Here is a 144,179-nt window from a genome sequence, read left to right as displayed (position 1 = left end):
GGAAACGTGGTAGCCCAATATGGATTTTAAGGGGGGGGGGGGAAGAAATAAATGAAAGAGGAAGCCGGAAGCCACCTGGTGTAATTTTGCACAGAGCATAACTTAATCATAGCTAACACTTGGTTCAAGAATCATGAAAGAAGGTTGTATACACGGAAGAAGCCTGGAGATACTAGGAGGTATTAGATAGATTAAATAATGGTAAGACAGAGATTCAGGAACCAGGTTTTAAATTGTGAGACATTTCCAGGGGCAGATGTGGACTCTGACCACAATCTGGTGGTTATGAACTGTAGAATAAAACTGAAGAAACTGCAAAAAGGTGGGAATTTGGGGAGATGGGTCCTAGATAAACTGAAAGAACCAGAGGTTGTAGAGAGCTTCAGGGAGAGCATTAGGGAGCGATTGACAAGAATGGGGGAGAGAAATACAGTAGAAGAAGAATGGGTAACTTTGAGAGATGAAATAGTGAAGGTAGCAGATGATCAAGTAGGTAAAAAGATGAGGGCTAGTAGAAATCCTTGGGTAACAGAAGAAATATTGAATTTAATTAATGAAAGGAGAAAATACAAAAATGCAGTAATGGAAGCAGGCAAAAAGGAAAACAAACGTCTCAAAAATGAGATCGACAGAAAGTGCAAAATGGCTAAGGAGGGATGGATAGAGGACAAATGTAAGGATTTAGAGGCGCTTATCACTAGGGGTAAGATAGATACTGCCTACAGGAAAATTAAAGAGACCTTCGTAGAAAATAGAACCACTTGTATGAATATCAAGAGCTGAGAGGGAAAACCAGTTCTAAGCAAAGAAGGGAAAGCAGAAAGGTGGAAGGAGTATATAGAGGGTCTGTACAAGGGCGATGTTCTTGAGGACAATATTATAAAAATGGAAGAGAATGTAGATGAAATAGGAGATATGATGCTGCGTGAAGAGTTTGACAGAGCACTGAAAGACCTGAGTCGAAACTAGGCCCCAGTAGTAGACAAAATTCCATTAGAACTACTGACAACCTTGGGAGAGCGAGGCCTAACAAAACTCTACCATCTAGTGAGCAAGATGTATGAGACAGGCGAAATGCACTCAGACTTCAAGAAGAATATAAATATTCCATTGCAAAACAAAGCAGGTGTTAACAGATGTGAAAATTACCGGACTATGAGTTTAATAAGTCACGACTCCAAAACACTAACGCGAATTCTTTACAGACGAATGGAAAAACTGGTAGAAGCCGACCTCGGGGAAGATCAGTATGGATTCCGTAGAACTGTTGGAACACGTGAGGCAATACTGACCCTATGACTTATCTTAGAAAATAGATTAAGACAAGGCAAACCTACATTTCTAGCATTTGTAGACTTAGGGAAAGCCTTTGACAATTTTGACTGGAATATTCTCAAATCCTGAAGATGTCAGGGGTAAAATACAGGGAGCGAAAGGTTATTTACAATTTGTGTAGAAACCATACGGCAGTTATAAGAGTCGAGGGGTATGAAAGGGAAGCAGTGGTTTAGAAGGGAGTGAGACGGGGTTGTAGCCTCTCCCCGATGTTATTCAATCTGTATACTGAGCAAGCAGTAAAGGAAACAAAAGCAAAATTTTTAGTAGGAATTCAAATCCGCCGGCCGGGGTGGCCGAGCGGTTCTACGAGGCAGAGAAAATCCCTGACCCCGCCGGGAATCGAACCCAGGAACCCGGGCATGGGAAGTGAGAACGCTACCGCACGACCACGAGATGCGGGCTGAAACATATGAGCCAGTAAAATTCCATGGGGAAGAGATAAAAACTTTGAGGTTTGCCTATGACACTGTAATTGTGTCAGAGACAGCAAAGGACCTGGAAGAGCAGCTGAACGGAATGGACAGTGTCTTGAAAGGAGGTTATAAGATGAACATCAACAAAAACAAAAGGAGGATAATGGAATGTCGTCGAATTAATTCAGGTAATGCTGCGGGAATTGGATTAGGAAATGAGACGTTTGAAGTAGTAAAGGAGCTTTGCTATTTGGGGAGCAAAATAACTGATGGTGGTCGAAGTAGAGAGGATATAAGATGTAGACTGGCAATGGCAAGGAAAGCGTTTCTCAAGAACAGAAATTTGTTAACATCGAGTATAGATTTAAGTCTCAGGATGTCGTTTCTGAAAGTATGTGTATGGAGTGTAGCCATGTATGGAAGGGAAACGTGGACGATAAATAGTTTAGACAAGAAGAAAATAGAGGCTTTCGAAATGTAGTGCCACAGAAGAATGCTGAAGATTAGATGGGTGGATCACATAACTAATGAAGAGGTATTGAATAGAATTGGAGAGAAGAGAAATTTGTGGCAGAACTTGACCAGAAGAAGGGATCGGTTAGTAGGACATGTTCTGAGGCATCAAGGGATCACCAATTTAGTATTGATAGTCAGCGTGGAGGGAAAAAATCGTAGAGGGAGACCAAGAGATGAATACACTAAACAGATTCAGAAGGATATAGGTTGCAGTAGGTACTGGAAGATGAAGAAGCTTGCACAGGATAGAGTGGCATGGAGAGGTGCATCAAACCAGTCTCAGGACTGAAGACCACAACAACAACATCTGTGGAACGCCAGTTTTGTTTCTCCTGATGATGACATCTTGCTGAGTAGTCCCCGCCCGGAGATCTAAACGAGGGACTATTTTACCTCTGGAATATTTTTGCCTAAGAGGATGCCGTCATCACATAACCACGCAGTTGAGCTGCCCTCGGGAAAAATTATATCTGTAGGTCTCCTTGGTTTCAGTCGCTCTTATAATGCTACTATTTTGCTCTGTGACTTTGTTAGTAGTAATGCAACTTGTTTCCACAATTCGACAACAGTCTTGAAAAGTCTTATAAAATTTAACAGATGTACTTTCTGAAACATTTCTGGAGGGTACAAAAACTCATAGTTTCATTTTTATTTGACCTAAACGAGATCGACAATATGATCTAGTAGAAATTATACAAACCGTGGAATAAATGCAGTGACAATTTTCGCGCTCAATTTAGTAAATATGACGACACGCTTACACAAACACCAGTTTAAAAAATGTTCATGATCACATGCTAATATGATCGTGAAGACGTATTTATATGACTAACAATAATGGAATTTAAAAAATGCGACACAGACACACACACGCATATATGTGATAGTTGTGTAGAAGTGAATATAAGAGATGGATGCATTTTGTACAGAATCGTGAACATTGCTGCTGCATTTCATACATCGTAGTGGCAAAGACGGTTTGGCGGGGGACTTAGTCTCAGTACTTAGGGTCTCTGGAGACATTTGTATATCAGCCAGGATGATAGTGCAGAATCTGATGGACAATTATTATGAGGTAAAATTAAGTGCGTACTTGTTTCGTTTTTCAGCAGAGAACTATGAAAATAATGTTTACGGTTTTCTGCGGAGCTACAGAACCGAACTGTGAAGCAATCGCTTAATGCTTAGTTTGTTTGTGAGCTGTGTCGGTGGTATGTCGAGGGATGACACACAGTTTTTGTTTATTAAACAAATTTTTGCATGGCATAACAATATAAAATTTCACCAGAGGTCTTATTATTGTTCTAATTTTATCATCATCGACACAGAAACTCTTGTTACATCAAACATAGAAATATTTACGAACTGCTGACCTGATTTATTCAATTCAAAGGTGTAATGGAATTATGGAATGCTCAGAATGATTAGTTTAAAAATCATGTAAGCGAATCATTTCTGCAGATCAATCTCGTCAGGAATTTTACTCAACTTTTTGCAGTAATAAGTATCTAAAAACTGCTTTTTCCCTTCTTTTTGACTGTGAAACCTCTGTAGTTACTCAGCTGAGGTCCTCTCTTGAAATTCCGCCATGAATATTTAGCTACGAAAGACAGGAATATTGAGAATAAAATACTGAGTAACAAACGCTGTGTTCCAGGGAACATCAGCACTGTGTTTCCTGCTGTCGTCAGTCTCTTGGCTGGGAAAAGTGACACGTACGTTGAGACTATGAACTCGTGACCCGGAAGGGCTGCATTTATGACTCACGTTCCCTGTGATTTTCCTAAATAATTGGAGATACAAACTGTAATGTTTCTTTTAAAACTATGAAGAATGTCTCCTACGTCAAGTACTGGAAAAATTCGTTATCAAAGACATTGCTATCGAAAAAGAATCTCAGAATTTTCCTAAACTGGTACTGCTTCATGCGGTTATGTATAAATCTATGTCTTCTTCGACTTTTCGTGTGCAATGAACAAAACTCTGTGACACTTTAGTCTCAGATCGAACGATTATATCCTTATCATCATTTATTATTTCGTTTGGCCTCTTCAAGAGCACTTAGAGCATACAGTTAACTTTAAACTTATTTTTCAAAAACGTACGTCCTCTTACTATGGTTCTGCTCATACCTTCTTATGTTTCAGGCTTCTTTCTGGTAGTTGCTTGGAAGATTTCTTCCAAGAGCCACTTTTCCCCCTATATGTGATTCGTGTATTTGTCAATGGGTCAAGAGCGACTTCCGTTAGATCATTCTTGATGTCGACAGGCCATCGCACTTTCGGTTTTCAGATCGTGTTAATAATATGTGGAAGATTTTCTCCATTAATCGTGAGTCGCACGTTTATGGTATGTATCAATACCATTTCAGACATATTTTCTGTACATAAAACAAAATCGTTCCGTCAAAGGATGCAGTTCAAATGAACTTTTCCTCATCGAGAAACCGTCTTGTATCTTGGGCCCGAAAATTTACAGCAATATCTGTCGTTCCATTCTCTAGATGATGATGATGATGATGAATGATGGTCAATGAAGTTGTCTCAAGTGCTTATAGTGTTTCCAGGAGGACAACGTCTGGTAGAGGCAAATTTTGTCTTTGATGGAATCATATTCCAGCTGATTAAGTAGGCTTACCATATTCCAGGTGATTGTGTAAGCTTTCCGCAATATTTACATCCGGGTTTTATTGGTCACTCTGTCATTACCATTGTTACTGATGTTTTGACCTAAGGACGTGATGTGTGTGTAACTCAATAATGTAGCAATGTCTTGTGGAGAGGAATTCCTCTCTGCTTGCTTGGAATCAGCGTGCTGTGTTTCACTGTGAGATACTTGTAGGCCAGTTTTGTCTGGGAGTTCATGATCATTCTATAGTAGGTGTCTAGATTCAGTGGTAATCACGGTATTTATTGAAATGTCATTAGCTAAGACAGTCATCTGATGTTGATTCCCCTACTTTTGTTCCCATATTTGTTCCAGCAATTTTTTCCATCCATGTTTCAATAAGCCCTCAAGTATCAACTGAAGGGGAGTGGCGTGGTCAGCCGAGTCATAGGATTCTATTACATCTACAATCTTGATCACCGTGCGAATCCTTTACTATAGCGGTAATATGTTAATCAGTTCTTAACAAGATCTGCTTTGTCAAAAGCCTTCCTGATGTTCACCTGTCTTCTATTTCTTCTGTTGCTGTGACACAGTAAGGGCGGCACTTTGTAGGCGCCTGGCTGAAGACAATTGTCTCGGTGGTTGTATTTTTTTCTGAGCTGGTGAATAACACCAGTTTTCCAGTATGCGGGGTTAACTTTGCTCTCACATGTATTTACAACCATGGTAGACTTTCCGTCTGTAGCTCAGAGGACTTGGGTGGCGTGTGGTTTGGGCTGGGGCTCATGAAGACATGGGCTTGTTTTATAAAAGCATTTATTAGCAACGTAAGTATACTGCCGGAAAAAGAAATTTTACACCCTTTTAGAGGTTTTAAATTCACTCACAATTTATTGTTTCATCAGTGCTTACAGAGCACATGGAATGACTACATTTAAAGATTAGTAGCACAAGTTGTTTCGAGATACCAGATGTCGAACCATGCTGAAACGCCCATATGTACGTGGTGTAGCATTCACCGGTGGCAATGCAGGCCCTGACTCTGGCATTCAGTCGATCATATAGATGGTGAAGACCGTCCTGCGTTACATTATGCCACGCCTGATGGACCAGTTGGTTGACGAATCGCACGAGTCGCTTCTCATCCCATAGTATCCCGCACATGCTCGACTGGAGACAAGTCAGGAAATCGTGCAGACCCCGGAAGACACTGCATGTCTCTCACAGCACGATGAGTTTTATGGGAAATGCGTGGACGAGCGTTATCCTGTTGGAACAACACATCCACATCCTGTTGCACGAACAGCTAAAGAGCGGGTGTAACAAAATTCTTCACCTATTGAGCATTGATTATCGTCCCCTCCGGAAACACCAAAGGTGTACGAGAGTCACAGCTTATCGCACTCCAGACCATATCGTCTGGGGTGCGGCTGACGTGTCTTGGACGAATGGACTCCATGAGAAAGCGCTCAACCCGTCTATGCCGTACACGCAAACGACCATCACTTGCGTGCAGGCAGAATCTGTGTTCATCGCTGAAGACCACGGCACGCTATTTTACCTTCCAAGTAATCCTTTGACGGCACCAATCGAGCCGTGCACGTCGATCATGTGGTGTGAGTGGAAGACGGGCTAGAGGTGTGCTTGTCCATAGTCCTACTGTTAATAACCGGTTGGCAACAGTTCCTGTTGACACGCCTGGGCTCACAAGCTCTCTTATCTGCGCTGTGGTAGCTGTACGACCTGCCACTGGTGCCCTTTCAATACGACAATCCTGTTAGGCGTCTGTCCTGCGCGGGTGACAATGTTCACGTGACCACTGATACCAGCATCCAACTTGTGTGGCAGTTCTCCGAAAGCATCATCCCGCCTTTCAGAGGCCCACTATTCAGCCTCTTTCAGACTAGCTGTAGGATGTGCGAGTGCACCTCTGTGGTATCGTTGCCTGCTTGCTTCATACGTTTCCACCACACCGAACCTTCTGGCTAAGACCATTCCCTGTTAAAGGGTAGACACCTATGACACTGTGGTTTATTTTAGAACGACGTTGAAGTCATTTTCAGTACATGTAGTAGCTCCCAGGTGACATATTCCACCATCGGATCAAAATCGACATCGTCTTTCCAGGTGTATTATTTTTTCTTATCAGTGTATTTTCAGACAAACACAGATACATTAGTAAAATGTTAGAGAGCTAATGATAAAACAGCAATACTCTGCTCAGGGCTAATGCTTTTGTAAAAATGAAGTAAGACAATAATAAAATAATTTGAAAACTTCTCAACTAATACAACACATATATGCAATTCAGTTGTGTTTCAGCTGCAGTAACACACACTTTGGCACCAACCACAAAAATTTACATTCCTCGCCCATTGTATTCTATTGTATTGTATTGAACTGGGGACTTAGAAACGACAGAGAGGGTTCGTCCCCGCCGTAGCCCTCAGTGGTACTCAACCCCACAACAGGCTACAGCAGTCCACTCACCCACCGCCGCCCCACCCCAAACCCAGGGATATTGTGCGGTTCGGCCCCCAGTGGACCACCCCGGAAACGTCTTACACCAGACGAGTGTAACCCCAGTGTTTTCGTGTTAGAGAAATTACGTGGAGACAGTGTTTGAGCAGCAATCGCCGACATAGTGTAACTGAGGCAGAATAAGGGGAACCAGCTTGCATTCGCCGAGGCAGATAGAAAACCGCCTTAAAAACCATCCACAGACTGGCTGGCACACCGGACCTCGGCACTAATCCGTCGGGCGGATCCATGCCGGGGACAGGCACGTCTTCCCGCCCGGAAAGCTGTGCGTTAGACCGCATGGCTAACCAGCTGGTCTTTCCCTACCCATAGTACATCAAAATCGGGCAGTCATACAAATACAATAAAATAAATGAATGAAATCACAACAGGATCTATCTCTACTACCAAGGACCCCTATCAGCAACTTGCTACTGCTAAATAAAATAGAAATCCCAAGGCTACCTAGCCGACATACAACAGCAATATAAAAATCAGAAAACTTACAGCTATGTACAATTATTGAACATACATTCAGAGTCACTGCAACAGAATACGGGTCTCTCTTTTTTCTAGTAGTCGTACGCGCCATTACTGTGATCAGGCACAATATAAGAAGCACAATCTAGGTTCCCCACAGTCACGCCCATGTAATATCGAAACTTATAAGGAACATTTCCTGTTCAGAATACATGCATCAGCCACTGGCTTCCTTCACTGTACACAAGACCTGCTGTACAATAACAGCGAGTGAGGCGACGCAGTGGTTAGCACACTGGACTCACATTTGGGAGGACGATGGTTCAAACCCGTGTCCAGCCATCTAGATTTAGGTTTTCCGTAATTACCCTACACCGCTCCAGGAAAATACCATGATTGTTCCTTTGAAAGAGCATGGCTGATTTCCTTCCCTATCCTTGACACAATCTATCTTGTGCTCCATCTCTTATGACCTCGTTGTCGACAGTACGTTAAACCCAGTCTTCCTTCCTTTTGAAACTTCTTAATTTATTTCTGAAACTGCTGAATGAAATTGAGAGCACGTGAACCTGCTTAAATTGCTGAGTGAAATTAAGCGTAGTGTCTCTTTGCTTGTCTTATCATTTCATATCTGACCAACAGAATTATTCCTGATAAATACAGCACAAACGCAATCTGACTGCTCAAATAATTAACACAAAAGAATGGCCCTGAATTAGAAGAAATCCTAACAATAACCTATACATTTCATAAGACACTTACCTCACAAAAAATCTTCATTACACGAACTACCGCAATACAGCAAGCACCAATACAGCAACCTAAATAAAAGATTCTAACTACTGTAGGCTCTAACTACTAAAAGGCATATGGTTAGCAAAGGAAAGATTTTGTTGCAGAGTATCAATGTATTTAGCAAATTTTACCTTAATAATGTGATATCCGGTTCAAAAAATATATATAATCGTCCGTTACATCCAGTTACAAAAAATTATATAATCATCAACAATCTTACATTCCCATGACGTACACACATCCAGACCGTCCACTCGCGCTGACACTCAAAGCTCTAATCTCCATCACCGCTAACTATTAACTTCTAACCTCCATAACTGCTGGCTATTCACCTCTAACAGCCATCACTGATGGCTATTAACTTCAATCTCCATCACTACTGGCTATTCATCTCTAACTGCGAGTCTGACCAGCCACAGAGTCTATTACAGAGGCAGCACAGCGCTCTCAGAGTTATTAATGCAGTCTATCGCGCTGGCAACATATAAACATATAAACAGGCTACTTACACTACTTCCTTCTGTGCAATAACCTATCCGACAACTTGTTACCAAACATTGCAAGCCATTAAATCACACTCCTCAGATCCTGTATACTACAACAAAAACAAAAACACTGTTCTCCATTTCTGTCTGTGGTCTTCTTTGGTTATTGGGTTAAGACAAGTCTACCCTGTAGGTGGATTATGTCCGTGACAGTTTGGCCACGCCCCATTTTGTTCATTGACTGTACAGGCTGCCCGGATCCTTGGCACATCACGTTCCAGCTGAACTTCCACCTTGTTTGCTGGGCACCAACAAACTCTCTGCCATACCTGAAACAAATTTGCACAGCGTCCCATACCAAGGCCAGCGCCAAGCTATCACTTGTCCGCTGCTAATCACCGTAGCTTCCGGCAGAGGCTAAATTTGTAGTCACTGCATTTCCCCAAGCCGCTACAGACACCTCCCGGCCCAACATGGTTCCACTGACAACCTCGGTCATCATCCGAGGCCCGAACATGCCGAAACGCAGCAGCCCCAGCTCTAACCTCCAGGAGACGTTCACAGTTCTAAGTGGTGTAGCTCCCCGGTTTCCATCACGCAGTGCCACCCCAAGTGGAATGGCCCCACTACAGCACAAAATGCCGCCAATTGTGCTTTCTGGCCGAACTATGGGCGCTAGAGCTGTGGTGCCGCAGCCATCTGGGGAGGTAGGAAGAAAAACTTACCGCAAAAGTCAAATTCACGGCACACTCTTCCCTCACGAAACTGGCCACCGCTCTCTACCAGCAGATGAAGGAAGACAAGTACTGAAAATCTCACAGTGAACAAAATCACAAGAAACACAACAAGCCATGGCAGTGAAATGCCACAGAAACACACACTTAAAAGGCATAGTCAATATGATGACAAAAAACAAACTATGACTGATTTCCAAAGATAAAAGAAATTTTCACCCATTCAAGAATCAAACAGCGTTCCACAACAAGATACAAATGCATCATATTATCCTGCAGGGATGACCAGGCAATAAATCACTATTTACAACTTCCACCCACACTAACCTATTCTGTACTTTACTCAGATAAACATATTTCACATAGCAAACCATGTCCGCGTCCCTTAGCGTACGGCGTTAAGCGTCGTTGAATAGCTAGCGCGCCGCCAAGAAGGTAAACATAGAACATGGCATCCGAGCTATCATAGTAGCAAGTGTGAAGGGCAACGATTTCAATGTATTTGTAACGCAAAGGTAAAGGAGACGGTGAGTTGACGTTTTATTATCTTTGTTTATAAATGCTTTATTTGACATAATTACTGATATTCCATGCGGGACAACACTACGGGTTTCCCGCCTCTTACTGGGACCTGAACGCGTTGCTTTTGTCTGTGAAAGTGCCAGTTAGATAGGTGTTGCATCGAGGGCAGTACCTGTGAACACTGCGGAGACTGGTTCGCCCTGCTTCAGTTTGTCATCAAACGGGGACGTTCGTGTCTTTGTAACTGTGTAGACTGTACTGGAAATGGAGCGCTATTCTTGGGACGAAAGGACAGACATGTACTGTGCTTGTGGGGATACAGATGGAAATGGTCACGCTGCCTAACGTTTGCACGTTCGGCGGTTTCCGAAACCTCGAGTGCCAGATCCGCGCGTGTTTAATGCCATTTCAACAGAAAATGCCATATATGCTTTCACCAATCAAATTTTGAATGATCTGAATAACAGAACACCACCCATTGGGATTTTTTGTGATCCCTCAAAGGCTTTTGATTGTGTAAATCATGAAATTCTACTAGACAAGCTCAAGTATTGTGGCATGAGTGGGACGGTGCACAAATGGTTTAATTCGTACCTAACTGGAAGAGTGCAGAAAGTTGAAATAAGCAGTACTCATAATATGGAAAGATCAGCACATTCCTCAAACTGGGGAACTATCAAGAATGGGGTTCCACAAGGGTCGGTCTTGGGTTCTTTGTTGTTCTTAATATATATTAATGACTTGCCATTCTATATTCATGAAGAGGCAAAGTTAGTTCTCTTTGCTGATGATACAAGTATAGTAATCACACCTGACAAACAAGAATTAACTGATGAAATTGTCAATAATGTCTTTCAGAAAATTGCTAAGTGGTTCCTTGTAAACGGACTCTCACTGAATTTTGATAAGACACAGTACATACAGTTCCGCATATAGCTAAGGTAGAATATTCCAAATTTTTAGGTGTGTCCATTGATGAGAGATTAAATTGGAAGAAACACATTGATGATCTGCTGAAACGTTTGAGTTCAGCTACTTATGCAATAAGAGTCATTGCAAATTTTGGTGATAAATATCTTAGTAAATTAGCTTACTACGCCTATTTTCACTCATTGCTTGCATATGGCATCATATTTTGGGGTAATTCATCACTGAGGAATAAAGTATTTATTGCACAAAAACGTGTAATCAGAATAATAGCTGGAGTCCACCCAAGATCATCCTGCAGACATTTATTTAAGGATATAGGGATATTCATAGTAGCTTCTCAGTATATATACTCTCTTATGAAATTTGTTATTAACAACCAAACCCAATTCAAAAGTAATAGCAGTGTGCATAACTACAATACTAGGAGAAAGGATGGTCTTCACTACTCAAGATGAAATCTAACGGTGGCACAGAAAGGGGTGAATTATGCTGCCACTAAAGTCTTTGGTCACTTACCAAATAGTATCAAAAGTCTGACAGATAACCAACAAGTATTTAAGAAGAAATTAAAAGAATTTCTGAATGACAATTCCTTCTACTCCATAGAGGAAGTTTTAGATATATAAAAAAAGATTTAAAAAAATAAAAAAGTTGTTATATTAACTTAATTATGTTGTTAAATTAACTTAATTATGTCATGTATTGGAAAATTTGTCTAGTTCCATATCATTACGAAATATCGTATTCATGATCCATGGAACTAGTATTAATCTAGTCTAATCTAATCTAATCTAACCCTACCACAGGCAGAGTCACTTGAGGCACGTTTTCCACTCCTACGTTCTCGTAATGGCACATGTGCATTGAAGGACTGTTTCGAAACCCGCTGTATTAATTCTGTGTTACAGACGCGGAGGCCTGACGGACGCGGTCGTCAACGTCAACGTATCGAGCGTACGCCAGCGCTTGAAGAAGAGGTGTTAACACTGCCGGTAAACACACCCTGAACAAGCTGCTGCATGTCGTCCACAATTTGGCGTATATGACATGAAAATGATTTGCACCCTTTCGACCTTTCGAAGGTTCACGCCCTTAACCCAGACGATTTTCCACGTCGAATTGAATTCTGACAGTGGTTTTTTGCGAAGATGTGCCATTCAACCCGACTTCGCGAACCGCGTACTTTTTTACGGATGAGACATACTTTACAGAAGAGGGTATGTTCGACAGCCTTACTCAGCACATGTGGGCACGCTGCCCGCACACTGTCCTTGTTCGTGGTCACGCAGATCGCTTCCCTGTCAACACTTTTGCCGGCTTGGTAGACGATAGTCTGGTCGGTCCATACATGTTCCCCTGGCGACTGAACGCAAACAGGTAATTAATCTTTTTACGAGAAACTCTGTCAGAGTTGTTGAAAACATTCCAGTGAACGTGGAACAGCGAATATGATACTAAGATGATGGTCCACCTGGGCACTTCACACATGCTGTGTGAATATACACCCCTGGAAATGGAAAAAAGAACACATTGACACCGGTGTGTCAGACCCACCATACTTGCTCCGGACACTGCGAGAGGGCTGTACAAGCAATGATCACACGCACGGCACAGCGGACACACCAGGAACCGCGGTGTTGGCCGTCGAATGGCGCTAGCTGCGCAGCATTTGTGCACCGCCGCCGTCAGTGTCAGCCAGTTTGCCGTGGCATACGGAGCTCCATCGCAGTCTTTAACACTGGTAGCATGCCGCGACAGCGTGGACGTGAACCGTATGTGCAGTTGACGGACTTTGAGCGAGGGCGTATAGTGGGCATGCGGGAGGCCGAGTGGACGTACCGCCGAATTGCTCAACACGTGGGGCGTGAGGTCTCCACAGTACATCGATGTTGTCGCCAGTGGTCGGCGGAAGGTGCACGTGCCCGTCGACCTGGGACCGGACCGCAGCGACGCACGGATGCACGCCAAGACCGTAGGATCCTACGCAGTGCCGTAGGGGACCGCACCGCCACTTCCCAGCAAATTAGGGACACTGTTGCTCCTGGGGTATCGGCGAGGACCATTCGCAACCGTCTCCATGAAGCTGGGCTACAGTCCCGCACACCGTTAGGCCGTCTTCCGCTCACGCCCCAACATCGTGCAGCCCGCCTCCAGTGGTGGCGCGACAGGCGTGAATGGAGGGACGAATGGAGACGTGTCGTCTTCAGCGATGAGAGTCGCTTCTGCCTTGGTGCCAATGATGGTCGTATGCGTGTTTGGCGCCGTGCAGGTGAGCGCCACAATCAGGACTGCATACGACCGAGGCACACAGGGCCAACACCCGGCATCATGGTGTGGGGAGCGATCTCCTACACTGGCCGTACACCACTGGTGATCGTCGAGGGGACACTGAATAGTGCACGGTACATCCAAACCGTCATCGAACCCATCTTTCTACCATTCCTAGACCGGCAAGGGAACTTGCTGTTCCAACAGGACAATGCACGTCCGCATGTATCCCGTGCCACCCAACGTGCTCTAGAAGGTGTAAGTCAACTACCCTGGCCAGCAAGATCTCCGGATCTGTCCCCCATTGAGCATGTTTGGGACTGGATGAAGCGTCGTCTCACGCGGTCTGCACGTCCAGCACGAACGCTGGTCCAACTGAGGCGCCAGATGGAAATGGCATGGCAAGCCGTTCCACAGGACTACATCCAGCATCTCTACGATCGTCTCCATGGGAGAATAGCAGCCTGCATTGCTGCGAAAGGTGGATATACACTGTACTAGTGCCGACATTGTGCATGCTCTGTTGCCTGTGTCTATGTGCCTGTGGTTCTGTCAGTGTGATCATGTGATGTATCTGACCCCAGGAATGTGTCAATAAAGTTTCCCCTTCCTGGGACAATGAATTCACGGTGTTCTTATTTCAATTTCCAGGAGTGTATTTGGGTGAAACCTTTGGTGAGGACTGGATGGGGAGCAGTGGCATGGACTGCACTTTCATCCGACTTGGCACCCACTGCTTTTTCGTTCTAGGGACACCTGAAATATGTTCGTGGTGTCACCGCCAGACACCACACTTGCTAGGTGGTAGCCTTTAAATCGGCCGCGGTCCGTTAGTATACGTCAGACCCGCGTGTCGCCACTATCAGTGATTGCAGACCGAGCGCCGCCACACGGCAGGTCTAGTCTACAGAGACTCCCTAGCACTCGCCCCAGGTGTACAGCTGACTTTGCTAGCGATGGTTCACTGACTACATACGCTCTCATTTGCAGAGACGACCGTTTAGCATAGCCTTCAGCTATGTCATTTGCTACGACCTAGCAAGGCGCCATATTCAGTTACTATATTCTGAACAGATAATATTGTGAACCATGTACCGTCAAGAGTGACGTTCATCATTAATGGATTAAAGTTAAGTATCAAACTAATTACGTCCGCTTTCTGAATTCTAATTCCTTGTCATGTTCCAGACCTCACGTCAGTATAGTTCTTCCCTCCTTACGCCAACCTGCGTGAGCTAGAACGCGTGCATTTCGGACTCCTCTAGTAACACGGTGTTGGCTCTTCTGCCAAAACAACAATGTTGTCTATGGGACACTCAATAAGACTGATGAAAAGCTGATAGTGCGCATGATGGCATCCACCGATGTAATTTCCACTTTGCCAGGAGTGTTCGAAACTGTGCGACAGTCACTCCAGTGTCGTTGGACGAGGTGCAACCAAGCAGGAGAGCATAATTTCGAGGCCTTTTTGCAACTGTTTACAAATAAAGCTTATAAAACTTCAGCCCGGCTTCTCATTTACCTTGATGCCACAAAAAAGAAAACATTGCCCCTGAGGTCTGCTACCATAACGGCTCGGATGGGACATTGTGTGCCTGCCCTCTTGTCTTCTTGCCATACGCTATGGAATGCGAACATAGTTTACTATGTAAAACGCGCTTGTTATGACGAACTATTTTCTATATTCAGTTCAGATACACCATAGGTATGTTTATAAAGTCGTGTTTCAGTCCCTACGACACATAAGCGGGAACCAAACACAAACAACAGAAAAGAATGCAAAACACAATAATCACACTTCCCATTTGTACAATCGAGTAATCATATAAATGCAATACAATAATTAAATGAACTCATTACAGAGTCTATACTTACTACCAAGGACTTTTACTAGCAACTTACTACTACTACATACAATAGGGCAGCCAAGGTTGGTTGGTTGGTTGCTTTGGGGAAGGAGACCAGACTGCGTGGTCATCGGTCTCATCGGATTAGGGAAGGAGGGGGAAGGAAGTCGGCCGTGCCCTTTCAGAGGAACCATCCCGGCATTTGCCTGGAGTGATTTAGGGAAATCACGGAAAACCTAAATCAGGATGGCCGGGCGCGGGATTGAACCGTCGTCCTCCTGAATGCGAGTCCAGTGTCTAACCACTGCGCCACCTCGCTCGGTGGCAGCCAAGGCACCTAATCTATGGACAACAGCAGCAACATAAGATTCAGAAAACTAACAGCTATATACAGTGGATGAACATGCCTTCAGCGTGATTACAACAGAAAACAGAATCTCTTGTACAACAACGTGGAGATAAGACAAAATACAAAAAGTACACTCTTGGCCCCCCACAACCATGTCTTGTAACACTGGAACTTGTAACAAGTACTTTGTATTCGAAACATGTACAGCAGCCACTGGCCGTCTTCACTGTACATGATACCTGCTGTACAATAACCTCAGTCCGATAACTTGTGAGCCACACACTAAGCACTGAGAACATCTAAAGAACATTCTAGTGTTCTGTATATTACAACAATAACAAAATCACTCTTCTCTGTATTTGGCTGTTGCTGGTTACCGAGTAAAGATATGTCCACCCTCCATATAGACATTATTGAAGACAGCTTCGCACATTCCGGATTGACCACTGACTGCGTAATGTGTCCGGGCTCCTCATCGTACCACATTCCAGATGAGCTGTTGTCTCGGTTGCTGGCCACCAACAACCACCCTCTGTCTCCTCCAACTGCTGCCTGCAACGATAAATTGGGCTTGCAACACCACACCCAAAATAAGTGCACACAGTGGCCCATACCAGGGCTCGTGCCATCTAATCACTCACCCATCGCTAGCCACACCGCTACTGGCTGTAGTTGCCTCAGATCTACGCCCTGCTGATTGGCCTGCCATCGCTCAAGGCCTGACCAGAGGCGATGTGTTGCAGGATGGGAAGCCTCTCCACTGCTGCCTGTTGCTTGCTACTGCCCTCCAGAAGATGCTGACAACTCCAAGCAGTGCAGCTCCCTGGTTTACGGCGTGCCTTGCCACCCCAGGTAGACACGGAACGCCGGTGCTGCTGAACAAAACACCGCCAACTGTGCTCTCCGGTCACACTATCAGCGCCAGAGTAGCCCCATCGGGGGCGAGCAGGAAGAACAACATGCCGCGATTTTCAAATTCATGCCCCCCCCCCCCCCCCGTATCTTGAGAATCACAGCAATTCTACCATATTACCACAATATTTTGTTGTTTTTGCGGTGCAGTATGACACTACTTGTCACATTGTGTGTTGATGGAACTGAGTCTTTGTGTGGAATGGATCTGTCGACTCGTAATTTTTCTCATGGAAATTCAAAGTTGTGTATCTACTGGAAAAAATTCATCATGATTTAACGATTACGTTCTGAGTCTGTCTGAATGTTCAACCTGGCTAACGAAAACAAATAATCGATGGCAGAGATGGCCATAGCCTATACGTGTCCGGGGTGCGAGCACTACCTCGACACTCCTAGCTTCGTAGCTACATCAGCCCGATTTTCTTTTAGGAGTTACACACACAAATATTGTGCAGAATTCACAAGTGGCGTAATGGCCGCGGATTAATCAGTGGTACAGGAAGTGCAGAATGAATTTCTTTCATTTCCGCCAGTGATCACAAAACTTTTGGTCTCTAGGCTACCGGTTATCTAAAGACCAAAAGTTTTGTGATCAGTGGCGGAAATAAAGGAAATTCATTTGTTTTCATTCATACAATACTAATATATTATTAATCATTAAGACTAAAGGAAAAAAATAATTACAGGAAATCTATAACTTTAGGACTCTTAAAATCCTTGACAACTGTGATTAATTCCAGGTCAGCTACAAGAAGGGTCCAGTTAAACATGTGAGTCACTACTGTTTGGAAGTTTTTCACGGAAATAAAACGGATGAGTTTTCCGGTTTATGCGCAAAATAAAGTTAGCAACATACTAGCTCCGGAGACAAGGTACTAATAATCGTACTGATAGATCCTGCCATTAAACTTCGGAGCCCACCTGGCAGAAGTGCACCCGATGAAACCCATAGTGTGGTCGCCTCTGCTTGCTGATGGTAGTTTGTTAGTACTTGCCTAAAAGTTCTGTAGAAATTTGAATGTTATTCTCTCTGAAGACACTATTGATTTCCTTCAATCTGTTTAAGTTATTTTTGGTTACTTCTTCTGTTTCGGATTTTTTCTGCATTTCTAAAAAGTACTACCAATTATTTGGACTTATGTGGTTATTCCACATTTCCCCAGCTTGGTATATTTTGGTTTGTGAGAAATTGTGCTCTAACTCCCACATATTCGTACTCATTCACTCATAATTTACGGAGATAATTATGTATTGCTTGCTAGATGGTCGATCGGATGAACCTCAGGTGGACGTTTTCCGCGGCTTTTTTTTGAAAGTGTATGGACATTTACTGCAGACTGGCATTCGTACATGGATTTGCGAGGTGCTGACCATTGGCGTTTGTCTTCTTGTTTGCTGAAAAAATTCCAGAGGATGTGTCTGTGTTCTCTTTCTGTGATGATTTGCGGTTTAAAATCTCTAGGTAGAACCTTAGCGTGGCGATGAAGGATCATGCAGAGTGTTCGAATTGTGACTAGAACGTCTCAACTTTGGTGTAGTCATTGATTGCATTGTTATATACCTGAGCATGAAAACTGAAGACGCCAAAGGAACTGAGACACGTGGGCTGTTTTCGACACTATACACTGATATGCAGAAGTCACGGAATAGCAATATGCACACATACAGATGGCAATAGTATCGCGTACACAAGGTATAAAAAGGCAGTGCACTCACGGAGCTGTCGTTCAAATGAAAAGGCTTCCGACGTGATTATGGCCGCAAGGCGGGAATTAACACACTCCGAACGTGGACTGGTAGTTGGAGCTAGATGCATGGCCAATTCCATTTCGGAAATCGTTAAGGATTTCAGTATTTGGAGACCCATAGTGTCAAGAGCGCTCCGAGAATGTCAAATTTCAGGCATTATCTCTCTCATCATGGACGATGTAATGGCCGATGGCCTTCACTTAACGACCGAGAGCAGCAGCGTTTAAGTAGAGTAGTCAGTGCTAAAACACAAGCAACACTGCTTGAAATAATCACAGCAATCAATGTGGGAATATGGGACAAACGTATTCGTTGGGGCAAATTTGGCGTTAGTGGGCTATGGTACCAGACGACCAACACGAGTGCCTTTACTAAAAGCCGATGTCGTCTGCATTGTCTCCTGGGCTCGAGACCAAATCGGCTGGCCACTAGACTGGAAAACCGTTGCTTGGTCAGCTGAGTCCCGATTTCAGACGGTAAAGGACTGAGTGTGGCGCAGTCACCACGACGCCATGGACGCAGGTTGTCAACAAGGTATTGTGCAAGCTGGTGCTGCCTCATAATGGTGCTGGCGTTGTTTAAATGGAATGGGCTCAGTCCTCTAGTAAAACTGAACCGATCATTAATTGGAAACGCTTGTGTTCGGCTACTTTGAGCCCATTCGCAGCCATTCACGGACTTCATGTTCCCATGACAATGCGCCGTGTCACTGCATTACAGTTGCTCGCGACTGGTTTTAAGAACATTGTGAACAATTCTAGCGAATGATCTGGCCACTCAGATCACGCGACATGAATTCCTCGAAAAATTTATAGGATATAATCGAGGGATCAGTTCGTGTGAAAAATCCTGCACCACAACACTTTCGCAATCACGGACGTCTATATAGGCAGCATGGTTAAGTAATTCTGCAGGGGACTTCCAACGGCTGCTGAGTCCATGCCTCGTCGATTTGCATTACGCCGGGCAAAAGTAGGTCCGCCACTATATTGGGAGCCATCCCATGACATTTGTCATCTCAGTGTATGCCTTTAAGAATTAATGCTAGAGCTTACAGCCTTGATGATGAGGCAAAGAGATATGTCTCAAGGCACAATTAAAAGTGGCACAAATTACGCTATCTCTGATACAGTGAATGCAACGCTGAGGAGTAACTGTAACGTTGATTCACGCGTAAATATAAGTTTATCAAACGAAAATTAAATTCTGCAAAAATTACATTATTTCTTGTGCATTACTTTCTCCAACGTATAATTTTCTCATAACGGACAGCTACGGTTGTTTCCTCATTTCCTTTCATCTTTTTTTTTCTTCTCTCTTTCTTTCGCTTTTCTTTCTGCTTAACGTATGGAATAAAGCTGGAAGATTTTATCGCTGCAAATCAATAGGAAGTCACGAGCAGGGGAACAAGGTTGACATTCTAGAGCCGTTCTTCGGCATGAATTACTTAACGGCAATAGGGGATGACAGGACATCACTGTGAAGGAAAAGACGAACATTTTATTTCTCAGTGGTGGCAGTGCGCTTGTAATAAATTGTCACAGTACAGTTGAAGTCATCTTAGAGAAGTTCTCTGCGTAGTGTAGATGAAATAACAAAGAAAAGCTGTAGCAAAGAGAACCTGTATTTTGCTCTCACTCATACAGCCTCAATATTTTATGGTCCATTTTCTTATATAGTAGCAAGAAGCGATGATTAAAACGGACCCCATCCATTCAGATTTAGGCTTATCGTCATTTTTCCAAATTACATCAGGCGAAAGCCGGTATGATTCCTTTGAACGGGCCAGGGTCAGTTTATTTTTCCATCCTTGTCTAAGTGAGTTACTGCCCTATCTCTAATGCCACTAATGTTGACAGACTGTTAAACTCCGAACATCCGTCTTTACTTCCCTCACAAATAACCAACTCAAGTTAGATTTCTGTAGAGGGAATCAGCCCCCTCTTCTTCTCAGCGAATTAATGCAGGCAAAGAATTCTAAGTTTTGTGTTCTTCTGTTTTTAAGTAACGAATCGAGGAAACCGTTCCTCAAGAATTTTTTTGAATTACTCTCATCTGTAATGAGGGACGATGGGCTTCTAGACGACTGAAAACTTAAGAAAGTTTGATCTAGTTAGAAACTGTTGGAGCAGCGATCATATTGAACATTTTTGATCCTCATTTCAGTAAAACTCTTTCTTTCGACAGACTCTTAGGTCTGGAAATTAATTTCATTAGCGAATTGTGCTGGAAAGTCATGGAATGTATACGTTATCTCACCAAAAACTTCATTACGATTCGCTGTCCAACCAGAAGTATTATCTTTTGCCCATTTGATTATGTGAAAATGAGACCAGGGATGAGAAGGGGAAGGGTATACGATATTTGTACGTTCCCACTCTTCAGTCATACAATCAGCAACTCCGTTGTCAATATAAAAAGTGATTTAGTTTCAAATTGAAAAATATTTCGAAATAACGTCAGCAGGCACTCAAAAAGTGAATAAACATCACCTGTTATACAACAAAAAGATTGAATCTGAAAGTTATGGTCTTATCTGATTTGTTTGGACAGTGTCATGCTGCCAATAGAAAGCTTTAGATAGCAAATAATTGAACTGAGATATTAATGACATTACAGAGATATAAAAAAATCTTAAGTGATAATTCTTGATCAATGACAGTTACAAAATTAATCAAGAATTCTCTCACACGTACGCTGCGTTTCTACAGAATAAGTGTATGATCTAATGGACACAAACAGCAAGAAACTGAGAGATATTATTAAATTAGTAATGTATAATACTTTATTAATGTTGTGCACCATACACTAACACTGTGCATGGTTACAGAAAACATATTATGAAGCAAGTCTCATTCGAACGAGGTTTAGCATAGACATTAGAATATTTAATGATCGTGCACTAGCTTAGCTGAATAAACCGGGGCAGATGAGGAAATCTGTCGTGACCGACTGAAGAGTCCATGCAGAAATCCGCATCCAGTGATTTACGGAAAATATTGAGAACTTGTATGTCGATGGTTGCTCGAAGATACTTCGGAATGTGGTTCACCACCAGTTTGTACTAGACAGACTGAAGTATTGAGGGTTGAAGCTTGTACACAACAATGAGGATTCAGATAACGTTGTGGACGACACGCCAGTTCAAGGTTGCGTGTCATGTCACAAAATTTAAAACTTGGAAAGACAGAACAATTTACAATACAGTAGTTAGCTTTGTGACCACATTTAATAAACAAAAGCACATTTTATAGTTATCGTGGCTGATCAGTAACAGACATAATAATTTACTTCATACGAAATTGAGGCCACTTGTTGACGTATTGCCTGTTGGTTTTCGTTTTGGGTTATTTGGCTGACGTCTCTTCAACGATTTTTTTTAGCGTTTCGCCAGGGTATGTGGCTGGCATTGTCAAGGATTCATTTTTCCACTACTGGGGCGGGCTAGACTCGAGCCCGCGGCCGGAGTTTGTGTGTACCTGCCGCACCAACGTCCGAGGACTGTCTCTTGTCATTACCGCCGTGGTTCTCTCCTGTTATCTGCAACAGCCATTCTCTGCAGCACTGGAATCCAGAATCTGTTCACCCTAAGTATTTCTCATGTCTTTTAAAACTACTTTCATGCTTATGTGTTTCAATGGCTCCCCAGAATAAACTGGCGCGATAATTCTCCACAGAGAGAACCTGCATGGCGAATTTCATTGCGCGATCGGTCTCTCACCGCGCGTGTTCTATCACGGCCGTCTTCTTCGCCTGTCCCATCCTATGATATTGTTTAAAAACCAAAGCGGTAATGACCAAGGAAAGGTTTCAAAAATGACTGTCAGGAAAGGCCTTTAGTAATACCTGCTTTGCCATTTTGATCTTCCTGTCAATTCCAGTTTAGGTCCAAGACATTAACTGTTGCCAATCAGAGATCTTCTCACTGACAACTGGGTGGAAATATATGATGGTATAGGTAAGTGTAGCCTGATACAGCAAACGGAGTGTTTTAAGGTGATCCACTGAGCCCCTTACTCTTCATCTTAGCTACGGCAGACATCATTGAGACAATAAAACCCGACAATGTAAATCTACTCATGTATGCAGACAACATAGCATTAAGCTCAGTTTCTGACGATGATCTGCAGAAAACCTTCAACCAGTTAGTGTACTGGGCACGAAAAAACGACCTATCCTTAAACGGAGAGAAGGTAGTCTTCATGAAGTTCAGAAGAGGAGGAAGACCGGTACTTTCTACGTTGGAGAGACACCACTAAAGTCAGTCACCAGTACCCGGGAGTTACCCTTCAGTCACAGGGAACAATATTCACACGCCACATGAACTGCGGAGCCAGTGCAGCAAAGAGAGCTATAAATGATATCAAGTCGATAGGCAAACTCTCCCTGGAAACAGCCCTACTTCTGTATGAACTCAAAGTTGAAACTGTTGCAATTTACGGACTGGAAAACATATGGATTCATCTGAAGAAAACAGATCTCGAAAAAATAGAGAAGCTGAAGGCTACTCACTTAAAAAGGATGCTATGTCTCTTCAAATACACACTCTCGAGGCTTGCGTATTAATTTCCGAGAGAGCCCTTGTTCATAGAAAAACTGCGACTGAAGCACTTGCTACCAGTGACGACAGCCTAGTAGGACTTATTGATGCAACTACATGAAAAGAAACGCAAGATATGGAAGGATATGTTACAGATGCCATGAGAAACCGTGAATTGACGCAGAGAGGATACGAACTTCGCCACATAGTGACAAGTCTCTCCGTGCATGGATTTCACCACAAACTGTGCAACACCCAGAGATGCGGTGACCTGTGCGAGGGATATCATGTGTTAATCTGTAGGATCAGAACAGAATGGCTGGTGAAATTCTGTGTGTGTGTGTGTGTGTGTGTGTGTGTGTGTGTGTGTGTATGTGTGTGTGTGTGTGAAATCTTATGTGACTTAGCTGCTAAGGTCATGAGTCCCTAAGCTTACACACTACTTAACCTAAATTATCCTAAGGACAAACACACACACCCATGCCCGAGGAAGGACTCGAACCTCCGACGGGACCAGCCGTAAATTCTGTAGTGACTAAGAATAACAATAGCGATAGAGAATAATTCCTGTACTCCACGCACTAAATGGCCAGTTTGGCTGCAGTAATCTATTATTATAATTCCAGTTTTTACACGTCCTATTTCCCTTCGCCTATTTCACTTTTATGTTATCTCCTTTCATCAGATAAACTTTTCTGCGGTGTTCAAAGAATTCTACAGGGCCTTATGCCTTTGCGTAGTTAACCACTTGCTTCTTTATGATATCATTTCTCAAAATTATCGGTCATTCTCTTCTGTTATTCCTTCCCCCAGTTCAAGTCAGCAGTTGCATAACGCAGTCTTGCAAACTCTCGACAACCTCTTGTTCTTTCAACTTCTGAAGGTCTCATGTCCTTAATTTCTTACCTTCCTCCAATTTATTCGGTTTTAGTGTCCAGTTTATGACGAATAAATCATCATCAGGATCAACATCACAAGGTGAAAATGTTTTACAAGTTAAAATCAATTTATCTCTCTCTTATTATTATTTAATATATCTACAACCCTAAGATGACCCCGCGATTCTTGCACATATAGAACATTTTTTTCATCTTTCTTAAACCAAATGTTAGCAATGACACAGAGAGATTATTGACATTGACTCCGAGCGGGTGTTGATTTAAATCAATGGGGGAAAAGCGAAAATTTTTACTGAACTAGGATTCGAACCCAGGTCTCCTGCTTACTAGGCAAATACGCTGACCGCTCCGCCAACTTCATGTACTATCCTAACCCACCTCTCATCTCTCCCACATTCTCAACTTACCCACACACTACTAATGTAATGCCCCTGGCCCATTATCTTCAATACTCGCTGCCTTTCGCCGATTCCCGTTGAAATTTATGCCAGACCAGAATTAGAGTCGCTTTCTCCTCTTTACTAGGTAGCTGCGCTGAGCACTGCGGCATGCTCTGGCGACTTGTCCTTCTGCCAGCCCATATTCTCATACTATTTTCCTTCTATTTCTGTTCCTGCTATCGAATTTCAGTTCCCAATGCAATTAAGATTTCGTATCCCTTAACCATTTGAACAATTTATTTTACCTCATACGAGTGTGGTCTTTCAAACACTTTATTAGCTTCCCTGCTAATAGGCATATAAACTGTTCTTACTGCTGTGGGTGTGGCCTTCATCTTTGTCTTGTCTACGACAGTTCGTTCACTATACTCGTACTGATCATAACAACTTACTCTCACTCAGAAATTTTCTTATTCAGTTTCAGGCCTACTTCTGTGTTTCCTCTTTGATTTTGTATTTATAATCCTGTACTCAGCTAACCAGAAATTCCGTTCTTCCTCCTACGGCGCTTCATTAATATATATATAACATTAACCTCTCTATTTCCCTTTTTAAATTCTCTAATCTGGCTACACGATTAAGGAATGTAACATACCATGCTCTGACCCGTAGATCGCCAATTTCGTTTTTCTGATGACAACACCCTCCTGTGCATTCCCTGCTGGGACATGAGCTACTGCTTAACCTCCGGAACATTTCACTTCAGGCCATCATCATTAAACCATAAGGTAGAGCCAAATATCTCGAGGAAATATTACGGTTGTAATTTCCCCCTGCTTTTAGGTGTTAGCAGCGTCAACATTTCAAAGTCGTGTTGGCAAATGTTACGAGCATGTCAGTCAATAGTCCAGACTTTTGTAAATGCTGCGCTCTTCAGGTACCGCACGTTAATCTGTCCTCTCTACACTTTCTGACATGGTTTCACCTACGGTACTACACTACCTGTATCTTTGAGGCACACAAACCACTCCATCTCCATAACATACATTGTCATGGGGGAATTAAGTTCTATGTCCTGGAACCAATACAGAAGGGCACGTAAGTAGTCTTTAGATTCTCCAGTAAGCTTCAAATTTTGTGAGTGTGGTTTACGAAGCGGTGTGTGTTTCTACTATCATTTGTTACTAATTGTTGAATATGTAAGGCAAAACTGGTTAGGGACGCCTTTCCTCCACAAAACAATTTTGTTTAAACGCTGGGGTTGTTATGTTAAATATTGTCATCTGATGATGAGTTTCAACGTCTTAAACGCAAAGGCCAAAGACTTGGAAAACTACACCGAAAAATGTAAGAAAATATTGGCCGAAACTTTGCATGGAGTGATAGAAATAGCTGTGCAAAACCATGACAGTTCTGCGCAACACGTTTTGAAAGCTGATGATTCTCCCTACAAAGAATATATTTGTCAGCAAGTTTGCGAAAAGAGCATCGCGAACTGTTACCGGTACTTTTAAATTATGTTTACAAGGAAATTCATCTAGCTTTAGGCGTAGTTTGGTTATCTATATTCTTTCAGCTTATGCAACTATTTTAAGCATTAATATGTCCTCACGTTTACTGAAATGTACATATGTTACCTACCTGTTGGTAATCGATACGTTCAGTGTACCGAGGGCAACAGGCGTTGCCAACTCCATGGTAGGCACTGATTCTCTTCACATTTCTTTCTTGTAGTATTAGACCCTTTTACCGACGCTGCCACCAGAAGTCTTGTGTGGTTTTGTTGAGTAAGAATGTGCATTTTATTTAAGTACATTACAATGAAATCAAGTAACACGAAGCATGTAATTAAATATATTATTACGATGAATTTTTATGAAGATACTCTTCAATGGAGTAGGAGGGGTTGCCTAAAAATTACTTTCTTTTTTTTTGTAAATTGCACTACATTACTCACAAAACATTTAACATCGTCTGTCAAGTTGCTGAGTACATCTGTAGACATGTACCTGATTGTTTTATAATACAAATATTTGCCCTTCAGAAGTTGTTTTTGTTCATAATGTTGTGTTTATGTTTACCCTTCTTTTGAGAAAACATACAAAGAGCGTTATTCAATAATGCGTTGTGAGCAGTTGACAATATATATAGTTTTTGAAGGTTTCATCAAGATGTTTTAGAACTGGCAGCAAACATACGTCCTATGGTAAATGTCTGCTTTTTGAAATTATTATTCCTGTATGCTGATTTTTCCATAACATTATTCCTTAACTTATTAGTGAAATGAAATATTTAGAATTAAGTTGTTTCTTTACTTTTAATTCCTATTTGGCAGGCAGCAATGATGCACACAGGAAATACAGGGGAACGAAGGTGATTTATTAATTCTACGATGTGGGTTTTCTCATTAAGGTTATGGTCTAGCTGTAGTTCTAAAACTTTCTAACCTCTCCTTCGCGTTGTACAGTTTTGAATGTTGTAAGTAATGAGAAAATAAAAGAAACTGAGAAAGGGCAGGTTGAAGTTGACTGATGGGGAGGGCGGAAAATCGGCATAACTGGTGGTAATCAGTTCATCGCTAATAAGGTGATGCATGACCGTGAGAAGACAATTAAGAATTTCAGTGTGACAACTTGCTTTATAGAAAAAATGATCCTTCAAAGTAATATCGAACTTCATAATGACAACATAAAGTGAAGGCACATCTTGCAATACGCAATTAAATCTGCTATAATGGCGGCTGATCAGTGACATCACCCTATTAAGACGACATACTTGCGCTCTCCAACGATCATCGCTGTAAAAATATTTATAAAACAAGTCAGAACAAGTAAATGTTTAAGCAATAAGTAATGAGCAGATGTTCCTCATTAAATTTACCATTATCGTAAATTATACAACGAGGAATGAAATCACCTCCTGCCTAACGAGCTGTCCGGAGGAGACGCAAGAAAGAAAAAGGACAGAAGCAGATGCTGCACCACTAGAATTTTTTCTCTAATTAAAATAAAAACCAAAAGTTGAGACAGAATAGTTTTAAGCTACGTGTATATTCAATCTTATAGAATAATTTTAAGCTACATATATACTCAATCTTATCTTAAGCTGTCAGTATTACTCGGAAGTATAATAATAATATTATAATATAATAATAATTAATATGTCTTAATTAATTATATATATTACAACAACATTATTATATTATTATAACTTGAGATATCTGCTTCATGTGTTCCACTGACTGAACAACCTTTTTTGAAGTATGTTAGTACCTTAAATATGTTATTACACTGCATGTAATGAGTCTTGCCAATATATGATAATAAATCACTTGCCTTAGGACAATGTGTTAAGGTTTTCAAATATTTGTCTAGGTGGGGGTTTTCGATATGAGAACACAGTACAATTATTTTTCAAAGAGGTCACCTCATTTAGCTAGTGGCCTACATATGATGCGCCGAAAACACTCTCAGAAAACTACACTGAAGCGCCAAAGAAACTGGTATAAGCATGAGTATTCAAGCCGAGCGGTCTAGGGCGCTGCAGTCGGACTGTGCGGCTGATCCCGGCGGAGGTCCGAGTCCTCCCACGGGCATAAATGTGTGTGTTTCCTTAGGATAATTTTAGGTTAAGTAGCGTGTAAGCTTAGCAGTAACCTTAGCAGTTAAATCCCATAAGATTTCACACACACACACACACACATGAGTATTCAAATACAGAGACATGTAAACAAGCAGAATACGTCGTTGCGGTCGGCAACGCCTACATAAGACAAGTGTCGGTCGCAGTTGTTAGATAGGTTACTGCTGCTGCAATTGCGGGTTATCAAGATTTAAGTGAGTTTGATCTTGGTGTTATAGTCGGTGCACGAGCGACAGGACACAGCATCTTTGAGGTAGCGATGAAATGGGGATTTTCCCATATCACCATTTCACGAGTGTACCGTGAATATCGGGAATACCAGCAAATTTCTGACATCGCGCAGCCGTAAAAAGATTTTGCAAGAACGGGACTAATAACAACCGAAGAGAACCTGTCAACTTGACAGAAGTACAATCCTTCCGCAAATTGCTGCAGATTTCAATGCTGGGCCATCGACAAGTGTCACCGTGCGAACCATTCAACGAAATATCTTCGATGTGGGCTTTCGGAGCCGCAGGCCCACTCATGTACGCTTGATGACTGCACGACACAAAGTTTTACTTCTCGCCTGGGCCCGTCAACATCGAAATTGGATTGTTGATTACTGGAAACATGTTGCCTGATCAGGTGAGTCTGGTTTCAAATTGTATTGAGCGGATGGCCGTGTACAGGTATAGACACAACCTCATGAGTCCATGGACCCTGCATGTCAGCAGGGGACTGTTAAAACTGGTGGAGGCTCTGTAATGGTGTGGGTCGTGTGCAGCTGAAGTGATATGGGATCTCTGATACGTCTAGATACTACTCTGATAGGTGATACGCACGTAAGCATCCTGTCTGATCACCTGCATGCGTTCGTGTTCACTGTGCGTTCCGACGGACTTGGGAAATTTCAGCAGGACAACACGACGCCCCACAAGTCTGGAATTGGTACAGAGTGGCTGCAGGAACATTCTTCTGAGTTTAAACACTTCCGCTGGCCATCAAATTCCCCAGACATGAACATTATTGAGCATATCTGGGATGCTTTGCAACGTACTGTTTAGAAGAGATCTCCACCACCTCGTATTCTTACGGATTTATAGACAGCCCTGCTGGATTCATGGTGTCAATTCCTTACAGTATTACTTCAGACATTAAACGAGTCTATGCCATGTCGTGTTGCAGCAATTCTGTGCGCTCGCAGAGGATCTACACGGCATTAGGCTGGTGTACAAGTTTCTTTGTCTCTTCAGTGTATCAGACAACGTTAGATAGTTTAGAACGACGTCCAATAGAGTCAGCTTCCTATGGTTTTTCTTGACTGAGTTACATTGTTTATTTTCCTGGAGCAGTGAGCGGATTTATAGATTTTGCTGATGTAAGTGAGCACAGGTACAGGAAACACTGAGCAAAACCTCGCTGCAGCAACGTGTTCACTTCATAACAAAAATTAACGGAGTACTGCCTATGGCCGCTGCTCTGTTCACTAGCTTTGCCACTCCCATCGCCTTCGATTTCATCAGTGTCCAGTCGAGTTCATTGCAGTTGATGCGATGCGCAGCTTCTTATAACAGCACTTTGGTTTGCCGTTCGCCCTCAAGTGTAGTACAACCTTACTGGATATCATTGTAGAACAATGATTTGAGCAAATACTTCTTGACTGGCAGAACCCATTCAAAGCCCAGACCCCTCTCCGGTCATTTATACGTAGCGGGCAGTGTGAAGAACCCTTGTCGCTGCCCTGGAAAACGTCGTAGTGCCGGCGACGTCTTTTATCGACCTGTTAGACGTTTCAAGCTCGTCTGCATAACTGCAACGAGTCCTTTTGCTGCGTACGATAACGTTGCGTTTACAGTTTCGCATAGATGTGGAATGCTGAAAAGGGAGAAGCTCCTCTCGAGCAGAAGGAATGCAGCTCACATGCTTATCTGTCTTACCCGTCGTCCCGTTCTTCAAAAGCAGTCTCATGGAGAGTGGTTTGAAATTTAATTCAAAAGTTGGCACACAACTTCCTTTCTTATCCTCCTCCCCGGCAAGTACTGATACTGAATATTGCCGCAGTCGAAGCTGAGTAGCACTGTGCGGTAGTGGTTATGAGTTCGAAACTCGCGTGGAGTGTAGAATTTTAATTTCTATATTCGTTTCGAGTACATTCTAGTAGTATCCACAATTGTCAAGAATCATTGTAGTGGAATGTTCTGTAGCTGTACGGCATATATATTGTATGTGTTCTGGCTCGCTCCCTTGAATGACCAAATGCTAAATAAACTTTCGTTAAGTGAAGTTAGTCATTCATCAAATTACAGCTTCTTCTACGTGACGTTATTCTGGTAGAGACGCTGGGTATTGGAAATTGTAATAGCGCACATTATAGATGACACAGTGGCTCCCATCACGCCACGTCAGAGCCGCCGTTTACGTGTCGAGAAACCCGACTTCGAGCCATATTCAACAGATCGCAATCTATCGGAGACAGAAGAATAAGAGGACGTTACGATGACAGCAACTGTGTGCCACCACATGAGACATCCTTCCGGGTTCTCCGATGACGATGACCAAGATCCAAACAAGTGGCTGAAGTTATATGAGCGTAAGACCAAATTTAACAAATGGGATGACACCGCGTGTTTGGCTAGCGTATTTTTCTACTTGGAGGGCACTGCTAAGCAATGATATGAGAACAATGAGGAGAAGTTCACAAGCTGGGAAGTAATCCAGGCGGAACTGCGCAAGTGTTTTGGCGACATACAACGACAGAAGTGCAAGGCTGAAAATAAATTAAAGTGCAGGGCACAGCGTCCAGGAGAAACTACAGCATACATTCAAGACGTCTTGGAACTGTGTAAAATAGTGGATCCTAGAATGAAGGAGGAAGATAAGGTTGCACATCTCATGAAGAGTGTTGCTGAGGACATGTATCCTAAAGGAGGTTTCGACAGCAGGTGACTTCATAAAAATGGTGCCAGTATATCGAGACAATGCATCAAAAAAGAATTACACGCAAGATGTTTGAACGGCTTGCAAACGTCGTATCCATGTCTGTGATGGAGGGAGCAACTGATTTCACAAGTGTTCTTCGTCAGTTACTGAGAGAGAAAGTTCAGAAGGCACTTGGATTGCACGGCGAATAAAAAACCGAGACGCTTCAAGAGATCATAAGGGAGCAAGTGGAACAGACATTAAACCCAATCTCTCGTCCTTCATTTCCCTTTAAAACGGTTAAAAAGTCGAAACCCAAGTAGAGTTACGTTCCTACAATGCCGCATGAGGAACCTGTTTAGGCACCAAGGAAGACTGACGTCTGAAGGACCCAGGATAACCAACGAGTATGTTTCCACTGTGGACGACCGGGACATGTGGTGCAATATTGTCGAGAAAGGCGGCCGATATTTGATGACGCCCGCGCCAGAAGACAGCAGACCCACCTTAGCCGACGCAAACTCCGGGACGACGGAGATAAACAAGAAGATGTGGGTGCAGGACGACGTAGGTCACCATCGCCACAAGCTAGCCGCTGGAGAGGACGCTCCCCAACACGTCGATCAAGGTCTCCATCGCCGTTTAGAAGCTCCACCTAGCCACCCCAGCCTGGAAAACTAAAGGGTGCGACCTTCCTTGGAGGTGAGGCCGCCGAAGAGAAAAATCCTCCGCCGCCGATCACTACAAAAATGATAGGAAACTACGTCGATATCTTCATGGATGGCCGACCAGCCCAAGCTCTTGTGTAATCTGGGGCATCATATTCAGTCATTTCGGAGGAGTACCGTCACCAGTTGCAGAAAACTGTATCCATTGACAACAAAACATCTCCGCTGAAGGTGGCTAATGGGAAATATGTAAAACTTACAGGAGGATGTACCATTAGTGTGGGTATATTCGTCGTCTTACAAGAGTGTAGTCATTACATCATTCTAGGATGGGACTTTTTGAAAGCTTCTCAGGCAATTATAGATTAAGGTCGCTCAAAGACTATGCTAGACGAGATGAGATACTGTGGACAGGAAGATGCACATCCGAGTGTGTGGAGACTATGTGTGCTAGATGACGTGATCATTCCTGCAGTCAGCGCTACAAAGGTAACTGCCACGTGTCATGCCATGCATCAACCCATGGATTTTCTGGTGGATGTAAGAGAAGCATACCACTGAGGAATAAGTTGGTCATCCCAGCCTTTGTCGACGCGTTTAAGAACGGATCCGGTGAATTGTTGATAGTTAACTGTCGCCGAGAATCTCAGATCCTTCCAACACGCATGTGCGTAGCAAACGCTGAGCCGCTGATTGAAGAACAGCTGAGCGTCATAGAAACCTCCCATGCCGAGTCTGTGGGCGAAATTAGTGCCACCACTACGAGACAAGATCTTCTGGCTCGACTATCACCAGATCTCACTAAGGAACAACAGAAGAAGCTACTTGTCATTCTTACAGAGTTCTCTGAATGCTTCAATCAACAGGTGAAGAGAAAATTAGACAAATCGACGGTGAAGCACTGGATTAGCACTGGAGACCATCAACCAATAAGCCAGAGAGCATACCCTGTGTCAGCAACAGAACGTCGAATAATTCGCAGCGAGTTAGAGAAAAGAATGAAGAATGACATCATTTAGCCTTTGCAGAGCCCATGGTCGTCACCATTGATCCTCGTCAGGAAGAAGGATGGTAGTTGGCGCATTTGTGTTGATCACAGATGAGAGGCACCCACATGCCTTGCTCATACTGTGGCATCAAGCAGTCAGGCCTGCAAGATGAGTGGTCTGCCAAGCGAGTGGATTCATTCTTATTTATCGAGTAACATGAACTCTAGTACTCACAATTAAGTTACAAATTATTCTTCTGTATGAATATTACGCAACGGAAACGCTCTTCTGACTATTAGTAATTTACACTACTCTGACTGTTCACTACGCACTGGCAATACCACATTTTCTTTTTTTATTTAACGGCTTTTATCAACACGTGGCCATCGCACTGAATATAAATGGCGCACACATTATAAATTCTGGATATCATGACAACATACAATTCTAAGGAAAAGGCCACCAATCTTTTTCTTTTCACTATCTTATTTATTCCGATAAATTCTATAACCTAAACACACAAATTCTATGACCTACAACAATAACACATGAGAAATTCCGCCCAGTGGGCATGGCTTTACATTGGTGATTCTCTACCTTATGGTCTCGTAATTATTTAATGCTACAGTGCGCTTTCTGGATAGGATGTTGGATCTTTTGCTATATCTCACACTTCGACTCTCACAACCATCATCACTAAACTTTCCTCCAGACCGAGCGGTACAAAAGGAACATGCATAACCCACTACCTCTGAAACTACCTTGCTACTCTCCCATGCAAACCACACATACTTAAATTACATGACATACACCACACTGCAACATGGAATACAACATAGGAATAGTCACAACGTTATAATCCCATCACTTTCAGCTTTCCCACTTCAATTAGTATTCTTCCCAGTTCCACACGACACTGCCCCACTTCGTAACTTTTCTTTCCTACTACGAACTCTGGACGATATATGCACGTCTTCCTGTGCAATGCAAGCCAAGTGGCGTTGCTGGATAGACGGCTGACTCACCTTGCTTCTCTCTCAGAGTATTATAGTTTGAATCAAGCGTCACACGGAAACATAACACGCAACGTAATATTAAGAACATATTCATCACACACGCGAGTCCTCAACTGATACCATGGATGAGTACTTCTCTTTATCCTTTGTCTCATGCACAGATTGAGACTCACACAGTACTCACCACGTGGAAGTATTCGTCTCTAATTTCAAGTCCTGCACACGCCATTTCTTAAATATTTCAACTTACAGTACACACGCTAGTAATTTAGCTTAACTTAAGCACTCGGAAGTATTTAGTTCCTGAAATAGAGAAATTATTATTCTAAACTACTCTTAAGTATTTCACATGCATACCAAGTCTCCACTCTTTTGCCCTTACGGAGCACGCCTAAGACAGGTCTTACTAACACTACATCCAGCGGCAGTGTGCTGAAATATGGCCGTTCTTCAGGTCCTCTCACACCTCTGCCGAAGTGGGGAAGCACCTTGCTACCGTATTTGTCAGCCACATTTCAGGCGCTCAAAGCTCCGGTAAATTTTATTTCTTTGGTTCTACCAAAGGTGACCAAAGGGTCGTCTCAAAGATGATCATATATTCACATTCACTATCTGCGGTTAGCAGACGACCATACATTCATTCATTTCACAGATCTCACCAAACTGGATGTAGGGATTTATTTTGTGGGAGTGCACATGTGATCAGTTAAATAAATAAATTGTCATTCTTTCCCACACTGGTATCCGGCTTCGCTGTATTAATTGAAATTGAGTTATTTTTACAAACAATGTGTTGTTCTGACAAGAATAATGAAGTATGTTGTACCTATTTTCAATGTCGGGCGGTACTGTACCCTTTCACAGGAAGCTTAATAAGATACCTAAAAAGGACGTTTACCCTCTTCCACGAATTGACGATACACTAGATTGTCTAAGGGGGGCTAAGTTTTTCTCAGCTGTGGACATGTACTCGGGATACTGGCAAATCGAAGTAGATGAGGCTGATCGTGAGAAAACTGCATTCATCACCCCCGAGGGCCAGTATGAGTTTAAGGTAATGCCGTTTGGTTTGTGTAATGCACCAGCAACTTCTGAACGAATATTCTAAGGCGCCTGAAGTAACGATGTGTCTTTGTCATTTAGATGGCATTATAGTGTTGTCAGAGACATTTGATGAACATATAAAAAGACTGAGGGCCGTTCTTAAGTGTTTCCAATAAGGCGGACTGAAACTTAATCTAAGAAGGTGTCTCTGTGGAGCAAAAGAAATCAAAATATTTGGACACCTTATGTCGAACGAAGGTGTGCGGCCAGACCCAGACAGAGTGAGATCCATAAAGGAATTTCCTATTCCTAAAAATATTATAGATGTGAGAAGCTTACTCGGATTATGTTCTTATTACCGTCGTTTTATCAAAGACTTTTGTGTCAAAACCAGGCCACTCCAAGAGTTGTTATAAGCTGATGCTAAATTTATCTGGGGTGGTACTCAACAAGATTCTTTCGATGTACTGCGAAAAACTCTGGTGACTGACCCTGTATCTGGTATGTATGATGAGAGGGCACCTGCAGAACTACACACAGATGCCAGTGGGTATGGGGTTGGTGTTGTTCTGGTGCAAATTTCGGATGGAAAAGGGAAGGTTATAGCCTATGCTTGGAGGACTCTTACAAAAGCCGAGAGAAACTACTCAACTACAGAAAGAGAATGTCTTGATGTGATCTGGGCCATGTGCAAATTTCGACAGTATCTTTATGGAAGGCCATTCACAGTTGTTACAGACCATCATTCACCTCATTGGTTGACAGGTCTTAAGGATCCTACAGGACGACTCGTCAGGTGGGTACTACGTCTTCAAGAGTATGACATTACCATAGTGTACAAAAGTGGAAGAAAACACCAAGATGCCGACTGTTTCTCAAGAAACGCTGCGCAAGACCATCACGGTTTTGATGAAGATAGTGACTATCTCGCTGCACTCCAGTATCACTCTGCTGAGCAGAAGAAGGACGCCAAGATATCTCAAATTATGCTTGCCTTAAATCGGTCAGAGGATGTGAAAGCACAATTTAAGGTAGTTAATGGATTACTTTGCAAGAAAAACTTTGATCCGTTTGGAAAGAGGTGGCTACCAGTGATTCCTAAACACATGCGCTTAAATGTTCTACAGAAATTCCATGACACACCTGAGGAAAGGCATTTAGGTTTTATTAAGACACACGATAGAATCCGCAAGAGATTTTTCTGGCCAGATTTATTTACGAGTGTCCGTGTCTATGTGTCGCACTGTTTAGAGTGCCAGAGGAGAATGGCAGTTCCTCAGAAACCACCTGGCCGACTCATACCAATTCCACCGGCCCAACGCCTTTCCAGCGTGTTGGGATTGACCTCCTCGGACGATTGCCAACGTCTGCTAGTGGCAATGGATTGATTATTGTTTGCACTGATTATCTGATATTACAAAAGCCGTGAAAACAGCCGAAGCATCCGGGGTAGCCAAATCAATAGTGGAAGACAGTGTATTAAAACACGGTGCCCCAAGGTCGTTAATTAAGGATCGAGGGAAAGTTTTCCAATCGAATCTTGTGACAGAGATAAACCGTTGGTGCAACATTACTCATCACATGACGATTGCCTACCATCCGCAAACTATCGGGCTTACTGGACGCCTTAATGAGACCTTGGCCGACATGCTTTCAATGTTCGTAAATTTTGAGCAGAGCAACTGGGATGAGGCGCTACCTTTCGTGACGTTTGCCTAGAACACCGCCAAACAAGACACCACAGGACTTACACCGTTTCTCCTGGTGCATGGGCGTGAGGCGACTACGACGATGGACACCGTGTTTCCGTTACATCCTGATGACGTGGACGACAACTACATCGGCCAGGTGTTAACCAGAGCTAAGGAAGCTCGGCAGTTCGCTCGACTCCCCACGCTGCAGGCTCAAGAAAACGATCGCTGAAGGTATGACACGAGCCACCGCACTGTTGTCTACCAGCCTGGTGACCTCGTCTGGATCTTCACTCCTGGTCGGAAGGTTGATCTCTCTGAGAAGATCCTCAGGAGCTGTTTGGACCTTACAAGGTTGTAGGACAGTTGTCTGATGTTACTTATGAAGTTGAAGATTTCGACCCCGACACAAGACGAAGAAAGATCAGAGATACGGTCTACATCCTTCGAATGAAACCCTATAAGGATCTTGCAACCGAGGGTAAATTCGGAGATCCAGGGACAGGCAACAAGGCAACAAGCGGAAGGGTGACGAAGAGCGTAACGGCAAAAGAAGTTCTAAGAAGATTACCACCAGGGCGAGAATCAGTCATCAGGTGTCGGAGTATGCAGGACCGATGACTCGTTCCCGGACTAGGATGACGTAACACCGAGACGCTGTTCACTTAAGGAGGGAGCAATGTCGCAGCAGAAGCTGAGTAGCACCGTGGTGTAGTGGTTATGATACTAAACTGTAGCATGGAGGGTCTTGATTTCAAAACTCACCTAGACTGTACAATTTTAATTTCTATGTTCGTTTCGAGTACATTCTAGAAGTTTCCACAATTGCCAAGAATCGTTGTACTGGAATGTTCTGTAGCTGTATATGTACTGTATGTATTCTGGCCGGAGGCAATTCACTCTGCGCTCTTGTATGTTCAAGTGCTGAATAAACCTTCGTTAAGTGAAGTTAGTCATTCATCTAACTATACCTTCTTCTACGTGACAATATTCTGTCAATACCAGGATCCAAACTGCCTCATTTGTTATGAAAAACTACTACACTAACTTCAGTTAGCGACTTGATTTATAAAGACGGCAGACCTTTATAATTCATTAAAAAAAGAGAAAGATTAATTGTGTTTTGAGGAGTAGGAAGAACGCTTAAGGTAGGGTGACGAACCTTCCCGTATTCGATTGCAGAATGACGGTTCATTATTAAATACATAAAGATAGCGACATTTTCTCCCCGCTTTATTGAAACGTTACTGCACTCATCAAACCGGACAAAATGTCTGGTGAGAAACATGTGCAGTGATGGATAAAAACGATTCGCACATAAAGTCAGTCGAACAGAAAGCTTGTGACAGACTGGGACAGTTGTAAGAACTTTAAAACAGGTTAGTAGGAATCTGAAGCAGAATCTAAATGAAGCCAGTCGAATTTCTTGATTTACGCGTAAGCTCTCAAAATTAGAGAAATCCATAAAGTTAAGCAAACGTTCCTTGTTTTACTGTAGACATACTGAATAAGGTTTTCTTCTCAAAAATGATTTCAGGTGTTACATTTGCAGCTGATATTCAGTATAGTGTATAAAAATGGTTCAAATGGCTCTGAGCACTATGGGACTTAACATCGGAGGTCATCAGTCCCCTAGAACTTAGAACTACTAAAACCTAACTAACCTAAGGACATTACACACATCCATGCCCGAGGCAGGATTCGAACCTGCGACCGTAGCAGTCACGCGGGTCTGTACTGAGGCGCCTAGAACCGCTCGGCCATTATAGTGTACAGAATGAGTAACAGATAATCGATCGCACGTTGAATGATACAGACTCATAATTGCCGCTTGCGGGATTCATTACTGAAGAAATAGAAGGGGTATGGATAGAGTTTTCGGTTCCTTCGATTTGAAAGTAATCGTACGTGGAGTACTAATTCATATTCGAAGAGTTCGAGGAAGAAATACGTGGCGGATCTTTTTAAGAAACCGACTCAGCGTTCGCTTAAAGTCATTCGGAAAAATGAGGGAGTAGTAGTGAAGATTATGGACATGAAAACTAAGCAAGCCTGGAAGGATTGTTTTAACTGCTGCTCTACATCATCCGATGCATTCTTGAATGACACAGAAAATAGAGCAGGTAACAGCCATACTATTCTCCGCCATGAATGACTTGTGTGTCACGAATATGGATGTATGAGGACGTGCTGAAAAGTAATTCTTCGGAATTTTTTATGTGAAACTCCAAAGGCCCTTTAAATCAAACAAACTTTATTAACATTCTACGTCCTCATTCTTCATGTCTACATATTTATTTCTCAGCATAGTCAGCTTACGACAAACACATTTCTCCCAACGAGAGACCAATTTGCTGAGAACGTCACTGTAGAATGTTTGTTGACAGAGTGAAAAACTCCTCTCTGCTATCACCGCTTTTAATTTTTCTGCGGTTAGAAACTCGATTGAAGTACGCTGTTTCTCTCGCACCGACATACTTATTTACGTTACGCTCCACCCTGCTTTAATTCAGATTCCTCTAACCGCAGAGAAAAGTCGACCGAGTGAATTGCATGATACCACAACCGATATTGAGAACAGAATAAAAAATTCGGAGGCATCACTTTTCAGCACGAGGCACATGCGGAATTTTCTGTGATAGCTGAGATAGGTTTCTTCACTGCACTCTCGAGCTACTCGTCTCGTGATAAAAATGTATAGCGCGGGTGGTTTTCATAACTAAAGGCATGTTTACGTTGGAGCAACGACAAACGACAAGAACGATACTAGTCTAGTCTAGTCTAGTCTAGTAGCGTAGCAGCGAAAAGCGTACATGGCATTGCCATAGCAGTGTTTATGTTGGAGCAGCGCTCTGGGCTACGTTTAGAAGCTGATCAGTCGTAAGAGCATTGATAACCACTGCTTTAAGTTTTTTCGCTAGTGCCGAAAATCTATGCCGGAAGTTTTACTGCTGGTGTATCTGAGAGGCTTGCATCGCTGGAGCGGAAAGGGGATAACCATCATAATTATATTCGTTGTAGATAAGTATTGAACGGAAGTAACAGTTTAACTGAAAGCAACATGTATGCGAGAAAGTTTTCCTTTTCACAATAATAACTGTAATAAATAACATTAGACTGCGACAAACATAAGTTCCGAAGAGATCGCAAACATTTACAGCCTGTTAATTTGGCATAAGAAATGTATTCTTAGCTGCGAATACATTGAGACTATAGTTGTGCAATTTATTGCCGACATATGAAAATTTGTGAAATTCCTGCATTACGTGAGCGGTCGCCTTACCACTTCGGCTATCTGATCATGCTTCCACAACCGACCCAAACCTCTATATGTCACCCTGTGTCCACTTTCTGCACTTCCACAATCATTGGATACCCGCACAGGAGGGGAGTTACTTATTATTGTGGTAGCCTTTGCCGAGGCGCGTAAATACTATTTTCAGTGTCTAACCGTCTACTAAACAATGTCCTCCAACTGGTTTCCCAATTGAAAGTAGAATGAGTGATACGTTTACATGTTTGAAGTTGTTTTCACTGTAGGACAATGTTCCACATTTTCTCCATCACATATTAAATTCTGCAGTGAGCAAGGTTATTTCACAGTGTCGTCAGTCACATCTAAATAATTTTTTTCTCTTTTGGACAATATTCTTCATACAACACGTTATGGCAAGCACAAATTCATCAAATCTTCTTGATCATGACAACCTAATTTGATATATTTTTTTTATCGCACATAACTGATGCCTTCCGTTAATTAAATCATTATTTATCTAATTACGTTTGGCATCAACCATTTCTAGTAACACCATCGAACATTATGTTTGTAGGATCTGAACATAGAGCCATAACGGGAAGGCCAAATAATACGAACTTGTTTTCCGTCTACATTTCCCAAGCAATGTGGAAAATTTCAGCGCAGCAGTCATCTGTTATGTTTCTGAAACCGTTGACTCCTGAATTTTCACTTTTGACAATCTGACGACCTTCCCATTTATCTCTTTTGTAATACAGTGTGGAATAAATGGATAAGGTTACGTGAGAAGTTTAGGACTACCTTGGCTTCTAGTCCCAAGGCAAAACAAACGCACTGGTCAACACTTCACTCGATGATGTCACTGAAAATCCGTTATGAATGCCTTATACGAGGGCTGTCCAGAAAGTACGTTACGATTGATCGCGAAATGAAAATCACAGTGAAAATCAGAAATGTTTCATTTGCAACAGTTAGCTACACCTTTCAGCTACTTCTCTACGTAGTCGCCGTTCTGACTCAGACATTCGTCGTAGCGTTGTACCAACTTTCCAATACCCTCATTATAGAAGGCAACCGCCAGTGCTTTCCGCCAATTCTCTACGCTGGCCTAAAGCTCGTTGTCTGTGCCAAAATGTTGTCTTCATGGCCAGCGGTTCGTTTGAGCAGAGATGAAACTCAGTGGGAGACAATTACGGGCTGTATTGTGGGTAACCAAACATTTCCAATTGAAATGATGCAGGAACATCTTCATTGCCCCTGCAGAATGAGGTTGAGAATTGTCTTGAGGAAGAAACCGCATGACTGTTACGTAATGTTGGTTGCATAGCTTCAGGGGAAAAATCTCAACAGGCCCTCATACTTGGCGGGAGACACTATTTTCTATAACATCTTTACGCGCTCACTGAGAGCTCAGGAATGAAAAGAGCGACATAATTCTACCTAGAGTCATACTAGAGACACTGTCCAACACATCTTTGCAAAGCTTTATCGGATTTTCGTAGTCGTTTTCATTTCGCGACCGATTGTAACTTACTCTCTGGACAGCCCTCGTATAAAGCCGACAGCCACACTTTGAGTCGCTGCTCTCGTGGACGCTCTTACCTTTATTACAGCTCGAACATACCCGGACACTAGGAAAATCCTCTGGCTCGACAAAGGACGAGGTTAAATGAAATCGCAACTATGAACTTGTTTTTACAGCGTAGTTTATTGTCTTGGTGTACAAACTGGATCTACTTTCTCATCTGCAGCGATCTCAGCGCCCAGCGTGGACTGAGTTCTCGTTGATCCAGTCGATGTAGGTGGTGACGCGCGCGTAGGCTCCTGGGTACCCAAGTGAACAGCCGTAGTCAGACCCAAAAGACACCACGCCCACTTGCGTGATTTGGCCGTCTTCCTCTAGTACTACCAGAGGGCCGCCGCTGTCGCCCTAAGGCACACAGAAAACATTATGTCGCCTGCCTTACACAAACACAGATGTTACATAAACGCCACAAGTAGTGGAACTGTGAAAATATCACGTTCACAGATGAAGTATCCCAGCTCGAATGGGTAATACCAAATATAAAGTTATTTTAAAATTCGCGAATGTGACTGGTTCAAAAATGGTTCAAATGGCTCTGAGCACTATGGGACTTAACATCTGAGGTCATCGGTCCCCTAGAACTTAGAACTACTTAAACCTAACTAACCTAAGGACATCACACACATCCATGCCCGAGGCAGGATTCGAACCTGCGACCGTAGCGGTCTCGCGGTTCCAGACTGACGCGCCTAGAACCGTACGGCCACTCCGGCCGGCCGAATGTGACTGGTATGCAACTCATTAAGGTAACTTACATTTAAAGTTCTGAATTTGTGTTCGATCGATGTTTGAATTTTAACGAATCTAAATATTGCACTGTGATGGTGCGACCTCTGATTGGAGAGGATAAATCTAACATCGGGCAATTAATACAGAAGACGACTTCATGAGAACTCTGAGACGTGCAGAACATAGACAAATATCAGTGGATAGAACACCTCTCAAGTTTCTAATCACATTATAGGCTCTCGAATGGGCGCCACTTATGACGCAACAAACCTCAATACGTGAGTGCTACTCATTGAAGTCGCAGCTGTTGATGTAGCATTCTCAACACCAACGTTTTGGAGATTCCCGATTCTCGCGCAGTTTGTCTGCTACTGATGTGCGGATAGGCGCGACAGCAGCTAAAACACCTACTTGGGCATCATCATTTGTTGCAGGTCGTGGTTGACGTTTCACATGTGGCTGAACACTTCCTGTTTCCTTAAATAACGTAACTATCCGGCCTACAGTCCGGACACTTGAATTATGTCGTCCAGGATACCCAGCAGCATACATAGCACACGCCCGTTGGGAATTTTGATCATACATCAACACGATATTGACCTTTTCCGCAATTGGTAAACGGTCCATTTTAACCCGAGTAATGTATCACGAAGCAAATACCGTCCGCACTGGCGGAATGTTACGTGATACCACGTACTTATACGTTTGTGATTATTACAGCGTCATCTATCACAAAGCGAAAAAAGTGGTCCAACTAAAACATTCGTATTTCTTTACGTACTACACGAAAATGTAATAAAAATGGGGGTTCCTATTTAAAAAACCGCAGTTGATATCCGTTTGACCTATGGCAGCGCCATCTAGCGGGCCAACCATAGCGCCATCTGGTTTCCCTCTTCAAGCTAGACAAGTTTCATTCTTTGTAGTTTTTTCGTTTGACGCTTATTTCGTGAGATATGATTTTCTTATGGTATTTGATGTTGCTGTAAACTGTAGCCACACAGTCTAAGCAATAGGGCATAATTATCTCATGCCTCACTATAGCACCCACAGTTGTTAACAACGATCAACCAATACAAGTTTTAAATAATAAGATATCGCACAGTTGATATTTTATGTGGTGTTTACAAGGCGTTTGATTGTACTCTCTTAGAAAGGAATTTTAAGGAACTGATAGCTTTACAGCCGAATTAGAACTTTTTGCAAACGACCCTTGTGTTATAATTAAATTCTTCCCGAGACATTTAAGTCCCATCTTTATCTACCATAATGATAGAAGCTGAAGAAATGAATTAAAACTTCTGCCGCGGCCGGGGCTCGAATCCGAAGAAATGCTGACCCTTAGCACTACCGCAACTCTTTGGTTAATTGTCCTGCACAAACTACTCATGTCGAATGCCCTACACAGCACTCAGTTCAATTCATATCTTCAGCTAATTTTCCCCCTAAATTGTCACTATTGCCAAGGCTCTCCGGCATTGGAATAACACTCCAGCGTTGAACGTACCTGCACTACAGGTTATCTTATACAAGACTTCCCCATTACGTCCAACGCTGGATTGTTATTCCAATGCCGGGGAGCCCTGGCAAAAGTGACGAATTAGGGGGAAAATAAGCTGAAGATACGAAGTTCGTGTTGGGGAGGGCGTTCTACTCGGGTAATTCGTGCAGCACTCTTGACCATGTAATTACTATCGCGTAACGCTCAGCGGTGGTGTAATGGTCACCATTTCTCCCTACTAAGTAAGGAGACCCAGGTTCGAGTCCCGACCATGACACAAATTTTAATTCATTTCTCTTCAGATTCTATCATTATCGTAGATACTAGCGTTGCTTGAACAAATTTCGGCATTGCAGCCGGTTGTCGTACAATACATTCCACGATATTCCAGCTGGGTGCCTGCGTGTCATCCCCAAGTGAGCCATCGAAGACTGTCCGCAATAAACAGTATAGAGCACCATGAGTTTTCCGCGCGTGTGTCAAAATCATGATGACGGACTACATTACCCGGCGGCAGCGTCCTCGCTGGTGGAACTACGGAACTCAGCAGTCCTCTTCATTGCCACCCTGTCATCTACGATAGCACACTTTCTCGGATCAGTGAAGAACGATTTGTTATTGCGGAAGGGCGGAATCAACAAAATACCAACGTGGTATGGCTTACGTAAGTTAGACCATACGCACCGTGAAAGAACGCTCCGCTTAACATCGACGCTGCAGTCGTTGTTTATAACCAAGCAGGTCCACTATTCCTGAACATCGTATTTCCACTGGACATACAGTGGAGAAAGAACAGTGATGCTGACCACAGGAACACCTTTTTTGGACTCCATTATTAAAGTAATCGTGGAAATTCGCCCGGAGGAAAAGCGGATGAACCGTGATAGCGGCTGCCAGTTGGACAGCGGATGGAACCCTGTCATCTGCAAGATCTGCTCTAATCGAAGACGACAGAGAGCGGCGACGGTCACGGCACTACGTCTGTCTGTCAGTTTGATTTGACGCATGCGCGGAATACTCACAGTGCGCTATACTGAACGAGGGCCTGCTGAAAAGTAATGCTTCCGAATTTTTTATGTGGAAACCCTTAAAGCTTTTTAAATAAAACTTCCGTAATTAACATTCTACATCTTTATTTTTCTTGTCTGCGTATTTAATTCTCAATAGAACTACCCGACTAACGAACAAAATTTCTACAACGAGAGACCAGCTTGTTGACGCTTAGAAAGTTTGACTTTGTTGTCGGAGTCACAACCTCACCTCTGCTTCCATCAGTTGATCACTATCAAAGTGAAGTCTTCGAAGATGTTCATTAAGCTTTGGAACCAAATGGAAATCGGATGCGGTCAGGTCTGGGCTGTATGGAGGATGGTCGATGACAATGAACACAAGGCGCCGGATCGTTGCAGTGTTCGTGTGTGGTCTTCATTGTAATGCTGAAGCCGGCCGAAGTGGCCGTACGGTTAAAGGCGCTGCAGTCTGGAACCGTAAGACCGCTACGGTCGCAGGTTCGAATCCTGCCTCGGGCATTGATGTTTGTGATGTCCTTAGGTTAGTTAGGTTTAACTAGTTCTAAGTTCTAGGGGACTAATGACCTCAGCAGTTGAGTCCCATAGTGCTCAGAGCCATTTGAACCATTGTAATGCTGAAGGAGAGAGTGTTCCATGCCGGAACGAACTCTTCGAATTCGAAACTTGTTTACAGCATGCTGCTTCTCACGCGCCGACATAGTTACGTCACACACCGCCGCGTTACACGCTAAGATTCGGAACCCTCTCCCGGCAGAGGGTTGAAACTTGTGTCAGTGAAGAGGTAAGTCGAGCTACTAATGTGAGTGAAATGTAATACCTCAAACGATTTTGAGAACAGAATAAAAAATTCGGAGGCATTAGTTTTCAGCACGCCCTCGTACGTTGGTGGACGAAGGACGTCTTCGTTAGTCTTCGATGGCTCACCTGAAGATGACAGGCAGGTGCGCAGTGGAAATATCGTGGAATGTATTTTACGACGACTGGTTGAAATTCCCAATATTTGTTTGATCTTTTAATTCTCCGGCAAAATTTTAAAATTCACATCGGTATTAGCCTTATAAATAGTCCCATTAGCGAGAAAGCGACAGAAGAAATTTTAAATGATGTTTTGAAAAGAATGGTTAAATGCTTCTCAGAAAACGGACTCTCCTCATGTTTGGAAAAGACACGCTTTATTCAGTTCTGTTCAACAACTAGAGCCATACCAACGTAGCACATGAGCAGGAGTCAATAAGCGGGTAAAATGCTTCAAATATTGAATACACATATCGATGAAAACTTGAAGTAAAAGAAGCATGTTACTGAGCTTCGCAAAGTGCAACTACTTTTGCTCTTTGTATAATTGCTAATCTTGGAAACAAACGAGTTAACCTGTGAAATATTTTGCATATAGCCACTCAACAATGTCTTAAGGAATAATTATCTGGGGTAACTCACCACTTGGAAATGAAATACTGACAGCATAAAAGCGAGCAGTAAGGATAATATGTGGTCTTCAGCCCCGGCCATCATGTATGTGCCTCTTAAAGGAACTAGGCGTTTCAACTGTGCCGTCACAATAAATACATTCGCTAATGAAATTCGCCATAACTAATCAATCTCAATTTGAGGAGAACTGTAACCAACAGCATTAGAGGGAACACTATGTTTATTACACATTATTAAAGCTGTTAGTTCTTCAGAAATTAGTTCAATATGCAGCAACAAAAACCTTTGATCATTTGTCGAATAACATAAAAGGTCTGGCTGATAGGCACTACTTCTCTGCTGCCTCCCAAATAACACAGGCGCTCTCCTGCTTGCCTTGTCGGACTGCCCGTCCATGAAGAAAGCGTGCTGCAGAGAAAAGGCTTATCCCGAGCCTGTGGGATTATTTCCACAATCAATCTTTCAAGCAGAGCTCTTGCTCTTTCGCAAATTGTAACTTTGTGCGACGATTCCTTCCCGTGGTGGTGATAAGTTCCTGTGTAACCAAATTGCTGAGGTCATCGGTCCCTAGGCTTACACACTACTTAATCTAACCTAAACTAACTCACGCTAAGGACAACAGACACATCCGTGCCCGAGAGAGGACTCGAACCTTCGACAAGGGGGCAACCGCGCGAACCGTGGCAAGGCGCTTCCTTCCGGGACACCCTGTATTTGCAGCAAGCTCCCGATTATTCAGGTGGAGGGGGAGGGGGGGGGGGGGTATTAGTGCATAGTTAGACAATTTTTGAAAAGGTAAGAAAAACGAATGCTGTCGTTTTCTGTTATAATTGTAATGAACGTTTTCTTTCAGGCTGCAACATTAGGCATGAGATTCACGTTTTACCACTGCAAGCTATGCGGACCTATATACCGCCGCCGGTCGTCCTTGAAATATTTTTCCGTTGTTTCCCGTATGTTAGACAAAACACGAAGACACTACTGTTGTCACACTACAGTGACCGATTTTGCCTACCTTATTCCCTTGGAGCTAAGGTTCGATAACTTCGACTGATTCTGCTAATAATGCAAGCAGTGCAATGGGTTTTCATATATGATATGTAGCATGTTTTATAAACACTGATAAATATCAGATTTGGATTAGATGTGGGGCTCGAAAAATGCCTCTGAGCACTATGGGACTTAACAGCTATGGTCATCTGTCCCCTAGAACGTAGAAATACTTAAACCTAACTAACCTAAGGACATCACACAACACCCAGGCATCACGAGGCAGAGAAAATCCCTGACCCCGCCGGGAATCGAACCCGGGAACCCGGGCGCGGAAAGCGAGAACGCTACCGCACAACCACGAGCTGCGGCCGATCAGATGTGTATTTTGGGTGATCTGTGCTTCTCGGTTGCAGTGCTCATATCTTTGTATGTTTCTCCGAGCACTATTTACTCCCCTTTAAACGAAGCAATCGTTTGGATGCTTGTGTGCAGTCTGTGATTCAATTCTAGTACCTATGCACAGAGAGTATGGGCAGAGGTTTGGATCAAACTTTGAATGTCACATGAACAAGTGTTCAGTCGAAATGAGTTTGATCGAGGGTCATTTAAGTATAGGTTAGTTAGAATGTACTTCGATTCAGAACTTATATTAAAAAGATAACTACCACTCAAAATGGTTCAAATGGCACTGAGCACTATGGGACTTAACATTTGAGGTCATCAGTCCCCTAGAGCTTAGAACTACTTAAACCTAACTAACCTAAGGACATCACACACATCCATGCCCGAGGCAGGATTCGAACCTGCGACCGTAGCGGTCGCGCGGTTCCAGACTGAAGCGCCTAGAACCGCTCAGCCACAGCGGACGACTAACTACCACTTATTCCATTTCTTCTGGGGCAGATCTGTGAGGTGCGCTAGTGAGGGTCCGTCGTGTGAGCACTGCCTCAGGTCTCTCAGTTTGACTCCTAGCCCGACACAAATACGAACAACACGAGAGTAAAATTTTATCATCAAACATTTTCTGTCTTTATGTGTCTATTGTGCGAGACGAGTACGATGGTGCAACGTAGTAGCTACGTGTGATTATGTTGCAGGGGGATATAATCTGGAAAATGAGGTGTTACTATGCCTGCATTATGTCGCGTCCTCCATAGAGACGATACTTACATTACAAGGACTTTCATTGGTGGCACCTCTTGTGCAAATGTGGTCGATGCTGATGGCTCCAGGAAAGGCCTCCTCACAGTCTTCATTAGGGATGACGACCAGGTCTACGTACATCAGCGTAGGGCTCACGGTTTGTGACTCTGAAACATCGTTCGTAGAACGTTTTAACGTCTTTTGCAAGACGTGAATTACATCTAGTTTGTAATTCAGCAAACTTTCTTTGGTGCGTTTTCTTAACTGACCAATTTAACTTTGCAAAGAATGTATTCGTAATTGCGAATAAGACCAGACTCCAGCTGCGCAATCTACTGAGGGCAATGAAAATTTGTGCCGGACCGGGACTCGAACCCGGATTTGCCGCATACCGCGAGCGGTCGCCGTAGCCGCCTCTGCCATCCGAGCACACTTCCCGGACTGACCCAAAACTTCCATATGTTGCCGCGTGTCTATGTCCAATATTCGCACAATTGCTGTGATTCCCACACAGGGATGGACTTAACGATTATTGTCGCGGCCTTGTCTTGGCATGAAATACTATATCACAGTGTCTGTCTTTTTTACGATGTACTCCGCAATGTCCTTCAGAGATGCATGTCCACATTTCAAAAAAAGTTTTGCATCACCCCAGTTCCCAGAACTGCTGAAGATAGACGTCGAGTGTGGATATTGTATCACAGAGACAGTCCCTTTGACTGTTCAGAGATGTCACTAAAGCCGTCCAAAGATGTAAACAACCAAGCACGAGCAGAGCCTATTGGAGCGGATCCGACAGCCGATCAGTTCAAGTCCCTCCACCGGAAAGGACGTACACACCTCGTGTTGCCTGTGGTTCAACCATGCCTAGACGATCAATACAACGGTTCGATCGTGTTCACATTGTTACTTTGTGTCAGGAAGGAAGGGAACTGTCCAGGCGTCTCGGGGTGAACCAAAGCGATGTTGTTCGGACATGGAGGAGATATAGGGACACAGGATCTCTCGATGACATGCCTCGCTCAGGTCACCGAAGGGCTACTACTGCAGTGGATGACTTCTACCTACGGACTATGGGTCGGAGGAACCCTGACAGAAAGGCCACCTTGTTGAATAATGCATTTCGTGCAGCCACAAGACGTTGTGTTACGACTCAAACTGTGCGCAATAGGCTGCATGATGCGGAACTTCACTCCCGACGTCCATGACGATCTTTGCAACCACGACACCATGCAGCGCGGTACAGAACATCATGCAGCGCAGTACAGATGGGCCCAACAACAGCCGAATGGACCGCTCAGGATTGGCATCACGTTCTCTTCACCCATGAGTGTCGCATATGCCTTCAACCACACAATCGTCGGAGACATGTTTGGAGACAACCCGGTCAGGCTGAACGCCTTAAACACACTGTCCGGCGAGTGCAGCAAGGTGGAGGTTCCCTGCTGTTTTGGGGTGGCATTATGTACGCCCCTGGTGGTCATGGAAGATGCCGTAACGGCTGTACGATATGAATGCCACACTCCGACTGATAGTGCAACCATTTCGGCAGCATATTGGCGAGGTATTCGTCTTTATGGACGACAATCCGCGCACCCATCGTGTACATCTTGTGAGTGACTTCCTTCGGGATAGCGACATCACTCGACTAGAGTGGCCAGCATATTCTCCAGACATGAACCCTGTCGAACATGCCTGCGATAGATTGAAAGGGCCATTTATGGACGACGTGATCCACCAACCACTCTGAGGGATCTGTTCCGAATCGCCGTAGAGGAGTGGGACAATCTGGACCAACAGTGTCTTGATGAATTTTTGGATAGTATGCCACGACGAATACAGGCGTGCATCAATGCAGGAGGACGTGCTACTGGGTATTAGAGGTACCGGTGTGTACAGCAGTCTGGACCACCTCCTCTGAATGTATCGCTGTATGGTGGTACAACATGCAATGTGTTGTTATCATGAGCAATAAAAAGGGCGGAAATGATGTTTATGTTGATCTCTATTCCAACTTTCTGTACAGGTTCCGGGCGAAACCGAGGTGATGCAAAACTTTTTTTGATGTGTGCATTTCCTGTATTTCATACAATTGCCTACCGCAGCAGGGGCTCTTCCTTCGGACGTGTATGCATGTCTGAAGCACATTGCAAAATAAATCGTTAAAACTCAGGCACTGCAATCTAATATAGTAATTGTAGGTTTCACCTTTCAGTGAATCACAGCTTTAACCTAAGACTGTCCAAGCACAACCATGCGCTTTTACCCCAAGTCTTGCAAATATCTATATTTGTGATTTGAAAGCAATGTCCATTGAATTACTGTAAACCACTGTTCATTTATTCCAGCAATAATCATTTCGGCTTTATAGGCATTCTGAAGTGTATGTCGAAATGCTAAACTATATATGACCGACGTTTGATGTTATAGTCGAAAAAACATATTTATGATCTCATAAAACAGTTATCATGTTACAGGATATGAGTTTCTAACAGCTGGTTTATAATACGTCAACTTGTTTCTAAGACCAGAAATATGTTTTTTCCACGCTGACATATCACGTAGACTGGTCAGATTCATTGTAACATTTCAGCATCTCCATGAGAAAGGCTCTAAATGCGAAAACATAATTGTGTGAAATAAATTAGCAGTAATTTACAGTTAAATGACGGAACTTTTTTTTTAAGGAGATACGGAAAGAGAGAGAGAGAGAGAGAGAATTTCATGTTCGTTGTCCGTAGTACTTTAATTCAGCGATACATTTAGGGCAGTACTGTGGTTGACAAAAGACTTTTTGGAGGCGCCGCACACGACGTGACGCCCCCTCACTCCTTACCGTCAGACACCTTGCCCCAGCCGCTAAGGGTTGCTGTCCAGTCATTGTAAGTCTTGTCCACCTGCGACGCCAGCCTCACAGTCTTGATTGTGTCTGCGAACAAACAACGGAAGGTATCGAGTTCGTAACATAGAGTGACAACGTTCACATGCTCATGACTGATGCGACAGGCTCTACGCATGCTGTTACGTTCACCTGTAGCTAGAAATTAGAACTTCACTACGCGTCGTACTGTCAGCAGCAAATCTAAATAAGAAAAGACAGTAAAAAATATCCTCTAGTGTACAGGGGTTACTTGTAATTGAAGAACCTTTTTGAGAAACCATATCGATTAAATTAACCAAAATTTTATGAACAAAATAAGTTGAAACCACCAATAATTATTTGAATGACACCGTCTTCCCTGTTACTTCGTAGCTGCACAAATATTTTGAGCATTAATCAACACGTCCACACTCAGACCTGTCATAGAATGAGTATGCTCTAATGAAAACCACTTTTAGAACATTACAAATGAAGTCAGAAACACAATTCTAGTACTGAACACATAAGTCAAAATGTAGAGAATTAATCATTTTTACTCACAGATATAACGGTGGAAGCCTTTCTTAATTGTCGTTCAGTGAAAACTGAAGGGATGCTCAAGTTAACTTTACAATAAACATAAAAGTGCCTAAAATGAAATGTAAATAAGAATACTGTTAATATTTGCAACCAGTTTCTTCAGTTGCTACCTTCAGTTACGTTTCATCACTGTAGATAATAAAAATTCAGTATTTTGCAAGTGAATTTATTTGCCCGCATGGAACATATTTCGCCTGTACATGCAAGGCATCTTCAGTGGTCTATAACACACAGAAAAGTATATAATTAACCTGTTTTGATATGAAATGTGTAGTGATTCTTTGGCAGCTTATTTCCATTTAGCTTTTTCTGTTTACATCTGTATGAATACGTTTTATATTTACATTCATTTTTTGTTCTTTTTATGCAGCCGTTTGTTTCTCTATATGTGATAAATGAGTAATGATATAGTTGCAAATAGAATTAGCTCCATTTAAATAAGCTGCCAAAGAATCACTACGAATCTCCTATCAAAACAAGTATTCTTTGTATTGTTGTAGAGCACTGAAGATGTATAGCACTTATAGGCAAAACATGTATCGTACAAAAACATAAATTCTGTTGCAAAAGAGGGTATTTTTATTATCTATGTTGGTAAAACGTAATTAAATAAGAATAGCTATGTATGAGTCGCAGACCAGCGAAAAAATCGGTTCAATGAAGATTTCAGTAACAAGTTTGAATGCCATCTGTAACAGCCATCTTTCATGAGATTATTATTTGTAATGATTAACGGTGCTTAAACTGATTCAGCAGGTTGCTTTTCTGCCTTTTGCGTATCATATGGCCATGTCTTGGAGAAGGATTGCGCGGAGAACCAAGTATATTGTTTCTATTTCCTTTCTTTTGCGTATCAGCATCGTATATTGCTCATAACCTCAGTTAGCTATGTGATTTATGTATGTATGTTTAATTGGGGACGGATGTGCGACTGTAGGACCAGTCTACTTTTCTTGGTTTTCGTCGTAGAACATCTATTGAATTAAATGAAATTGCATGGTTTCAGAGATCTTTTTGAGTCTCAGACGTCTATGATACATATATACAGACTAAAGTGGCGAATGAAAATTTGTACCATGCCAGGATTCGCACCAAGGCCTCCTGCTCGTTGGGCAGAGGCGCTGACTCTAGCAAGGCTTTGCACAATTGCACGGACTACCTAGCACGCCACCCTACTCACTTCAAATTTCCATTCACGCCTCTTCTAACTTGGTATTCCTCCTAAAGTAGATCAGCACTGCAAAGACTCTCCAACTGAATTGGCGTAGCACCTCAGCATCGAAGGAAACGGGGTATCCTGCCTGAACCCCAGGCGTAGGTGCTTTAATCAAATGAAACAGTATGGTCCTAGAGACCTTTTCAAGTCTCAGACATCTATGATGCAGATTGAAGTGACGAATGGAAATTGTACCAAGGCTGGGACTCTAACCCGTGTCTCCTGCTCACTAGGCAGGGGCGCCAACCACTACGCCACCCTGGCACAGTGGCTTTGCACAACTGCACGGACTACCTTAGCATGACTCCCTCCTCAATGCAAACTCCCATTCACGCCTCGGCCCACTTGGTATTAAAGCACTTGGTGTTAACGTAATAAAACTCAATCCCTGAACAGTCATTCTGAAGTGGCTATAGTCAGACTGCGGTGCGCATTACAGGTTAATCAATGGTACAAATTCGTTTAAATTCTCTTAATAGCTTAAGATGAGATTGCACTGAGAGGGACCTGTGAATAGAGAGGCACTGCCTGCTCAAGATAAGAAGCACATCGACTTCACCAAGTCCATACGATATGGCAAAAAGAAGGACTGGTACTTCAAGGAAATTCAGTTACAGAATCAGTCAGTAATCAAGCAGTAGGTAACATCATTACATTAATTAAATAAAAAAGAAAAACAACTGGCATCTTTTGAGTTACATCTGTTCCACTTAAAAATTAGTAAAATGCTACAGTACTGGCCTTTAAAATTGCTACACCACGAAGATGACGTGCTACAGACTCGAAATTTAACCAACAGGAATAAGATGCTGTGATATGCAAATGATTAGCTTTTCAGAGCATTCAGACAAGGTTGGCGCCCGTGGCGACACCTACAACGTGCTGACATGAGAAGAGTTTCCAACCGATTTTTCATACACAAACAGCAGTTGACCGGCGTTGCCTGGTGAAACGTTGTTGTGATGCCTCGTGTAAGGAGGAGAAATGCGTACTATCACGTTTCCGACTTTGAGAAAGGTCGGATTGTAGCCTATGGCGATTGCGGTTTATCGTATCGCGACATTGCTGCTCGCGTTGGTCGAGATCCAATGACTGTTGGCAGAATATGGAATCGGTGGGTTCAGGAGGGTAATACGGAACGCCGTGCTGGATCCCAACGGCCTCGTGTCACTAGCAGCCGAGATGACAGGCATCTTATCCGCATGGCTGTAACGGATCGTTCAGCCACGTCTCGATCCCTGAGTCAACAGATGGGGACGTTTGCAAGACAATAACCATCTGCACGAACAGTTCGACGACGTTTGCAGCAGCATGGACTATCAGCTCGGTAATCATGGTTGCGGTTACCCTTGACGCTGCATCACAGACAGTAGCGCCTGCGATGGTGTACTCAACGACGAACCTGGGTGCACGAATAGCAAAACGTCATTTTTTCGGATGAATCCAGGTTCTGTTTACAGCATCATGATGGTCGAATCCGTGTTTTGGCGACATCTCGGTGAACGCACATTGGAAGCGTGTATTCGTCATCGCCATACTGGCGTATCACCTGGCTTGACGGTATGGGGTGTCATTGGTTACACGTCTCGGTCACCTCTTGTTCGCATTGACGGCACTTTGAACAGTGGACGGTACATTTCAGATGTGTTACAACCCGTGCCTCTATCCTTCATTCGATCCCTGCGAAACCCTACATTTCAGCAGGATAATGCACGACTGCATGTTTCAGGTCCTATAGGGGCCTTTCTGGATACAGAAAATGTTCGAATGCTGCCCTGGCCAGCACATTCTCCAGATCTCTTACCAATTGAAAACGTCTGGTCAATGGTGGCCGAGCAACTGGCTCGTCACAATACGCCAGTCACTGCCCTTGATGAACTGTGGTATCGTGTTGAAGCTGCATGGGCAGCTGTACCTGTACACGGCATCCAAGCTCTGTTTAACTCAATGACCAGGCGTATCAAGGCCGTTATTACGGCCAGAGGTGGTTGTTCTGGGTACTGATTTCTCAGGATCTCTGCACCCAAATTGCGTGAAAATGTAATCACACGTCAGTTCTAGCATAATATATTTGTCCAATGAATACACGTTTATCATCTGCATTTCTTCTTGGAGTAGCAATTTTAATGGCCAGTAGTGTATGCTGTCGTGGTGTTCGAGGTGATTATCGTTCTAATTTACGACGTATTGTCTTACCAGTAAGCGTAACCATTTCCGAGAGGTGAACGACAGCGACGTCGTTGTCCGTGGTGCTGCCGTCCGTCCAGTAGTCCGGGTGGACGACTGCGTCCGTCGAAGTCTGCGTCAGCGCCCCCTCTGGGTTTTCAGCGGACGACAATGTGCCCAGACTTATCGTGAACGACGTTGTCCTATAGGCAGGAAACAATTACCGAAGAGCATTTCATACAGCGGAATAAAAAGAGAAGTTTCTCTACTGTTTCTTGTTTTACGTCAGTTACACAGCAATAACGAATTTTGCTTTCGGGAATGAACAGGTCTAACAGAGAAGTTCTGAAAATGAGATGTAGATCAGTTGCTGTAGACAAACTGAATAATATGATGAAGGTAGTGGATAATACCAGTCTACAAAAGGTGTGAAGCTACTTGTAATGAAGACGAAGGCAAGTTTCTTTACGAGCACAAACAGGAAGATGAATTAAAGAAACTAAAAGGCATGAACACAAAACGGAAAACGACCAACGCATTGATGGATAACACTTCTTTGGCCATTGTACTGAAGGATATAAACTATTATGCAGGTTTCGTTTTCAATAGGCAAATAATAAAATTTAGTAATTTGGGTGATAAATCATATTATCCAAGTTGAAATGCTGTTTCGTAACATTTTACTTTTTGTACTGTAGAGGAGTTCCTCACAGTAGCTCGTTCCCTTCCACTACAGCGCAGTATTTATTATGTATACTATTGTATACTGCTGCTATTGTATATATATTTGTTATTTTAAGTTTTTTTAAAAAAATTAGTAGTGCTTTTCTTAATTTTAAGTTTTAACATTATGTATTGTGTGGTGTATTTGTTTTTAAAACAAATTATATTTTGATTAGATTATTATTCTCTTGCGAAGATTCAGAAATTTGTTGTGAGTTTTGCACCACTTCTTTGCGGGAAGAGCAAAGACTTTTCAAAAAACCTATGTCCTGTATGTCATATTTTATGTGTCACCTGAAATCGCTTGCAGAAGGCGTAGCGTTCTCAAGATCAAGAACAGAGTTCGCATTGACACTTAATTTATTTGTGTTGTGATCATGTTCGATCACGACCGGATATGAGACATAGCAGCTACGAACAGAGAAACCTAAGGGACCAGACAGAGTTGGAAATTTTCTTTACTACACTACACCACACATTAAAAGAAGTTGGGTTTAAATCACAAACAAGGTAAATAGCAATGCGCCATCTGCCTTAACTACGACGTTTGCAGACATGCAGTCGGTCCCTGGTAGCTGTATGAAAATTATAAAAACACCGTTATTTCTGTTGCTATTAATAGGAGATGGATAGCATAGAAATACTTTAAGTAATAAGCAGGCACTACTACATTTGAGAGCACAATAACTTATTTAATTACCTTAGTCAGTATTGCTAACAATAGGTTCAAAAATGGTTCAAATGGCTCTGAGCACTATGGGACTCAACTGCTGTGGTCATCAGTCCCCTAGAACTTAGAACTACTTAAACCTAACTAACCTAAGGACATCACACACACCCATGCCCGAGGCAGGATTCGAACCTGCGACCGTAGCAGCAGCGCGGCTCCGGACTGGAGCGCCTAGAACCGCACGGCCACCGCAGCCGGCAACAATAGGTTCCTTACAATTTCTATTTTCTATCTTTCTGGCTGTTTCCTTAAATAAAGTACTTTAACATCTTCGATATGTCATCAGCACTGAACAATAGTAATATTTTATAATAACTAATTAGTTATTACGGACCGAGCCATATGCGCGTCCGCCGTCTTTAAAAAATATCACTACTGAGTTAACAGAAGAGGATTACAATTCTTCAGCTATCAAAAAATAAGAAACACAAACTATCTATATCGATACAATTTATGAACAATTTGTATTCCGCACCGTGGCGCGTAATGTATTCTTTGAAATAACAGGTGGTCGCTGCTCAGCGACGATCTAAGAAATTTTTACACAGATGGGTTTTATGAACCTGCATGGTTAGACTATCGAATGTAAGTTTATTTAAGCTATCGAAACAGATACTAATATTACAATTGACTCATTGCATGACCACTTTGATTTGACTAGCTTAGTCTTTTGGGACCTGATGAATAAAAATTAAGGTAAACTATTTAAGATATAGAATAAGAAATGAATTGAGGAGCACAAAACTGTGCATGTTGTGCAGTCTTAATCAATTCTGTTAATATCTTTTCAGCTTACAAGGGCATCATATGCTAGCCTAGTGACTGCCTTGTAAGACGAATACTGGTTAAGGAAATAAATTGATACTGTATAACATCCACAATTTTATGTCTTTCGCTTACAGTTGAATCAGTGAGCTGGAATAGCGGTCATATCTCAGAAAACAAATCTTTCAGGACACAAAAAACTGTTTTAGTACACAATGGGCTTAAGTATGGTATCGTGGAGTTGCTATGTAGCAATAGGCCCCAGGATGACACAACATACCGTACTTAAGCCATCGAGTGTGGTCAATTATCCAGTTTGAACGTACTGGAATGACGCTTTTTCGAAAATGATAATTACTGACGCAACAAGTGTTCTGTCTGCAGCAGAAGGATTGTGTTATGCAATTTTATGTTATTCATATTTGTTATATCAATAAGAGAGTGTGTTATCAGCGCATAGGTCTATTCATAATGTATGAAAAATACAACCACAATCAAAACGTGGCAAAGTATGCAATGGGTGGTATCCTTCGATCATCTTTATCCTGTCCATCCTTCGGTGGCCTCTGGCAGATGCTGTTATAAATGGTATAAAATATTTCCGCTCGTCAAGCATGTAGGGCACGATTTTCTTTATATCATCTAGTTATCTCTCTTTTTTTATTGGGTCAGATCCAATCTATGCTTGTTCATATGGAAGACGTGCCTGGCATCCTACTTTGAGCTGTGGAAACTGGAAAGCAGTGAGTCCATAAATGAAGTGGCTGTACGTAAATATCTGAAACTTCAGTTTGTTTTGCAGTCATAAGAGCGCATGGAGATATCATCGCTTTTGTAGTGGTTTGGCCACCAGGCCTTAAGTCCAGACTATCGTCAGTTTCCACGTTTATGATGCGAAAGTTCTGGTTCTGACACGATGAACATATCAATGTTTCACACTCCTCACGATTCATCTCGAGACATAGCCCCTTCTCTGACTCAATACCAATCCAACGACCACTTATGTTGATGGGACATGACCCCTTCTTACACCCAACGACGCATACAGATATAAAGGTCAGTTATCTGTGGATAACACAGTTTGAAGAAAAGTGGACGTGCCCCTTTTGGGTTTGGACATGCCTCTTTTTTTCATGTCACCGATTCAGTTATGAAGTTGTTCACCAAGAAGAGACAGAACATTTACCTAACATAAAATTGTATAGGTGCGATGAAGGAATAAAAACACATGTAACAAGAAGAAAGTAAAGTTTTCATATGAGAGAGAAAATATTCTCTGCACTCATGGAGAAGTAGCTGAAGAAAACATTTGTGTGGTGGAGTGTAAAGTACATGGTGGTCTCCTCTCTTCAGAGAAGTGAAGGGCAGTTTTCAGGTGTTTCATCGTATAAAATACTTTCACGGCCGGTATTGGCGTATGAATTTTGTTTTGTAGGCGTCAAAGAGTGCTCCAAGACGTATTTCTATGACAACGTTTCCGTCTCTAGTGTTGGGGGACACCATCCGAGGCTACGAAGACTCAGATAGCAGTTTCAGACTTGAGAATATGGGCTTGTTGAGTTTATTTAACTTTGAAACTGTTGACCGGTCCTTATAGCTTCTGACTGTCCCCCCAGCACTAGGAGATGGGACGTTAGGCATAGAATTAAGCCTTGGACCACCACCCAATGTCTACGAAACAAAATTCATCAAACGTTTAGGAGTTTTTGAAGAGTGAATCTACAGTGAAATCGGAGGTGGAAATAACAGAGAAAAAAGCGGTTAAAAAAAAGACTAAATCAGGAAAGACAAGTACGAACTGAAGACTGAACATCTCAAGGAGATGGCTTTCCCTCACATTTAATCACAGCATAGGTAACCACCATTGGTGATGCAGAACGTCCTGTTGTACGGATAAATGTCACAAAGCTTTGTTTAGCGACGAGAGCATATTCAGCCCTGGAGTCAAATGTGCTTATCTGCGGGTGCGGTGCGCACAGGAGAGCGGAAACTATTGTAGTGTATCAGGCAACAGCATACTGGGCCAAATCGAGGCATCATGGTGTGGGAGCCGTAGCCTGAATGACAGTACCACCTCTGGTGCTGGCTAAGGGAGAGGATACCTGTAGAATACCATCTAGGCAATTCTGTTACCGCACCTGCGTTATGGAGATGTGTTCTCCAGTAGAACAGTGCCTGAGAACGTACTGCTCGCTTTATGTAATGCACTCTTCGTGGTATTTTAGTCCCATCGCAATCACCTAAAATTTCGCGCGCCTTGCTCGTGCGAAGCGATGTCAGGTTGACTCTACATTATAGGGGACATTCCTTGACCAAACGCAACACCATATGGAAGCAGCTTGGATGACTATCTTCTGAGATGACATCGGATACTTTCATGGTCCCGTCTACGCACAGTTACAGAGGTATTGTACCTTGCGATTAGTGTAACACACGATCCCTACAATGTGCGAATATTGTGGATCCATTGCTCCTGAATGCTCATTCTCCACGGTTTGCTAATCAACACAAGAAAATAAAGATGGTTGGGATACTGAAAAAAATGTTGCATGGTTGCAACATCAGGTAAATTTCAATGCTCTAGTCCGACAAGAAAGGAATTCCTTATTATCACGTTTTATATTTTCATTTATAAACTATCCGACAGCGTTATTTCCGAGAAAGTGGGTAAATGAAAAGTGCCAAATTCAAATGGCTCTAAGCACTATGGTACTTAACATCGGACGTCATCAGTCCCCTAGACTTAGAACTACGTAAACCTAACTAACATAAGGACATAACACACATCCATGCCCGAGGCAGGATTCGAACCTGTGACCGTAGCAGCAGCGCGTTTCCGGACTGAAGGACCTGAAACCACCCGGTCAAGCGGCCGGCGAAAAGTGCCAATTCGGACCAATACGTTTCAGGTCGCGCAGTGTGAACCACATCTGCAGCATCTCGTAAACATCCAAGGTCCTATCCAAACTTATGCTGCACGTTATAGAGCGTCAGTCTGGTTTTCAGACAAATAGTAGGTGAGCTGCTAGTGGAGCAGTGAGGTTCTCAAATGACGATACACAGCAGGAACTTACCAGTGGCAGAATATGTACGGGGTGATTATAATAAAAGTTAAACTTTCAAACCGCTGTAGAAATAACACCACTGGTCAGAATGACGTCAAATTGCAACTGAATATTATCGGAGAAGGGGAAAAACGTATGGCAGAAGAAAAATAAATAGTTACAAAATGTAGCAGTAGATGGCGCTGTAAGCATCATAATTTAATAGTGGTCGACTACAAATCAATCATACAACAATGCCTAAGGTGTACGTTTCACTTTAAACGAACTGTACTACTCAATGTGGATGGGTGTATTGGTGTGAGACTGTTAGTTACGTAAGCCCATCCACCACGGCAAAGGCATACCACATCGGATGGGAAACATCGGTTTTTAATTGGCCTGAGACCAAAAAACGCATTAAAAACATAAATCAATCTGTTTTTAATTGTCCTGAGGCCAAAAAACCACAGAAAAAACACCAGTCAAAGTCAAATCGGATTATTAACTTCCGTGTGACTGTCGCAAAACATGTTCAGTATGGTGACCACCGTTTTCTGCAAAAAGTTGAAATCGAGAAACAACATTTTCCACAACAAATCGATGTGTTTTCGCGGTCACGTTCAGAATGTGTTGCTCAATGCGTGCCTTCAATGTAGTTAAATTCGCAATTGGAACACTGAACACATCTTTCAGATAGCCCCACAGCCAGAAGTCACATGGATTAAGATCAGGGAAATGGCGGCTGATAATTCTAGCATTTCCGAAAGGCGCTCCAGCAGCTGCTTAACTGGATTTTCAATGTGCGGAGGTGCGCCATCTTGCATAAAAATGATCCCATCGACACATCCACGCTGTTGGAGAGTTGGAATGACGTGGTTATGCAAAAGACACTCATAGCGTCTACCAGTGACCGTACAGGTAACAGGACCGGAAGCAACCGTCTCATTGAAAAAATGTGGCCCTATGATAAATGATGCCATAAACCCGCACCACACAGTGACTTTTTCAGGATGAAGTGGTACTGGTTGATTTGCGTGTGGCCTTTTCGTTGCACATACTCGACAATTCTGTGTATTGACATATCCTGTCAGATCGGAGTGGACTTCGTCTGTCCACAAAATCTCCCACAGCCAATCATTTTTCACTTCCATGCGACGAAGAAAATCTAAAGCAAAGGTCTCTCTTGCTGGCAGTTCAACAGGAAGCAACTCGTGCACATGGGCAATTTTGAATGGATAGCAAATAAGGATGTTTTGTAGGATTTTATGCACCTTGTTCACGGGTATGTCCAATGTCGGGCATTTCTCTGTGCACTACACGTTTGCACCCCAACACTCGTCTCCTCCTGCTTTGCTGTGGCTCCTGCTCCCACTGACGAATCAGTTCGTTTCCTCCCTCCACCAGGTTGCACACCAAAAGATTTCGTCATTTCGAATTTCCGAATCATTTTCTCCAGACCCACGGCAGTCATCGGACCAACGCCTTTCTTCAAACCCTTCAGTGTGAGGCCGTAGTGCCTTCGCATCGCTCCTGTCACTTGTTAGGACGATATCGTTATAGGCATGAGTCACCAACAGATGTCACCAGCTGACATGGACCTGATTTACAGAGCTGCACGTAGTTGTACTAGTAGGCGGCAGAGGTCAGCAGTTGACGGACAGTGCTAGCAGTCGTAGTCACAACAATGTTGTAAAGTTACGTTTGATTAATATTTAATGTATTTGCATAATTCTAATTGTTTTATATGTGTAGTAATTATCAGTGTGAGTGTTGTATGAGTGAAGAAGAACAGAAGTAAATGAAAATTGTTTTGTTTATTCACGAAGTACCAGTTAAACTATACAGGGGATTTACTATAATTAAATGTGCAGTCAGTTTATGGTACTAATAAATCGTGAGTAGAACACAAATTAATCGGTAATTTCAGAAGGAGTAATTTTATATTTGATACTTTTCTAAATTCAGTTATTTAGCAATTGCCATAGAAAGAAATGTTTTACTATGATTGGTCATTGAAGTAAAGTGCGGGTTAGCGCGGGATAATACTGCAACCTGATTTGCTGTTTGTGATATCAGCCAATCCGAAAAATGCAGGCTCGCGCCAATCTATGCTGGGAACAAAGCCTTAGGAGGGTCGGGGCTGAAGGTTCGAAGTAGTAACATCTCATTGAATGCAGCTCCGACGAGAGTACTGTAAAATCGCGGAAAAATACTAATTACGAGTTCGCGAAGTAGTACAAAGTGTATTTAAGTGAACGGTATAGTGGGAGTCGTGTGGAATTTCGGACGGAATATCAAAATTATTGCTTTTGACTGTTAGTTAAAACCGCGTGGCGTGTTGTGCAATCTAAGACTGGAACAGGTATTACGTGTAGAGCAGAGTGCACAACATTTGAGCGAGCATTTTCGTAACTAAACGATCCGGTGAACTCTATTAACTTCGGTAACGGGTGTAAATACCATAAAGTGGCTATGTGTGTGATCGTGGTGTGCGTGTGAACTTTACATTTTGTTGCCACTTAGTACGGACTTGGCAGTATTAACTGTGATCTTTATCGTAAAAATACCTGAAAATATACATCGCCAAGTTAAAACTTTTATTTCAGTAGCTAGCCACATCCCGTTTACCGGACAATTCTATGTATGTTGCGACCTGCAATAGACAGTAGTGGTCTAGTATTTTCTACTACAGCTTTTAGCTAGACAAATGAACATTGCTGGACACTGGCAGGGCGGTAAAAAGTCACGTGCCGCGCCGCAAGTGTCCGGAACTTCTGCAGAGCGACGTGTGCACAGTCATCCTTGTTTTAATACGGCTTTACAAGAAGAGTGCGATCCTGCATTGAGACAGCCATGGCGAACATCGCAGACGCGAAAGGAGGAAAAGCTGTGTACTCGGTGTCTTTATACCAACTGCAGTGGGTCGTGCACATGACAGGTATTTTCATTTACTTATTCTGATGCATACAGCGCTATCAATTTTCACACTATTTTTTTTCTTTTGCCATACTTTTCCTCTTTTTCCGATAATATTCCGTTGCAATTTGACGTCATCCAAAGCAGTGGTGTTATTTCTACGGCGTTTTGAAAGTTTAACTTTAATTATAATCACCTCGCATGTGTGAGGGTGGATGAGAGTGAGTGAGTGACTGATGTATGTTTGAGCAAGTTAATGCAGTTTACTTTCTCCTTTTATAAGGCATGGGTAAAAATTCTCCGTTTGTGAAACTTGTACTCACAAGGGGGAGGCTTCAGATAAGCACAACCGACTTGGCTCATATTTGGCAGGTCGCTTGTGTGCAATCTAAAATGACAGGGAAGAAATCTTTAAGTCTTTTCGACTTCCGCTTATGTACCGACGGTATAAAGGCCATGGTAGGAAAACGCCACTTGCATACCGACCAATGGCTGGTGAGTATAGAATCTGTGTTGGATTCCCAAGCACATTCTTTTTTTCATTTTTATTAAGTCCTTTTCGAAAATGGTAGGAACAGTAGGGTAAATAAGCTAAGTAAATTATTAATGAACTATAACAAGGTGGGAAAAAATTTTTCAAATGACTTGGGTTAGTAAATTCTGGTCGGTTTGCAATGGTTCTTTCGATCACTTAGTTGCATGCCTTCCATTTCTTTCGAACAACTACATGGGTGGTACTTGTCACATAATATTAGGAGCAAATATTCTCGGAGCAGGAAGAACATTTAATGCATTCAATCTTCGCGCAACTAACGCTCCTTCCGAGGAATATGGGGAAAACATATTTCGTTTACATTTAAAAATATTTCTTTTTTGGGAATTAAATTTGATACTTGCCACACATGCGATAACAATGCCTGAAAAGTCGGCGCTGAAAGTTGAACGTGAATTATGCAGTTAACTGTTATTGCATCCATGCGGAATGCCTGTTGGATTTTCAGAACATAGAATAGTTTGTCTTTTATTTAAACAGTGAGCTCCAACATGGGAGTGGAAACATGAAAATGAGTGGGCAGTTACTTGAAGATGGGCACAGGCCCGAAACCGTTCGCGTCTTAAGTCACCTTCAGTTGTGAGTGGTAGCGGATCTTATTCTACACCATGTAAAGTAAAGGAACAGTCACAGAGTTCAACAGCACCTATTATGTATAAAATTAACAGAGAAATGGAATGACAGCTAGAACCACTCCTGAGAGAGAATGAGTTTTGGTTCCGGAGAAACCAAAGAACACACGAGGCGTTACTGAGCACTATTTAGTTTTGGAGCCAGATTGAAGAAAGGCAGATGCACGTTTGTAATATTTGTAGATTTAAAAAAAATCTTTAGAATATGTCAAGTGGAATACACCTTTGAACCCCTGAAATCATCACGAGTAGTATATAGAAGCAACATTTTATCTGCAGCATGTAATCGTACATAAATCAGACTGCAGTCGTAAGTAGAAGGTCATGATAGGCAGGCAATAATTGAGAAAAGATTGAGATAAGAGCTCACCCCACCTATTATATTAATTACTCTGTACATAGAGAAAGCAGGAATGGACTCAAGAAAATTTCTGGGAGAAGAAATAAAATTTTGAGCTTTCTATAAAAATATCTATAAATGAAAATACGGAATATCCTTTATCAATAACTTTCTCCTCGTGTAACGCTTACTTTAGATAACGTATTCAACTGCTGAACAATACTGTTAGTGGACCCTGTGTTGCGTATGTGAACTGTGTCGTGTAAGAAATCTTTAAACTTAGTGAAATAATAAATTTTAAGTAATCATAACTAATCTAAATAAATACCAAAAGTAGCTATTTGTGAACTAAGTGAAAAAAATTAACTGAAACGCAGTGCTGAAGTACATTATGAAAGTTGCGTGACATGAAGTGCAATTTCTGACTGGAAATGTCCACAGCAATAAAATAATGTTCTACTCGGAACGCTCCACTGTCAATTAGTCTGCTTGCTTAGCACAACACCTGATAATTCTGACTACGAACTGTTTCCTTACAAAAATGCAAAGTGAAATTTGCCCTGAAATAAAGGTAACTTATCGCATGCTCAACATGTTGTTAGGAAGAACTACGCTTACAGCTGGTAAAATTGTTGTTTATCGAAACATAACAGGCTTTGCGACTTAAAGCCGCGACATCAGGTGCAACCTACACGGTAAAAAGTAAAGTACAGTCTCACCACAGTTTACGGATATTAAAATTAGTAAAGGAACGTCTAAAATATCCTCTCAACGTTAAAAGATCATAGACATACCCATTACTCCTAGTCAAAATTTCTATTCAGAGAATATCGTCAATATTAAGTCGAGCGTAAGGTATCGACGAGCTCCATTCTTTAAAATTTGCCAGCACCTAAAAAGAAAATATTTTACAGCGAGCGGACGCTAAAAGTTTTTAAAAAGGTGCCGGACTGGCGACAAAAAAATTGTCACTGCTAACATGATTAGTCGCAGCACTATGCATAGTAATTTGCATAGAGCTGCGACAAATCATGTTAGCAGTGACAATTTTTTTATCAGTGTTTCTTTTCTCGTCGATTCTACGGAGAACCTCCTCATTCCTTACCTTATAAGTCCACCTAATTTTCAACATTCTTCTGTAGCACTACACTTCAAATTCTTCGGTTCTCTGCTGTTCCTGTTTCCCCACAGTCCATGTGTAACACCATACAAAGCTGCGCTCCAAACGTACACTCTCAGAAATTTCTTATTCAAATTAAGACATGTGTTTGATAATAGTAGACTTCTCTTGGCCAGAATTTCCATTTTTTCCAGTGGGAGTCTGCTTTTTAAGTCCTCTTGCACCGTCCGTCATGGAGTTTCTGCTGCCTAGATAGGAGAATTCATTAACTTCGTAATCGCCAATTACGATGATAAGTTTATCGCTGTTCTCATTTCTGCTACTTCTCGTTACTTTCGTGTTAGTTCCATTTACTCTCAATCTACATTCTGTACTCATTAGACTATTCATTCCATTCAACAGATCCTGTAATTCTACTTCACTTTCACTGAGGATAGCAATATCATCAGGGAGTCTTAACATTGATATCCCTTCACCTTGAACTTTAACCTCTCTATTGAACTTTTCTTTTACTTCCGTCATTGCTTCTTCGACGTGTAGACTGAATAGCATGGGCGAACGAGTACATCCTTTTCATCGTGTAGATTGAACAGCATGGGCGAAAGACTACACCGCTGTCTTACATCCTTTTAAATCCGAGTACTTCGTTCTTGGCCTTCCACTGTTATTGTTCCCTCTTGGTTCTCATACATATTTTATATTACCTACCTTTCCCTATTGTTTACCACAATTTTTCTCAGTATGTCGATCATTTTTCACCATTTTACGAAATCAAACGCTTTTCCAGGTGGACATATCCTGTGAACGTATCTTGATTTTTCTTCAGTTTCCCTTCGATTGTCAACCACAACGATGGAACTGCCTCTCCGGCGCCTTTACCTTTCCTAAGGCGAGATTGATCGTCGTCTGACAGATCCTCAATTTTCTTTTCCATTCTGTATATTTTTGTCAGCAACTTGGATGCAAGAGTTATTAAGGTGATTGTGCGACAATCCTCGCACTTGTCGGCTCTTGCTATCTTGGGAACTGAGAGGATGATATTTTTCCGAAAGTGTGATGGTATATAGCCAGTCTCATAAATTCTACACACCCAGCGTGAATAATCGTTTTGTTGCCACTTACTCCAATAATTTTATAAATTCCGATGGAATGTTATTTATCCCTTCCGGCTTATTTAAAGTCTTCCACAGCCTTCTAAATTATGATTCTAATACTGTATCCCCTGTCTCTTCCTCCTGTTTCTTCTTCTATTACCTCCTCAGACAAGTCCTCCCCCTCACTGAGTCCCTCAATGTACTCTTTCCACCTATTCGCTCTCTCCTCTTTAACAGTGAAATTCACATTGCATTCTTAATGTTACCTCCCCTGCTTTTAATTTCACCTGAAGTTGCTCTGACATTTTTGTATAATGAGTCATTTCTTTTTCGATTTCTTCACACTTTTCATGCAGCCATTTCGCCTTAGCTTCCCTGCGCTTCATATTTATTTCATACCCAAGTGATTTGAATGGTTTATATACACGAAAAAAGGCAGTTTTGTTTGGTATGTTTGCATTATGAGCATCCTTGGATGCCTAAACACGTGAATGATATGCTATTCTTTGAGTACCAGCGGTTGTATTAGGAGAGAGAGAGAGAGAGAGAGAGAGAGAGAGAGAGAGAGAGAGACGAATGGTCAATGACTGAGAAGCTTTGATGGCAAACGTGCTGAATAGGGAATGAATTTTATTTGAGATGCTCCCTGATGTGACTGAGGATAGGGGATGCTCTTGAGTTGATTTCATAGAGTGACGGAATGTTCGGAAAAAGGTAACGTAAAAACAGCTCCTATTTGTTGCAAGCACTGTTCAAAAAATGGCTCGGAGCACTATGGGACTCAACATCTGAGGTCAACAGTCCCCCACAACTTAGAACTACGTAAACCTAACTAACCTAAGGACATCACACACATCCATGCCCGAGGCAGGATTCGAACCTGCGACCAAAGCAGGCAAGCACTATTATTGTAGTTTAAAGATCCAATTTAGTTCAACAATATCTACGTTTTTAAATCCAGGACAAATTATCGCACATTTGTTTATATTCTAATTATTCTTTACCCTTCACTTTCAGTTAGAAGTATATATAGGAAAAACAAGGAGTAAATTTTGTAACTTTAATATGTTTGTCTGAGTCAGTTTTCATTGTTCATAATAATGGCAAAGGGAGCGAATAGTTTTCAAGTTAATGTGATCTGTGTTAATGTTATTAAAGAATGCAGCTGAAACTATCTTCAAAACAGCTAATACAGCAGAAATTGACAGAATACTAAAAATAGAAAGAAGAATAATTGGGACATGTATAAATAAACAGTATAAAACAAATGGACATTGGAGAATAGCATCAAATGAAACAGTATATAAGAAAATAGAACCAGTCATGAGCACAATCAGGAAGAAACGCATCTCATTCTTTGGACATCTGATGAGAACTCCAGAAAACAGAATTAGTAAAAAAATAATACAAAAATTGTGGAATAGCAAGAGCGACATTAAATGGATCACAGAATTTAAGGAAGATATAAAAGAACTTCAAATTACAGTAGATGACCTAAAAAGACAAGACAGAGAAAACCAGAATATTGCAAGACCGGCAAACCAGACTACAAATGAAAATCAGTAAAAGGAGTACAGGAAGAGTGGTCTCAGATGAAGAAACAAAGAAAATATCTGAAGGAATGAAGAAATATTGGGCAGACAGAAGAGCAAAACACCTTTCATATAAGAATAGAATCTAATAATTATATTACCTAAATATCATATTAAGTTATTGTTGAACCAAATTGTATCCCTGTCTAACAACTTGTTTAGAACTTTGTATTTTTGACTAGAGTGGTCCAATGAAGGCTGTAAAATGAATAATAATAATAAAAAAAAGAATCGTAATGTTATTTCAATTTCAGGCAAGCTTTTGATTCATTTGCATACATTTCCCTAAGTTTATCCTCGATTTAGTTCGGAACCGCGCTGCTGATACGGTCGCAGGTTCGAATCCTGCCTCGGGCATGGATGTGTGTGATGTCCATAGGTTAGTTAGGTTTAAGTAGTTCTAAGTCTAGGGGCCTGATGACGTCAGATGTAAAGTACCATATTGCTTAGAGCCATTTGTACCATTTGAATTAGACGCATTTTTCGAAAAATAACAAATTCTGAGAAGGTAAAGCTGCTTAAAGTAAATGATAAGGCAAGTAGCCACACAGCGATTTCTTTCAAGTAAATGCAGTTCAAGATTTACATAGATAAGTAGAGAGAGCAGAGCTGAGTTATCCGTTGCAGGTAACAATCAATGGCAGGGTCTAAACGAACTTTTTAGATGGAATTATGAAACTATATTCATTTATAAATTCTTCGTATAATTTAGTTGGTGCATGTTCTAAGAGGGTATAGTTTCAATACGTCACAATTAGCCAGTGTCTTGCGACTGTTTGATAAAGAAGCCATTCTTTGTATTCGGTTTCATTTACAGATAGTCAAATTTAGGGTAGTGTAACTGGCATCACACACGTGGAAAGTAATCTACATAGTTAATGTTCATGTTGAAATGCAGCATGGCGAAGGCTGCTCTAGATCAGAGTACATGAGCGACATTGTAATTTGAGTTTAAATGTCTCACAGTTTTGACTTAAAGGTTTCACCTGAGTAGCAGGCACAGTAAACTTTCACATTCATTTTCAATACGCTATGACAAGGATTAAAAAATCTTACTAGTAATCATCGCACTTTCGGTTCTGTATGGATGAATTTCCTCACAGCATATTCCTTTTATTCTGCCAGGGAGTTCCTGGAAAAAGTTTAAACAAATTCCAGTGTTATATTGTTCAAAATGGTTCAAATGGCTCTGAGCACTATGGGACTTAACTACTGAGGTCATCAGTCCCCTAGAACTTAGAACTACTTAAACCTAACTAACCTAAGGACATCACACACATCCATGCCCGAGGCAGGATTCGAACCTGCGACCGTAGCGGTCACGCGGTTCCAAACTGACGCGCTTAGAACCGCACGGCCACACCGGCTGGCTGTTATATTGTTGATAATGCGGATGTATAGGATGTTCAACTGCCCCTACCTATTGGTTTTATGCAATATGCAACGCCTTCAAAAACCAGGTGCGAAATTTTCGTCTTCTTTAGCTCGCTACGTGCGAACTATTTGTCCTACAGAAAGAAGACCTTCTTGTAGGAAATTTAATGTTGCTAAATTTTGTGCTGGGGTACGTTCTCGCTGGAGGCCACGGTTTACGAGTTATCCAAGAAAAATGAGTTTGGAGGTCACTTTTATACGATTTTCTTGAATAATTAAAAAACTACGGCCTCTAGCGAAAACGTAGCCAATACAAAATTTTATTAAATTAAATTTCCTGTAAAAAAGTACTTTTCATTTTTTCTGTGGGACTAATGCAGTGAAGCGCCAAAGAAACTAGTATAGGCGTGTGTATTTAGATACGGAGATACGTAAAGACGCAGAACACGGTGCCGCGGTCGCCAAGGCCTATTTAAGACAACTAGTGTCTGGCGGCGTTGTTCGATCTGTTACTGCTGCTACAGTGGCATGTTACCAAGATTTAAATGAATTTGAACGTTGTGTTATAGTCGGCGCACGACCAATGGGACACAGCATCTCAGAGGTAGCGATGAAGTAGGGATTTTCCGGTACGACCATTTCACGAGTGTACCGTGAATACCAGGAATCCGGAATAGCATCAACGCTGCGGCCGGAAAAAGATCCTGCAAGAACGGGACCAACGACGACTGACAGAAGTGCAATCATTCCGCAATTTGCTGCAGATTTCAATGCTGGGCCACCGACAAGGGTCAGCGTGCGAACCATTCAACGAAACATCATCGATATGGAATTTTGGAGCCGAAGAACCACTCGTGTATCCTTGATGACTGCACGATATAAAACTTTACGCCTCACCTGGGCCCGTCAACACCGACGTTGGACTGTTGATGACTGTTGCCTGGTCGAACGAGTCCCTTTCCAAATTGTTTCGAGGGGATGGACGTGTACGGTTATGGTGACAGCCTCATGAATCAATGGACCTTGCATGTCACCAGGGGACTGTTCAAGCTAGTGGAGCTTCTGTAATGGTGTGGGGCGTGTGCAGTTGGAGTGATATCGGACCCCTTATACGTCTAGATACGACTCTGACAGGTGACACTTATGTAAGCGTCCTCTCTGATCACCTGCATCCATTAATGTCCGTTGTGCATTCCGACTGACTTGGGCAATTCCAGCAGGACAATGCGACGCCCTACACATCCAGAACTGGTACGCATGGCTCCAGGAACAATCTTCCGTGTTTAAATACTTCCGCTGGTCACCAAACTCCCCAGGCATGAACAATATTGAGCATATTTGGGATGCTTTGCAACGTGCTGTTCAGAAGAGATCTCCACCCCCTCGCACTCTTACGGATTCATGGACAGCCCTGCAGGTTTCATGTTGTCAATTCCCTCCAGGGCTACTGTAGACATTAGTGAAGTCCATGCCACGTCGTGTTGCGGCACTTCTGTGTGCTCGCGTGGGCCCCACACGATATTAGGCACGTGTAACAGTTTCTTTGGCTCTGTGTGGTTTGCGGGTAGCGAGCGAGAGAACAAGAAAACTTGCACGTGGTGTTTGAAGATGTTGCGTGCTGCATTAAAGCCGTAGGTAGGCAGTGCTGAAGCAACCTGTATACTCAGGGGGTCGTAGTCTTTATAATATTGGTGTACATTTTTGTATTAAATTTTCTGATGTAATTTCATGTACCAACTCGTTCCACGACCAAGGAGATTCCTCAGTTGGTTCTCCTGGACAATACGTGCAAATAAAATAGAAGAGTATGAAACAGAGAAGAGACGAAGGAAAGGAAGGAGGTTGGTTTTAGTGAGGTCTCTGTACGACCAGATGCAGCAGCAGTCTTTTGTGTTGCGCCAGTGCAGACGTTGATCCTACTAACTGAGCTACGAGAGAGTGGTGCGGCGCAGTCGGGAGACCTACCCGTAGGCGCAGTGGGCCGCGGTGAGGACGCAGTTGTCCGTGATGAGCGAGCCGCCGCAGAAGGCGGAGCCGTCCAGCCGCACCGCCGCCTGCCACGGGAACTGGCCGAGGCTCGCCTCGACGCCGCCGATGATGCGTCCCCCTCCGGACGGCTTCGTGTCATCTGAAACGCGAAAATTTTCTGTTACGAATCTGCCGGCAAGAAGAGTTAACTGTGTCAATATGGTGAATGCTTACACAAAAACATCTGTGCGAATGTCCGCACCAGGTGGAATGAATGTGACTCAAATGAACTTAATAACACCGATTAGCAACGAGACACGAATGTTTAAGAGTAAAGAACTGTACAATATACCTAAGAGTCCCGCATGACGTTATGCTTCTAAGTGCTGCAGTCATCTAGCTTTAACCCTCGAAATATCTCAGGGGAGGGTGAGGGGATTACTTTATGCCCACCTTTTGAAAATATTTCAATCTAGTTAGTTACTTCGTATTTTAAAATACTGAATAAACTGTTTTTGTTTTTAATAAACTCTTCTACCTGATTACAATGAAACTTCCTGGCACATTAAAACTGTGTGTCGTACCGAGACTCGAACTCGGGACCTTTGCCTTTCGCAGGCAAGTGCTCTACCATGTCAGCTACCCAAGCACGACTCACGCACCGTTCTCACAGCCTTGCTTCTGCCAGTACCTCGTCTCCTACCTTCCAAACTTTACAGAAGCTCTCCTGCGAACTTTGCAGGACTAGCACTCCTTAAAGAAAGGATATTGCGTAGATATGGCGTAGCCACAGCCTGCGGGATGTTTCTAGAATGAGATTTTCACTCTGTAGCGGAGTGTGCGCTGATATGAAACTGATTACAATGTTTCAAATTTTTCAGTTAAAATTAATCGAAATATTTAAGTTTTAGTAGTAGGTATCACTTTCCACAGTATCTGTCATATTCAGTATTTTCAGGTTCCAGAGTCTACTTACGCATCAATATCTCCTTAAAAAGTATGCTGTGAGTATAAGTCAACAACAATTAACGAAAATTCCATTCCAATGTTTTTTTTTTTTTTTTTGGTGAGCATGAAATATCCCCCGCCCCCTTTGTAGTACTCGTTACTAAAAGTACGTTGATTATGGTAGGAGCGTGCTACAATATATTTTCACGTTCTAGACCATACTAACACATCAGTACCTCTTTAAAAATATTTTGTTAATTTGAATCAACAATATATAGCGAATTGTGATTTTTAAAATGTTTTAGGGTGGGCGTAAGACCCCCTGCCTTTTAATGGGCGTATGAGTGTTACGGAAAAAGTCTTGTTATTCCTAGGGTTAAATGTTGTGAGGAATCTGCACCAGCAAACGCCAAGGTATCTGGAGATGCGGAATACGCTGAGGCAGTTTGCCAAACGACACAGCAGGAGCCTTCTGGAAACTGATCGTAAGACGGCTGTTCGGAAAGTAAGAAACTATTGGTCGCGAACTTGAAACCACAGTGAAAATCAAAACTGTTTTATTTACAGCAATTAGCTACACCTTCCAGCTACTTTCGTACATAGTGGCCGCTCCGACTTAGACATCTGTCGTCTCGTTATACCAACTTTCCAATACCCTCGTCATAGAAAGCAGCCCCCTGTGCCTTCCACTAGTTTTCTACGCTGGACTGCGACTCGTTGTCTGTGCTAAAATGTCTGTGCCAATTCATTTGAGCAGAGATGAAGATCAAAGTAAGGCACGTATAGCGGATGATCAAACACTAGCCTTCGAAAAAGCTATAGGAGCGTTTTGATTCAGTGTGCGGCCGAGAACTGTCTTGAAGAAGAAAATGCATGACAGTTACGTTATGTGAGGTTGCATGAAATCACGCGAAATCTTTCGGCACGTAACCATACTTGGCGGAAGGCAGTATTTTCAAGGCTCTTTGCTCTGTGCTCATAACTGAAAAGAGCGACGTGACGCTATCTGCGGGCGTACTAGAGAAACTGCCCAACACATCTGTGCAAAGCTTCATCGGATTTTCACTGTAGTTTCCATTTCGCGACAGATCGTTCCTTGCTCTCCGAATAGTCCTCGTAGTTAAGAGTGTAAATGACGCGGCTCAAATCTTATTATAGCCCAGTGCAACAATAATAAAACGGGGGACAAAGTCAATGGAACCTGACGCGATCGATGACCCAACAGAGCATACAGAATTTGAAGACATCATCAAAGTAAACAGCACTCAAGAAGATGTTGCGTTTAGAAATAAAGACAAACGCGAATGTGTATTTCCTTTATTGTGGGAAAGTAAAGCTTTACACAATGGCAACAAAATTTGTTAACGAATAATTTGACTGACGAGAAGAAAAATATGAGTTGGTCAGTCAGGTGTAAGAACACATCCGTAAAACATTTTGCATGACGCCAGTGGAGAAAGCAGACGGAATGCTACTCGTACTTTGGGAGCACTGTTGAGCCAAAACTGAGGTATGTCAGTTTCTGTTGGGAGGCCACTGGCGTAAGCAATTACAGTAATTTGCAGTCACTGCCAGCGACCACCTCGCCCAGCCCAGTCTGCCACACCAGTAGCCTAGCCATATTTTCAGCCGCAACTACAGCTACCACCCACAAATGCCGCCGATGCAACAAGTGTGAGTTGCAATTTTGTCATATGATGACATGGTTGGAGACCGTGGCTGTTATTTGAAGACAAATGTTGATGGTATTGAGATAGCAACAGCCACAAATTTATTTTCAGTTCCTTTATTCAAAGGGTACCGTTACCAGTTCCGAATCGTTATGATTCGTCTACAGACGATTTTTATGTTTTCATTGCAACGTTTTTTTACATATAAATTGTCCTAAAATATAAATAATACATAATTATAAGCACACCACAAAGATGGTTGAGTTACAGATTTTCATTGGATGTGACTTAAGTGAAATGTCGGTTTGGAGCATTTTTCATTACATTCGTCCAACAGATGTGAACACATTCTGTGTGAGTTGCTTGAAGCTTCATACTGTCACAGATTTCCTGCCAGTGAAATTCACTACAACATCCAAGTAAAAAATACAACCGACAACGTTCTGTTTGTCTCGGAGTAGTAATAGCACATAACACTTAACAATCCAATGGTCATATTAATTTATTTTTATCCTTAGTATGTGATGGAATAAGTTTCGTAAAAGCTGCAGTCGTTTTGAGTACAGTCCTGCGTAAGATAAGACGAATTATGGTATGCTTTCATTAAGTCCTGCAACTGGGCACCACATCTTTTTTATTTCAGGCTGATTATACGTAAATTTCACATCCGAATGAAAATTATTAGGGAAAATGAATGTAATTAATACGAAGCAACTTCTCGATCTGAGTAGTATGATAAATCCACTAGCACCAACTGTGGGCCTAACAAAAATAATACATGCAAATGCTAAGAACTAAATTGCACCCTACAATGTAATGGCATCGAAACAAAAAGGCTCTCGATATGTTTCTCCAGAATAAGCCTCTATATTTAAGAAGGGCAGTAGGAGTAATCCTCTAAATTACAGGCCCATATCATACGCAGCAGGATTTTGGAACATATATTGTGTTCTAACATTATGAATTACTTCGAAGAAAACGGTCTATTAACACGCAGTCAACACGGATTTAGAAAACATCGTTCTTGAAACAAAACTAGCTCTTCACTCGCATGAAGTGTTGAGTGCTATTGACGAGGTTTTTCAAATTGATTCCATATTTCTGGATTTCAGGAAGGCTGTTGACACCGTACCACACAAGGGGCTTGTAGTGAAATTGCGTGCTTATGGAATATCGTCTCAGTTATGTGACTGGATTCGTGATTTTTGTCAAAGAGTAAAAAACAAGTGATTTCTAGCGGTCCCCAAGGTAGTGTTACAGGTCTTTTGCTGTTCCTTATCTATATAAACGATTTGGGAGACAATCTGAGCAGCCGTCTTAGGTTGTTTGCAGATGACGCTGTCATTTATCGACTAGTAAAGTCATCAGAGGATTAAAAAAAAAATTGCAAAACGGTTGAGAAAAGATATCTATATGTTGCGAAAATTGGCAGTTGACCCTAAATAACGAAAATTGTGAGGTCATCCACATGAGTGCTAAAAGGAGTCCGTTAAATTCGGTTACACGATGAATCAGTCAAATCCAAAGGCCTTAAATTCAACTAAATACCTGGGAATTACGATTATGAACAACTTCAATTGAAAGGAACACATAAAAAATGTTTTTTTGGAAGGCTAACCAAAGACTGCATTTTATTGGCAGGACATTTAGAAAATGCAACAGATCTACTATGCTAACCTATAGTACGCTTGTCCGTCCGTTTTTAGAATACTGGTGCGCGGTGTGGGATCCTTACCAGATAGGACTGATGGAGTACATGGAAAAAGTTCAAAGAAGGGCAGCACGATTTGTATTATCGCGAAACAGGAGAAAGAGTGTCACTGAAATGATACAGGATTTGAGATGGACATAATTAAAACAAAGGCGTTTCTCGTTGCGGAGGAATCTTCTCACGAAATCCGGGTCACCAGCTTTCTACTCCGAATGCGAAAATATTTTGTTGGCGCCGACCTACGTAGAGAGAAACGATCACCATGATAAAATAATGGAAATCAGAGCTCGTACGAAAAGATATAGGTGTTCATTGTTTCCGCGCTATACGAGATTGGAATAATAGAGAATTGTGAAGGTGGTTCAATTAACCGTCTTCCAGGAACTTAAATGTGATTTGCAGAGTATCCATGTAGATGTAGATTGGACTAGCTATTTCCCAGATTGTTCTAGACAAAACATTTATACCATATAGCCCCAAATATTACACTTGAGATTTCCCCAGTGTATCTTTCACCACAGCGAGGTGATAATCTGCTATTACCACAGTAGTGTCTACCATGAAACTTCCTGGCAGATTAAAACTGTGTGCCGGACCGAGACTCGAACTCGGAACCTTTGCCTTTCGCGGGCAAGTGCTCTACTGGCAGAAGTAAAGCTGTGAGGACGGGGCGTGAGTCGTGCTTGGGTAGCTCAGTTGGTAGAGCACTTGCCCGCGAGAGGCAAAGGTCCCGAGTTCGAGTCTCGGTCTGGCACACAGTTTTAATCTGCCAGGAAGTTTCATATCAGCGCACACTCCGCTGCAGAGTGAAAATCTCGTTCTGGAAACACCCCCCAGGCTGTGGCCAAGCCATGTCTCCGAAATATCCTTTCTTTCAGGAGTGCTAGTACTGCAAGGTTCGCAGGAGAGCTTGTGTTAAATTTGGAAGGTAGGAGACGAGGTACTGGCAGAAGTAAAGCTATGAGGGCGCGGCATGAGTCGTGCTTGGGTAGCTCAGTTGGTAGAGCACTTGCCTACGAAAGGCAAAGGTCCTGAGTTCGAGTCTCGGTCCGGCACACAGTTTTAATATGCCAGGAAGTTTCATATCAGCGCACACTCCGCTGCAGAGTGAAAATCTCATTCTAGTGTCTATCATGGTTCATCGGTGCACCCGGTGATGCCAACGTAGTTGCTTGCCTAAATGTTGTGCCCGTTGGCCCGCATCTCGTGGTCGTGCGGTAGCGTTCTCGCTTCCCACGCCCGGGTTCCCGGGTTCGATTCCCGGCGGGGTCAGGGATTTTCTCTGCCTCGTGATGGCTGGGTGTTGTGTGATGTCCTTAGGTTAGTTAGGTTTAACTAGTTCTAGAGGACTGATGACCATAGATGTTAAGTCCCATATTGCTCAGAGCCATTTGAACCATTTTTTTGTGCCCGTTGGACACAGACATCGGACCGTTCACAAGGAAAATTATATTGTAACATACAGTGAAGTTAGTATAGCCTTCCAGTGTGAGATTAGTATTAAAAGTGGTTCAAAAAGACTCATCGGAAGCTTTTACAGACCGCTGTCTCAGGACCAGTAGTGGTGAAAACTTTGAGGAGACACTTTTGCGTAAATTTCCTGTTCACTTTATAGTGTTGGATGGAGATCTATAAAGAAAGACAAGAAGATATTTTTGCTTAGCAAGAGCGACAGGAACCGCATTTTAGATTACCTGAGCGATCAACATGAAAATTTCACCTCCAGGGGTGACAATATTTGGCATCAGTGGACCAAGTTCAAGAAATGGTATTGTAGAATACGCATTATACAGGTGCATGCCGAGCAAAATTGTGGATGTTTGAAAGACTCACTGTGACTCGACTATAATGTTAGGAATCTGCCATAATAGCAAAGGGAGCTTCACTGCAAATCGAAACATAGCCAAAGCCTCAAAGACAAACAAATACTGAAAGAATCCATAATTGGCCTAAGGAGAGTCAAGCGTAATGAGTTTAGTGAATTTAAAAATAAAATTATATCTGCTGACTTGACAAAGAACCCTAAGAAGCTTTAGTCATACGCTTAATCAGTAAACCGATAGATGTCAAATGTTCACACCTTCTGTGACCAAAATCACATCGAAACATAGGAAGACACGAAGAGGTCCAGAACACCAATCCTCTTTTTTCAAAAACTATTTCACTTAGGATGACTGACGTTCGTTTCTGAAGTCGTCGCACGCACTTTAAAAGGCAGGTATCGAAATAAGTAACCATGGAATAGAAAACAACTGCAATCACTGGACAGTGGAAAGGCTGCTTGTCTTGCCGGGATAATAGTACATTTATAAATAAAGTATTCCATAGAACTTGGTACTCTTCTTGCAGCAGTGTATCGAGGTCGCTGGAGGAGCGAAACGTTCGTAATGATTAGAGAAAAAGCGTAATTTATTCACGTTTCCTACAGAGATCGCGGAACGGACAGCAAAACTGTAGGAATTTATCGCTGACGTCAGTATGTTGTAGAACTTTGGAACGTATTTTATGCTCGCATATTATATTTTTTGGAGGTCGAAAATCTCCTATGTAAAAATCAACAGGAGTCCCGAAATAATGATCGTGTGAAACGCTGCTCGCTCTGCTCGTCCACGAGGCCCAGGAAGCAGTAGATACAGGCGCCGAGGTTCATATCATGTTCCCTGGTCTCCGGAAGGCGTTGTATTCAGTTCCGCACTATCGCCTAATGAACAAAATACATGGGTGTGGAGTATCACACGTGCTGTGTGAGTTGAAGGGTTAGTAGCATACAGAGCAAAGCATGTCATTCTCAACGGAGAAAAGTTTTCAGACATAAAAGTAACTTCGGGCTTGCTACCAGTGTTAGAGGACCAAGACGTTCGGTTTATAATGGAAGAAGACTGAGGAAAAATCAGACTCGTTCATAAGATTTGTCGCCTGGAGAAAGCGTTCGACAATGTAAAATGATGCAAGATGTTCCAAAATTCTGAGATGAATAGGGGTAAGCTATAGGGAAAGACTGCTAACGTATGATACGTACAAGAACCAAGAGGGAGCAATAAGACTGGCAGACAAAGAACGAAGCTCTCGGATTATAAAAGAAGGAACTCAGGGCTGTAGACTTCCGCCCCCACTGCTCAGTCTGCACATCGAAGAAGCAATGGCGGAAATAAAAGGAAGGCTCAAGAGAGGAATTAAAATTCAAGGTGGCATGGGCAAAACCACTAATTTACCTGTCACGGTGCACTCGCTTACTGGCGACTGCGTGGCTTCCTGTGATGGTCCAGATGCCTCCCGTAGCCTTGGCCTCACAATTCCAGGACTGATAGCTCTTATCTGGCAAATGGCTCGCCAGCATGTGCGTTATGTTACACATCTTATTTTCTTTCTGAGCCGGACATCTCAGTAGCAGAGAGCATGGTTACATTTGGGAAGCTGGGTTAGTTGGTTGAACATCGTTCGCCACCTATGTACTAGCAATTTTGATACTAGTAATATCGGTATTAATTTCTTGTTTTGTCAGAATGTACTAATGTGTCAGTTTTTGCAGGTGCACGCGGTAGTGATATGGGGTCTCGCCTGGTGTTGGAAGTCGGCTGCCTGACGAACGATTAAGTCGAGTACGAGTTGCGCATTCGCGGCCAGTCGACGGATGGAGACGTCGGGGAGCTGTGTTCACATCTCGGTGGGGCGGCGACGCTACCTCTACAGGTTACTGACACTGCCGTGTGGATTTTCCTTAGTTTTCAAGGCGAATTTTGTTCACCGACAAAGAGCATTTCAACAGGAAAGGTGTTTTGAACGCTGGAAATAGCTACGTTTGGGACCACGAAAATCCCAAAGCCACGTGTACATGAAGATTTCAGGAACCCTTCGACATCAATGTCTGGGCAGGTATCTGCGATGGTCATGTGTTTGAGTTGTGCATACTTCCTCCTCACCTAATGAGTGCCCTTCAGCAAGTTCCGGTGGAGTTTTTGGAAGGTGTGTCATTCGACATTCGGGCGAATTGCGGTTCCAGCATGATAGTGTGGCAGTATGTTTTGCAGTTCACATCCGAAACCACCTGAAGGTAGTCTAAATTTTTAGACAACATAGTTGTATGGAGATAAACAGCAATTAATTTACTTATAATCAATTATTCAAAATGACAGTCACAATCGCATTATATATTTTGCCGCCAACCGGTTTCAACCCACGATGGGGTCATCTTGAGGGCAATATACACCATTTGGTCGCTCGCTGGAGTCGTCACCCTGCCTGTGCACGGTTGTCCTGAAGATGACCCCATCGTGGGTTGAAACCGGTTGGCGGCAAAATAAATAATGCGACTGTGACTGTCATTTTGAATAATTGATTGAATGAAGTCTACGGTGACAGGTAAATCGGTCGAGTTGGACCGCATGCTTGGCCACCAACATCCCTCTTAAACCCTCTGGAATTTTTCTTGTGGGCTAAGATAAAGAGTTTTGTTTACGAGGCCCCGGTCCAGTCGCAGGAAGATCTGGTTGCAATGATCATGGCTTTTGCAGAAGTGATTGACCAAACACCATGCTTGTTGGACAGAGTTTATACTAACTTATTGCGCAGATATATTGTGTACACCGAACTTGGTGGTCGTCATATCGAACAGCTGTTGTAATATCACAGCCTAAACAGACTGAAATCTGTTCATCTTCTTTCCTTTTAACATGGAAACTATCCATTTTCGGTCATGGGTTCCTGTACAAAACTTGATCCGCTTAGTCTCCCCTACAACCTCTAGAAGTGTGTAATATGAAATGTAAAACGCCCTGTAGTTATGACGTAATAATAAGCACTTAATCATTGTTGCTGACGATTATATCAGTCATAAGAATGTGGCCATAGAAATTGCTTCGAAAACAAAGCAAACTCGCAAAAGTTGTTGAATAACAAATGCAATTGCAATTTTATGAATAAATACCCAGCAGTCGCATATTCATCTTCAATAATAACCGTTTGACTGCCGGCCGGTGTGGCCGTGCGGTTAAAGGCGCGTCAGTTTGGAACCGCGTGGCCGCTACGGTCGCAGGTTCGAATCCTGCCTCGGGCGTGGATGTGTGTGGTGTCCTTAGGTTAGTTAGGTTTAAGTAGTTCTGAGTTCTAGGGGACTGATGACCACAGCAGTTAAGTCCCATAGTGCTCAGAGCCATTTGAACCATTTTGAACAGTTTGACTGCTCCTCTAAATAACTCTTTTATCGATCGGTTTCATAGCCTAGAAGCCACATTATCAGGTTAAATATGGTGAGTCATGACATCAAAGTTGCCACAATTACAGGACCGAACATTCCTTGTCTATGAATAAATGACGCAATTAGCGGATCGTCAGGTAAGCGAAAAGTACGGGTCCAGGGTTCGTCAAGGGTGCCATGAATCCAGATGAATGACGGTAGAACTAGCATATTCATCCCTGTATTATAAATGTCATAGCCTGACGTTGCAACCATTGTTTTTTTTCTTTTTTCCCTCTCCTTAATTTCTAACCTGTTTTAACAAATTCCCATTTTTATGATGTTAAATATTTTTTTCTTTTTTTTTGATACCCGTTTAACTGTCATAAATGTGCAGGTTTTCTCAGGCTGTAGCCAACAGACGAAGCCCGCGGACATTATCAGCAGATTTGAAATAATGCGATGCAGTCCCTCAACTGCACCAAGAGAACTTTATTCCTCTACCGATTTCGGTTCATAAAACCATCATCACTATTACAAAAATTATAGTGGAATGCCATTGTACTGGTATGTATGTGTAAATCACCAACCTGACGCGTATTATTTCCGTATTTCAAGTTTGTGATCGTCATCTTCTGACATAAGTTGCTGCAATGACTAGCAAATGTTATGTGAACCAAGAAAGAGGCAAGTTATAATGAATTGCCTTGTGCCGATATGTATGTGTAAATCGCCGATATCCAACTTTCCCTCCAGTGATGGTGGTTTTATAAACCGAAACCGGCACGGGAATAAAGTTGGAAGTTTGGAAATTTGAGGTAAGTTACTATGGGACCAAATGGCTGATGCCATCGGTCCTTAGGCTTACACACTACTTAATCTAACTTACGCTAAGGGCAACACACACACCCAAGCCCGAGGGAGGATTGGAACCCCAGACCACGCGGCTCCTTCGGACGGCAGGAATAACATTGTGTCGGTACAGCTGGTGGTTTGCTGTGCATTATTTCAAGTACTTGACAGCTGTAGACTGTTGCTTCGAGAAAAAGTATTAGCAGAGGCTGTAGGCGTGGACTCACCTTGGTGACTGCCTGACGGTCTGAGGACCACGGTGTCCATAGGCCGCCTCGCCCTGCCCGAGGGGAAGCGACGCACATAGCGCTGGGGGTCTCCCTGCAAACAACGTAAACGTACGACATTCAATTACTCTGTGCATTGTGGAACTTATTCACTACATGAAGCTCAAGTTAACATTCTGGGTGTATTCATGGGTCCGATTAATATCCGTTACTGAGGCCTAACAGCAGTATTACTTTTTTTTATGTCAATACTATGTGGCTTGCTGAGTGGCCAGGTGTCAAACCACAAATATATAGGTCCATGCTTTGATTTTGTCTTACTTAAATGTGATTTTCATCACTGTCACTGCATGTTTTTTTGTGAAACAAGTCAAATTATCCGCGATTTGAATGTCACATAAAAGTGATGGATGAGTCGCGTCTCACATGGGAGAAAGCCAAAGACTTCCCAGCTCTTATTATATCACGACTAAATGTTCAAATGTGTGTGAAATCTTATGGGACTTAACTGCTAAGGCCATCAGTCTCTTAGCTTACACACTACTTAACCTAAATTATCCTAAGGACAAACACACACACCCATGCCCGAGGGAGGACTCGAAGCTCCGCCGGGACCAGCCGCACAGTCCATGACTGCAGCGCCTTAGACCGCTCGGCGTCACGACTAAATAACTAATCACTTCTCTACAACACGCATTTTCCCATGAATGTTAGCGCAGCGATGTATGCATAAGAGCTCCTAATGAGCATGGAAATCAGGACATAGGGTCCTGGAACATGAAAGCTATGACACCTGTTTGCTCACTTGATCAGAACATTGCCCGTGGGAGGCAAGCTTCCATTTCAAAGTTCCGTTCCATTTTACATGTTTAATCTGTCAGGAAGTTACGCAAGAACACATACTTACACTACAGACTGAAAAATTCACTTTGAAATGGAGAGAATTATTGTTCTCTTTCGTTATTGAAATCATGCTAATACTATTTATAATACAGGCACTGTTGTAGCTGAAAGTCACATTTGATCCGAACATTTCACTGTTACATACCCACTCACGTTGCTATTGTATGTGTTTTCTGAATCTTACTTTGCGTATGCTTTGCGAGAAATACCTTTATTACTTATTTTGTAGTATCATTGTCGCAGATACTACTACAACGCCGCGCCAACACAAGGTTGGCAGCCCGTCGTCTGCCGAGCACACCGCACTCTAGCGGGCTGTGGAGCTCGACGGAACTGGAGTGTGCCTCGTTCACTCCTTAGCTAGATTTCAACCTAGGCAGACGCACTTTCATAATCGGCCCTCAGCCAGTTCTGTAATGTTTGTATTGATTCACTGAGGAGGGCCCATCAGGCTTAGTCCCTGAGAATATGTTGTATTAGTTCATGGTATTCTATGCTCCGAGGTTTAGTTATAGCCGCAGCTGCAGTCCTACAAACTACTGAAGATAAGTAATTTTCATTGTACTATGTGTTTCTTGAATAATAATCCTTTTCTCTAACAGTATGCCGTACCGCATATTATTGCAACCTGCACTCCTTCAGCTCCTATCAACTCGGCCTCCTACTTATGTGCATTTAGTAACGAGCTGAAAACACCCACGCGTTTTGTGCCTCTAACCAGTGAGACACAATGAATTTAATGTTTAGTTTCTAGCTTCCTGAAACAACTGGTTTAGAGTTTCGACATATTTTGTAGATTCTTCTCCGAACTGTTTCACTTACTTGTAGAAATGGGAGTATTTTTATCCTCTCTCTCACGGTACTCCGAGGTGACAAAAGTTGTGAGATAGAGATCTGCACATATACAGATGGCGGTAATATCGCGTACCCAAGGTATAAAAGGGCAATGCATTGGCGGAGCCCTCGTTTGTACTCAGGTGATTCATATAAAAAGGTTTCCGACATGATTATGACAGCTCGACGGGAATTAATAGACTTTGAACGAGGAATGGTAGTTGGAGCGAGACGGATGGGGCATTTCATTTTGTAAATCGTTATGGTTCTCAATAATCTGAGATTCACAATGTCAAAAGTGTTCCGAGAATACCATATCTGAGATATTACTTCTCACTTCAGACAACACGCTGGCCGATGGCCTTCACTCAACGACCGGTAGCAGTAGCGTTCGCATAGAGCGACAAGCATCTCTGCGCAAAATAACCGCAGAAATCAATGTGGGAGGTAGGACGAACGTATCCGTTAGGACAATGCCATGAAATTTGGCGTTAATGGGCTATGAAAGCAGACGACCAACACGAGTGCCTTTGCTAACAGCACGACATCGCCTACTGCAGCGCATCTCCTAGGTTCACTTGGAACCTAGACAACTGAAAAAGCGTGGCCTGGTCAGATGAGTCCCGATTTCAGTTGCTAAGAGCTGATGGTATCGTTCGAGTGTGGCGCAAATCCCACGAAGTCACCCCCAAGTTGTCAACAAAGCACTTTGCAAGCTGGAGGTGGCTCCATAATGGTGTGGGCTGTGTTTACGTGGAATGGACTGGGTCCTGGTTACGTTTCGCTACTTGGGATCATTTGCAGCCATTCCTGGACTTCATGTTCACGAACAAAGATAGAATTTTTTGGATGACAATGCGCCATATAACCATGCCACAAATTTTCACGATTAGTTTGAAGAACTTTCTGGGCAATTACAGCGAATTTTTTTGCCAACCAGATCGCCCGACATCAAACCCAACGATCATTAATGGGAAGCAATCGACAGATCAGATCGTGCACAAAATCCGCATCGGCAAGACCTTCGTAGTCATGGACAACTATAGAGGCCGCGTTGTCATAGTCATTTACGAGCAACACGTATTATGATATCGTTTTATACGTGCCACTTTTACTGCGAAATTAATGTTACGCTATCGTCTCAATACTTCCATGTCTTCACTTTTTGATATTAACTTGTAATTGCGTTGCTGTAAATGCGCTGTAAGCGCTGACTTTCTGTGCCATCCTGCTCAAATCTAAACGTTTGAATTATTTTTCCTTCACACTATCCGTCGAGTATGTAACGTTGTAAAGAGTGAATACCTAATTTTGCAGTACGTTTGCATCGTTTGTAATGAACTGTAAATTTCGTAGAATAAATTTACATTTATCCTTTGAGAATGGCTGTATCCTCGTGCGAGAGTGCTTTTGTATCTTGTGTTTCAGTTTGTTTCTTCTTTTCATACCTTATGAGTCGTTTAGTACTGTTTCTTGCTTGTACGTTATGCTGTATTGCTGTTGAACGTGTACACACTTTTGCTTACGCGTTTATTCCCTTCTTAGGTATAGTTTCAATCATAGACTTTAGCAACACTCATCTTGTGCTTATCTGCGTTGCAGTGGTCAGTTATATGTGATTGATAGTTTTCTGTGTTAATGCCATCTTCATGAGTGTGCGGATTGTGTATTTGAGTGACGCTTGTTTTGCGAGTATGAATTACTAATGTTTAGATGATTGTTTCCTTTATTCTGAGTTCATGGTAAATTTCGAATGTACGATGAATGGTTTGATATTGAGGATTACCTATCTGGTTTCTCCTGTCTTTACGTTGCAGCGCGTGCTGAAAAACTACTTCTGGACCTACTGGACTCCATGAAAACAGAGCCCTCTCGATAAGAATGTCGGAATTGGAAAATGCTACATTTTTCCTTAGGAAGGAAGTTATTTACACACTGATAAAAGAGAAATAGTGACAGTAATAGTTATATTTCTAGTATTCTTTATTAGTGACATGTTGTTACGATGGTGATAAAAAATGAAGTGTACTGACGTAACGAATAACGGCTTCCCAAATCGCTGTAATCGTGGATTTGTTTCTTATCTTCGGAATACATCGATTCCTCGCCAGAGAATCACGCAAATGATAAAGTGGCAGGCAATAAATTCTCCTCTTCCAAGAACTGCCGCCGCCAGAGCAGTATTTAACCGTTTCTGAAGTCAGTTTCTTATCTAAAGTTGTTTGGGTGCGGCCTGTCATCCCTCAAAGTTTGTTGTAGCACTTTTTTTTTCCAGATGGCGACTGTGTGGCTGACATGCAGTCACTGTGTATGCCTGGGCCTGTTTCCTGGAGCAGCGGAAGGAATCTTATGTCGTGCATGGAGAGGACGGCCTGCTGATTCTCTAATCCTCCTGAACTGGTTGTGGCTGGACCTGACTAGGCTGCTTCCGGAGCTTATGATTTCCGAAGGTTACCGGTGTTTTCCGAAGCCCCGCTCTAAAGAAACTGGTGAAAGGCATGGCAGTAGGCAGCACCTGTCGAAGCTCTGCTAGCAGGAAAAGGAAATGGCCTATGAAACTGCTACTTTTTGCTCCTAATCGTGATCGGCGTCAAGGACTCATTGTGAAATTACTTCGTAGGTCAGATTTGGATTTCACGAAATCAAAGGCCAGCTGGAAACCTTCTCGACTGTAGGATGAGAGTCGTGGACTCTGTGGGGCGCAGTTGAGGCCTTAAATGTATTGCGCGGACGAAGATTCCTGCTACGGAAAACTGAGGAAGTTAGCAAGTGAATTTACGGCGCACGTGATCCGACTGAAGAGCGGAGCAGGTTTTAGGTTTTTGGGAGCAAGGGAGCGGCTCTGTGGGCGAGGACTTGGTCTTTGGTCAGGGGCCTTACATCAGAACATGGAGGCATCAGCTAGCTGGAGGTCGTGTTTGATAACAACTTGGCGGTCTTGGCCAGTTCTTACAGAATGCAATAAATTCCAGTTGGTGCATTGGAGACTTGGAGTACGGTGTTTCTGCGTGTGTCCTTCTTTTGATCTTACAATGTTATGTAGGAGACGCTAGAACGCCAGTGTAGACAGGGTGCTTGTTTCCAATATGGTAGTCGGATATGAGAGGCTGTTGAAAGTATTTGCACTGGAAAGAGGTACTGATTAGTTGTATAGAAGTAGTGACTACTTTAACCTTGTCTTGCTGGCTAAAGCGAGGCTCGTGACACTTACTTAGTCTGTTATGGTACGCCTCGCGCCCGAGATTCCAGTAACAGTGAACTAACTAAAAAGGAATAGATAATAGTAAGGTTAAAAAATATGAAGTTGCCGTTTCATGAGAGATACTGGAAGTGGTGGCCATGGGAGTCCAGGCAACGCCGGCCGGGGTGACCGAGCGGTTCTAGGCGCTACAGTCTGGAACCGCGCGACCGCTACGGTCGCAGGTTCGAATCCTGCCTCGGGCATAGTTGTGTGTGATGTCCTTAGGTTAGTTGGGTTTAATTAGTTCTAAGTTCTAGGGGACTGATGACCTTAGAAGAAGTCCCACAGCCCGCATCTCGTGGTCGTGCGGTAGCGTTCTCGCTTCCCACGCCCGGGTTCCCGGGTTCGATTCCCGGCGGGGTCAGGGATTTTCTGTGCCTCGCGATGGCTGGGTGTTGTGTGCTGTCCTTAGGTTAGTTAGGTTTAAGTAGTTCTTAGTTCTAGGGGACTGATGACCACAGATGTTAAGTCCCATAGTGCTCAGAGCCATTTGAACCATTTTTGAAGAAGTCCCACAGTGCTCAGAACCATTTGAACCATTTTGAATCCAGGCAACGCTGACTTCGTATGACGACGTTACCAGCACCGCTCTGTAATTCTGCAGAAATGATGTTGTTGATGTCTCTAGTAATGTTTCGGTTAAGAACGACTGTTGTGCGAGGAGTGAAAGCATACACTTTACTTTTTAATGCGTTCCATAACAAAACGTCACACGATGTTAAGTCCGAGTACCTTGGGGGCCAGAGGGCTTCACTGACAAGTCTATGTTTAAGAAAGACTGGCGATGTGGAACATGCTTTGGTTGGATGTGTGAGCGGCTGCCTGGAACACTGCATACAGCTTCCCTGCATCTGTTAACTGTGCATAGAAAGAGTCAAAGATCTCTAGATATGTGGTACTGTTTAAGGTGTAACTGAAAATTATGTGCCCAACATTGCGCACGTAGCAACGCACAGCAAACACCTATCCTCTTTGAGTGGAGAGGTTCTTCATGCAGAATATGTAGGTTGTCGTGCGACCAGTATCTGAAATTCTGAGAGTTTACATAACGTGACAATGAAACCAGGTGTCATCTGACGTGACGCAAAGCGTGGAGTCCAAATAAACGTTAGTAATTGACGTTGACAGCCAGTTGCAACAAGTCACCAGAACTAAAGTCATCAAAGCCAGAATGGAGATATCAACGAATGAAACAAAAAGTGCAGACTCTGCAAGGAAGCTGAGGAAAGAAGTGATCATATCTTGAGCTGTTCCGAAAAGATCGCTCAAAATAATTACAAATGGAGGCACAATGACATGGCACAAGTCATCAACTGAAACCCGTGCTAAAATCACCACCTGCCACTGTCAAGGTACTCATGACACCAAAATCCAGAGAATGTTCTCGAAAACGAGCAATTCAGACTACTGAGGCACTTCAGACAGATCGCAATCAGGAGTACAGTACCATCAGACGACACTATTGTCGATAAAATGAAAGTGTGGATCATTAAGATTGCCGTCCCAGGTGATAGCAGAATCGACGACAAACAACTTGAAAAACTAGGTAGATACGACGACTTGAAAACTGAGCTTCAGCGACTCTGATGCAAACCACTGAAAGGTGTCCCTGAGGTTTTCGGTGCACTGTTAGCAGCGCTATGGGTTCTGAGTGAAGAAACATTTGGAAACCACTGCCATTGTTAAAATATTTACCTTCCAACTACAAAAATCCACTTTATTTGAGTCTGAACGAATCATCCACTGATACGTCAAGAAGTCCTAGATGCTTGGGAAGTGTCCGACTAGTGATAAAATACGAAATGCAACATAGTGAACTAATTTTGTAAACGAGATGTGTTACTCTGAGTGGCAAACTGGTAAGAGAAGTTAGTTGTATTAGTACTACTACAACTAACTTCTCTTACCCGTTTGCTACTCAGAGTAATGAAGAAAATGACTGTCAACCACTTGCACATATAACCTTGCTCAACGAACATCTGTCTCATACGCAATACGTGTCCTACGTTAGTTCCATACAGAAGTTATTTATCTCAACCGTCTAAGTGTGTCACTTCCATATATCTAATAACGAAGCAAGTGTCGCCATTCTGCGGTATCAGCTCATACAGATGAAGGGTAACTGTAACCTTTGTTTCAGTCGTTCATTTTAATCTCAAACTTTCCATCGTGCCTTTATCTCGCCCAACCTATCAGCGCTTGGTATACATTGCGCACTACTCACTGATATGCAGAGGATGAACACTTGTCTAGAGCTGTTCCCGTCTGGTCTATGAAGAAAACGCAGTTTACATCAGTTTCTTTGTTAAATCGTAATGATCGGTTCGGGCAAACCAGGTCATTTCCAGTTGTACACCAACAGCAGCCGGTGGTAGCAATCCTTATCGTGCTATTTGCTTATAAAGTTACATAAAATTGAAACATTCTGCGACACAGTGCCAACCCTCTGTGAATTTTCTTAGATCACACGTTGCCACTGTTTCTTTGGCTCCACGAAATTCTAACGCTTTTTAAAGATTCAGGAGAACGACGCTGGGTATGTTCATCTAAAATGTGTGCGAGTAATTAATTTAATTATCTACATAACTATTAATTTATGTATCCGCAGCTAGTCAAAAATGAGTGAAATGAGCAACGATTCTCTCTGTATGCTTTTCAGTTATCGGGGCAGATGTGCGTTAATTACTAATTAAGTTATTGCAATATTGTTGTTGCCTATCTTTCTCTTATTTAGATCGCCATTTTACACTGCCAGTGGAAGATATAAGTAAAGTTGTTTGCGCACATTTTACAGCACCTTCTCAGATAAGAATGTATAATAATAAAGCCGTACGTCTTAGTGATGGTTAATGGATGCAACCAGATTGGAGTATAAGACGTGCAGTTGCGCAGCTTCGCGAATAGCCTTCGAATGAGGTAAACTGGATGCAGTGAATTCGCACTGCAGAATTAAAGTCTGCTGCCCTCTAAGTTAAATGTGTGGCGGTCCCACTAAGACTGACTAATAATATCGTATTTATCCCAGTCATTGAGGTGAAATAGAGAAATAGAGATTCTACTACCGCCTACGCCTTGCTATACCGGTGCAGAAGAAAGAATATTGTGAGTAGAGGACTGAGGGAAGTTGTGCAGTGTAATACGCCCAACTATTCCTGAGTCGGTACCTTACTGCACTAAGTTTGGTTAAATGGACTACGACACTGACGTAAGGAACACAGCTGGTTCCACAACCTTTTCTGTAGGGTCAACGAATTGTACAATATTGGGATCTAAAGACAGATTGTGGTGGAGAAGGAGTAGATCATAAAATACGTTGCAGTAGAATTATAAGAAGTCCACCAACAAATGAAAATAAAATAAAATTAAAACCAGGACATATGAGGGCGTTTAAGGAGACAGAACAGAAAATTATGTTTTCGTGCGATATGATGACAGTGACAAACAACAGGGAAGAAACTGTAAAATCGGTTCAAGATTTCTATGAAACTGTATATTTCAGTAGACGTATCAATAATACAGATATTTAATACTGAAAATAATGACTTCACGTTGTGACGCCAGATGAGGTGTGTAAAGTCAGTCGAAGAATGAGAAAACGAAAGGCACCAGGATATGATGTTTCGATACACATGGCTAAATCTGGAGACAACGTAATACAAAAGTAACTAAAAAATTATTTAATTATGTCTGGGGAGGAAGATAATTTTTCAGAACTGCAACAATGGTGCAAATATTCTATTTCGCCTTAATGGAGAAAGACATGATATAAAAACCTGTACACCTGTCAACCCCCTCTCTATTGTGTACCAGATACTCACTAAAACATCTTTTATTCACGTAATGAAACGAGCTGGATTTTTGCCACGAATGCAGCACAAATGGAGGATTTTCAAATCGTGAAAGATAACTGTGAAAGAGCTTTCGAATCAGTTGTAACAAAGTTTGCACAGAAAGACACTCGATACACTGGGCAAACTTTCAAAATATCTCTACACTGAAGAATTCACTATCTCATCGACAGTATATGGACACCTCTTAGTGGACATTAGTATGGGGGGTGTCCGCTCTTCGCATTTATGACGGCTTGAACTCTGCTGGGGAGACTATCAGCGAGGTGTCACTGAATGTTTGTGGAGGAAAGGCAGACTATTTTTTCTCAAGCGTGGAAAGAGGAAGTAGTGATGTTAGTCGCCATTATAATTCATCCCAAAGGTGTTCCACTCGATTTGAGTCGGGGCTATAGGCAAGCGAGTTCATTTCAAGAATCTCAGTGTCCACAAACCATTGCTTCACAGAGGTTGCTTGATGAGCATCGTCCCCGAACCGTAACACTTTCTCCTTAGTACTTCAGTTTTGGTACTGCAGGTAACGTTCTCCAGGCATTCACCATATCCAAACCCTTCCTTCCGATTTCCGCGGAGTATAGCGTGAATCGTCCCTTCAAAGCACTCGTTTCCAGTCATCCACCGTCCGCAGCGTCGCTCTTTACACCGTCTCAAACAGCACTTCACACTGAGTATATTAATGTGTGACTTGGAGGAGTTGCTCGACTATTGTACCCCATGCCTTTCAACTCGATGCGAACAGTCATTACGCTACCTGCACTGCTGGTAACTTCGAAACTCACGCGTGATTTTCTCCGATGGTTTCATGTGAGTTTTTTACAACTCCCCTTCGCAATGCTCGACCGTACCTGTCTGTCGGTATCTGAGGTCTTCTTGTCTGTGGTTGTTCCTTCGCGTTTCCACTTCACAAACACACCGCAAAGGGTGTAGTTGTGCGGCATTAAAACAGCTGAAACTTTCTTGATGGAATTGTTACTCAGGTAACATCCAATGACTAGCTCGAATTTGAAGTCACTAATCTCTCCTGACCGTCGAATTTTGCAGTTACTGTTTCTCTACTGACAACACCATACTCTGCACACCATTTTATACATGCGCGTCTGTCTTCGTGAGATCTGGTGGTCAGTTCCGCATTACAAGTGTTGTCATACTTTTCTCATTAGATAGTGTATATTCCTCACTGCAACAGCTCCAATTAGACTTCCTCAGAATAATGATACATTCCAGATAAGGCGTTAGAAAAGGAAATTCTTACACTGAAGCGCCAAAGAAATTGATATAGGCATGCGTGTTCAAACACAGAGATCCGTAAACAGACAGAATACGGCGCCATGGTCGGCAACGCCTTTATAAGAGAACAAGTTTTTGGCACAGTTGTTAGATCATTTACTGCTGCTATAATGGCAGGTTATCAAGATATAAGCGAGTTTGAACGTGGTGCTGTAGTCGGCGCACAAGCAATTGGTCTCAGTTTCTCCGAGATAGCGATGAAGTGGGGATTTTCCCATACGGGCATTTCAAGAGTGTACCGTGACTATCAACAATCCGGTAAAACATCAAGTCTCCGGCATCAATGATGCCGGAAAAAGATCCTGCAAGATCAAGACCAAAGACGACGACTGAAGGGAAGCGTTCAACGTGACAGAAGTGCAACCCTTCCGCAAGCTGTTGCAGATTTCAGTGCTGGGCCATCAACAACTGTCAGCGTGCGAACCATTCAACGAAACATGATCGATAGGAATCTTTTGTTTGTACATCCTTTTGGCAGGAGATCTCTGGGACGACGGCCGTTTACTATCGTGACAAAATAAAACACATACAGCCGTCCTTATGATTTTATTTTATTTTGTTGCTACCAGTTTCAGCGCTTCAGTGCGTCACCTTCAGGCTATTTTAGATGCGGTGCAGGTTGATATGAGCCCCATACATAACACAGCAGTTTCCAGCATTACTGGATACGCAGATAATGTGTAGCACTCCAACCATCAACTGCCAACTGAAGCGTTGAAACTGGTAGCAACAAAATAAAATAAAATCATAAGGAAGGCTGCAGGTGTTTTATTTTGTCACGATCATTGATATGAGCGTTCGGAGGCGAAGAACCAGTTGTGTACCCTTGATGATTGCACGAGACAAAGCATTACGCCTCGACTGAGCCTGTTAACACCATTGGACTGTTGATGACTGGAAACATGTAGCCTGGTCGGACGAGTCTCGTTTCAAATTGTATCGAGCGGATCGACGTGTACGGGTACGGAGACAACCTCATGAGTCCATGAACCCTGCATGTCAGCAGGGTTCTGTTCAAGCTGGTGGAGACAATGTAATGGTGTGGGGCGTGTGTAGTTGGAGTGATATGGGACCGCTGACACGTCTAGATACAACTCTGATAGGTGACACGTTCGTAAGCATCCTGTGTGGTCGCCTGCATCTATTCATGTCCACTGTGATTTCCGAGGGACTTGTGCAATTCCAGCAGAGAAATGCGACACCCCACACGTCCAGAATTGCTACATAGTGGCTCCAGGAACACTCTTCTAAGTTTAAACATTTCCGTTGACTACCAAACTCCCTAGACATGAACATTATTAAGCGTATCTCGGAGTCCTTGGAACGTGCTGTTCAGAAGACATCTACACCTCCTCGTACTCTTTCGGATTTATGAACAGCCCTGCAGGATTCATGGTGTCTATTCCCTCCAGCACTACTTCAGACATTAGTCGAGTCCATGCCACGTCGTGTTGCTGCACTTCTGCGTGCTCGCGGGAGCCGTACACAATATTAGGCAGGTGTATCAGCTTCTTTGGGTCTTGAGTGTATATCGAAGAAGGTATCGGATCACTGGATTTCGTGTAACTCACCTTCGAGTTACTTTTGTGATCTTTGCTCTCAGTGCAGAACAGAGGATGAACAAAGAAAGTTTGTAACTAGGTCTGAAATACATTATAACAACACTGAAATAGTGTATCAAATGAATTTTGTGTTTAAGATAGCTGAAACGATGTGTGTATGGACAGGAAAAAAAAACCAGAAGAATAAAAGTGCTTGTGATGAATAAAATAGGTTACAAAACCTGGAACCTAGCTTTCGCAATCCCGTAAGGGGAAAACTTACTCTCTGTTTGCATTACCATTTTTTCTTTATGGTAATTATTATAATTACAATAGTTTTGTGTAATGAACCTTCCGGCTGATTCGATACTGTTCTTCAGTAATTTCTTTCCTTGCTGACATCTTCACCTCAGAGTAGCACTTGCATCCAACGTCCTCCATTATTTGTTGTGTATATTGCAGTCTCTGTCTTCTACTACAATTTTTGCTCTCCGCAAATGCATCAGGTACTGTGGCCCTATGTTTGATACTAAGAGACTTCTTTTGGCCACGAATGCTATCTTGTTGAGAGTTATCTACTCTTTATGTCCTCTCTGCTTCGTCTATCATAATGACTTATTTTGAAAAAAAAATCAAAACTTCAGGGGGCTGGGGAATGCATATTGTGTATTAGGGAACTACTGGGAGGGACTAGGTAACATGTTAATCAGGGAACAGACTGAAGTGAAAGGCATAATTACGACTTACACGAAAAGTGGCAGTCACACAAAAACGAACACAACAGACAAAACTTCTTAAGTGCAAGAAAATTAATGAAGAAGACACTCAAAAGAATCAAGAAAGCCGAAGAAGACCAACTTCTCTTTCAGATCCAGAAGAAAAACACAAGTAACTTTTACAAGTTTAAACGAAAAATAAACAGATACAGCCCACCGGCCCTACAACTCCAAGACAAAAACGGAAATATTCCCCACAACAACAGGGATAATAGTAATGCATCTGAAGAATATTTCAGAGACTTCTCAACTATGAAGACTTTGTAGAAAAACTGTACGTAAGTACCTTAAAATTAACCAATCCAAACTTGGAGCAATTACAACGAATCTCAAAAACTAAGACCTCGGGAGAAAACCATGTCACAGCTAAACTTGGGAAAAATGTCGACCAAAATTCCATGGAGTCCCACCAAAACATCTTAGAAAGAAATTCGGATAAATGAAAGAATTCCAAGTGATTGGAAGAAGGCCCTCATCTACCTACTTCATAATAAAGGGTCCAAAACAGACCCCAGCAACTACAGAGAGACTTCTTTCTTAGACGTAACATACGAGATATTCTCTAGAGTCCTACTAAACAAAGCAGAACCGCAACTCAACCATCACCCTGGAGAATACCAAGCGGGTTTCAGGAAAGTAAGATACTGTCCAGAACCTCCAAAAACCTCATGGTTTATCAAAAATCAAAATCACTTGGTATTACTTTCATTGACTTCCAAGAAACATACGACTCAACAGAATTGGATTCCCTCACCTCTATAATTAAGGTAGAAACAAAGTCACGAACCGAATCGGCGAAAACCTTTCCAACATATAATTCAAAGTTAACAGGGGAACTGTCCGACCCTTTAGACATAACAGTGGAGTATGAAAAAAGAACTAACTTCCTCTCTCCTATTTAACTGATTCCTAGAAGAAATAGTCAGCGATTGGAACACAAAGATCCATAGTTTAATCCGACAAGAAACAAGATACAAAGGCCTTTGCAGAAGATGTGGCCCTTCTAACCGAGACCTGAAAAGATGCCAAAGAACAGGCCATCAGTAAAAAAGGCTATAAGAAAACATATGTCTCAAAATATCCTTCTAAAAGACTAAAATAACGACAAACATAAAAAAAACACACAGAAACTTCCTAAAATGGGAGAACTTAAACAGGTATCGTTAAAGAATTCAAGCGGCGCGGAGTGGTCGCGCGGTTAGAGGCGCCATGTCCCGGATTGCGCGGCCCGTCCCGCTGGAGGTTCGAGTCCTACCTCGGGCACGGGTGCGTGTGTTGTTCTTAGCCTAAGTTACTTTAAGCAGCGTAAGTCTAGGGACCGATGACCTCATCATATTGGTCGCTTAGGAATTCACACACATTTGAACATTTTTGAAAGAATTCAAATACCTTGAAGAATGTATCAGGTGGAATGTCCTCGAGAAAAAACCGACGGATTCTGATAAAATGAACTAGCTTTCCAACACATCAAAAACACATATAACAAGAAGTCCCACTTATGGAATACAAAAATAACTCCCTATAAAACGGTAATCAATCAGAAGTCGCATAAGCAGCCGGAACACCATCCATCATCTGCCAGGGCCCAATTGAAACATTCGAGGTCAAAGAAATCAAGATAACGACAGAAATCCTAGGTCCTAAATTCCGTAACAACAAATCAATCCAAATAAAAAACGAAACCCTTTACCAAAAAGCCGAAATCTCTCACACACAATGACTAAATAAAGTATTGATTGTTATGGACAGATCCTTGAAGTGAACTCAACAGACAACCAGAAATTTGTTCACTAATTCGAAAAAAAAAGTTTAAGGGAACAGAGGAGGGTAAAAATACTCAAAGATAAAACTGAAATAAAACCGGAGGCAAGAAGGATGGTTACAACTAAAAAATCAGAAAGAACGAAACAGTACTGGGCTGAAAGTAAGGCTCAGAACATTAAAAAGTCCTTAGTTGAACGTATTCCGAAGGCCGGTGAAACAATAGAAGAAGAAAATGAAATGTAGGCAAAAGTGAAATAGATGATCCAAGGAAATTCGTTGGCGGATCCCAAGAAGCCCTCGTGTTGTCTATTGTCGGCCCGTAATTGCAACATCATCCAATTTGACAAATTATTTCACTTAGTGTAATGATATGACCTATTGTCTAAAGGGATTTCATTCTATTTTCATGCAGTTTTTGCTTTGACTGCCGCCTAATCTTTTTGCAGGGGCGTTGATGTGGAACATCTTGTCCTCTGCTAGAGATGTCACTGTATTTGTTCGACCACAGATGGCGACGAAGGAGACTTGCAGGTTCCGTCATATTTGTCTTCAGCCACGGTTTATCACAACCCTTTCTATTTCGCAACAGCTTAATTCACGCCATCGCCATTCTTTGTGTAAGAAGTCGTTTGTATGATTATTCTGTATCGACAGCATCTTGCGTATGCATTGTAATGTCACCTTCCATTCACGTTATGACGGGTTTCCTTCCTGACAGTAGAGAGTTAGTCCACAGCTCTGGTTGAACAATGAGCATAAAGAGTTGTCCAACAGCGTTGAACATAACGGAGTTCTGGATGCCAAATGGAGTGAAATGTTGCTGCGGTGAAAGTCGTCTGTCCAGTCATGACTTCCCAGCCTCTAAGGGATGCGATATAACCCACAGCAAATCTCCATGTGTGGAAGTAGAAAAAAGCCAGTAAAACCAGCTGTGTCGTGGGTGATGAAACACACACTTCATCTGTGTAACACCTTCTGTCCCACAACACTGTTATAGGTGCGACATTCCATGCCTCTCTGCGCACCATTATATCCAGCAGTGTGGATTGTGGATTGATTTTATACGAGGTTCGTCAGAAACAGTTTGAAAAGCTTGTAAGGGTGTTGCAGGGTAGGCTGTACTGAGAAAAAACTATCAAGAAAAAAATTCGATACGTTGTACCGTTTCCGAGTTAATAAGCATTGAAGTTAGGTAATCAGGCTGCTGCGCACAGAGACGATGTCGCAAAATGTGTTTTCCTCTTGGATTCCTAAGTCCGAACAAAATAACAATAAAAACATTGGACATGGGACGGTTGTCAAGGATCGAACCCGAGCCAAAGGATCACTATGAGAACAGCTGACACTAGTTGTATCTGGCGGGCCGCTTGAATTTGCTCCTGCAACGGCCTGACTGGCTAACTTGGATGTTAATTAATTTGGAAAAGTCTCAACCAATAAAGTTCTTTTCTTAACACATATTTCTCATCACAGCATACATTGCAACACCCTTACAAGCTTTTCAGACTGTTTGAGACCACCCTCTATTCTACTCTAAAAAAAATGGTTCAAATGGCTCTGAGCACTATGGGACTTAACAGCTATGGCCATCAGTCCCCTAGAACTTAGAACTACTTAAACCTAACTAACCTAAGGACATCACACAACACCCAGTCATCACGAGGCAGAGAAAATCCCTGACCCCGCCGGGAATCGAACCCGGGCGCGGGAAGCGACAACGCTACCGCACCTATTCTACTCTGCTCAAGATACCTAGAACACGCAAGAAATGGTGATACAATAGGGAAACTGTAGTTTTTCATACATTCCACTTCTAATTAGATTATAGTTTTAGCGTAATGCATGTGATAATAATATGGAATGAAAACGACATCCATGCGCACAACACCTACTTTCAATAAAAAACAACTTTTAGTCAAATAATAGTGTGTGGCACTATCTTGTTTCCTGTTTCACATCATTTATGGAGCGGAATTCCAAACGCCAATATTCGTCAACAGATTAGCGGTAATGTTCAGGCCTTTTCCTCCAGACGGTAGAAACACCTTCTGCATTGTAACTGATTATCTACTTACTGTGTTTTTTATTTTATTTTTATTATTTGGCGTGTTTTTTTATCGTGCTGCAGCAGCTTTGGACAACTACAGAAACCAAACACGACGACTCTCTAAAAAGCAAAGTCTCCGATTTTCATTATGTGAAAACTCTTGAAACTTTTTATATAAAACAAACGTTGTTAACATTCTGCATCTTTACTTTTCACGTCAACACATTCGCAACCCTCTGCCGCTAGAGGGCCCCGAATTGTTGGTGTAATAATGCGATGTGTAATGTAACAATGTCGGTCAGTGAGAAACGGCATGCTGCAATCGATTTTATAACTGCAGAAAACGTGCCTCCAATACAGATCCTTAGAAGAAGGAATGCTATATACGGTGATGATTGTATCGACGTCAATAATGTACGATGTTGGGTTATTCGTGCTCACTGCCATCTATCTTACTCTATACAGTCCCGACTTGGCCTTATCCGATTTTCACCTGTTTCAAAACATAAAGGACACCTTCGAGGCCTTCATTTTGGTAGAGATGAAGCGGTGCAAGGAGAGCTGCAGTTGTGGCTCCGTCAACAACGTCAGACATTCTACAGTGACGTCATCAACAAACTGGTCTCTCGTTTAGAGAAATTTGTTCCACACCAGGGGGACTACGATGTGGAATAAATATGTAGACACGAAGAATAATGATGTTGAATGTCAATAAAGTCTGTATCATTTAAAAGGCTTTAACAGTGTTACATAAAAATTCGGAGGTATTATTTTTCAGCACGCTTTCGTTTACAGAGAAATCATAATATGAAAAGTTTGAGCAGTATATCCACATAGGTACGATAATAGTGGGTAAACAACCTTTTTGGTTCTGTGCTAGGACCTCCAGAGTTCCTTATCAGATTGAGTGGAGGCTTCATCAAATAGCATTTTTGGTATGTAATGGTATGAAATGTTGTTCTGTTAGATTGGTTTCTGTTTATCACTGCAATTTACTTATGGACCAAATCAGAATTATTACTGATTACTGTTATATGGTAGGTTGCAGAGAAAGTGTGTGTGTGTGTGTGTGTGTGTGTGTGTGTGTGTGTGTGTGTGTATGGTGGGTATGCGAGCGGAATAGTGTGTGTAATGAAAGAGAGGTGATTGTTTACATGTCAAATTATTTTCAACATGTTACACAACTGTAAGTCGGCTAGGAAAATTGTATTGTTTTCTCTTATTTATGTTAAAGAGTTTACGAGAGATGGCACTTCACTTTGGTTTTTGTGAGGCCGTGGAAAACTTCAGACATATTCTTTGTTAGGGAAATGAGTCCTATATTAGCCTGGGAAACGGAGAGGGTTATATCAGAGTTTATATAACCCCCACGATAACAATAACACGATTTTTACGCGTGTCCTGATTACAAATATATCAGTTCGCTGATGTATCACGTCGGTGCCTGTATTCTGTATAACACTCCGTGAATCAGTAATAGACTTCCTACTCACCTGCGCCACCGCCACTGACAGGAGAACGCACGCCAACAGGAGTTTCATGTCTAGTCAGTGAATGGAGCAACGATGGAGTCGATCAATTTATACACCTTCTGAAGGACACCAACACAGTGGTTTTTGAATGTAGCTCGATAAGATTATTGCCACATTTATGAGGCGCAGATAAGAGTTTGTCGTCCCTGACTGGTGAAATACTGTGTTAAAGTGCTTAAAAGCACTTATTTTGAAATCTCAGTTTCGAGCTCGCTCAGAGCATGAGGCTGTCATACATTTTCTATCCTGATTGTGTAAGTGGAAATTTTCATGGAAACTAGGTGAGGTGAACAATTTCTGCTGCGCTACGATATGCAGCTGGTGATAGATTGTAACCTGTTTCAAGTGTAAAGTAGCATCAATATGGAGTAACCACCAGTAAAAAAAAAATGGCTCTAAGCACTATGGGACTTAACATCTGAGGTCATCAGTCCCCTAGACTTAGAAGTAATTAAACCTTACTAACCTAAGGACATCACACACAGCCATGCCCGAGGCAGGATTCGAACCTTCGACCGTAGCAGCAACGCGATTCCGGACTGAAGCGCCTAGAACCGCTCGGCCACCACAGCCGGCTAACCACCAGTCATTTGTTACTGAGGGGACCTACGAATTCTGGTCGGTATAAAACAGAAAGGAAGATTAGTGTATAACGTGTCGTTGACTATGACGAAACTGGAAGACATTCACGTTTTGGACACGGTTGGGGAAGGAAACATTCTGTCTTCAAAGAAACAGTCCAGGCATTTGTCTTCTTAGAAATCTAGGAAGAGCTAGTCCTGGATGACTGGAGGAGGATTCGAAATCTGATCCTCCTGCGTACGGGAGCTCTGTAAGATACCCGCAGCGCCGCCTCGGTTGCCTTCTCGCCCTGAAGCCTGACAGAGCTAATCCCAATACTCGTTAGTCTCGAAACCCACTTCCGCCGTCGGACTTACACGGACAACGGTTAGGACACATAACTACATCAGTGTCCAGAACGTATGGCAGATTAGAGTATTCTCATGTGGTGTACAAGAATATTTCGAGAGCTAAATATAATCAATTTACACAGTAAATAATATGCATAGCAAAGGAGTGTATTACTAGTTTCTTTCATCGGGCGAGAGCATCTTAAGGTATTCGTTGTCCTGATGGCAGTATGCTGAAGATGCACATCGAACCCACATCACTTTGTATTCGCGATGGTGTCGAGTGGAGCTTTAAAACTTTAACATGTTGCTACCAGGGCATGGAACTCTTGAAGATCCTCTTGACTTGTAATGAACCAGTCTGCAAGACAGAAATATTACTACGCTGTGTCACCTCGTGGTCTACTCGTGAATGTCGCGCACTGTAGGCGCAAAGTCGCGAGTTCCAGTCCATTCCCTTCTTTATTTTTTAATCAGCGTTTCGACTGTCTTCTAAAGGTATCAGTCCGGTGGAGTCTCAAAGATAATCCTATTCACTTTCTAACCCACCAGTAATAGCGAAAACTTCCAGAAATAATTCTGCAGAACAGCTCGCGGCTGCGTGAAGACCAGATCAGTTTATGCTCTACAGTTCCATAGCCCTACAGCGGCTACGCGCCACCGGCCACCTGATGTCGGGCAGCGTCCGACCAGGAGACCTCGGCAGGGCGATATCAAGGCGTTTATCAATTGTTATCTTCTTATTTGAAGTTCGGTATTTATCTTGTGTTACATAATAGGTTTTGCATACTTCAAACTTATGAACGTTGTATAAGCGATGTAAAGTTGAGTCGCAAATGGAAAAATGTCTAATACTTACGGTATATTTGCTTTGGGTGTGATAGAGGGAAATGTTTTCCAGAAAGAACGTTCTGGCGTGAATGATTTTCCAGATTCAGGAAGTTTCGATAACTAACCTATGTGATGAACTGCAACACTTTAACCTTGGTGCTACAAATTGTTCAAATGGCTCTGAGCACTATGGGACTTAACATCAATGGTCACCAGTCCCCTAGAACTTAGAACTACTTAAACCTAACTAACCTAAGGACATCACACAACACCCAGCCATCACGAGGCAGAGAAAATCCCTGACCCCGCCGGGAATCGAACCCGGGAACCCGGGCGTGGGAAGCGAAAACGCTACCGCACGACCACGAGATGCGGGCTTTGGTGTTACAGATAGATTTGTGTTTGGAGAGGGTCCACCTTGCGCAAATCATAATTTTCTTTTTCTTTTTCGGACATGTTTCACTGAAGTTTCAACATCGTCAGTTGGTTTTTGTTATCGTCTATAAAAGAGGAAAAATTTATTTTACTACATATACACATACAGATTTGAGTTTTTATGACAATATTTACAAATTAAAAGAAACAGATAAACTCTGCATATATAACGTGTTACTGCGAGCTGCGTATTTCCTGGAATTTATTTTATTTGATGCATTCGTTTTATTTCACAGTTTGTGATCTGCAACCATGTAGCACTTAATGTGGAGCGTTCTTTACTTCGGAAATTTACGACTGTATGCCTACTGTTACGCATACCATTAACTAATACAATGTGGCATATTGTGTGTCTGTGTTTGTAATATGTTTCAGTTGCTTTTGCTGATTTCTTCATGATCTTCACTGTGAAGACCTAAGTAACAAATAGTAAAACCGAACAGCTCCATTAAATGACATAAAATCCAGGAAATCCACAGCATGTGGAAAGAAGGTAAATGTACAAGATTTGTCTTTTTTCAAATACGGAAATACTGTCTTAAAATCTCAAATGTATATGTGTACAAACAGTTGTTATTGTTATTGTGGTCTTCAGTCCAGAGACTGGTTTGATGCAGCTCTTCATGCTACTCTATCCTGTGCGAGCTTCTTCACCTCCCAGTACCTACTGCAGCCTACATCCTTCTGTATCTGCTTAGTGTATTCACCTCTTGGTCTCCCTCTACGATTTTTACCCTCCACACTGCCCTCCAATACTAAACTGGTGATCCGTTGATGCCTCAGAACATGTCCTACCAACCGATCCCTTCTTCTAGTCAAGTTGTGCCACAAGCTCCTCTTCTCCCCAATTCTGTTCAATACCTCCTCATTGGTTATGTGATCTACCCATCTAATCTTCAGCATTCTTCTGTAGCACCACATTTCGAAAGCTTCTATTCTCTTCTTGTCTAAACTATTTATCGTCCACGTTTCACTTCCATACATGACTACACTCCATACAAATACTTTCATAAACGACTTCCTGACATTTAAATATGTACTCGATGTTAACAAATTTTTCTTCTCCAGAAACGCTTTCCTTGCCATTGCCAGTCTACATTTTATATCCTCTCTACTTCGACCATCATCAGTTATTTTGCTCCCCAAATAGCAAAAGTCCTTTACTACTTTTAGTGTCTCATTTCCTAATCTAATTCCCTCAGCATCACCCGATTTAATTCGACTACATTCGATTATCCTCGTCTTGCTTTTGTTGATGTTCATCTTATACCCTCCTTTCAAGACACTGTCCATTCCGTTCAACTGCTCTTCCAAGTACAAACAGTAAAAAGCGTTTTTCCTGTTTTACAGAAGATGGGAAAAAGCCTACTGATGATGCTGAAACTTCAGCGAAACATGTCTGGGGAATAAAAATAAAAATAAAAAGTGTGTTTTACTCAAGGCGGATCCCCCGAAAAACAGATCTGTTTGTAAACAAACACGGACAGAAGAGAAGCAACCTCAAGATGATTACTTTGAGCTACATTTGAATTCAATAGGAAAGGTGGAGAAACCGGGTGTAGGAACATTGCATGCTCTAACTAAAAGCAAGAAAAAATCAGAACGGCAAGTATTCCTAAACTTTTGCTTCAACGTCTTCAGTTCACTCATTAAGGATGCCTACGCAGTATTGTTACTGGTAAAACTATTTCTTTTTACTCAATGGCCTGCTGCACGTCTTTCAGTTGGACGTCACTTCGGCCGCTTGCGTGTCCCTAACCTACCCCAGCGACCCAGCGGGGTAGAGGGCGCACAGTTTAACGTGGAATCCGAATCAGTGCCGTTTCTGGTAGAGATCAGACATCAACTCCGTATAGTCGCTTTAAAGTCGCCAGCGAATCCTGTTAAGTCATCTCCGAACTCCCCGTCTCAGTGTGCCCGTAACTCGACTCGTGAGTCTCCGCAGCTGTCATTTATCTGCTGCCCGGCCGGTGTGGCCGTGCGGTTCTAGGCGCTTCAGTCTGGAACCGCGCGACCGCTACGGTCGCAGGTTCGAATCCTGCCTAGGGCATTGATGTGTGTGAGAGTCCTTAGGTTAGTTAAGTTTAAGTAGTTCTAAGTTCTAGGGGACTGATGACCTCAGAAGTTAAGTCCCATAGTGCTCAGAGCCATTTGAACCATTTATATGCTATCAGGTACAAAGGGGCTCGACTGGCTCAGAAAGGAGGGTGAGAAGACGAGTTCGCAAGTAAAGCCGTGGTCTTGCGACATTCCCGCTACATAAGTAACCGTTTTGAAAGAAATTTCCGACATGAAACTGTAAATTACTATCCATTTATCTTACATAATCTTGATCTCGGCTTTATAGTCATTCTCAAGTGCTAGTTGCCACAAAATATCCGACCTGTCTATATAACAGAAGCAATTTCTATACCAATATAACGACCGGTTAGCAGTGCATATTCTTATGACTGTTAATACCCTAGCGGAGGGAACATAACTGATGTTATTGGCTTCGATGCTGTCACACACTAAAATCCCCATGTCGGTGTCTATTGATCACCAGGCATTACATTCGTTGCATAATCATGAAAATACTGGAATGTGTTGGTCTACACGTCTTTCAAGAATTCGAAGTCGACTCCTGTAACTTGCATTCTCTCAGGAGTTAGATCTTGGCAGGAGAGCTAACACCCTTGTATTCATTGTGGCCAAGCGGTAACCCTGGGGGTGCAGTGGCTGGGCAGGGCTACCCATGGTGATGTTGGAGAGAAGAGGACATTACGACTGACATCACGGCTCACCGACCACAGACCCTCCAGTATTGTTCATTCCTCAAGGGCTCTAGATCGCCGTTCTGTCCAATCTCGACGTCCTTTGCCCACAACTTGGGCGCAAAAGTGACATCGTAATGGTTTATAGGAAGAGACTGTGTGGCTTCGCAGCCTGCACTAGATCCTTCCCGGTCGCCATGGTCACCTCAGAGGAGTGGCAGATGGACGCCGCCCATCCTGCCGTCCGTTCTACACGCTGGAGTCGGCATAAATGGTGTGGGCCTCCTGATGGCGTCCTGCGAGATCACTTGTTCTTCCTCCAGCGAGTGGGAACTGCTGTGACCTGACGCGGTCCCTTGGCATCGTTTCCTGTGTTTCGCTGAAAGTTGTTGTCGCGTGTGGCCTACCATGTTGAACCATGGCATTGACTCACGCCTCCTAGGGTTCAGTTGGTACGATAAGTGAATTAATTGTCAGTGGTGCCGGCAGTACTCGTTGGTATCAGTGACATTGGACGGCCAGGCGTCGGTCCACAGTAGTTGGGTCTGGTTCAACAACGTCGGTCTGATGTGTGTGGGCTAGAGGAGGCGTCGTGAGCGTCGGCGTATTAGTCTTTGGGAGGATCTTTGGCGTCGGTGGACGTTGTGTGATCCGACGTTAAAGGGCGCTGATGACCACGTAGTTGAGCAGCCCACAAACGAAACATCATCATCAACGAAGGAGAATGCAGTGTCAATGGCCAGTGGAAGATATGACAAGAAGCAGCTCGCTGCACACCAAATATTCAACACTGAGGGCGGTGATTGGGTCAGTTACGCCAGCCAAACAACACCAAAATATTCCACCGACCTACTGGGGAACAAGAACCGCAGGCGTTAGCGGCAGAAAGCAGTATTTAGGGACTGGCAGCGAGCTCGTCATCATCGTCCAGCGTGAGGCGTTGGAGTGACGTAGAACCTGTGTCACTTAGCGCCGCCACTGGTTCAGAGTCTTCACCGCCATCGCAATCATAGTTGCAGGACAACGCGAACACCAAGTCCCCAGGCAGAGAAAACCCCCAACCCGGCCAGGAATCGAACCCTGGGCCCCATGATTGAGAGGCAGCAATGCTAGCTGCTAGACCACGAGCTGCGGAGATTCTCCTTCGTGTTGCTTACCTTGGTGCTCCGCCGAACCGCTTACGTCATTGTATCATACCAATGAACTGTGCAACAGAATGTAACACACGTACGACTTCTGCCCCCCAATATTCCTCGCATTCGGGAGGACGACGGTTCAATCCCGCGTCTGGCCATCCTGATTTAGGTTTTCCGTGATTTCCCTAAATCGCTCCAGGCAAATGCCGGGATGGTTCCTTTGAAAGGGCACGGCCGACTTCCTTCCCCATCATTCCCTAATCCGATGAGACCGATGACCTCGCTGTCTGGTCTCCTTCCCCAAACAACCAACCAACCAACCAATATTCCTTCACATTTTAACTACCTTCACTACTGTAAAACTTCTGTATTTATCTAACTTATGAACTCTGATCATTCGACCCCCCCCCCCCTCCCCTCTTCTACGGAATGAATGCGTCCCCACATTCTGTCCATCCATCTATTTACATCCGACTCTGTTTATCTGGTTTTGACCCCTTCAGCGGTTCCGAACTTGTACCTTATTTACAGAGTTCACTTCCTTTGAAACTATATATTGTGGCTTGTGATAATTAATTACACTAAAATCTTCCTCTTATACACAATTGTTTCTTGTGGTCCTTGGGCACACTTGGTCTTTGCCTTCAAGACTGTTCACTCATTAAACCATCTTCTCGGGGACCGTGTTGTTCAGATCGGTTCAACCCGTAGGCTGAATGTTGGGAGGGGTGTAATTTGGGCAACTATTCTCTTGAACAAGATATGTATATAACCCCTAACACCTCAAGGAACACACAGGCGGATGATGTTGATGAACCAGTGACTACCATTTCTGCTGACGCTTACTACTGTAGCTTTTTACGTGGTCTAAGAGATGTCCCATGGTAGCACGACCATGCTGGGCGGCAATCTTCTGTTCCAGAGAGATAAGCGGGTCCTCATCAATGATACCATTAAGAAACGAAAGGTGTTTGGGGGTGGGGGGCAAAGCCGAGGAAGGTGTGTCAGGTGCATAAATTAAGGACTGAACCATACTGACAGCTATGGTTCCTATTATTGTGGCTGGTAATCACAAAGTAAATGTCAGTCCCACATCACTGCTCTAGGTCTCGGGTTATACCGATGATTCGCCATATTATCCTGTTTCCTTCGCTTTGCTTTTTCCTTTTCCTTCTCGTTGTCAGCATTTATCTCTCCCCCTCCACCCCCCTCCCCCCTTCTACAGAAATTGGGGTCACACGAGGCAAATTGTTCATATCCCCCTTACATGACCGAATTTGGCTTATGGTGGCGAGCTGGAATTCAACGTTAACCGGCGACGTCATCTCTGGTACCTGGTAAGGGCCATTATACTGCGTCACAAATTTATTCCTTTTTCCCTTCAGCACTTGAGGATTCATTAACATAGCCCACTGACTCGTATGGAGCGTTCACATCATGTGCTCCTTGCTGCTTCTCTAAGGCCTTTGTATTCATTTTTTGTACTTGTCTCCAGATAAGTTTCACTCTTTTAGCGAAATCCTTCACCGAAGAGATGTTTCCTTGCGGTGAGGCTTTGCAAAACTCAAAGTGTGACAGCATCTTGCATCACTACTTCATACAGAGATCACCCTGTACTCTGTTGAACTTCCGATTTGTGTGGAGTGATAACATAGGCCAGTATGGCGTCCCAGTTGCTATGCTGGGAATTTATGTAAAATCTCATTTTTGCAACTGTCCTGTGAACTCATTCTGTGCGACTGTTAGCTTGTGGAGAACAATCGTCTGTATCTTCATACTGCACAACTGCCTGCATAGCTGCTGCATTAATTCTGCCATAAAATATGCACCCTGATCTGTGATTAAGGTTTCAGGTGTCCCAAGCCAAAGTATCCACTGGCTGACTAGTGCCTGAGCCACTGTTGTAGTTGCTGGTCTGCTAAGGCTATCATGGAAACATGAGGAGAAAAATGGTCAGTAACAGTTAATATGTAACAATTCCCTGCTGGCATATATACTAGGAGTCCCAGGCTATCCAATTATACCATTTGGAAAAGCTTATCAACTTTTGGTAACCTGTGTAGTTATTTTTCTGGTAGTTAACTTCTTCTCTTTGAGCACCAGGAACACAGTTTTTCACACAATGCTCCACATTCTGCCTTCACGTCTTACGCCAATAACTCTGTGTTGCCCTTCTCTCCATTACGTTTCAATGCGAATGTCCCACTAAAATCGAATCATGTGTTTGCCTCAACACTTCTTCATGCAAGCTCTGCGGTACTACTAAGCTCAGCCCATTTCACTTCGTGTGCACCATACTCTGTCCTCCATGCAGTACTGCTGTTGTTTAGCAAACCGCTGACAATCCAGATCAGCCATCCATTCACTTACGTCAATGCCTGTGCATTCCATAGTGCATACCTTGTACCTTATTTACAGAGTTCAGTGTGCGACCTTCCTGACTGATGTGCTACCTCGTAATGAAACTCGCTTAACCACAAGGTCCACCTCGACTATCTACTCATTGGAGCTTTAAGTCCAGAAGCTACTTAAGCGTTGTGTGATCGGTCACCATTATAAATAGCCTACCATAGAGGTAACAAGGAAAGCACCCGATTCCAAAAATAACTGTGAACATTTCCGTCTCCGTAGTGAAATAATTTCGTTCAGCGTTGTTGATCTGCCATGAAGCATATGCAGTAGGGTGCTCCTGTCCATCTAGTGCCTGATTCAAAATAACTCCTAGGGCAAAATTGATCGAATCAAAAGCACGAATAAACGGTTATTCAAACTCTGGATAAGCTAAGATGGGACTAGATGTCAACAGATCTTTTAACTTCTGGAATGCTGTCTCACAAACAGTTGATCAATGGAGCTTTACTCCTCTCCGCAGCAACTGAATGAGGAGTCTTGCAATTTTAGAAAATTTCGGTACATACCTACAGTAAAAATTCGCGAGCCCAAATAAGATTGCAATTCCTTTACCTTGGTGGGTGTTGGAAAATTTTCAAAAGCCTCAACTAGCTTTGGATCGGTACGAATTTCATCCTGCCCTATAAAGGGATGCAAATACCGAACTTCTTGCAGTACAAAATGACATTTCTCTAAACTCAGCGTTAACTGTGCTGCATGTAGATGATCAAATACTTTGCGCAACTGCTCCAAATGTTTCTGGAATATTCTTTGAATACACGATTATGTCACCAGGTATAGCATGTACTGTTTTGGTTTTAATCCTCACAATACATTACCCAACAAACACTGAAAAGTTACCAGCGCGTTTTTAAGTCCGAAAGGCATGCAGCGAAACTGAAAGTGCCCAATCGGCATTGAGAACGCAGTTTTCAGTCGCTTTTCTGCCGTTACTTGTAGCTGGTGGTAACCACTATGCAAAGCCAATGTTGTGAGGTATCGACACTGACCGAAGTTGTCCAACGTCTCTGTTCTATTAGGCGTAGGATACGCATCCAACACCATTTTCTGGTCGAGAAACCGGTAGCCACAACAGAAACGATATGTTTTGCCACCGTCTAGTGATTTTTTGCTTACAATTACAATGGGAGCAGACAATGGATTACAACTAGGTTCTATGATGCCATCTCTAAGTTGCTGATCCATGAACTCTTCCATAATCGGTGTTGACGTCTTGGAAGACATTTGTAGATGGGCGCTTCACTTCCAATACGAGTTTGATGCTGAACAAACAGTGTTGCGGCTAAAGAGCTTGATGGATTAAATAATTCCACGTAGGCTCTCAACAGCTTATCCACTATGTACTGTACTGTGCTTCCCTCCAGATGTTTTACGTTACTTGTTAGTGCTGACCTGTCAGCACACCCTCCCAGAACTGTGTAATTAGCTCTAAAACCAAGGTCTAGTTCATCCTCATCTAACACTTCTAAAATAACTACCAGCGCACCCCGTGACAACTTTTCCTCCGCGGGATCAAAATTATCAATGCTAACAGGCACTAACGTCGTGCCATCTACCTTGCAAATGGTGGACATGCTACATCGTATCAAACAACAAATTACATGTAGTACATCATTATTCACCAAAGGTTCGACGATACATAACGAGTTCACTGGCAGGTCTGTAACAACATGAATCCAGACTATCTTTCCTGTACCTTTTGGTATGCGATGCCGCTTATTGACCTTAAGGGCCTTGTACGCAGTTTAATTAGCTTCCCCTGGCCATGGGTCGGATCTTGCGGCAGTGAAGGTATTCCGGCTGCAGAGCATTGAAATAAAGTTACATCCAACTCTATTGTATGCTTTTCCAGATCAATTAAGGTGCGATGAGCAACTAGGAAATCAATTCCGAGAATCAAATCGTACCTGCTACTAACCACTGGAAGAATTTCTGCTCCACTTGGAAGTTAACCTTCACCATTCGGAACCTCAACACTCCAGCACCTGGTGAATTTACAAGCTCTCCACCTACTCCACTTAACGTCCAGTGTGATGCATTGAACCTATTTTCAACAAATACTCGTTTACTTACAACAGATACCTGAGAAACTGTATCCAGCATGTTAAATAATTTATCCCCCACATAGACGGTCAGAAAAAAGTCTGCCACTAGGTTCTTACATGCGCTAACTCTTATTGGGAGCGTGGCAAGTTGTACCCCGCGCCTTGCGCCAGTTAACTGCTGCCCGCGTGATCTACCTTACGATTGAAACTTCCATTGTTACTGATTTCTGTTATTGCATTGTCGATCCAGCTGACCAAAGTTCCTACAATGCCTGCAACGTTGGTGTCTGCAACGACGGCCATTTCGTCTACACCGAAAACATTTTATCCCCATGCTAAACACTGTCCAACATTCACGCGACTTAGCCAATGACTCAATTTCATCTAATGATAAAGCAATATCCATCGCTTCACTCAAATACTTAGGAAACTTCAAACGAATCTTTCTCGGCGTTTCGGTCGTAACCCCCTCAAAAATGTGTCAAGGGTTTCCCGCTAAATTGCCGAGTTAACTCCTAGCATCATCTGTGAGTTCATCGTACCTACACTTATTTTACAAACATCAAAAAACTAAAAACCCGCCTCGATTGCTATAAAAGCACCTAGTGTTAACCCAGGTTTCGGCGTAGATAACTACACCTTCTTCAGAACAACAATAAAACCCACAAGTGCCTAAGAAGACCTTTGTCAATGATTAAAAGAACACCATAGCTATACATTTATAAACGACAAAGAAAAGTAAAACACACACAGTACTCATGTACAAAGTCAAAACCACTACTTAACTTAATAGTGTACGCTCCACCTCACACCGGCCTATGTTCGATGGGCCATGACCCGCCATAAACTGCAGCTACAAATGGTCGCTCACTTACAAGCGCGCAACCATTTGTAGCTGCAGTTTATGGCGGGTCATGGCCCATCGAACATAGGCCGGTGTGAGGTGGAGCGTACACTATTAAGTTAAGTAGTAGTTTTGGCTTTGTACATATGTACTGTTTGTGTTTTACTTTTCTTTGTCGTTTATAAATGTATAACTATGGTGTTCTTTTAATCATTGACAAAGGTCTTCTTAGACACTTGTGGGTTTTATTGCTGTTCTGAAGAAGGTGTAGTTATCTACGCCGAAACCTAGGTTAGCACTAGGTGCTTTTATAGCAATCGAGGCGGGTTTTTAGTTTTTTGCTGTATTAACCAACGATTGCTGACGCGCTGCGATGTTGAAGGTTCTCAAATTTTACAAATAAGGTGGCCGAGCACTTTTAGTCGATTTATATTGCTTACGAAAAACCCTAATAAGTCGTTCCCGACAGTATTATGTCATCATGTTCTTCCGATATCTCTCTGTTAATCCTTCCTGAAAATCCTCAAATGTCGTAGCATCTCTCAGATTCTCATTACACATAATATCTCCTCCCATTGACTTCAGCCTAGGAACACGCAATAAATGCTCCTTGCTCCATTCCCTCCAATTTGGTGGCTGTAGCCAAATTATGAGGAAAGATAAAAATGTCTTTCCCCTGTTTCCCTAAAAATGGGGCAACCAATCCCGCAGCAGTGCCATCCAGATTAGGTGGGCTGGACTGTAACTGCTCCCCCTCCACCACTCTGAGCTTATTTAACTCTATCTGTAATTTATCTACCTGTTTCCCAAGTTGCTCGATAACCTCAGTTTAGTGAAAGAATAAAAAAAAAAAAAAAAAAAATGATCCAGGCAAAAGGCAGGAAAAGCGACAATGCTTGAGCAAAGTTCCTGACACCAGTGAAATTGGACTGTGTTAACAGGCACAGGACTCCACAGTCCATCGCCAGATTCGATAGCTGCCCTGCCGTAACTGGAATCTGCTGCCTCGACGGTGGTGCTATGGCCTTTGTGGGTCTTACTACGGTGGCTGCGGGCCTCTGTTATGGTGACGGCTGGGGGACGGTGGCACTACGATATGCCAGTGCCCTGTCTCACCGACCACCCTCAGCTGCAGCTGTCTGGCGTCGGCAGGTCAGAGTCTCTGGTTCCGGCCCCGGTCACGGCGTTTGTGGAGGCAGCGTCCCAGGACGATGTCAACAGTACGTTACGACAACAGGCGGCTGCCTGTTGGCGGCGTCTGACGATAGCTACGGCGGTGGTGTCACTCCGGCTCCTCCTAGACGACGACCTACATTATGGCGTTGACTATTGCTATGACTGTGATGAGACGACTCTGATATCGTCGCGGCACTAAGTGACACAGGCTCTGCGTCACTCCATCACCTCACGATGGTCGGTGATATCGAGCTGGCTGCCGGTCCTTAAATACAGCTTTCTGCTGCTGATATCTAGGATTCCTCTTCCCCAGTAGATCGGTGGAATACTCTGGTGTTGCGTGGCTGGCGTATCTGACCCAGTTACCACCCTCGCTGTTGACAACCTGGCGCGCCTCGAGCTGCTTCTTATCACTTCGTCTACTGGCCGGTGACAAAGCGTTCTCCTTCGTGTTGCTTACCTCAGTGCATTGCCGACCCACTTACGTCACAGTATCATACCACCGAACTGCGCAACAGAACGTAACACACATACGCCTTCTGGCTCTCAGTGATGGTTGGTTGGCTCTGAGCACTATGGGACTCAACTGCTGTGGTTATCAGTCCCCTAGAACTTAGAACTACTTAAACCTAACTAACCTAAGGACATCACGCACATCCATGCCCGAGGCAGGATTCGAACCTGCGACCGTAGCAGTCACACGGTTCCGGACTGCGCGCCTAGAACCGCGAGACCACCGCGGCCGGCGGCTCTCAGTGATCCTTGACGTTTTAATTAACTTCATTACTGCAAAATTCTTACCTTTAAATAACTTAATAGCTCTCATCATTCGACCCTTTACAACTAGTAGAGACGATGTGATCAAGAACACCATCGTTCAACAGCTGGTTATAAAGAGGGGTAAACCACAATGGATGGAGTGATAGGAGAGAGAAGTATCAAGCATGACCATTGAGGACTGACGAGAGGAGCGAGGATGGAAAGTAGACGAATTCCCAGTTTGCCACAGATAATTAGGGCAAGATACATCAGGTACTGGACGAAGATGATGAGAGCAAATTTGTCGTTGTATATTGCTACAGGTACGTCTGCTCACGTTGCTGAGTAGTCAGCGTCATGAATGCCATGAGAGCGGAATGGGTTAGATACCCGGCTGGGTTGGAGACTTTGTCCAGTTGGGGGCAGGTCGACGATGTGGCGTCAAACAACAAGAATTCCATCAGGTGCCCGAACTCCCCGAAAGGGGACTTCTGGCCAAAATATGTGGCCATGGATACGCTGGAATACGTTAATTCATACTGTTTGCCGATGTAAATCTAAGTAAAAGCATACAGGTGGATTTTTGTTATGTTTCAGAGAATTATTTGTACACACTTAATGGATGAAATAGTGTTATAATTTGCAAATGAACGTGCCAGATTCTATATTGAGATATACTGAGGTCGTTTCTGAGCTGTTTCACAGACGAGCCTTTAAAGAATTACGTTTTAGACATGTAGAGATTCTGAAATGTGGGTGTATGATAAATTTTGAGTAGTTTATGGGGACCACACTTGAGGCGCCAGCTATCGAATTTGGCGATTCACCTTCCCACTATCAATGGATTCTAGTTGGCGTCTCACCAGGTGGCGCGTGTTACCCCCTTATGCGATTGTCTCTGCCCATGCTAGGCTTCAAAAGCAGCCGCTAGAACGGCGTCGAGGGGAGGCCTTTGAAAGGCGCACTGCAGGTAGTTTACGTGTAGTCTTCGCGAATTGTGAAACAGGGGCCAGCGGCAATTCTTCAAACAACGGACACGCGGTGTGGACCGGGAAGACGTCTTTTCCATGTCGTCGTTCACCCTTCTTTGCCCGGACTGGGTAGAAGGCAAAATGTTTCGTTCACCTGTGTTGTGCGTATCTGGTTGTTCAGTTCTGTGCACTGATTTCCCGCTCCCCAAGCTGCTTGAGCAGATGTTTCGCGTTTGTATTCACTGAGTCGCCATGCATACCTTTGTTATTTGTCTCTATGTCATTCTGGGACAAATTTATTGCCCTACCTCGTCTACGTGTTTTTTGAAGTGACTTGTGTTAAAATGCTGGCCTGGGTTCTCTCGAAGAATTTGCGTGGTTAATTATTCTTGCGAAGACACGTTAATGTAATATGGATCTATCAAAGTCGGCCCGGCCTTAGGCTGTAGGGTTTATGCCCCGATTTGTATTGGGCGAGCACGCTTGCTCAAAGTTCCTTTGTGGCGTTGAAATTTGGTGCCTTGTGTTACATTTGGTTGTTATGGGCGACTTGGGTTACTGTATAATGTGCCCAGTTTTCAAACATTATTATATCAGAGGCCTATGAATCATCTAGTTCTTTTTTTAATTTTGCGTTAAGTTTTTAAATTGTTTTATGTGAGAGAACAAACTGTTGCTCGATTTTGTTTTCACGAAGTTTTAGAAGCTAGTCTGCTCTGTGGTATTATTACTATCCAGCCCGTTAAGTTTTCTGTGTTATGACCTCCAAGTAATGGTAAGACCTTAGTGAGTTATTATTTATATTCCTTCCTGGAAGAATTTACACCTCCCTTTGAGTGATTTTCTTTTACACCTTACATTTTTAGCGAGGCTTATTTCCTAGGCGTATGGCCTTATTAGAAAGGCTCTGCGAGGGTCACTCGATAAGAAATGCACACTATTTTTGTAAAAATACAGTTTTCATTCTGCATGTGTGAAAGTTTTACAGTGTGTAGATACATCTTTCCCGCTTGTTTTCAAACTTAGTTCAACCTGTTCCCGTGAGTGCTGCCGTCACAGCACGTCTTCAAGATGGCTGCTACACTTCACGTTCGTCAGAAGCAACGTGCTGCCATAGAATTCTTCCGCTGCGAAAACGAGACAGTGGGAAATATCCACAAGAGGTTGAAAACGATGTATGGAGATGCTGCTGTCGATCGCAGTACAGTTAGTCGGTGGGCAAGCAGGTTACGTGATGAAAGTGGGCACAGCAGTATTTACGATTGTCTTCGCAGCAGCAAGCCTCGTACTGCACACACTCCAGACAATGTACAGAGAGTTAACGAATTGGTGACTGCTGACAAACGCATCACAGTGAACGAATTGTCACGCTATGTTGGGATAGGGGAAGGAAGTGTTTGCAGAATATTGAAAGTGTTGGGGTTAAAAAAGGTTTGTGCCAGGTGGCTTCCCAGGATTTTGACAGTGGCTCACAAAGAAACAAGAAAAACGGTATGCAGCGAACGTTTGGAACAGTACAAGAATGGTGGAGATGAATTTCTTGGAGGAATTGTGATAGGTGATGAAACATGGCTCCATAATTATTGACCAGAGACGAAGAAGTAGTCAGTGGAGTGGCATCATGCAAATTCACCCAAGGAAAAAATATTCAAAACCACACCTTCTACTGGAAAAGTTATGGCTACGGTGTTTTTCGATTCCGAAGGACTTGCTTGTGGACATTATGCCAAGTGGAATCACCATAAATTCTGATGCATATGTGACGACACTGAAGAAACTTCAAGCTCGACTGAGTCGTGTTCGACCACATCGGCAAAAGCAGAATGTTTTGCTGTTGCACGACAATGCACAGCCACATGTCAGTCAAAAAACCATGGAAGCGGTCACAAAGTTCGGATGGACAACACTGAAACACCCGCCTTACTGTCCTGACCTGGCTCCATGTGACTATCATCTCTTTGGGAAACCGAAAGACTCTCTTCGTGGAACAAGGTTTGAAGATGATGACTCCCTTGTGCACGCTGCCAAACAGTGGCTCCAACAGTTTGGTCCAGAATTTTACCGTGCGGGTATACAGGCGCTGGTTCCAAGATGGCGTAAGGCAGTTGAGAGGGATGGAAATTATGTGGGGAAACGAAAATATTGTTCCTAAAGGATGTATCTACACACTATAAAACTTTCAAACATGTAGAATAAAAGACGGATTAAAAAAAAATAGTGTGCCTTTCTTTTGGAGTGACCCTCGTATAAGAGCAATCGTGGTTAAACAATAACTTTCAGTAGTAGTTGAGTAATGCATTAATATTCGGTGTTTGTTGACAGCACCAACTAAGTTTCCTGGAGTGCGTTCTGAGTCGAGGCTTCTTACTGGATGGGCCTGGCTTTCTTGTGGCCGTGTGGGCGCCTCTCGAGCATTTACTAGCGCCGCTTGATATTTGTTTGCATTCACATGTCGTGACTGGCTGTGGTCAAGTTGTTATCTGATTGTATGACACTGTAAATGAAATTTTGCTGTCGGTTAAGAGGCCTTTATCTGATTAATTAGCTTTGCACAGGGAATTTTCCCTTTAATATTATTTTTTTAAATATATATTGTAACCTTGTTCCAAATTTTATTTTAAATTATTTGATGTAAACCCTTTGCGTAAGCCGTAAAGGCGAACTGTTATGTCCTCAAATGGTTCAAATAGCTCTAAGCACTATGGGACTTAACATCTGAGGTCATCAGTCCCCTAGACTTGGAACTACGTAAACCAAACTAACCTAAGAACATCACACACGTCCATACCCGAGGCAGGATTCAAACCTGCGATCGTAGCAGCATCGCGGTTCCGGACTGAAGCGCCTGGAACCGCTCCGCCACAGCGGCCGGCCTGTTATGTTTTGTTAACTAGTTAATATGTATCTTTTGGGAGTCTGCCTAATGTATTGTTCTTGAGCTCGCTTTCAGAAATTTATCTAGGGTTCAGTTTTAATTATTGTACCGGTTTATTTAAATTTTTTAATGGCCAGTATTGTTCTAGTCTTATCTTCTTGCGTCTTGTTTAAGGCCATTGAGAGGGTATTATTGAAATTCAGCAACAGTGCTTTTACCATTCTGAACGCTGTACAAGTATGTAAATTTAACGTGGCAAAGTAACTTGAAATTTTCCTACACTTTTCTCTTAAAGGGTACCTGTTGTTTCTTTGCAAAACAGATGTTTTTTGTCAAAAGGAGCTTAGTCCTTTTGTGGTGTCACCGCCAGACACCACACTTGCTAGGTGGTAGCTTTAAATCGGCCGCGGTCCGTTAGTATACGGCGGACTCGCGTGTCGCCACTGTCAGTAATAGCAGACCGAGCGCCACCACACGGCAGGTCTAGAGAGACGTCCTGGCACTCGCCCCAGTTGTACAGCCGACGTTCATAGCAATGGTTCACTGACAACTACGTTCTCATTTGCTGAGACGATAGTTAGCATAGCCTTCAGCTACATTTGCTACGACCTAGCAAGGCGCCGTATTCAGTTGATATTGAGATTCTATTAATGTATCATCAAGAGCGATGTTCTACAAATGTGGATTAAAGTTAAGTATTCCAGAAGCTACGTACTTTTCTTTATAGCATTCATTACGTATCCTGTTTCAGACCTCACGCCAGCCTGCGTTAGTTTAAGCGCGTGCCTTTCGGCTTCCTCTCATTGTGCCTAGGCTGTCTTGTCTAGACACAACACCTTTCATGTGATTTTCCTGGCCCTGGTAATTCCTGATTAACTGAAGAGCTCTCGATGTTAACGGAATTACCATTTTCAGTACAGCGAAAAACCAGTCCAAAGTTTCAAATTTTAATTTTTTTATTCACTCTATGACTAGTTTCAGGCCGCGACCCATTTTCAGATCATCGTAAAATTGTCTAAAAAGGCATTTCCGAAGTTTTGGAAACCTTGTCAGAAACGACAGCAACGAACAGTTGCAGCGTATACAGATAACTGTATAAGCCTTATTATTATGCAGACAATAGCACCGTTTGTGGCAGGTATATGTCCATAAACGGCGAAAATATACGTACGGAACGCGAGTGGAACAGTGATTAGAGTCATTTTTATGAACTACCGTTTCTTCAACACCATCACACAGAACAAAAAATTCAATATCTGGTGTCGTACGGTCTGTCTATAGGTTCACACACAGCTAGACAACAGATATTGTGTTCGGGGGTGATAGATTAGCGAACAAGATGTACATATCCAGAGTGAGATTTTCACTCTGCAGCCTGTGGCTAAGCCATGTCTCCGCAATATCCTTTCTTCCAGTTCTGCTAGTTCTGCAGGTTCGCAGAAGAGCTTCCATGAAGTTTGGAAGGTAGGAAACGAGATACTGGCAGAAGTAAAGCTGCGAGGACGAGGCGTGAGTCATGCTCGGGTAGCTCAGATGGTAGAGCACTTGCTCGCGAAAGGCAAAGGTCCCGAGTTCGAGCCTTGGTCCGGCACACAGTTTTAATCTACCAGGAAGTTTCAAGATATACATATGCTTGCAGGAAACAGTACGACGTATTGTCAGCATGTATCAAAGAAACAAATAGTAATGTGTACATGGAACATCAGTGCGAGGTAAAGTAAGGTCTGGGTAACTGCCATGTCATACTCTGCCTATGGCATCATCCAATACGGTATAGAGGGCCATGTGTTCACCACACCACTCTTCCGCTTGTTGTTCTGTTTCTTGACTTTAAAACCGCTACTAATCAGTGGAGTAGCTCATCAGTTGACATTACAAGACTGAGTACACCCCTCATGAGTCCTCCCACCAACACCAATGAAAAAATTAAGAAAAACTGTGAGTACTGCGAATCGAACCCAGCTGCCTCACATATCAGTCAACCACTCTGAGCTCTCAGATACAGAGGTGGACTATCCGTTCGAGTAAAAAAGGTGAACATGTTGGCCAGAGTGGTCTGTTAGTTTGCAGCCATTGGTCACGACACAAAAGCTACTGTCTGACTGAAGAATATTTTCCAAACAAGGGCGTTTACATTAAAATTACTGCCACCAAAGACAACCTAAAGCTGTTAAGCCCTTGAATGGTTATTTTTCCCCAAAGTTCATATTCTCTATAAGACGTGTGGTTGATTTTACATCTTTCAAGCCAAAAAATGGTAGGCCACGTTTTGCAATCAATATCTTATCATGCATCTCCACTCTAGTATTTACAAACAACTTTCTTCATTGAGATACAGTGCTATGTTAACACACATGTACCAAAGATCTTTTTATGAACATGATATTCCCGTTATGTCATTGATATCTACCGAGATTTTCTATTATCTGTTTAGGGATTTTGACTGTGCAAATTACAGAATCCTTTTGGGGAAAATTTATGATTTGTAGGATGCAGTGAGTAAGTGGTTCCATTTATATTTAACTGATAGGAAGCAAAGGGTTGTGTTAGTCATGCAGCTGTCATGATCAGTCTTCTTCTGAGTAGGGGAAAATATTTACTGGCGTTCCACAAGGTTTAGTTCCGTGACTGCTCCTGTTTGGGAAGGTCTAGTGACATTTGTTGTGTAGCTGTGTGATGACTACACATCAGATGTTGATTTTTCGACTATGCATGATCGTGCTGAAGAAAATGATACATCTGAGCCGTGCGCGGCTCGTGTTCATGCCGTTTATTGCTTGCCAGCTTGTCTTTACGGTACTGTTGCCTCCTTCTTATTCGATTTACTGGCGTCACCAAGTTGCTGGTTTGCTTGCCCGTGAGTGGCAGCAGCAGCGCTTATCGATACAGTCACTGTCGTACTATCTCTGGAGCGACCGTTAGTATTTCCGGGTCGTCGTCTGTTTGGAGTCCATTCGCTGATGGAGCGCCAGTGACCCACGGACAGCCAGTATTTGCCGACCGCTGGCCACACACATAAACTGTCCGACGGTAGGAGATTGGAGCGGGAACGACCGCCGGTTGGTCGTTCGGTTGGTCGTCTTATTGGGCGACGTGTATTTGCTCTTTTGACCGTTTCTGGGCCACGTCAGTTGTTCGTCTTGCCGGACGTGGGTCGGTTCCTTCCTCGTGCAGAGATGTCGTCGCCGATGGGCAAGAGTTACCTCTGCATGGGAGGGTCCGAGCCGGTGAGCCCGGGTCGCCGTGTCTCCGAGTTCTGGACAAACATCGAGTTAAGTCAGTTTGGAGCTTCAGTGAGCTGTGGACAGCCAAGACTCGCGCGACCTTGGCCGACACACATAACTGGAGTAGGGACGACTTTGGTTGGTCGTTCGGTCGGTCGTCTCATTGGACGACGTGTATTTGGTCGCCGACCGCTTACGGAAACTCTGCGTGTGTGTGACTAGTCATTTCTCCTTGTTGTTCCACGGTGATTAGTTTTAGAATTGTTGGAGTTTTTGGTGCAAGTGTTTATGTGGAAATGTGTGTAGCTTCTGTGATTTTCGCTGAGCAGATGAATGCTGTATGTGTACTGAAGCAGCCAGTCGGTCGGTTGCGACAGAGCAGCGAGGAAGCCTCCGCAGGGTGAGGTCAGGCTGGGGCTGCTGGCAGCGTTCATGCATGGTCGGAGTCGTGAGGCTCTAGCAAGAGCTGCAGAGTCCGTTGCTCACCAGACCTGGATACTGGAGTTGAGTAATCAGTTAACCTGTTATGAAACCTGCATTGCTGTGACATCTCTTCATTCACTGCTGGTTTTTGTTTTCTGGGCCGTTCCTGCAAGCAGCAACATGTGGTGTGCTGGAGTTGGCAAAATTTGCAGGTGTTTTTCTGTATGGTGTTTAGCCAGTGAAATGATAGTAACTTATTAGTGAAGTGTGCCAGCGGTATCTTCTGCCTTGTGGCCATTAACGTTCCAGTTACCTGCCCTGGTCGTTAGCTTAGTTTTCCGGCAGTGTGTTTTCCTCACTGCGTTGATGCTGTCCAGCACGGCATGTAGTTCGACAGCTTTGGTGTTTTTCATTTTTTGTCTTTGAGTGGTTATTGTGCTTTGACTGTCTTTAGACACCAATTGTCAAGACGTAATGCTGCGGAATCTTCGTCCTCGGATATTTTCGGTTGTCGTGCTGTTGGTCGGGTGGAAGGGAATTGATTAGGTTGTTGGTTGTTTCTTTAGCTGCCCGTAGGTCTTGCTGCCACCCAATTATTTAGTGTTTTGCTTGGCTGCCTGTCTCACCTAAACTGTTGTTACAGTTTCCTCCCCAGGCCGACCCTTGGAACACATCTGAGCGCCACTGTTCTGCTGTTTGTGATTGTGATTTTCTTTTGTCGCAAGTACTGTGCCAGGCCTTCAGCTGTGTATTAATTTTGTCCGTTGTATTTTCAGTATATGTCCTTCAGCTGTGTTTTATTTAAAATTCTTGTTTGCTCTGTATTTAGGCCTTCAACCGCCTTTGATTTAAAGTCTGTGGCTTTCAGCCGTAATGTGTTAATTCCTGTCTGTAAGGTTTCCCTTTAATTATCTGGAATTCTTAAAATGGCCTACAGCTGTACTGTGTAAATGATTATCTTAAGGTTTGTCTTTAATTATTTTGATAATTGTTTGGGCCTTCACCTGTCAAGATATTTCAAGTTCTTAACATGGTATTCTGTTGTACTGTGTAAATGTTTGTCTTTAAAGGTTGCCTTTTACTATGTTGTCCAGCCCGATAGCTGAGTGGTCATCACGGCTGTCTGTCATGCCAAGGGGCCTGGGTTCGATTCCTGGCTGGGTCGGAGATTTTCTCCCCTCAGGGACTGGGTGTTGTGTTGTCCTCATTATTATTTCATCCTCATCAGTGCAAGGCAACGGGAAACCACCACTGGCATTACTTCACTAGACACTCATGCGGTGGACCTCTCTGATGGGGCTTCCCCCATGAGAAGACCTGCCGTACGGCAGAACACAAAGTTAATTATGTTGTAATATTATTGGGTTTTCAGCTGAGGAATTAATTTAAATGTTCCTTAATATGGCTTTTAGCCGAAATTTGTAAATGCTTGCCTTTTAAAGAATTTCCTTTGCTGATCTGAAATATTATTTGGGCCTTTAGCCATGAAGAAATTTTAATTTTACTTAAGTAACGCCTTCAGCTGTTTGTAAAAATTATTGTGCCTTAGAAGGAATTATTTAAAGATATTTTACTTTACTTAAGTAACGCCTTCAGCCGTTTGTCTAAATCCTTGTAGGAATTATTTATTATTGAGAAGTTGCTTGGGGACTCAGCCATGAATTGATCTTTGTTGTTGTAGAGAGAAAACTGCATTGGTTTTCGAGGAATAAAGTTGTGCGTTCTTGTGCAACTAACTGTAACTGATCTTGGCCGTTTTCCACAACCTGATCCGCTCGGTCCAGCGAAACCAGATTTCAACACCATTCATAAAAAAAAATGGCTTGTTAATATACACGAATAAATCGGAAATAAAGGTGTTTTCTGATGATGTAAGCATTATAACCAAACCTAACAGAGGTGCAGCAACAGAAGGAGTAATAAACAAAATATTCAACAGGATTATTGTTTGATTCTTGGTAAAAGACCTAATGTTTAACTCCGAAAAAACACAAATCATCTACTTCTGTACAAGGCCGAATGTATAGCAATAACAGTATAGTCTGATGGAGGAAGTAATGTTGTAACCTCCCCACAAAATTTCTTTCTCCAGTGTAACCTCCCCACAAAATAATTTACCGTAACCTCCCAACAGAAATTCGTTCCCATTTAACCTCCACACAAAATTCTTTCTGATTTAATCTACGGCCGATCTCCCACTACTGTATAACGATCTTGATTGTTCCAGGAATGTAGCAGCTGCAGCAACTGGGACACATCGCCATCGCTTGTCACGGTAATGATGCATGATACCTATACTAACAAATCCAACCTTGCATGAGCTATCGCAGCTAGTAAGCCACTACTGCTCTTACTACCCATCCCACTGTCGCAGAGGCTTTTTCCCCACGGCACGAGCCATGGCACTTTTTTCCCTCCGCTCTTCAAATCGCTACCCTCACTCGCGTTTCGTCCACTGTCTATCACCTGATGGACCGTGTTAATGCGTAGCCTTACCCAGACGCACGGACAACATCACAGCCCAGCATCCTGTGATCCACTTACTAGATAACTAACATGTTTACGGAGGTGACAGTAGAACTTTTGGTTTGGTCACCACGTTGGTGCGGGCGTGGAGGGGCCCCATCTCTATTTTAAAATACCCACAAAATTCATTCACATTTAGCGTAACCTCAAAACATAAAATTCATTGACATTTAACCTCCCCACAAAATTCATTCACATTTAATCTAAGCTCAAAAACAAAACAAAAAATCCTAAATCTCTCAACAATAAAAAATTATAATTATGTCTTTCACATTCAGTGTAACGTCCCAACAAAAAAATAAATTCATTAACCTGGTAATAATACAATGTAACTAACCTCTCAATTAAATTGTCGCTCACTTATAATTTTTCAATAATTGACTGTGAATTTAACCTGGTAGATTTTGGATGTCAGCAGTGCTGCGTCATGGCCCTGAAAGATCATTCTGAATAAAAAAAAAAGAAAAATTCTTACCTCAATGATTCGCCGGATAACGCATATATTATTTATTATTCTGGATTTACAATGTGAGTACATTTTTCCAGCACCTATTCTAGATTACAGTAAGTCACTAATTATTGTTCTCCACTCTTCTCTATTTGTCCATAAATCATCAGGAATGTTGTTCTTCCTCATTGCTGACTGAACTCCCTGTATCCATGTATCAGGTGGTCGTCCCCTTTTTCTTCTTCCAATTGGTACCCAGTCGATTATGCATTTTGGTAGCCTTTCCTGTTCCATTCGTCTGATGTGTCCATACCATTTAAGTTGTTTGTGCTCGATGAAATCAATAATTGAATTTTTACATTTCATCTTGTCTCTGATTACTTAATTTCTTATTCTTTCTCGTCTTGATATTCTTGCTGAACGTCTCCAGAAATTCATATCTGCTCTAAAAATAATATTTTCTGGCACAGCCCTGTGCAATGCTGGCCGATAGATTTGTCATTTATGAAAGGGAAACAACTGATTTTTCTTTTGCAACAATCGGGATGATCATGGATGGGAGAAATTAGTAAATTCTTTAAATTGAAAAGAATGGTTGTTAAAAGTTACTTTTTATGAGAGAGATTATTATTACGAGATTTCTGAAACATTTACATGGGACTTGAGATGACATTACTACATATGCGCGAGGCTGTTTTTTACATTATACAATAATACTCAGGCTCCGACATCGCTGCACCGCGACTGGCCCAGCCAACACGATACACCAGACCAGACCAGAGCAGACTGCAGACTATAGTTCAATTCTTTTATCTTGGCGGCTCGCGCATGCCCGCCTAGACGCGGGAGATAGCTGCGTTGCCAGTTGCACACGACGCACGTGCCAAGAGAATCAGCGCCATAGTATAGCATAGTTCGCAAGCTTACGTTTAGGGGGGAGCGCGCAGTTCATGAAGTAAAGCCACTACGGCCGCATTAACCCTTTCGCTGCTACGAAGACGTGCTCCCTGCATTCCGCGCTGTGGGCGATTTTGTCACTGCACTGCTCGCCTGTGCAGACAGATTGTGTTCCGACTGCTTTGACACTCTTTATCATTCGATTCCACAAAAACTATTTGGCTCAAAAAATAGATTTTTACCTATCTTCTTGACTGATACCTTCCCCCCCTAAATGACTTAATTTTGTTTCGATGTTCAACGCAGTTATTATGCAGCATTAAATATAGTAAACCATTGCACGAAATTTTGAAGAGTTTGCAGAGGTAAAGTCCATAGAGTATACTTTCCGGATGGTCGATTTTAGTGGCCACAATGTTGAGAATGAAATGTGGACAAGATACCTATATATTTCATTTAATTTAAGTACCACATAAGTGTCGTATGTAATATTGAGAAATATTCCACCTTTCGCGACTGTAACAAATGTTTTACTTACACTGGGCACGTTTGGCTTTATTTTAAAGCACTTCAATCAATCAAAAGGAAGTAGACAAAATACATTAAACAAAACTGTGGACTTACAAAAACATTAGGACTTTAATATACCGTCTGTCAGTGAAGTGCTCAGAGCTATGTCAAATATAATTTTGTGTGTGGCACACACAAAAAGCATTTATTTGCTAAAACACTGATGAGCCAACACAAACGTTGAATATTGTTTTACCGCAGCACAAAACTACGAAAGGTGACTTGGCAATGGAGGACACAAAATACAGTCCTCTTATGATGCTTCAAAAGAGAGAAACGCGTCTGGTCTAAATAAGTCGCTTATTACAGTTGCAGAAGAGGGACATATTTCAATACCATTGGTAAAACTGCGACTGTGGAACAAAAACAAGAAATAGAACATGAATACCATTGTGTATATGCCATACCTTTCACCGATGGAAGTGCTTTAAAATAAAGCCAAACGCGCCGTGTGCAAATAAAACTTTTATTACAGTCACGAAAGACGGAATATTTATCAATATTACATACGACACCTATGTGGTCCTTAAATTAAATGAGATATTGTCATACAGTAAATACACTCCTGGAAATGGAAAAAAGAACACGTTGACACCGGTGTGTCAGACCCACCATACTTGCTCCGGACACTGCGAGAGGGCTGTACAAGCAATGATCACACGCACGGCACAGCGGACACACCAGAAACCGCGGTGTTGGCCGTCGAATGGCGCTAGCTGCGCAGCATTTGTGCACCGCCGCCGTCAGTGTCAGCCAGTTTGCCGTGGCATACGGAGCTCCATCGCAGTCTTTAACACTGGTAGCATGCCGCGACAGCGTGGACGTGAACCGTATGTGCAGTTGACGGACTTTGAGCGAGGGCGTATAGTGGGCATGCGGGAGGCCGGGTGGACGTACCGCCGAATTGCTCAACACGTGGGGCGTGAGGTCTCCACAGTACATCGATGTTGTCGCCAGTGGTCGGCGGAAGGTGCACGTGCCCGTCGACCTGGGACCGGACCGCAGCGACGCACGGATGCACGCCAAGAACGTAGGATCCTACGCAGTGCCGTAGGGGACCGCACCGCCACTTCCCAGCAAATTAGGGACACTGTTGCTCCTGGGGTATCGGCGAGGACCATTCGCAACCGTCTCCATGAAGCTGGGCTACGGTCCCGCACACCGTTAGGCCGTCTTCCGCTCACGCCCCAACATCGTGCAGCCCGCCTCCAGTGGTGTCCCGACAGGCGTGAATGGAGGGACGAATGGAGACGTGTCGTCTTCAGCGATGAGAGTCGCTTCTGCCTTGGTGCCAATGATGGTCGTATGCGTGTTTGGCGCCGTGCAGGTGAGCGCCACAATCAGGACTGCATACGACCGAGACACACAGGGCCAACACCCGGCATCATGGTGTGGGGAGCGATCTCCTACACTGGCCGTACACCACTGGTGATCGTCGAGGGGACACTGAATAGTGCACGGTACATCCAAACCGTCATCGAACCCATCGTTCTACCATTCCTAGACCGGCAAGGGAACTTGCTGTTCCAACAGGACAATGCACGTCCGCATGTATCCCGTGCTACGCAACGTGCTCTAGAAGGTGTAAGTCAACTACCCTGGCCAGCAAGATCTCCGGATCTGTCCCCCATTGAGCATGTTTGGGACTGGATGAAGCGTCGTCTCACGCTGTCTGCACGTCCAGCACGAATGCTGGTCCAACTGAGGCGCCAGGTGGAAATGGCATGGCAAGCCGTTCCACAGGACTACATCCAGCATCTCTACGATCGTCTCCATGGGAGAATAGCAGCCTGCATTGCTGCGAAAGGTGGATATACACTGTACTAGTGCCGACATTGTGCATGCTCTGTTGCCTGTGTCTATGTGCCTGTGGTTCTGTCAGTGTGATCGTGTGATGTATCTGACCCCAGGAATGTGTCAATAAAGTTTCCCCTTCCTGGGACAATGAATTCACGGTGTTCTTATTTCAATTTCCAGGAGTGTATTATATGAAATTTAGATATCTTGTCCACATTTCATTCTCAACATTGTGGCAACTAAAATCGACCATACGGAAAGTATATGCTATGGACTTTTACCTCTGCAAACTCTTCAAAATTTCGTGCAATTGTTTACTACATGTAATACTGCACATCAAAACAAAATTAAGTCATTTATGGGGGAAAGGTATCAGTCAAGAAGACGTGTAAAAATCAAATTTTTTGGCCAAATATTTTTTGTGATATCGAATGATAAGTGTGTCAAAGCAGTGGGAACACCATGTGTCTGCACAGGCAAGAAGTGCAGTGATGACAAAATCGCGCACAGCGCGGAATGCGGGGAGCACGTGTCTGCAGCAGCGAAAAAGTTAATGATGAGGCAAAGCACTAGAAATTTCATTCAAACGAATAAAGTTCGTGAAGTAAGGCACTCCAATATTGTTTTTAAATAAAGAAAATATTAAGCACTGCACAAGGTTTGAACTCATAACCTTTCACTTGGCAGCCCAACGCCTTAACCGTTCCACTAGCTCAGCTTATCGAACAGTGTAACTCCATAAGGACTCTAAATATTATATGAAATTTAGGTATCTTGTCCACATTTCATTCTCAACATTGTGGCAACTAAAATCGACCATAGGGAAAGTATACGCTATGGACTTTTACCTCTGCAAACTCTTCAAAAAACCTCACGCAACTACTTATAAACACTGTTGGTATGACTATGAATTACTCACGCTTCAATAGGAAATAAACAATTACCGCTGTTCTTTATTGCGAAAAAGCAGTTCGTGAGATTGAAACAAACACCTTTCCTTGCTATCGCCTGAGTTAGGAGTCTTATTGCTTGTTTGGTTTAATTAATAGAATATGAAGCAATTGGTATAAAGAATGCTTTTTCCAAACTTTCTATAAAAGAAAGTCTGCTATCAAGACATTGCTTTTGTTCTATTCCTTTATTTATGACTGAACGTTTCTAAAACTGAAGACACTCGTCCGTGCTCTGCACTGCAGTCGAGATCTGGCAACGTCGTTCTCTGTTCATTGGCTGACTATGTTTTGTGACGTCAGATGCGCAGAACGAACCTAAACTCGGCCGCCAAGATATATGATGCGCACTTTAGCAACAACTTACTGCTACAGCTACACAGTTCCTACTGCAGTCAACACTGCTCTCTGGTCAGAGATTCTCTTATACCTTGCATATCACAGGCAGCGCATGAGCAATACATCGAAATTACATCTGCTCGGTCCTCTTACATAACCCTCCACTGGGGTGGGGGGGGGGGGAGGGGGCCAAAAATTTGGCAGCGATGGTGAGTCAATTGGACTTGCCATGAGCAACAAATTTTTCTATAATCTACTTAATTAACTAAGTTTACAGTCACAGAGTATATACATATATATAAGTGCAGAACATGAAATGAAATAGAGTGCACATGCACTGAGTACAGAACATATCAAGCAATGACAAAATGTATACGCAATGAGTGCAAAACATATTAACAAATGACGTAAAGTGCACACGCACTGTATATATTTTTACCATTTTACAAGAACTAGGAGAGGAAAGGGAAGGATTGCATCATGGTTGTAGCACAGTAGGTTGCACGTAGCTGCACTGAAAGTCCATATCTTTCTACAGAAGCACCATACCAAGTGAGACAATCTGAAGTTCTCTTCCCTGAAGTATTAATCAGTGTAGCCAAGACACTGAAATGTTGTATTAATGTTCAATGTTATCATTTTGGTAGTACATTAGGTACACCAAACAGTAGGACCATAATAACATCTCCATCGTTCAAGGTGGTGGACAGCATGATGTGTCAACACCACACCATTGCAGAATCCATACTCTTTCACCAACGTAGAATTAGTGCAAAAACCAAATATAGTGCTCCATGATCATGAGGATGGACAGGACACACGGACATTGCAGTAATTTCTGGTAATTAGGTCAGAAGGTGAAGGACATTAAGTCTTATGCTAGTCATCATTGAGAATTACACTAGTCTATCAACCGATTTGAGTAATTGTTGGCACTCATTCCCTAGTTACTAAACATTTCTGTACTATGTATGGAGTATTACAGAACATTATTCATAAGTCATCTGATTAAAGTAAATATTGGCACTCATTGGCCAGTTACAAACCATTTTTATTCATTATTCAGAAGTGATCATTCAAAGCAAGAGTTAATTAATGGCATAGCATTTACATAATTCATCCAGTTATAGTAATCATTGGCATTCATTGGCCAGTTACAAACAATTTTTATGCATAATTCAGAAGTCATTATTCAAAACAGGAGCTAATGAGTGTAGCATCAGGCTACTGGTATTCATAGACAAATTTAAAATATAAGAAACAATGGAATTCATTGGCCAGTTACTAAACATATAGCACGTATTGAATATTACAAAATACTTTTCATAAATCATCTGATTGTGGTAATTATTGGCACTCATTGGCCAGTTACAAAGTATTCATATAGTTTTATAAAACATTATTCAGTATTATTCAGAAGTCATCATTCAAAATGAGAGTTAATTATTGGCATAGCATTTATAGAGTATAACAAAAATATTATTTACAGAAGTTATTGGCATAGCATTTATACATTATTACAAAACATCATACAGTATTACTCAGAACTCATCATTCAAGTTCATAAGACATATATAAAATGTAACAGACTGTAACTATTACTCAAGGTCTGTGGTCCAATAATACATAGATATAATGGATTCAATACATCTGAGAAATTTGCATTATATTTTGAACTAGAAATATCTCTTAAACTGGTAGCATTATTTGGGACTGGTAATACTTTTTTTGTGCTAGCAATGCATTGCGTTGAGATCGATAATTAATTGCTGGGGCATGAAAATATTTGCTTTTGACTTATTGCTGGAAATAAGGATTAATAACGTCATTCCTCATGAGTCAGCTGTAGCAAGGTTATGAAACAAGTATATGTGATCACATTCATGAATGACACACACAAATGGGTAAAAAAATGCAAGTACTAGAACAGGTTTAATGACTAACTGCTTATAGCACATTAATTTCATGAATAGCTTCTCCTGGAAAAAATACAAAATGGATTATTGAGCTGAAAGAAGAAACACATATAATGCTGAAAAGTAGTAAACTTCGAATTAACAGGTAATGAAACGTGTACTCAATATGTATATACCCTAGCTGTCCTTTCCAAAACATTCAGTCATTATACCATGCGACATAAGACATACTGTCAAAACGAACTGCAACAAATACTTAAATAACTACATAGCATCTCTTACTCTTTACTCTAACAGTAAATATATAAACTTCATCATTACTCTCATCTGCAAGGAAAAACTTCATTATTCATATTTCCATAACTTCATTATTATCATCACCTGCAAAGAAAAACCTCATTATTCATATTAGCATATTCTTCATATAACTATTCATCATCATTCATTGTCATCTGCAAAAAAGACACTTCATTATTCACATTCATATTACCATTTACTTCATACAACTATTCATAGTATAGAGTTTCTTATTTCTAGCATATTTCATCACTAAAATTAACATCTGTAGTTCTATCTGACAGACTGCACCAATCGCCTCGTATTCTGAAAGAAAAATAATTAGTTAAGACTGCTATCATACGATGTGTATAGTATATTCTTGTTAATTCTGATCCACTTACTCTTCATGACATGGTATTGCATTTTCTTTCGTTCATTCCGAAGGTGAAATTCCCATTTCATAGTAATCCACTGTGGTTTGTTTAAGTTATTTCTTTTACATGTTATTGCTTTCTGAAAATGATGAATAAGGATTAATATCGTGCATTTAAATCATATACTCATTAAATAAAAATTTGTTTCTAGTGATATAATTAAGCATACAGCATAGCATGACAGAAAACGTATTAGGTCAAAACTATAGACAGTTTTCAAGTGCAAAAAATGTACAAAGTATCATAATGTAGTAGCAAAAAAAAAAAAAAAAAATTAAAATAGTCACGATGTTGGGATATCATAAGGCAAATTGTCAAAGTCAACTGCTGTTTGTTATATCCTAAAGACTTCGTAGTGCATACAAACAAAACAGGAAAACAATCATACATACACGAAAAATGGAAAATGTGCATGGTCTGATATATAACGACAAGAAAAGCGACCTGCTAATCTTACCTTGCCGGGCACTTGCCAAGAAAAAATATGATAATCATCAGTAAGTGTTCATATAAATATAATTGCATAAGTGGTCATGTAAAAATCAGGAAATGGCATTACAGTGTGATTAATCATGAAGTATGTTCATTCAATAATATTGGAGATATGGTGATTGCCTCTGCTTTTTCTGGTTCTCAAAGTTTCGACGTGTACTACATTGGGGTGAGGAATATTGCGAATTCGATATGGACCTGCGTATAGAAGCTCAAATTTACTGCATCTACTCTTTCCTCTGTTGGATAAATAGTGTGTACGTACTAATATCTTCTGTCCAATGTGAAAGTCACGGCGTGTACAAACCTGTTTTTTCTGTCTTATCCGGCGCTCTGCGGCACGTTTGATGTTGTTGAGTGCAATGTCAATTATTTCATGGTGGCGTAGTCGACGAGATGTAGGAAAAGATACTAGTTCTTTAATTTTGTTGGGTGGTTCAACATTTTTCAGTATAACAGTCGGAGATAGCATAGTAGATACATTTGGTATTGAGTTAATTACATCCTGTAATGACAGTATGTGTGTATCCCAATCAATATGTTTTTTATGGCAGTATATTCTACATAGTTTACCAATTTCTTTCATTAGACGTTCACAAGGGTTCGAAGAAGCGTGATACCTGGACATATAGATCGGAGAAATGTTTCTAGCTCGTAACATACGTGTCCATAACGCAGATCGAAACTGTGGTCCATTGTCGGAAATTACTTTCAATACATGCCCTACATGGAATAAAAAATGTTTTACAAATGCATTCGAAACAGATTTAGCAGTAGCTTTGCGTAACGGAATGAAGGTAACAAATTTCGAAGTGAGTTCAACAGCGACAAAGATGTAACAAAAACCTCTATTAGATCTGGGAATCGGACCAAAAATGTCTACAACGGCCATGTGTCTCAATTTAACAGGTACAATGGGATGTAATGGAGGAATATGTGAAGTCGTGCCTGATTTAGCTTTCTGGCAGATTTTACATGACGCTAAAACTCGTCGTATACGTTTCTCCATGTTGGCAAAATAACAGTTCTGTCTCAGTATAAGAAAACATTTTCTGGCTCCGTAATGTGCGTAACTTAAATGAGTAAACCAAATTAATTTGTTAACAAGTTCGTCAGGAATATATGGCAACCAATTGTTGCTGTCAGGGTGAGAGCGGCGAAACAGAATGTTATTGCGTACAGTGTAATGGTTTCTGATGGTAACATTATTCCTATCAGCCAAAGGCGTTTAATTTCTTTGCTCTGCTCCTGTGCTATATCTCGTAATGACGACGAAATGAAATTTTCAAATGCAACTTGTTGAATATACATGACGCTAAAATTTGCTTGGCAGAAGTTGGTTGCGATGTGTTGCTGATTGTTGCTGAGAGAACGGGATAGTGCGTCTGCTACAATATTTTGTGTACCGGGAATGTGCACAATTGTAAAATTAAATTTCTGTAAATAAAGTTTCCATCTGCTTAATCTGTCGTGTGTAAATTTTGCTGAAAGTAAAAACTGAATGGCTCTATGATCTGTGTAAACGGTAGTATGCCTTCCATAAAGAAAATGCCTAAATCTGGTAAATGCCCATACAACACATAATGTTTCAAGTTCTGTAACAGAATAATTGCGTTCAGCAGGTGACAGAATGCGACTCGCATACGCGATGTTTTTAATTACTGTAGAACCATCTTCTTCAATTTCCTGAAAAATGTCTACGCCTAAAGCGGTGTTAGAACTGTCGGTGACAATGGAAAAATTTCTAGTAAGATCTGGATGTGATAAAAGTGGTGCATTCAACAAAGCTTGTTTCAGATTGACAAATTCAGACGGCGCTTGGCTATCCCAGGACCAAATAGTGTTTTTACCTGTCAATTGACATAATCTAGGGGTGTCTAAAGCAGAGTAATGAATAAATTTACGGAAAAAGTTAATTAAACCCAAAAAGCTGCGTAGTTGTTTCTTCGTCGTAGGCACAGTAATGTCACGTAAAGCTTGAAATTTTTCCGCGTCAGGCGCAATACCTTCTGCTGAAATTACATGTCCAAGAAATTTTATAGAAGTTTTCCTAAAGTGTGATTTGATAAGATTCACTGTAAGTCCTTGTGCACGAAAAGTTTGCAACACTTGTTCAAGAATCAGATTGTGTTCAGACCAGTTAACTTCTGCAATAAGAATGTCGTCTACATACGTTGTGATTCTGTCTTTAAGTTCTGTCGGAAGTATAGTATTCAAACCGCGAATAAACGCTGCTGAAGAAATTGTTAAACCGAACGGTAATTTACAAAATTGATAACAGTCATCAAAACAGAGAAATGCTGTGTACTTTCTGCAGTTCGGATGGAGCTGAATTTGCCAAAATCCCGATTTCAAATCTAACGTGGAATAAATAGCAGTACCATGAAATTTCTGTAGAAGTTCTTCTAGTGTCTGTGGGCGATCTGTTTCATTAATAATAATGTCATTGATGTGACGCGAATCAAGTACGAGGCGAAGTGAACCATCCTTTTTCTTAACAATATGGAGCGGGTTTATGTACAGACTAACTGCCAGTTCAATAATTCCTTGGTCAAGCATAGCTTGCAATTCTTTCTTAACTTGTTCTCTGTGGATATAAGGAATGGGATAATGTTTAGCTTTAAATGTGTCTTGCTGTTTAACATGAAATTCATACATAAAACCGGACATAGTACCAGGGATGTTGTCAAAAACTGGAGCTTGCTGTAAAAGAAAATTGCGTAGTTGAGTACGTTCGACGTCTGTATTTGCACTGCTTTGTTTTACTTTATCACAAATCATCTGCATAACGTCATAGTCAGCTTCGTCTGGTGTATTATAATTGTGAACATACGTATCTGTAAACAATGTGGAATGACGGTCTATGTTACGCGATGTAGAAATGACCTCCGTTCGATTAATTGCTTGTTCTTCTGCAGATAAAGAGTGCTGAAATTCTAATGCCAGTTGTACATTTTCATCCTTTAACATTAAATAGGAATTTTGAAAGTCAATAACTGCGTCGTGTTGTACCAAAAAACTCGTACCTAAAATAACGTCTGTTGTCAATAAGGGAACAATCCAAAAATTTGAGTGAAACGTATGTCCTGCAATACAAGATGATAAGTGTGTCTGTAACTTTACATCTACTCCTTTACCAGATACTGCTCCTTTTACTTTAGTTTTGCCTGATGGTAACGTAGGATAGATATTCTCTTTGTTACATTCGTTGAAAGTTTCCTCATTTATAACTGACATAGATGATCGAGAATCGATTACTGCTGAAAATTTGGATGATCCAATCTTTACTTCAATGACAGGGTGTGAATTGGTTTTTTGAATAACTGGTTTTTCCTGCAAAAGACTGTCTCGGATGTCGTCAAAAGTAATAACATTTTCGTGAACAAGATTCTCTGTGTCGAAAGTATTGCTTGCGTTGCTGGAAGATTCATTCTGCACTGTATCTATTCAAAGTCTTTCTGACGTGCTGTTATTTTCGGGAGGATGCTGTGGCATTTCAACTATTTATACTGTTCTGTTATTTCTTCCTGACGTATTACGTTTGGGATGATACCGACTGTCTGGTTCATTCATGATAAACTTTTGTTGCGGATGATTCTGCTGCTGGTAAGACCGACTGTTATTAAACGTACGCTGAAAATTGTGCTCATTACTTTTACGTCTGTCATGATAGTCATTTCTATACGGTGCATTGCGATATGAGTTGAAATGGTGTGTTTTCTGTACGTACTGATTTCCTTGCTGCTGTGCGTTACTATTTGGTGGAGCCGACACTATACGTGTAGGCGGCGAAACATTAAAGCTTGGTTGACCTTGCACATTGTATTGTTGGTTAGGTATGCTAACCGGCTGGTTTTGTTGCTGTTATTGGGAAAAACCTCTATTGTTGCCAAAAATGCGCCTGCGATAGCTGAAATTTTGTACATACTGATGATTAAAATTTTGCCTGTTATTAAAATTACGTTCGTAGTTCTGGAGTGTCTAATGAAAATTGTCACTTTCGGTAAAACTTGTCATATCAGGTTTTCTTTACACATCCTTAATCCTAGATAGATCGATAGCTGAAGAGCTGTTTTGATAGATATAAAGGATAGTAAAAGAGAAGGCAGCAGTGCAGAAAACTAAAGATGAAATATCACTACTACGGCTCGGGGCCCTGTGCACGCTACGGTACATATTCATCGAAGTGTAATGAATCCCCTGAGGTCAATTACGCGCTGCGAACAAATTTTAGTTTCTGCGTTACAGGCAATGCCCGTGAAAATTCAAAAACAAGTTGTTGTATCCAATCCAATTCTAGTTTCTGCATTACAGGACAAGCTGGTAAAAATACAAAAGCAAATTGTCGTATCCAGTCGATAGGGTGAATCTGTGTTCTGTCATTATTAAATACCTTAAATTTTCTCACTGATAGAAAGTGTTTGTAATAAAAATTATCGTCTCTGCATGTCTGAACTGATTCAGGATTGTATGATAATCCGTTGGTCTGCGTCTGTTCGGAATCCAAGTCACGTACTCTCTGTAAATTACTTAAGTTATATTGGCTGTGTGAGTGTGAAAAATGTTCGGAATGTGGCGTATGCTGTGTCGTGTTAGATACTGAAACATTTTTTATTTCTGTCACTTGAAAACGTTCGTCTATTTGGCTGATCTGTTTTGATCAAATCTCTTATCTACTTTCGCATCCAGCGCGTGTGAAAGTTCTGCTGACATTAATTTAAACTCATCGCGTAACTGTGTTGCGTTTTCTGAACATTGTTCAGTGACTGCACTAATTTCATCTCTAAGTAATTTCGTTGTGGCTACACGTGTACTACTTAATTCTTGTGCAACAGATCTAATTTCTTCACTACTGTTCCTAGCATAAGTCTTAATACCCTCACGTAATTGTTCTTTAGTATCATGACATTGCACGGCAACGGCTGTAATCTGTTCACTAAGTGGTTTGTTCTGTTCGTTAAGGTTGTCGTGTTTTTCATTCGACTGTTTGAAACTTTCATTAAGTTGTTTACACGATTCAGTAAGTTGTTTGAAGTGGTTGTCGAGTAGTTCATTAAGTTGTTGTTTGAGATTTTCATTATTTTGTATGTTCAATTCATTGAGTCGTTTGTAATTGTCGTCTTGTTCTTTCTTCGACTGTTTGAAATTGTTGTCTATTTTTTCATTAAGTTGTAGCAATACTGCCATAACTCGATCCATGCCAAAATTAGCTGCTGTATTTTCTGTGCTGTGTGATGACGTATCTGCAATTGTCGCGTTTTGTGTAACCATTTGGTCATTCTCTGATTCTTGAAAAAGTTTGCCAAACGGACGTGCACTGTTGGTCACTACATCGGAATCAAATAAATCTGACATATTTTGAGTACATTGTTCACCTTCGTTAGAAACAATTATCTGTTCGTTACGTAAATTTTGCAAATCGGGTGTGTCAAGCTGGGCAGCGTTCATTGTAACGGAACGTGCCGCTCATCAATTGTTATATTTACTCTGGACATAATTGCATTTGTTTGCTCATCATTAGAATTAAAATCATTACTAGTGATCGGTATTCACTGATTATCTGTAATTAGACGCTTATCACTATTACACTGAGTGTCGCAAGAACTATCGGTCAAGATATTCGAGTCGGCTATTTCACTCATTGCACATCGCGATGTACTGTTAACAGTTTCTCGCGGCATTTTCTCAAATCAAAATTAAGCACAAATTCAAACAAAGACAAAGCGAAATTGGAACAAATACAATTACAACAAAGAGCAATAAATTGCCGATGATCTGTGAAAGAAAGAGTGACAAATTAGTAAATGCGTTGCGCCAGATGCAAACTACATTTAAGTAAATAAGAGCAGATATATGACTACTTCTCAGAAATTCACAAAGAAAAACGATCCTGGCCGGTTGTCGCCAAGTGTAACCTACCCACAAAATTTCTTTCTCCAGTGTAACCTCCCCATAAAATAATTTACCGTAACCTCCCAACAGAAATTCGTTCACGAAATTAACGAAACAGCACAAATTGACGAGACAGTAGAAACCCTCACCAACGCCGTCCAGGACGCAATGGCAGGCACCATACCTGATCGCACCTCACAGCAACGCAGTGCGGCCCTGCCCCAGGAAATCCTGGGCCTAATCTCAATGAGGAATCGCCTCAGGAGACAATGGCAGCGCACCAGGCGCCCGTACTTCAAACGGCACATTAACAGACTACAGGGCATCATACACGATAAAATACAAACACACAGAACACAACAGTGGAACCAAAAACTCGAAGGGCTGGACATCACACGACCTGGCGTGTGGCAACTAGCCCGACACTTCACCAAGGAGAAAATATACACCCCAACGCTTCAAGGGCCTGACGGACCTGCATACTCAGCGGAAGAGAAAGCAGAACTAATGGCCCGAACACTCGCAGCGTCATTCACACCGAACCTGGTACCATCAGATCCAGCGTTCACACTTGCTACTGACCAAGAGGTTACACGCATTCTAGCCCAACCATCGCGCGACGACATTCGACATGCTAGCACAGCTGAAGTCTCCTGGGCTATAATGCATTCCGCTGCTAGGAAAGCCACTGGTCATGATGGCATTCAAAACCGTGTCCTCCAGGAGTTCACGGATAAAGCAACTGAGTACCTAACACACATAACGAATGCCATACTAAAACACCAACACTTCCCCGCCTTTTGGAAGACGGCCAAGGTCCTGATGTTCAGGAAGCCGGTGAAAGACCACAAAACTACCGACCCATCAGCCTTCTGAGCTCGCTCAGTAAGGTTGTTGAAAAGGTGATTCTCAAACGCATCACTAGGCACTGCATAACAAATGACATCCTGAGACCGGAGCAATTCGGCTTCAGGAATCACCACTCCACAACACAACAACTCCTACGGGTCGTTGAACATATAACACATGGCTTCAACATAAACAAAGCTACAGGGGCAGTGTTCCTGGACATCGAAAAGGCTTTCGACCGTCTATGGCACAACGGCCTCATCCGCAAACTCAGCGACGCGGGATGCCCCGACGGGCTGCTGCGTCTAATACACTCATACCTGACAGACAGGAGTTTCAACACTGACGTGCAGGGAAAACAATCAACACGACACGGTATACACGCGGGAGTACCCCAGGGAAGCATCCTAGGGCCCCTACTGTTTAACCTCTACATAAACGATCTCCCAACCACACACAACATAATGATGGCAATCTACGCGGATGACACAGCCATCCTTGCGCAAGATTGGATACCATCAAACATTACGTCACGCCTACAGACTGCACTCAGAGTGGCCGAGCCTTGGTTGGAGAAATGGCGTGTTAGAGTAAACGTCGACAAGTGCGAAGCCGTTCTGTTCACTAAAAGACCGAAGCAACTGCGCAAACACCGCTACTGCAGACCAATAATTCTACATGCACGTCCAATACGTTTCCGCGAGAAAGTCAAATACCTCGGTGTCTGGCTGGACCGGAAATTACTCTGGGGGGACCACATACAACACATGACCAACCGAGCTAGCGCGAGGCTCAAACAGCTCTATCCTATGCTCAACAGGCGTAGCACACTGAACAGAAGGGTGTCGAGGTCCATGTACAGACACTTATCCGACCCCTGATGACGTACGCAGCTCCCGTCTGGGGATACGCTGCGCCTACACGCCTGCGCCGTCTGCAGCTCATACAAAACAAAGTACTCAAAATCATAAGCAATGCTCCACGATACACATGCATCGCGGACCTTCACCGGGAATACCGACTTGAGACTCTCACGGAGGTAATCCACAAACTCACCACAAGACTATACAGAAACTCCAGACATTCGCAGAACCCGTTTATTCTGAATCTGGGGAACTACAACCATAGATGGAAACATAAAAGACCAAAAGACATACTTGCAAGGGCATAACATCTATGGCCAAGCATACACAAACATAACGGCACAGGCGAGCCCCTGTTAATCAGACGCATTTACTGGATATCCAGCTGATATACACTGCCCAATAACTGGCACCACACAGGGAAGCCGTACCGTACACTGCATGCAAACAAGCTCCACACATCCCCCACACAGTGAGATTATCTATGGCCGATCTCCCACTACTGTATAACGATCTTGATTGTTCCAGGAATGTAGCAGCTGCAGCAACTGGGACACATCGCCATCGCTTGTCACGGTAAAGATGCATGATACCTATACTAACAAATCCAACCTTGCATGAGCTATCGCAGCTAGTAAGCCACTACTGCTCTTACTACCCATCCCACTGTCGCAGAGGCTTTTTCCCCACGGCACGAGCCATGGCACTTTTTTCCCTCCGCTCTTCAAATCGCTACCCTCACTCGCGTTTCGTCCACTATCTATCACCTGATGGACCGTGTTAATGCGTAGCCTTACCCAGACGCACGGACAACATCACAGCCCAGCATCCTGTGATCCACTTACTAGATAACTAACATGTTTACGGAGGTGACAGTTGAACTTTTGGTTTGGTCACCACGTTGGTGCGGGCGTGGAGGGGCCCCATCTCTATTTTAAAATACCCACAAAATTCATTCACATTTAGCGTAACCTCAAAATAGAAAATTCATTGACATTTAACCTCCCCACAAACTTCATTCACATTTAATCTAAGCTCAAAAACAAAAAAAAATCCTAAATCTCTCAACAATAAAAAATTATAATTATGTCTTTCACATTCAGTGTAACGTCCCAACAAAAAAATAAATTCATTAACCTGGTAATAATACAATGTAACTAACCTCTCAATTAAATTGTCGCTCACTTATAATTTTTCAATAATTGACTGTGAATTTAACCTGGTAGATTTTGGACGTCAGCAGTGCTGCGTCATGGCCCTGAAAGATCATTCTGAATAAAAAAGAAAGAAAAATTCTTACCTCAATGAAGTCGCCGGATAACGCATATATATCTGCTCTAAAAATAATATTTTCTGGCACAGCCCTGTGCAATGCTGGCCGATAGATTTGTCATTTATGAAAGGGAAACAACTGATTTTTCTTTTGCAACAATCGGGATGATCATGGATGGGAGAAATTAGTAAATTCTTTAAATTGAAATGAATGGTTGTTAAAAGTTACTTTTTATGAGAGAGATTATTATTACGAGATTTTTAAAACATTTACATGGGACTTGAGATGACATTACTACATATGCGCGAGGCTGCTTTTTACCTTATACAATAATACTCAGGCTCCGACATCGCTGCACAGCGACTGGCCCAGCCAACACGATACACCAGACCAGACCAGAGCAGACTGCAGACTAGTAACAACTTACTGCTACAGCTACACAGTTCCTACTGCAGTCAACACTGCTCCCTGGTCAGAGATTCTCTTATACCTTGCATATCGCAGGCAGCGCATGAGCAATACATCGAAATTACATCTGCTCGGACCTCTTACAATGTGTGTAACTGATTTTTTCGAAACTTCAGGGTTTGCATACTGATCAGATAGATCTCCTCAAGCATTTTAGTCAAGTAACATTTTCTCTACGTGTAACTGCTAATTTTGATGATTAACTCCATCTGAACAAACCTTGGAAGGCTCAACAGTACCGACCGAACGCTATGCCATCCTCAGCCGATGGGTGTCTCTAGATGCAGATATGGATGAGCATGCAGTCAGCACACCACTTTCGCAGCCGTTGTCAGTTTCCGTGACTGGAGCTGCTACTTCTCAATCAAGTAGCTCCTCAATAGGCTTCACAAGTGCTGAATGCACTCTGCTTGCCTACAATGCTTGGCAGATCTGGACAGTCACCCGTCCAAGTGCTAACACAGCCTGACAGTGCTTTACTTCAGTGATCTGACGGGAACCGATGTTACCACTGCGACAAGGCCCTTGGCTTCTGTGATTAAAGCTTTAGAAAATAGCTTACTTTGCATTCTCCCATTCACTGATGTCGTACAGAGTACTTTCCTTGGGCAGTTTCAAGCACAGATATAAATTGTTCATTGCATAGATACAAGATGTAAGGATAAAATCTGGTATCGGTTCTCAGATTTCTATAGGCTATTATTTAAAAAAAAATGGTGTACCAACAACAGCCTCACGATGTAGTCAGTTTTTTTTATAAAGTTTGTTGTAAAGAATCAGATGTTATTTGCAGATAATAGTGCCGTTAACAAATGTAACATTAAGAACCAAAATAGCATTCCCGATGTACAACTTAATCTTATCTAGTACAGAAAGAATGCAGCCATAACAATATTTGATCACCTCCTCATGAACTGAAGGTGCTGGTAAACAGAAAGTTTTAGAAATAAATTGGAATCATTTATACATGACCTGTTTCCAGTTAAATTTGTGAGCGGGAAGCATGTGTGCAGTTGATTTGCATTAACTTTGTTTGTAGAAGATAAAAAAGTCAGTTATATTAATGGCCAGCTCGTAGCAATGTTTTGACAGCGAAAATGTATTTCATCTTAAACAAAGACACTTTCCACATCATGGTGAGTTGTCATGAATGTTATGCGCTGGTCATTTTTACCTGCAGAGTTGCGCTTATGAGTATGGGGCTGAAGGAGGAGGGGGCGGAATCTGTGGAATGGGTTGTCCACTACTGCAGCGAGTGTAGAGTCAAAGACAGTTAGCCACCAGGAATATTAGTGACTGTTTAATGCCTTCTGTACAGTATTTCAGCAGTAGCTGACTAGATGCCAGTTTGCACCTAGTGGGCAGCGAGTGTCGTCCCCAGTGGTATACCGAAACAGTGACGACTGTTAGTGGGTAGTGACCACGTCGACCAAGTCAGTCAGCAGTCGAGTACCTCCATTGCTGTGTGATGCTGCTGGGAACTATGCAAGTCCACATTGAACCTGGGATCCTCAGAGACTGGCTGGTGTGTCAGATGATAGCTCTCATTGAGTAGCCTCGCCTCAATGGATCCCGTTTGAAGCCCAGAACCATAAGGACCAGCTCATGACTTGCACGCAGGGGATTTTGGCTAGTTGGTGACGCTTCTAGATTGGACTGGAGTAGCTTAGCTACATATTCACCCAGAGACTCATCGATCAAATGTATTACACTGAAGAAATGATGCTATTTGCTCAACCGGGAACATTTATACTCCGCCTGGGTGTGCTATTATATGTGGTGGCTCTCGTCGTGTTAAAGCACTATGTTATATAGCAGGATAGTCAACCAATGACGGCAACCTGCCACACTGCAAACTGCTGTGCCAACACTATTGCAATGTTCATTTGTAGAATTACATTATAGGCCTGAATCTCAGGCCACAACATGAATATGACACATGGAACATCCAGAAAAATAAAATAAGCCAGCTACACTAAAGCGACCACTGCAGTTCTTAATACTGGGCTCCTGGATTGCAGAGACACTGGAAATAGTGTTGTACACTCCCCTTGTCAAGTGTGTGTACGCTTTCGTTTGTTACGTCACAGCTTGTGCTGAGACAGTCACTCAACCTGTTTTGTAACGTAAAATGCACATCCCAGTAGTCTATATAGTCTATTCTTTACTGCTGCATGAAAACGTCAGACAATATCCACTACTGAAAACGATTGCACAGCTAGTCATTTTTCCTTATCTTTTGTTGTGGTGAGGAGGACCTGTTATTTTCTGGGCGTTGGGAGCTTTCTTTAGCTGGCTCTTGACATGGATGTTAACATAGGTCAGAGTATCATAAACTTTTTTGGCAGTGAAAGCAGTGTCGAGCAGATAAAGAACAGCCAAAAGTCATATTGTACCAACTCCTCATAGCAGATGTTGGAGCGTAGCCTGAATACCCCAGAATTGCTTTGTGCAAGATTTTAGAATGATAGAAGGAATATTTTTTGCAATATAAATATCTCCAAGCGAGGTGAAGGGCTCAGAACTTGAAATCATGGGACAGGCCATTATTTGCGGCCACACTATGAAGGAAACATCCATGAAATTTGAGCAAGGAAGACTCAGTTGTGGGATTCGCCATTGCTCGTGGTCACACCACGAAGAGAACTGCATTTCAATCGATCAAGAAGGCCTGATTGGCTCACAGTAATTCTTTAGGTAGAAGACTCATTTTCCTGCGTGTGTCTGCACGCGAAGAGTTTCGTTGGCTGGGGTTGGAAACTTGTCATGTACTGGAAGAGATTGTCTGCCTTCCATCCCACATCATACCATTAAAATTTGTCCTAGCACGAATTGGTAAAACTTGTTTATAAAATTATTACTGGCCAGAACTCACAAGGTCTGCTGCAATTGGCTGGCGAGATACGTACACTGGCATTACCAGCTACGTGTTGGAAAGTGAAGTCAGAACACACTTACTGCCGCTCACGAGTACACTTGCTTTATGGGCACCTTTGAGATGGCACTTCACTTTAGGCGGCGGCAAAGAGATCTGCCCCTGACTTAGAGGAGAGTACAGAGGTCGAGTTGGACTCAGAATTTCGAGCAGCCACTGCAGTTGTTTTCTACAAGTGTTACGCCTGAAAGCAGTAAGTATGAGCCATCGATGCTGTCACTGAGCTGAGGAGGACGCGGAGCTATTTAACGTACATCAGGTTCAATTGTGAAGCTAAGAAAATATGCACCCAGTTAGTTGCACCTGTCATGTATTTTGGTGTATCTATTGATGGTTTTTCTGGGATCTTTCTTCAAATCACTAATCACTTTCATTGGGCGTATCTGTCACGTAGCTTCACAGTATTCTTTCTTGTATTTACTCACCAGTGCCAAAGATATAGTTCATGGTTACAAGCATGTGACAATTTAATAAGGGTTTCTATGGTTGCTTCAGTGGGTAG

At 42.5% G+C, this 144,179-nt stretch overlaps 1 protein-coding gene across 1 annotated transcript; it reads right to left on the bottom strand.

The window, feature by feature from the left end:
• Positions 1 to 41,186: 41,186 nt before the first annotated feature.
• On the bottom strand, positions 41,187 to 100,006 carry LOC124596453 (brachyurin-like). Its single transcript, XM_047135586.1, has 7 exons — positions 99,916 to 100,006; positions 82,182 to 82,275; positions 71,598 to 71,760; positions 54,780 to 54,952; positions 50,744 to 50,836; positions 47,935 to 48,074; positions 41,187 to 41,427 (listed from the first exon to the last, which is right to left on the bottom strand). The coding sequence occupies exons 1-7, from the start codon at positions 99,961 to 99,963 to the stop codon at positions 41,254 to 41,256; spliced, it is 885 nt and encodes a 294-aa protein (XP_046991542.1). The 5' UTR covers positions 99,964 to 100,006; the 3' UTR covers positions 41,187 to 41,253.
• Between the last annotated feature and the right edge of the window lie 44,173 nt (positions 100,007 to 144,179).

This window comes from Schistocerca americana, chromosome 2, assembly GCF_021461395.2.
Source record: "Schistocerca americana isolate TAMUIC-IGC-003095 chromosome 2, iqSchAmer2.1, whole genome shotgun sequence".
NCBI classification, from domain to species: domain Eukaryota; kingdom Metazoa; phylum Arthropoda; class Insecta; order Orthoptera; family Acrididae; genus Schistocerca; species Schistocerca americana.
The sequence above is the reverse complement of the archived record's forward strand: the minus strand, read 5'-3'. Positions and strand labels throughout refer to the sequence as shown.

Excerpts from the sequence above, each read along its gene's own strand:
- LOC124596453 (XM_047135586.1), bottom strand. The coding sequence starts at position 99,963 with ATGAAACTCCTGTTGGCGTGCGTTCTCCTGTCAGTGGCGGTGGCGCAG. Across the intron at positions 50,837-54,779 it reads GGAAATGGTTACGCTTACTG|ACACAATCAAGACTGTGAGG; the intron begins GTAAGACAATAC and ends GTTTGTTCGCAG. Across the intron at positions 41,428-47,934 it reads CCAATGAAAGTCCTTGTAAT|GGCGACAGCGGCGGCCCTCT; the intron begins GTAAGTATCGTC and ends TGTGTGCCTTAG.